Genomic DNA, 144,179 nt, shown 5'->3' with positions numbered 1-144,179 from the left:
TGTATGGGAACGGCCGGTTAATTGACAAATTTGGATATTAGATTCTCGTGAAAGGGGATATCCATGTAGATCCGTAGAAGTACTAGTAAGCAGGTAAAAATGAAAGTTGTTGTTCTTGCTTGTATATGAATCATAATGTTATTTGAGTTATTGTCTTTATAGGTCGATTTTAGAAACTCGTAACGGTAAACATGGAATAAACAGTTTTAAGTTAAATGAATTTACCAAAATTAAGGGTTCCATTAGTTGTTTAATAATTTTTACCGATTTTCGATTTTCCGTATCATTAATTAATGTGATATTCTTATTGGGTTAATGTAACTCATCCCCCTATTTTAATATTTCAGATCAAGAAGATCAAGATCCAGATCCTGAACATCATGAGAGTTGCGAGTAAATGTTACCTCCCATATAATTTTATCTTCATTTCTGTTTCTGTTATCTTAATTTAAAAAAAAAAATTGGACATTTCAATAATTCTATTGATCATCTTAATTTACTGTGTAAAGAATGAAAACCCTAAATTATTATTTGTTTCTACTATTTTAATATATATCTAAGGAAGGTTTCGGACATTTACAAAAATTAATATGATACATATAATTATCTATTATATAAAAATTTAACGTTTTATATTATTCACACAAAATTTAAAATACAAAAATATTTTTAATTTTTAATTAGTGGCAATAAAAATATAATTTAATTTGAAATTAACTACAATTTATATCTTGTATAATTAATTTCTAAAAATTAATTTTTGTGCTATATGGAATAAATATCTAATCATTATTAATTTATTGTTAAATAAAGCTTTATTTTAAAAGAATTTGATTAATATTATTATTATATTTCCTGATCTAATACAATTAGATTATATAAAGTATAAAACTCTACTTTTGATCAGAAAAAAATATAAAATGTAATTAGCCTAATTAATTTAAGCTTTAAGCCTTTGACAACATTTAACCCCACCAACAGCCCGAGATGTAACGTCACGTGCTAAATGAAGAATCTAAGCAATTGCCACCTTGATCCATTTATTTATATATCTTTAAATTTATCAATTAATTAACATGTAATATAATATAAATTAATTCTAAATAAAGAAATATATAAAAATATAATTTGATTCAAATTTATAATTTTATAAAAAATAATAAATTTAGAAAATTATCAAATCAAATAGTGATTTGTGTATTTATTTAATATTTGATTTTACCACCAAGTCTTTCATTTAACATGGAGCCTCCTTTTCATTTGCAAAATTTATATACAAGTTCTTTTTTAACACATTCAAAAAATTTAAATGTACCTCTAGTTTTCAAACATACAAAATTTTTTGGGGTAATTTTTTTTCCCCCTAATATACAAATTTTACATGTAATAAATAATATATAAATTTTACACACACTCGTGATCCCTCATTTAAAACTCAAATATTATTTAATAATTAGCAAGATATTTAATTTGAAAATTTTTTTATTACTAAATGTAGTAACTGGATGTAAGAAAAAAGAAAAATTCTGGTGTGTAGGTATATATGGGTATATAGAGATGGTTAGAGTGAAACGGTGCCGTTTGGAGAAGAGGATGAGGAAATGACGTCATTTGGAGGAAACAGTGTCGTTTGGTGATGAGGAGGAGGAAATGATGTTGTTTGGAGAAGAGGGAGTGAACGGTTGGGATGAGGTGAGATGGACGGACAGGATGGAAAACAGGTGGGGTATAAATAGGAGACGGGAAGGAAAAAAAAGGAAAAGGAAGAAAAGAAAAGAAAGGAAAAAGGAAAAGAAAAAACGAGAGGAAAGGAAAGAAAAGAGAGATCGGGGGAGAGAAGGTTCGAGAGAGAGAGAGAGAGAAGAGCCAGAGCGGAGAGGAGCGAGAAGAGAGAGAGGATGAGACACAAGACGGTGACAGAATGAGCCATGGGAAGAAGGAAGATGGAAATAGGAGGTACGGTAAACTTTAAGTTTCATGCATAGGTTGATGTAGATTTGAAATTTTGACCGTAGGTGGAGGATTTTATGTGAGTATGAGTGGTGGTGTGTGGAGAAGGCCGCAGAATGAGAGAGAAGAAGGAATGTGGCGTGTGAGTGAGGTCCGTGAGGGAGATGAGATGTTGAATATGAGCGGGGCATATGGAGGAGGCTAGGCCACGGGAGGAGAGAGAAAAAAGAATGTGACGTGTGAGTGAGGTCCGTGAGGGAGAAGAGATGTTGAGTATGAGTAGGGACATATGGAAGAGGCTAGGCCGCGGAAGGAGAGAAAAAAAGTAGTGCGGTGTGTGAGTGAGGTTCGTGAGAGGGAGAAGATCTTCTTGTGTGAGTGTGAATGGAGGCTTATGGAAGGGGCTGCGGGAGGAGAGAAAAGAAGGTGTGCAGTGTGTGAGTGAGGTTCGTGAGAGGGAGGAGATTTTGTGTGAGCATGAATGGAGGTTTATGGAGGGGATTGCGAGAGGAGAGAGAGGAAGGAACGCGGTGTGTGAGTGAGGTCCATGTGGGAGAGAGGATTCTGTGTGAGTATGAGTGAAAGTATGAGGAGGAGTCTGCAGAAGGAGAGAGATGAAGGAATGCAACGTGTGAGTGAGGTCCGTGAGAAAGAGGTGATTTCAGGATTTGAGAATAGAGTATCTAGAGTAGGCCGTAGAAGGAGAGAGAAGAAGGGATTTGGTGAATGAGGTGGATTTATGTAAAAGAGGAAGTGATGTATGGTTGTGAGTGGAGGTAGGCAGGGAAGTGTGGAGTGTGTGGATGCAAAAAATTTAGGAGGAGGAAAGAGAGGCCGTAGAGCGTGGATGTGAAGTGTCGGGATAGAGGTGTGTGGGTGTAGCTGTGTAGGGCGAGGGGATGAGTGGTGTAGCTATGTGGTGTGATGGTGTGGGTTGTATATAGGTTGGTATAGCTGCTGTAAATTTGGTAGTTGACAAAGGAACATTACTGGTGTGGGTGTGTTAAGTGTTAGTGTGTGCCTTATGGGGAGACGCCTGTAGTTTCGGTATATAAGTTAAAGGTATAGGAGAGCTTCAGGATAAGATGGTGGAGTAAGAACAGGATGATATTGTTTTTGAGTTGGTAGCATTGGGGGACGCCAATGTTGGTTGTCGCTACCTAGAAGAAGTAAGTTGATCGTCGATAGTGGTGATGGTCAGGAGACTCCGACGGGAAGGGATTTGGTCGCCGATATTGGTGACGGAAAAGAATGGTATATGTGTGTGTGTGTGGCCTATTAGGGGTCGAGAGGTAGGCGGTTTATTGATGGTCGTCGATACTTGTGACAGGTGAGAATATTTGTACAGTTGGGGGACGTCGAGAGACGGTCACAATTAATATGCATAATATTTAAATTACCACGGGTAGGTATTAGGTTAAGTAGGTGGAGTACATATAGAACCACTGAGTCTCCTATTATTGTATATGATACTTGTAACTTAATTTTTACTGTACTGAGTTGTATGTACTCACTCTTTATTATTTACAGATGAAGTAGGGATGGAGTCGGAATTGGAGTTGCTGATTTCCGAGCCTAGCGGATAGAGGAACAAGGCAATAATATTTTCGTTATTTGGCATGATTGAGTGTGTAATTAGTAGTAGTGTAGATAGTGTGCCTGCTGGGAGTCTGTGAGATTATGCTTTACTGTGATATTACATGTAGGGTTACAGGTTTATTTTGACATTAAATAATAGATTGCGGTAGGGTTTCTATGCGTGTGGTAGATTTGAAATGATACTTCCGTATTTGGTTGTAAAATTGTCTTAAACTACGTCATTAAAAATAAAAAAAAATGGGGCGTTACACTAAAGGTCTTGTTGACTTTTTTATTTTTTGGATTTTTAACATCTAATTTTTAATTCAGCCTTTACAAAATTTAAATTTGATAAATAAACCTATAAATAAATACAGTTACTTATATATAGATTAACTAAACTTGATTGTTTTTTGAAAAGAGTTATTCATTGAAATTAATTCGAAAGTGTATGTATATATGTATGTATATATTTATTTATTGAGTGCATATCCACTCAACCCTCCCCCGTAGTGTTTTTTGTTTGATGTACATGAAAAAAACGATGTGATGGTTAGCGAGTGGCATTTGGTTTTGAATCTTTTACCTTTTTTTTTTTTTTGAAGTCGGAAAAGAAAGATGGGAAACCTCATTTTAAAAGCTCCTCTTGTGGGGTCTTCTTCCTAGTGCGAAGAGATTCTTTCTTTTTCTAATTAAAAATTAGATAATTAATCAATCTTAAGTTATAAATAAATCACATAATTTAATAATTAAGGCATTGTGCTTTAGTTAAAGATCATAAGATTGAATTTCGCTAATTTATTTATATATTATGAACTAACTTTATATTAAATAAGAGTTAGAATTGAGATATCCGTCATAAATTAAAATAACTGCTAGACTAAAACCCATATATGAAAATACAATATGAATAACTAATATATGATGAATTAACTAGTCCAATGATATTTCTATAGTTTTATTTATATTTATATAAATTATAATTTCTCTTTTACCGACCAGAAAAGACTGAGCTGCAACCCACAAGGAAATGATGGTACAAACACACCCCAGTCACCGCGCTCATAATTTGCATTTAGCCAAAATCGTTTTTAAGGAAAAAAGTTTTCTCTCTTTTTAAAAAAAAAAAAGTTAAAAGAATAGGAGAGAATAGTAATTGCGTAATAATTAACTATTAGAAAGTTGATTTTCTTATTTTTATATTCAATAACTAATTATTGATGGTCATGCCATCCCAAGGTTTTAATTAATCATTCCACCTTTTCAATATATATATATACACACACACCCACTTAAATATGCTCTTGTTATACGTAACGTCTCGTTTTTTTTTTCTTTATTTATAAAGGCGTAATTTATAATAAATTGATGAGTAAATATGAAAATTTCATTTCAAATCAGTTATGCACATAAAAACACTATCATAATCTATTATTTAGAGTCAAGATAGACCTGCAATCATACATGTAACATCACGTGAAATACAACCTGTATACACTACCAACAGACACATTATCTACTATACTACTAATTTTTAAACATTCAATTATGTCAATAAAGATCTTTATTCTGTTACTCTATACTCTAGGCTCGGAAACCAACAATCTCGATCCCGACTCCATTCCTACATCATCTGTGAATAATAGAGAGTAAGTTCATATAACTCAATACAGTAAAAATTAAGTTACAAATATGATATACACAAATATAAAACTCAGTATTTCTATATATACCCCATTACCCAACCTAAGTCCTACCTTGTTATCATTATAGGACTACGCAGGACTAAAACTTACTCCGGCATCTTAAATATCATGCATACCATGTGTGACCGTCTCCTAACGTCACCCCAAGCGTACAAATATTCTCACTCGTCACCAGTATCAGCAACCATTAATAAACCGCCTATCTCTCGACCCCTAATAGGCCACACACACACACAGATACCATCTTTTCCCGTCACCAATTTTGGCGACCAAACCCCTTCCCATCGGAGTCTCCTGACCATCATCACTATCGGCGATTCTAGGTATCGACAACCAACATCGGCGTCCCCCAATGCTACCAACTAAAACACAATATCATCATGTCCTTACTCCCCCACCTTATCTTGAAGCTTTCTTATACCTTTAACCTGTAGACCTAAACTACACGCGTCTCCCCCATAAGACACGCACTAACACGTAACAAACTCACACTTGTAATGTTCCCTTGCCAACTACTAAATTTACAGCAGCTATACCAACCTATATACAACCCATACCCTCACACCACACAGCTACACCACATATCCCCTCGCCCTACATAGAGACACTCCCACACCTCTATTCCGACACTTCATTCCCACGCTCTACGCCCTCTCTTTCCTCCTCCTAAATTTTCTACATCCACACACACTACTTCCTCCCTTATACAAATCCACCTCACTCACCAAATCCCTTCTTCTCTCTCTGTCCACGGCCTACTCTAGATACTCCACTCTCAAATCCCGAAATCAACTCTCTCTCCTCCCGTGGTCCCCTCTGTAAACCTCCATTCGTACTCACACAACATCTCCTCCCTCTCACGAACCTCACTCACACCACACACTCCTTCTTTTTTCTCCTCTCACGGCCTAGCCTCCTCTATACGCTCCCGTTCACACACACCATCTCCTTTCCCTCACAGACCGCACTCACACACACCGCACTCCTTCCTTTCTCTCCTCCCGTGGCCTAGTCTCCTCTATATGCCCCCGCTCACACACAACACTTCCTCTCCCTCACAGACCGCACTCACACACACTGCACTCCTTCCTTTCTATCCTCCCGCGGCCTAGCCTCCTCCATACGCCCCCACTCACACACAACATCTCTTCTCCCTCACAGACCGCACTCACACACACCGCACTCCTTCTTTTCTCTCCTCCCGCGGCCTAGCCTCCTCCATACGCCCCGCTCATACTCGACATCACCTCTCCCTCACAGACCTCTCTCCCACACCATATTTCTTCTTCTCTCTCCTTCCGCGGTCTCCTCCACACACCTCCACTCACACTCACACAAACTCCTCTACCTACGGCAAATTTTCAAATCCACATCAACTAACGCATGAAACTTAAAATTATCGTACCTCCCATTTCCATCTTCCTTCCTCCCACTGCTCGCACTGTTACCGTCCTCTTTCTTCTTCTCTCTCCCTTCTCATTCCTCTCCGCTCTGGCTCCTCTCTCTCTCTTTCTCAAACCTTCTTCCCCCCCGCCCCCCGCTCTCTCTCTTCTCTGTTTTCTCTTTTCTTTTTCTTCCCTCCCTTTTTTTTTCCTCTTTTTTCTTTTCTTTTCTTTTCCTCTTTTTTTTTCTTTCCCTTCTCCTATTTATACCTCATCTGTATCTCAAAACGACGTCGTTTCCTTTCTTTTTTTTTTTTAGTTACTACATATACTTCCTCCCTAAAAAAAAAAATTGGTCCCTCAAATTTTGTTATCTTACCTCCAAACAGTTTCGAATAATTTTGTCTCATATCGTCCTCCCGTTCCCATGTTGCCTCCTCATACGCGTGATGTCTCCATTGTATCTTCACCATAGGTATTACTCTACTTTTCAACTTCCTTTCTTGTCGCTCGAGAACCCAAATTGGTTCTTCTTCATAAGACAAGTCCTTCTCCAATGGTAACGATTCATACCTTATAATATGATTCGGATCCGGGTGATATTTCCGTAGTATGGATATGTGGAATACATTGTGAACCCCATTATACCGAGGAGGAAGCGCTACCTTATACGCAACCACCCCCACCTTCTCCAGAATCTCAAACGGCCCTATGAAACGGGGACTTAACTTCCCTTTCTTCCCAAACCTCAATAAACACTTCATGGGAGAAACTTTCAGGAACACATGAATCCCCTACTTCAAAGCTCAAATCTCTCATGCGATTGTCTGCGTACCCCTTCTGTCTACTTTGGGCAGCTTGTAAATTCTGCCGTATCACCAGCACCTTAGCTGTAGTTTCCTCTGCCATTTTTGGTCCCAACAATTGTCTTTCTCCCACTTCACTCCAACACACCAGCGACCTACAGGGTCTACCATACAAAGTTTCATAAGGAGTCATTCCGATGATAGTGTAATAATTATTATTGTATGTAAATTCTATTAAGGGCAATATATCCTCCCAATCTCCCCCCATGTCGATGACACAGGCTCTCAACATATCATCCAATACCTGTATCGTCCACTCCGTCTGCCCATTAGTTTGTGGGTGAAAAGTTGTGCTAAAACTCAATTTAGTACCCAAAGCCTGTTGTAAACCTATCTAAAATCTAGAGGTAAATCGGAAATCCCGATCGGAAATAATCGATACGAAAATGCGGTGTAACCTTACTACCTCATTGACATACAGTCTGGTCAAATGCTCCACTGAATCAGTCACCTTCATTGCTAAGAAATGTGAAGATTTAGTTAGACGATCAAGTACCACCCAAATACTACCATGTTTCTTGCGGTTACTTGGCAACCCGTTCACAAAATCCATGGAGACATGTTCCTACTTCAACTCGGGTATGGATAAGGGCTGTAACAAACTCCCAGGCCTCTGATGTTTCGCTTTCACTTGCAGGCATATCAAACACATTGACACATACTCGGTCACATCTCTCTTCATGCCCCTCCATCAGAAACTTTTCTATAAATTTTTGTACATCTTAGTTCTTCCCGGGTGTATGAAAAATTTGGCATCATATGCCTCACTGAGTATTTCTTCTCGTATCCTACGATCATTGGGAACGCACATTCTGGTTTAAAATCTGAGTATCCCATCATCTTTCATCCCAAAATCTCTCACTGTCCCCTGTTCTACCCCCTCCGAATCCTTTGCATCTCAGTGTCCACCAACTGTCCATCTCTGATTTTCTGAACCAAGGTAGGTTGTGCCCTTAAACTAGCCACATACCTTCCATTGTTCCCTTCCTGAATACATAATTGTTGCATGGCTTCCCGTAAACACCACTCAGACACCATCAAATGAGCTAGCACCCCAGTACTCTTATGACTGAGGGCATCTGCCACCACATTTTTCCGTCCGGGGTGATACTTGATTCTACAATCGAAATCTTTCAATAGGTCCATCCATCTCCTCTGCCGCATATTCAATTCCCGCTGTATGAACAGATACTGTAAAATTTTATGGTCTGTATAAATTTCAAAGGTTTCTCCATATAAATAATGTCGCCATAGCTTTAAGGCATAGACCACTGCAGCCAGCTCCAAATCATGGATTGGATAATTTCTTTCATGTGTCCTTAATTATCGAGACCCATACACTATAACCTTCCCCTGTTGCATTAATACACAACCCAATCCAACATGAGATGCGTCGCTATACACTGCAAAACCACCTTCTCCCTACGGAATGGCCAATATTGGGGTAGTAGTCAGTCTGCGTTTCAATTCTTGGAAGCTACCCTCACACTTCTCATCCCATTCAAACTTCATATTCTTTTTTGTCAACCTGGTAAGAGGTGCCGCAATACTAAAAAACTCTTGCACAAACCGACGGTAATACCCTGCCAACCCCAAAAAACTTCTGATCTCTGTTATAGTCTTTGGTCTTTCCCACTTGACCACTGCTTCTACTTTCGCTGGGTCCACTGATACCCCATCTCTCGACATAAGATGGCCTAAGAATACTATCTGATCCAACAAGAACTCACATTTACTGAGCTTTGCATACAATTTGGCTTTCTGAAGCATCCTTAGCACAGTTGTCAGATGTTCTGCATGTTCCACCGAATCCCTTGAATAAATGAATATGTCGTCTATGAAGACAATGACATAACGATCAAGCAGGGGTCGGAACACCCGATTCATCAAAGCCATAAACACTGTAGGAGCATTCGTTAACCTAAAAGGCATCACCAAAAATTCATAATGCCCATACCTAGTGCAGAACGCCGTCTTAACGATGTCTTCTGCTCTAATCTTAGCTGATGATACCCCGAATGCAAATCTATTTTTGAAAATACCTGTGCCCCTTGCAACTAATCAAACAAGTCGTCGATCTTGGGTAACGGATACTTATTCTTTATTGTCACTTGATTCAATTCCCTATAATCATTGCACATTCTCATAGTCCCATCCCTTTTCTTAACAAATAGTACCGGGGCCCCCTATGATGACACATTCGGTCGAATAAATTTCTTATCCAGTAGCTCTTGTAACTGTCTACTTAACTCCATTAATTCTAACCTCGCCATCCTGTATGGAACCTTTGAGATTGGCTGGGTGCCGAGCTGGAGTTCTATAGTGAATTCGACCTCTCTATTGGGTGGCAGTCTCGGAAGGTCGTCCGGAAATACTTTTGGAAAATCTCTCACCACTGGCATCTCCTGAAGTGTAAGCCTCTTACCCTCGTTCCCTATCAAAGACATAGATAACGTTGTAATTCATGCATACATTCTTTCTAACACATTATTTCAACGTAAAACTTATTTATTCATTAATTTTTCCCTTACAGAAAAAAGTTCTTCGTTAGGAATCTTAAACACTACCCTCTTGCGGAAACAGTCTACATGGGCATGTTGGACAGCAAGCCAATCCATTCCCTGTATTACATCAAAGTCTTTAATGTCTAGTAAAATTAAATCTACCTTTAATTTTCTCCCCTCTATTTCTACTCTACAGGAGTTAAACATTACATCAGTACATAAAGCGCCATTAGTTGGCATAGATATTACCAATACCTGGTCTAACACCCGAGGTTCTATCCCTATCTTAGATACGAACCTAGGCGATACAAATAAATGTGTAGCACAGGGGTTAATTAGTACTCTAGCAGGAATATTTGAAATGTAAAGTATACCGTGTATTACTTCTGAAGTAGTGGCTGCCTTCGGAACTGTTATGGCAAACACCCGTCCTTGAACTAACGATCTACTAGGCTCTCTCGGTAGGGGGCAATCCCGTACGAAATGTTGAGTGTTCCCACACCGATAATAGCCCCGACCGCCACTCATACATGACCGATCCCCATGGTTTTTACTGCACCGCTTAAAAATCGAGCTATTCATAGCCATCTGACGACGTGGGGCTACATCTTGTGTCATTCTCTGCCTCTTCTCTGTTTGGCTGGATGATGGTGGTGGTCGTCTGTAACTGAAAAATCCTTTATTATTGTCAACATGTTCCTTATACAGTGCCTCTACTAACTGTGCCTTTTCTAATACCATTTTATATGTAGGTAATGCAAACATAGCAACCTGGTGATATAATTCCAACCGCAACCCCTTCTCGAACCTTCTGGCCTTCTTGGTGTCATTCATCATAAAATCGGGCGCAAACCGACCTAAATCTATATATTTTTCGGCATACTCCACCACAGACAATCTTCTTTGTCTAAGTTTAGTAAACTCTGCTTCCTTCTGCTGTCTCAGAAAATATGGAAAGTACTCCGCATTGAAAGCTTCTAGAAATACCTCCCAAGTGATTGGGGAGATCAGAGCTCCTCTTTTCAATTTCCACCAGCACTCGGTGGATCCTCTTAACATGAATGGAACCAGTTGTACCTTTTGTTCCGTGGTCACGGTTATCACTTCAAATAATTTTTCTGTTTCCTTTATCCAATCTTCCGCAACCAACGGGTCAAAACCCCCATTGAAGGTAGGAGGGTTTAGCCTTCGGTATTTCTCAATGTTGCTTGTATCCACTGCACCTAGGTGAATCCCCTGTTGTGGCACCGATACTGACTCCGACCATAATTCTCTATCTCGGATCATAGTAGTTAGGCTCTCAACTACTCTGCATAGCCGATTAAAGTCCTTTTGTTGCACGCTGGACTGCCCCTCATGGGTTTTAGATGGACCAGTAGCGGGTCTCGACTGTACGGGAGGGGGCACGATGTGGCACGGAGGTGGCCTTTGAAATGCAGCGAGTGGCACCTGGGGAAACTTCGGTGCTCATCATGGGGCCCCTGGTGAGCCCTATGCCCCCGGAGAAGATTCACGACGGGGTCAGCCCCTTCCCTTCTTCGTCACCTCCCTTGGTCTACCTGCAGAATAGTGACACCCGTTAGTAGTATTCGTAATTTGCACTGCTACCAACTGTAACGCCCCGTTTTTTTTTTATTTCTAATGGGGTAGTTTACAACAAATCCATAATCAAATACAAAAATTTCGTTTCAAATTAGTCATGCACATAGAAACACTATCACAATCTATTGTTCAGAGTCAAGATAGACCTGCAATCATACATGTAACATCACGTGAAATACAACCGTATACACTATCAACAGACACACTATTTACTCTACTACCAATTTTTACATATTCAATTCTGCTAATAAAGATCCTTATTCTGTTGCTCTATATGCTAGGCTCGAAAACCAGTAACCTTGATCCTGACTTCATTCTTGTATCATCTGTGAATAATAGAGAGTGAGTTCATATAACTCAGTACAGTAAAAATTAAATTACAAATATAATATGCACAAATATGAAACCCAGTATTTCTATATCTACCCCATCACCTAACCGAAGTCCTACCTTGTTATCACTATAGGACTACGCAGGACTAAAACTTACCCCGGTATCTTAAATATCATGCATACCATGTGTGACCATCTCCCAACGTCACCCCAAGCGTACAAATATTCTCACCCGTCACCAGTATCAGCAATCACCAATAAACCGCCTATCTCTCGACCCCTAATAGGCCACACACACACACAGATACCATCTTTTTCTGTCACCAATATCAGTGACCAAACCCTTTCCCATCGGAGTCTCCCGACCATCACCACTATCGGCGATCAACTTACTTTTTCTAGGTATCGACAACCAACATCGGCGTCCCCCAATGCTACCAACTCAAACACAATATCATTTTATCCTTACTCCCGCACCTTATCTTGAAGCTTTCTTATACCTTTAACCTGTAGACCTAAACTACACGCGTCTCCCCATAAGACACACACTAACACTTAACACACTCACACCTGTAACGTTCCCTTGCCAACTACCAAATTTACAGCAGCTATACCAACCTATATACAACCCATACCCTCACACTACACAGCTACACCACTCATCCCCTCCCTACACAAAGACAACCCCACACCTCTATTCCGACACTTCATTCCCACGCTCTACGACCTCTCTTTCTCCTCCAAAATTTTCTACATCCACACACACTACTTCCTCCCTTACACATATCCACCTCACTCACCAAATCCCTTCTGCTCTCTCTCTCCACGGCCTACTCTAGATACTCCACTCTCAAATCCCGAAATCAACTCTCTCTCCTCCCGTGGTCCCCTCCGTAAACCTCCATTCGTACTCACACAACATCTCCTCCCTCTTACGAACCTCACTCACACCATGCACTCTTTCTTTTCTCTCCTCTCGCGGCCTAGCCTCCTCCATACGCCTCCGTTCACACACAACATCTCCTCTCCCTCACAGACCGCTCTCACACACACCGCACTCCTTCCTTTCTCTCCTCCCATGGCCTAGCCTCCACCATACGCCCCCGCTCATACACAACATCTCCTCTCCCTCACAGACCGCACTCACACACACCGCACTCCTTCTTTTCTCTCCTCCCACGGCCTAGCCTCCTCCATACACCCCCGCTTACACACAATATCTCTGTCCCTCACAGATCGCACTCACACACACCGCACTCCTTCTTTTCTTTCCTCCCGCGACCTAGTCTCCTCCATACGCCCCGCTCATACTCGATATCACCTCTCCCTCACAGACCTCTCTCCCACGCCACATTTCTTCTTCTCTCTCCTTCCGCGGTCTCCTCCACACACCTCTACTCACATTCACACAAACTCCTCCACCTACGACAAATTTTCAAATCCACATCAACTAACGCATGAAACTTAAAATTACCATACCTCCACTCACACTCACACAAACTCCTCCACCTACAACAAATTTTCAAATCCACATCAACTAACGCATGAAACTTAAAATTACCATACCTCCTATTTCCATCTTCCATCCTTCCGCTGCTCGCACCATCACCGTCATCTTTCTTCTTCTCTCTCCCTTCTCGTTCCTCTCCGCTCCAGTTTCTCTCTCTCTCTTTCTCGAACCTTGTTCCCCACGCCCCCCGCTCTCTCTCTTCTATGTTTTCTCTTTTCTTTTTCTTCCCTCTATTTTTTTTCCTCTTTTCTCTTATTTTTTCTTTCCCTTCTCCTATTTATACCTCACCTGCCTCTCAAAATGACGTCGTTTCTTTTTTTTTTTTTAATTACTACATTATATGTCATTATTAAATTTTTTTGAGAGATCAAAATTATTGGACCAACAAATCTTTAAACTTGGAGTTTTAAAGCATAATAATTTTAAATAAATTTATTAAATTACTAATACTTTTAAAAATTAAATATATATATATATATAAATAATTTAGTATCGATGATTTAGTTTTTTTTATTATTTTACATAAAATTATTAATTTATATATAACTATATAAGCATCCAATGGTACTTTTTTCATTAAAAACGAATGCAGACAAGAATAAAAAAGATGGCATGCAACAAAAGTTAATACGGATAACGACCTAACTATATTTGGAAGTTGAATAATGACTTCTTTTTTATTATTATTATTATGAAAAATTAAAATAATTTTTGTTGTTACCATTTGTTTATATATTTTGTGGAGAACTTTTTGGTCACCTACATTTAATTTTAACAATAATTCTTATTTATCTTCATAATAAAAAATGCGAGATGTGAAATCTGAAGAGTAATATAGTTCAAATATTTAAAAATAATCTTTTTTTGAATAAATTTATATATACATTAATTATAATATAATAAAAAATTATTTTCATAAAAAATTTAAATTCAAACTAATAAATTTTTTTTATAAAAAAAAAATGTTTTAATGATTCTAACTGAAAAATAATTAGTATATTTAAAGGTACTATATAACATGTCATGTAAATAATATTTTTTCATAATCTGACACTACACTTAAAATCTGCATTTTTCGATCATTGTCTTTGCATAGGCTTTTTGAGTGGGGAAGACCTGTGCTTTCTCTTCCTTTTTTAAGTAGTGGTCTGCCATAACTTAAATGTTTCTATGCGAATTATTCAAGTATCTCCATCAAACTTTCCTATTCTTGGATGTATATCCATACATTTTTACATATATATGATATTGATTCCAACTCAAGATTGTAAGGTCACAAAGAAGTATGACATAATGGCAGAAATAAAGTTGTCCACGCAAGGTAGAGTTACTTTTTGACAAAAAAAAAAAAAAAAAAGAGCCTTCTATATAAAGAGATGAGCTTCTCAAAGCGTATAGATACATATAAACATATTTACACATATGATGAGCAAGATGGAGAGTTCAGGCGGAATGGAGAGGCATTACAAAGTATATATTGCAATGTTGTTTGTGCAGGTTATTTATGCGGGTATGGCACTGTTCTCCAAGGCTGCCATTGCCAAAGGAATCAACCCTTTTGTATTTGTTGTGTACAGACAAGCTTTTGCCACTCTTGTCTTGGCTCCATTTGCTTTCTTCCTTGAAAGGTTAATTTTTTTATTTATTTCATTAATTGATAATTACATTCATTATTATAACTTTTGTTCTTTTCCTTTTTTCACTAATTACTTTTTCTGGGTTTCCTTCTGAATCGCAGAAACAAGGATTGTTCTTTGTCCTACATGCTAATCTGCAAGATTTTCTTGATTTCCTTATGTGGGTATGGACTTATTTTTCCAATTTTAAACAACATTATTGAAAATAATTAATATTTTTCAATTCTCAAAAATAACATTTTCATATATATAAATTATATACAATTTTCCAGAATAACTCTGAGCTTAAATCTTTACTATGTTGCAATCAACTACACTACTGCAACATTTGCTGCTGCCACCACCAACACAATTCCTGTCATCACCTTCCTCATGGCACTTTTCCTTAGGTGAATATTATATATATATATATATATACACACACATATATATGTACTTGGAAATTCTATCTGTTCCTGGATGGTTTTGAGTTAGAATTATTTTTCTGTTTGGCAGGCTGGAAAGTGTTAATTTAAGAAAATTACACGGGACTGCAAAGGTGTTAGGCACGATTTTTGGTGTTTCTGGAGCACTCGTGTTTGCTTTCGTGAAGGGTCCTTCTATAAAATTCATAAAATGGGATTCAACAACTCAAAATCAGAATTCAGAATCATCATCAATATTCCAAAATCATTCCGTAGGAGAATGGATCAAAGGCTCTCTCATTATGCTCTCAGCCAACACAGCTTGGTGTTTATGGCTTGTTTTACAGGTTCAGTAATTATATACTAGTTTTTGAGCATTTCACTTTACTTTTTTTGAAATTTTTTTAATATTTTTTCGCTGATTTTTTGAGTGAATTTGGCTTATGTAGGCACCAATTGTCAAGCAATATCCTGCAAAGTTAAGGTTCATTAGTCTGCAATGCTTCTTCAGCTGCATGCAATCGGCTATTTGGGCAGTCGTGGTGGAGAGAAATGCATTGGCATGGAAGCTCGAATGGGGATTACCTATTCTCTCTGTAGCTTATTGTGTAGGTTTTTATTACATATATATAAATCTAGAATAGAAAATTAATAAATTAATATATAGAACACGCACACTTAACTGAAACATTATAATATGTGAGTAAATTTTATGAACATACGCTAAAATTATATATAGTGGTTGGTATACATAGGTTGTTTCAAGTTAGATTTAAATTAAATGTATCATATGGTGAAATTTTGCAGGGTATTGTTGTGAATGGTATTACTTACTGGTTACAAGTTTGGGCTATAGAGAAGAAAGGTCCAGTTTTTACAGCAATGTTCACTCCATTAGCACTAATCATCACAGCCATCTTCTCAACCTTCATTTGGAAAGAAACCCTTTATTGGGGAAGGTTTAAATCTCAGACTTCTTTTCATTAATTCACAGAGATATATGTATATATACACACGAATGTATATGTATGTATCTTTGTTACATGCACACGTGTGAATACATATTCATGCAGATCATAATCCAAAACTTAGAATCTCTTTTCCCAAGTGGGTCAAAAGGAAAACATACTGTCTCTAAAAGTAATTTTCTGTTCAATATAATGAAATATCTTAAAAATTACAGAAAAAAAAAATGTATAATTTTCTTACTAATAAGTTAAAATCTGATTATGAGCGTGTTTGGGCAGTGTTGGTGGTGGTGCACTTCTGGTGGGTGGACTGTACAGTGTGCTGTGGGGGAAAAACAAAGAAGAGACAGAAAGGTTGAGAAAGATCCAAAATGCAGATACCAACGTTTTAATGGAGTGCGTTACACAACACTGATTTTGTCTGATGGGAATTTGGTTTTTTTTTATGTAAAAACCAAACAGGGCATTAATATTCCATACACACACGCACACACACACACACATATATATATATAAAAGCTTTACTCTTGCATTTCTCTAGTTCTCTGTATGTCTTTTTTTTAGTAATTATATTAATTAATTATATTAGGAATATATGCAGAATTAGAGGTTGTATACTTCACTTTCTACCGGCCACCTTTTTTTTTTTTTTTTTTGCTTAATTGTATTATAATTGACTTTATTTGACACTGCATACAGAAACAGCATATTACATGTTTAACAAAAAAAGAGAAAAATATAAACATAATTTAAAAGTAAAATATAAATATTGATCATTTATTAAGGAATAAATTAAACATTTTATTTACACTACAAATGTTGGTAAAGTTATAAATGACATTAAATATTGGTTTTCTACGGCATTCATAAAGTTATATTTACAAAATAAAAGGTTAAATTATGTCATTTTTTATATTAAATTATGCATATTAAAAATTACATTCATAACATAATTAATTAACTACAATTTTAATATGATTAAAAAAAATAGCACAAATTTGCTAAGCTAAAAGTAGAGATTAAACAAGCAGCCACTTTATTTTATATTAAAAATAAATAACGATAGAATTTATTAAATACGAGTTGTAGATTAAATGATTTTCTATGACTTATTAATTATTGAACTTTTGGAGGCCACAGGCTCATAAATAATATGGTTTAGGCCCAAGCCCATAAGTAAATAACTTATTAGTTCTAAATTTATTATGAATAATATATAAAATTTGTTTTAAAAAAATAAATAATTTTTTAAAGAATATTATATTTGATCTAGAAAACTATTTTAGCAATAGATTATTAGGAGAAATGTTAGGCCCAATGGGTCCTAGATTTGGAAGGTGGACCACGTTTATTTGGTTTTGAATTTTGGGTTCAAATTATTTTGATATGAAAAATCTACGAAACACATTTAAAAATATTTAAATGCATAATTATACACACACTTTTTCAATATTATTGGAAAATTAGTGCTTTTATTTCTAAAAAAAAAAAAAAATTAGTATATAATTATTGATATGTATTTAAATATTAAACTTCATGAATTTAATTAAAAAAAATAAAATAAAATATTACATGATTTGACAATATATAATAAGGTATTTAAATAAGATATTTACTTGACTCAATAAATTTATCTCAAATTGCTGAAGATCTTTTTGCCTGTCCCAAGGCCAAAAAGAATCTTAATTTAATAGCAAACATACGCAATTGTCAATATTTAAACCTTAAATCCTGCATATGATTCGTCAACTTTATTCCAGCATTTTCCGTGCGATTTGATGATATATACGTGCTAAATTATTGACAATGGCACATGAAATAAATAATATCCATTTTATAGACAAAATTAAGAAACAAAGTCAAAGTTGCAGGAGATCAAGTTGCCAAACAAAACAATCTCGCCAATTTTATACGTAACAATTATAAAATATTTATTTAATTTATAAATATAGCATAATTTCACGAATATATTTATAAATTAAATATTTTATTCAACTAAAATTATTAATTAAATTTTAATTAGATTAATGATTAAGTGAATTAAAAAATAATAATTCTTTTTTTTTTTTTTTGGGTTTTACTTTATTAAATTAAATAAAGTTTACAAACTTTTTTTTTTTCCCGTGCAATAAATATCACAAATTTAACTCACCTAAACTACATTTTGGTGCGCACTACAAAATTTAAGTAGGCAAGTTCGCCGTGTGCGGATGCTTACGTGTCAGACAGTGATTGGGTTGTCACCTGAAAAAAGTTACCGTTGTGTGAAAATTGTGTGGCTGAGAGTACGGTGCGCAGAGACAAGACAAGGTGGAGCACGAAAGTCAATTGACACCTTTGAGATTTCTCTGTTCAGTCCTGCTTCCAACACAAAAACAGAAAACTCAACTTTTCGGTTAATTGAGGAGCCAGTGTATATATATTTGAAAATCAAATTATTGGAAATGGGGAAACTAATTTATTTTTTGTTTAGTTTATTGTGATATAATTTTATGTAAATTAAAATATAAAAAATAAATTGTTGATTCATATAGTTTTATTAAAATTAATATATTTTATAGGAAAAATAAATTGAGTAATGGGATTTTGCATATCTTGTTAGCTTATCTACCAAGGAATTAGAATTCAAATAAAAAAATGAAATGCACTCAACTGAAAGAAGAAGATTCCAAAGGCTAGTGCAGTACAGGTCGGACCAGATTATCTGAATGATGTAAATAACTATTCTACATATACATACAGACATGATAGAAGTGCTCTTACACGATCATGGATTAGTTTAAATAATATTCAGGTATTTTTTTTTCTTTAATAGAAACATGATTATGTAGCTCTATATATTTTTTTACTGTCGATCCATTTATTTATTTTTTAATAAATTATTATGTTTGTAATTGTGCTTCAAATACATCAAGTTAATTTGCTCTTCAATTTGCTAAAAATAATTGTAATACTAATTAAATTAATTTCAATTCATAAAGAAAAAATAAATTTAAGGCGAGTATAATTTTATTAAAAATAAAATCTCAAATAAAAAATATACGTCATAACCATCATTTCATTAATATATTTATGATTAAATAAAATTAAAATATGTTTTTGTAATTGCAATTATTTTTATAAATTACCTTTAATTAATTTGGTGGATGCTGCTAGCTATTTCTTTCATTTTTATGACTTTATGTTATCTTAATCAATATATATATTCACAATACCTATATAGAAATTAACTCAGGAATATACTCTCTAAGAACCCTTAATTAGCCCGCTAACTATTTCCAATTAATCCTCCATTGTAGCGATACATCATACAAAACGCGCTTTAATATATATTATATGTATATTATATATATATATATATATATATTACTATGTTAGCAACCTTAAATATTGTCCCCCGCCGTGAGCAAATGACAAACACAAACCTCCAAACCTACAGAAATTTCCATACATGCCATACAAATTTGAGAATGATCTTCATTTTCAGTTTATGAGGTAATATATATTTATTATTGTATTAATTAATAATTAAATATTTAATTGTTATTTTTTATTAAAAATAAAATTGTAGAAATAAAAAAAAAAAATCATATGACTTAAAAGGTAAAGTGTCTTTATAAATATTAAAAAAATATTAATTGATCACCAGCTTTTATTGTAACGCCCTAATTTTATTTTTTTTGCGGCATTACAATTATCCTATCAGCATGCGTGGTATAATATACATCATCTTATAAAAAACATCAACTATCCATATAGAAAATGGTTCAACGCAAATCATTTAAATTACTGAATCCGTTGTATATCAATATAGTATCTCATAATTTTATAATTTCTCGTTTCAAATGAGTTATTTGCTACTAATTATTTAACTATTTCATTTCTCTATCCATACTCCTTGCTCCGTCGTCTCTACCCGCTTAGTTCGGAAGTATGTAGCTCTGGTTCAATTTTCAGTACTACATCATCTGTAAATAATAGGTAATGAGCATAAAAAAACTCAGTAAAGTAAACTCAAATCATATACAAGGTCTGGAAAATCAGTTAAATGCCTAGCCCCCCCTCCCCCCCATTAGATCTCCACTTCCATTGGTCATGCCATATTTTCTACCCACACCCTTCTCTCCTTGTTCACCTACCCTCACTGTAATCACATCATCTCCTCAAAGAGAATCATCAACTCTCCCACTTATTACCAGGAGCGGTCGCCCTATTAAACCATCCCAACGTTTAATAGGGTCGAGTGGCGATCCCTACTTATCACCACTCGACCCCCAACTGGCCACTCACTCATAACCTTATCCATTTTTCCATTACCAATATCGGTGACCCAACTCATCCCAATCTCATCAATATGCAACCATAAAATGACCACACACTCGCACCATTACCTTCCCGGCAACCCTTAAATCTGTCACCAATATTGGCGACCCCACTCATCCCCTTAGCACCAACAACCAGCAATAACCAACATCGGCTTATTTAGTCACCAACAATACCACCAGTAGAGTTATATAATATCCACAACAATAGTTCAACAACACACATGCACGCATAATCAGCAAACACAAAGAACAGTTCATGCAAATATACATATTCAAAAAAAACATAAACTAACTCATACTAACATCCACACACATATTCGTTCAACAGTATTCACATATACACTCATTTTTCCCATCCTATCACTTAATTATATACTCATATCGTCTCACTGTATCACTTCCTCTTATCCCTCTCAATTGCCCCTCCCGGACCGCACACACATACGTTATCCCTCATTTATATCTCTCTCTCTCTTATTCCCTCCAAATGTCCCTCTCGGCTACTCCCTCACATTAATATAACTCCCTCTCACTCTCACTGTCATCTCTCTCTTTCCACTCCTTCTAGTATTCCGTCCTGGACTACTCCCTAACACTAGTGTATTTCCCTCTCACTCACACTATCATCTATCTCCCTTAATTCCTTCCAATGTTCATCTCGTACTACTCCCTCTCACGATTTACCCAATGATTCATCTTAAACTGCCCCTTTCCTAACCCAAACTCTACTTAATCGAACTTTCTCTCGTGGTGGTGACGATAAACATAGATACTAACATGGAGTCATAGTCTTCTTTCGCACTTCCATTCCTAATTCCTGCACGGTTTCACCACATGCTCGCCTACTATATTTATATTTCCCTATTCACTTTCCTCCCGACTCTCTACGAGTCGTTCTTCCTGCTACGACGCCCTAACCTTTCCGTTAATCCACTGCCTCTCGACTAGAGTCCAATTCATCAATATGTATTTTTAAATAAACATGTAACCATATTCTACTAGTTTCAATGTTTGAAGTTTAAGTTTACAATACCTCTTGTCTCCATCGTTCTCCACATCCATGGCTCGCTCACTCACCTTAATTGTCTCCTCCTTCTCCGGTTCTCTCTCAATCCTCGACCAACTGTCTCCTTCCCTCTCTTCTCGTTTCTTTCTTCTTCGACTCCCTCTCCAATTTCTATCGACTGTCTCCCCTTTTCTTTCCTTTTCTCTTTTTTTCCTTTTTCTTTTCTTTTTCTCCTTTTCTTTTTTTTTTCTTTTTTTTTCTTTTCCCCCTCTTATTTATACTTGCCCTGCTAAACATCACAACAGTCCATTCCATCGTTTATTTATTTTATTTTTTTATCTATATATTTAACTCACTTATTACATTATTTCTCCCTTTAAAAGAAATTTGGTTTCTCAAATTTCGTTATCTTACCTCAAAAGTTGCAGAGAGTTGTTCCTCATATCGTCCTCCCATTCCCACATTGCTTCCTCATCTACATGATGCTGCCATTGTATCTTTACCATAGGTATTATCCTACTCCTCAATTTCCTCTCTTATCGCTCGAGGACTTGGATCGGTTCCTCCTCATACGTCAAATCCTTCTCCAATAGCAATCCTTCATACTGTATAATATGTTTCGAATCAAGGTGATAGTTCTGTAGCATAGAAATGTGAAATACATCGTGTACCCCCTATACCGCGAAGGAAATGGTATCTAATACGCAACCTTACCCACCTTCTCGAGAATCTCAAAAAGTTCTATGAAACATAGACTTAATTTTCCTCTTTTCCCAAACTTTAACAAACCTTTCATTGGGGACACCTTTAAGAACACATGATCCCCTACTTCAAAGTTCAATTCCCTCCTGCAATTGTCTGCATATCCCTTTTGTCTACTTTGAGCCTCTTGTAAATTCTTCTGTATCACTGACACCTTAACCGTAGTTTCTTGCACTAGTTCTGTCCTGTTCAACTGTCTCTCTCCGACTTCCTCCCAACATGTTGGCGACCTACAGGGCCTACCATAAAGAGTCTCGTAAGGAGCCATCCTGATGTTAGTATGGTAACTATTATTATAGGTGAATTCCATCAGAGGTAGTATATCCTCCCAATCCCCACCTATGTTTCTTGAATTTATTTTTTGATTTATCATAATCCTATTATTTTAAAAAAAAATTACTAAAAATTTTAAATGAAATAAGGAATCTGATTTAATAGAAACTAGTAATATATTATTGGCTTTCTTTTAATTATATGGAGTTATTATTTCCTTAAAAATAATGGTTTATAATGTCCTTCAATACCTGTATAGTCCTCTCCATTTGCCCATCCGTTTGTGGATGAAAAGCTGTACTAAAACTTAACTTGGTACCTAATGTCAGTTGTAAGTTTCTCCAAAATTTAGAGGTAAACCAGGGATCTTTATCTGACACAATCGATACAAGAATGTTGTGTAATCTTACCACCTCCTTGATATACAACATAGCCAACTGATCCACCGAATTTGTCACCCTCATTGCTAAAAAATGGGAAGATTTCGTTAAACGGCCAATTACCACTCAAATACTATCATGCCTCTTGCGATTCCTTGACAACCTGATCACGAAAGCAATGGAGATATGCTCTCACTTCTATTCGGGTATAAACAAAGGTTGCAACAAACCCCCAAGCCTCTGGTGTTCCATTTTCACTTGTTGACACATCAAACATCTCGACACATATTCAGCACATCTCTTTTCATACCCCTCCACCAGAAGCTTTTTTGCAAATCCTTGTACATCTTAGTACTCTTCGAATGTATGGCAAATTTGGTATTATGAGTCTCACTAAGTACTTCTTCCCATATCGCACTATCATTAGGAACACACATTCTGGTTCGAAATTTGAGTAATCCATCACCCTGTACATTAAATTTTTTTGTTGTCCCTTGTTCTACTCCCTTCCGGATTGTCTGTATTTCGGTATCCACCATCTGTCCCTCCCTGATTTTTTGAACCAAGATAGGTTGAGCCCTCAAACTAGCCACATACTTCCCACTACCTTCTTCTCGAATTCGTAACTGTTGCATGGCTTTACATGAGTCCCACTCAGACACCATCGAATGTGCCAATATCTCAGTACTCTTCCGACTAAAGGCATTTGCCACCACATTTCCTCGTCCAAGATGATACCTAATCCTACAATCAAAATCTTTCAACAAGTCCATCCATCTCCTCTGTCACATATTTAATTCCCTATGAGTGAACATATATTGCAAACTCTTATGATCTGTATAAATTTTAAAAGTCTCCCCATACAAGTAGTGTCGCCACAATTTTAGAGCATAGATAACTGCAGCCAGTTCCAAGTCATGAGTCGGATAGTTCTTTTCATGTATCTTTAATTGTCGGGACCCATATGCTATCACTATCCCCTACTGCATTAGCAGATGACCCAGTCCAAGACGAAATGCATCACTGTATACTGCATAACCTCCTTCACCTGACGGAATGGCCAATATTAGGGTAGTAGCATGTCTTCGTTTGAGTTCCTGAAAACCGCTTTTACATTCACCATCCCCCTCGAAATTCACATTCTTTTTGGTCAATCTAGTAAGGGGCACTGCAATACTCAAAAATCCCTTGACAAACAGGCGATAACATCTAGTTATCCCCAAAAAACTTCTGATTTCTGATATAGTATTCAGCCTTTCCCACTTTACCACAGCCTCCACCTTTACTGGGTTTACAGATACCCCATCTCTCGATACAATGTGACCCAAGAATACTATTTGATCCAGCCAGAATTCACATTTTCTGAATTTTGCATACAACTTGGCTCTCCGAAGTATCCCTAGGACGACTGCCAAATGTTCAGCATGTTCCACAGAATCCCTCGAGTATATCAATATAATGTCTATGAAGGCGATCACATAACGGTCCAAAAGAGGTCTGAACACTCGATTCATCAAATCTATGAATACTATTGGTGCGTTTGTTAGTCCAAAGGGTATCACCAGAAATTCATAATGTCCATACCTTGTACGGAATACTGTCTTTGCAATGTCTTCTGCTTTCACCCTCAACTGATGATACCCAGAATATAGATCTATTTTTCAAAATACTTGTGCTCTTTGTATTTATCAAACAAGTCGTCTATTCTTGGAAGAGGATACTTATTCTTTATCGTTACATGGTTCAAATCTCGGTAGTTAATACACATTCTCATAGTTCTGTATTTCTTCTTAATAAATTACATCGGGGGCCCCCATGATGATACACTCGATCGGATAAATTTCTTATCCAATAACTCCTGTAACTGCTTACTCTATTCTAGTAATTCAGATCTCGTCATTCGGTATGGGACTTTGGAGATCAGCTGGGTGTTAGGCCAGTTCTATAGTGAACTCGACCTCTCTATCTGGTGGTAATTTCGGAAAGTCTTCTGGGAATACATCCAAAAAATCTCTCACTACTGGTATCTCCTGTAGTGTAAGTCTCTTACTCTCGTTCCCTATCAAAGGCACATATAAAACTTTTAACTCATACATTTATCAATTAAAGATTACTCTGCATAATACCTTAAAGTAAAATATATATTCATCTATTTATTTTCTCCATATAGCGAAAGACTTTTCGTTAGGAATTTTAAATACCACTTTTTTATAAAAGCAGTCTACATGAGCATGTTGTATAGTAAGCCAATCCATACCTAAAATTACATCAAAGTCTCTAAAGTCCAGCAAAATTAAATCTACTTTTAGTCTCCTCCCTGCTATTGCTATTCCACATGACTTAAACGTTACATCAGTACATAAAGTGCCACTAGTTGGCATAGATACTACAAGCACACGATCTAATACCATTAGTTTGGCTTCTATTTTAAATGCAAACATAGCTGATATAAATGAATGTGTGGCCCCAGGATCAACTAAGACTCTAGCAGGAACATCAGAAATATAAAGTGTACCTTGTATCACTTATGGAGTCGTGGCTGCCTCCTGGGCCGTTATGGCATACACTCGCCCATGAACCATCGCCCTACCAGACTCCCTGGACAGGGGGCAATCACATACGAAGTGCTGAGTATTGCCACACCGGTAGCAACCTCGACTACCACCCATGCACGGGCGGTCTCCACGGTTCTTACCACACTGCGCACAGCCAGTATTTTTCAAAGGTATCTGGTGATCCGGTGCTAGATCTTGTATTGTTCTCTGCCTCTTCTCTATTTGGCCAGATGAGGGTGGTGGTCGTCTATAACCGAAAACTCCTTTATTATTCTCAATGCTCTTTATACAATGTCTCTACCAATTGTGCTTTCTTCAACACCATATGATACGTAGGTAATGCAAACATAGCTACTTGGTGACACAACTCTGGCTTCAATCCCTTCTCAAACCTCTTAGCTTTTCTCAATTCATTCATCATAACTTCGGGTGTAAACCGACCCAAATCTACATACCTCTCAGCATACTCAGCTACTGACAATCTCCCTTACCTAAGTTCTGTGAATTCGGATTATTTTCATTGTCTTAGGAAACCTGGAAAATACTTGGCATTGAAAGCTTCTAGGAATACCTCCCAAGTGATTGGGGGAATCAGGCATCCCTTGTTCAAATTCCACCAACGCTCTGCTGGTCCTCTTAGTATGAAGGTGGCAAGTTGTACTCTCTGTTCAGTTGTCACTGTTGTTACCCTAAACAATTTTTCTGTCTCCTTTATCCAGTCCTCTGCTACCAGTGGATCAGAGCCCCTATTGAAGGCTGGGGGTTTAGGTCTTCGGTATTTTTCGATGTTGCTCGTATCTACTCCACCTTGGTGGACACCCTATTGTGGAATAAATGTTGCCTCAAATCGTAGTTCTCTCTCCCTAATCATTGTTGCTAAGCTCTCAACCACTCTGCATAACCTGTTAAAGTCCTCTTGATGTGTAGGTGGTGCCAGTGGAACTACAGAGGATCTTGGTTGTGAGGAGGGAGACACTACTTAGTACGGGGGCGACCCTTGAAATACAGAGAGAGGCACCTGATGGAATGCTGGTGCTCGTTGTGGGGCCTCCTGTAGGTCTTGCGTAATCGAGACAGATTCCTGACGGGGTTGGCCTCGACCATTCTTTACCATTTCCCTTGGTCTACCTGCAGGATAACAACACACATTATTATTTTTCTTTGTTTGCTCTGATACCAACTGTAACGCCCCGATTTTTTATTTTTTCTTCGCGGCATTACAATTATCCTGTCAGTATATGCGGCATAATATACATCATCCCATAAACAATGTCGACTATCCATATAAAAAAGGGTTCAACGCAAATCATTCAAATTACTGAATCCATTACATATCTATCAATATGGTAGCTCACAATTTTATAATTTCTCATTTCAAATGAGTTATTTGCTACTAATTATCTAAGCATTTCGTTTCCCTATCCATACTCCTTACTCCGTCATCTCAACCTATTTAGTTCGAAAGCATGTAACTCTGGTCCAGTTTCTGATACTACATCATATGTAAATAATAAGTAATGAGCATACAGAAACTCAGTAAAGTAAACTCAAATCATATACAAGGTCTGGAAAATTAGTTAAACGCCTACCCTCCCTCCCTAAATCTCCACTTCCATTGGTCATGCGATATTTCCTACCCACACCCTTCTCCCCTTGTTCACCTACCCCTACTGTAACCACATCATCTCCTCGAAGAGAATCATCAACTCTCCCACTTATTAGCAGGAGCGGTCACCCTACTAAACCATCCCAACGTTTCCCATGTACCTGTTCACTTGACCCTGGCTCGGCCACTCACCCACACATTCACTCCCATGTAAGCGCCCCCCCACAGTGGTCATCAATATCGGCGACCCCTACTTGTCACCACTCGACCCCAAACTGGCCACTCACTCATAACCTTATCTATTTCTTCCATCACCAATATTGGTGGCCCAACTCATCCCCAATCTCATCAATCTGTGACCATAAAATGGTCACACACTCACACTGTTACCTTCCCAGTAACCCCTAAATCCATCACCAATATCATGGACCCCACTCATCTCCCAAGCACCAACAACTAGCAATAACCAACATCGGCTTATTTAGTCACCAACAATACCACCAGTAGAGTTATATAATATCCACAATAATAGTTCAACAACACACATGCACGCATAATCAGCAAACACAAAAAACAGTTCATACAAATATACATGTTCAAAAAGAGCATAAACTAACTCATACTAACATCCACACACGTATTCATTCAACAGTATTCACATATACACTCATTTTCCCCATCCTATCACTTAATTATATATTCATCTCATCTCACTATATCACTCCCTCTTATCCCTCTCAATTGCCCCTCCCGGACCATACACACATATGCTATCCCTCATTTATATATCTCTCTCTCTTATTCACTCCAAACGTCCCTATCAGCTACTCCCTCACATTAATATAACTCCCTCTCACTCTCACTGTCATCTCTCTCTTTCCACTCATTCTAGTATTCCCTCCCGGACTACTCCCTAACACTAGTGTATTTTTCTCTCACTCACACTGTCATCTCTCTCCCTCAACTCCTTCTAATACTCATCTCGTCTTACTCCCTCTCACGGATATCTCTCTCTCATGATTTTCCCAATGATTCCTCTCAAACGACCTTTTTCTTAGCCCGAACTCTACTTATGAACTTCATCTCTTGGTGGTGACGATAAACGTAGATACTAACATGGAGTCATACAGTCTTCCTTCGCACTCCCGTTCTTAGTTCCTGCACGGTTTCACCACATGCTCACCTACCAGATTTTTCCTTCCCTATTCACTCTCCTCTCGACTCACTATGAGTCATTCTTCCTGCTACGATGCCCTAGCCTCTCTGTTAATCCACTCCCTCTTTACTAGAGTCCAATTCATCAATATGTATTTTCAGATGAACATTTAGCCATATTATGTCAGTTTCAATGTTTGAAATTTAAGTTTACAATACCTCCTATCTCCATCATTCTCTACAGCCATGGCTTGCTTACTAACCTTAATTGTCTCCTCTTTCTCCAGTTCTCTCTCAATCTTCGACTGACTGTCTCCTTCCCTCTCTTCTCATTTCTTCCTTCTCCGACTCCCTCTCCAATTTCTATCGACTGTCTCCCCTTTCTTTCCCTTTTCTCTTCTTTTCCTTTTTCCTTTCTTTTTCTCTTTTTTTTTTCTTTTTCCCTTCATATTTATACTTACCCTGCTAGACATCACAACAATCCATTCTATCATTTATTTATTTTATTTTATTTATATATATTTAACTCACTTATTACATTTATATATTAAAATATACAAAATTTCAATGAGTTTTTGTCCTTTCAGGTCAATATAATAAATATATATTATTCAAAATGCAACTAAAAATTCTAATATTAGTTTTTTTAAAAAAATTTTACATATTTTAAAAAAATTCTTATTTAGTACTGAATTAGCGTAAAAATAAAAAAATTTAAACTATGATAACTAAAATTATATTTTAACTTAACAAAAAAAAAATCAATTTGAACAAAATCAAGTTTTGAATTTTGATTTAGTAGGCTAAAATTATCAAATATTAGAACCCACAAATTCTACTCTCTCTTTTTGTTTGTTATTTTTCTTTTACCATGCAGAGATCATAAAAAATGCTCTTTAGTATGTTATCCGCATAAAAAAAATATAATGATGTTGTGACCAGGTTACGGTTGTTACCTACAGGCAAGTTCAGGAAATTAGCCAATAACAACACATTTAATAGTACAAAAATATATGATATAATAACCCGGTTCGAGAAAAACAAATCCAACCCATCTGCTTCTTAGAAGTAGAAAAATCTAAAACGACGTCATTTTGGAAAACCCAAAAAACGACGTTGTTTTGATGTGAAAGAAGAAAAAATATGAGGTGAAAATGATGCCATTTTCAGAGCATCAAAACGATGCTATTTTGGTGACAGAAAAAAAAAATTAGGGCAACCATAGGCGTGTACGGGTGGCTGAAAAAGATGAAGAAGAAGTTGAAACCTACACGCCAAAGAAGAATGAAGAAAAGGCTGCAGGGCTCTCTATTAAAGGAAAAAAGTGAAGAAATCAAAAAAATAGAGAAACATAGCCAAATGAGTAGAAAGAGAGAGAGTGTGAGTTGCGAAGAGAGAGAAAGTAGAGAGAGAAAGAGGAAGAGCAGGAGGTAACAGATCAAACCGACAGCGAGGCGGGTTTGGTGTGTGCGACATGCGGTACAGCAAGAGACCCATAACTAGAAGGCCGAAGAGAGTTAACACACGATAGGGTGCAGAGAAGATGGTGAACCATGACGGTGGACAGGTGCAGTTTGGCGCATCCACACCCTTCTCCAACATGATTTTGCCATATTTAGGTCGGATCTGCATGCATGGCTTATTCTGTTATGGGTTTCGACCGAAGCATGACGACACGTGGGTGGTTCTGGTGGCGTGTGCTAGTTCCGGCGACAGCACGTGTTGCAGTTGTGATGCTTCGGCGGCGGTGCGTGGTGAACCAAGGACATGCATACGGTGGCGTGTGGTGATTTTAGTGACCGGGATCTCGCTACGGTAAAACTCGATTCCTTTTTTATATTCTAATTATTTCTATAAGTGTCCGTCATTAATCATCATATTTTCTGTTTGTAAATGAGAGAATTATATGGATAATACTAGATTTAGAGGATAGCGTAGACTTGAGCCAATAAGGATTCTGACACTTTTTTATTCGACTGTAAGTAAATGATTGAGTTAGTCTCTTTCAGAGGCCCTCATATTTTTATAAAACCTTGTTTGTAATATTCCGACCCGAAAAATCAGGTTGAAACTTAAAGATAATGACTTTATTATCTTTAATGCGGAAACAAATAATAATATGAGAGTTTACATTTCTTACACAGTAAATTGGAATACCCAATAAGGTTACGAGAATGTTCCTTCTACAGTTATTAATAAAAAAGACAAATGATAATTAAAAATAAATAAATAAATATTATAGGGTAACTTAACCCTCACTAGTACTTAAAGGGAGTTCGGGAGTTGAACCACTCACAGCCCTCTTATTGATCGGGATCTGGATCTTGGTCTTTTTGATGTGAAATGGTTAATAAAAAGGTGAGGAATACTAACCTAGTAAGAATATCATACTAATTACTGAGACGAAAAATCGAAGGTAAGTAAAAATCACAAAGCAACTAATGGAGCTCTTAATTTAAGTAAATACATTTAACTTTAAAATATTATATTTCATACTTACCGTTATGAGTTTTTTCAAAAATAGCCTATAAAGACACATAACCAAGTGACATTTTAATTTCGTGCATAAGATCAATAATATTTCCTTTTAACCTACTTACTAGTACCATTGGGGATCCATAAGGATATCCCTCTACTCGTGGACCCAATATCAAGATTTGATAATTAACCCAGTCGTCCCCATATCCCATCCGATAATGGGCGCCAAAAACACCATCATCTCGATACCCCGTCCGATATGAGGGTGAACCATATCTTCCAAAACCCTTCGGTATGAGACTTCTTAGTCCCGTCCAACTGAAGTAATGTCTACGGTAGAGTTTCCTATGTATCGGGTCCATCCACTCTTTCTCAGGATGCCAATACGTTGTCATTTATTTAGATTCTCATCATCCAAACAACTATCAAATCATACCAGCATCTCATTTCATATTCACCAATTAATTTAAACGACATTTAAGGAAATGATATAGTTTAACATAACCGAATAACCAAGTAACTACATAACTAAATAAACAGTACAGAAGAAACCAAATAAACCAAGTAATCGAGAACACATTTTAAACTAGAAATTTAATATACACAATAAAATAGTAAACATCTTAAACAACACATGAGGAAATAAACAGTAAACTAGGGCAATCGTACACTAAACAGTTTCAGCTATATTAGTGACCTTTAATTAGTGTTAAGATATTTTTAATTTTCATAAAATACGAGATTATTGATCATTAAGCCTCAATTCACCGTAACAGAGAATAGGGTAAGGGATCCTTACTCGAATCGGTGTTTTGAAACATTATACTATCTACTATGTCTTCTAACAAGTCTCGTGTTTCCTGAATTTTTTCTGAAAAAATCAAAATACTTGTCAAGTACCTAAAAATTGCCTAAAAAATCTAAAACCGGTGTTGAAAACCCTTTTCGACCAAATTTAGGATTTTGGTACAGTGGCGTCGCCATGCTCTGGTGCCAGCTCTACCACCCATGGTGGCGATTCACCTCGGCCCGACTGATTTTAGTCGATTTTAGCTGGTTTTACACGTATCTTTGTGAATAAATACATTAAGAGACATGAATTGGCCTGAAAATAAAAAAAAAACCCGAACCTACCGGCCGGGGGGAGGGAGGGGGTCTTCGGGTGCAGTGCTTTGCACATAATAGTCAAATAATCATGTGAAACGGAAAACAGGAAGGGTCACATCGGAGGAGTTTTAGGTTCTTGGTCATGGCTGCTCCGCCGGGTTTTGCCTACAGTTTTTGGCTCACCTGCCATCCATTTTGCTCCGATATGACCACAGAGAGACTCAGAATCGAATTTTGAATGGGAAGAGAAAGATTTTACCTTTTTTGGCAGTTGACGGTGGCTCCGTGCGACGGCAGCTAGGGATCAGTCTCCTTCTCCAATGTCTGGTTTTTCTTCTTTGGCGAGGACAAGTGCAGGTAGGGTTAGGGTTCCCTGAGACGTGATGTTTAAATACCCATCCCGCATCAATTTGGGCTATCCGTCCGTGTCGACATGGAGCGAGGAGAACCGTCTGATCATGCCTATATAGACATATTGTGTGGGCGAATCTAGGTCGCTCATCGCGATTGATCTCGTCCATTCGATCGCGTCTAAAGAAGGAATGCATCTGAGCCGTGCATGCATAGGACATGATAGGGACCATCGGATCGTCAGGCAAGCGAATCACCCGTGTGGCGTCAATGTCAGTGTGTTTTTCCACGTGACCTGCTCTTGTTTACTGTGGCTGCTGAGTGGATCGTACCACATGGTCAAATTTTTCTTTTTGTATTTTAACCCCTTGTTTCTAATTTTTCTTTCAAAAATACTCTTCGAACTCAAAATTTCATCTATTTTCTCCAAAATTGCTTTCAATCTTGTCCGTAATTTATTTTTCTAAAAAAAATCAATTAAATTACTTAAAAAAAAAAAATTTTAAATAAGAAAAATCATTCCGAGTCAGGGTATTACATTATTTTATGTTGAAATGACTTGTTTACAGACTTTACAAACTAATCATGTTTTCTGCCACGAGTTCTACGAACTCATCATATGTGCATGTATGTAATTGCGTATGATTAAAAACCTACATGATGTTGTGTATGACGTATAATTATGTATTTATGTTGTTACTTGTATGTATATACAGAGTTTATGCATGCTAGTTATCTAGTTATAGGAGTATGTGACACATATGCATATATGTATAATTATAGGTTGTGTAACGTGTGTGCATATGAGTGAATAACTTGTATATGACTGTGTATAGAATACACATATGCCTTATGTAAATATATAAGTATATTCATGCTTAATATATCGCGTGTACATATATATATATATTTATTTGACTTGATAACTATGCATATAAAGTGTATATATATTGTGCTTATTGTGCAGGCATGTTGATGTATAACATATATGATATATAAGTAGGTACATGCTTGAGTATGTCATCTAGTGATTAATCTGATTAGTAAAAGAATAGCATAAGAATCCTTAAAAGACGAAAAAATCCGTTTAACTGGTATTACCGAGGGATGGGTGTATGTGTAGCCTTTTGACTTATGACTATGGTGAACTCTACCCGTGGATACGACTTTAACGAGACATCACAAAATGATAAAAACTATAAACTATAGACTGTGTACTACAAACTATAAACTGTGAACTGAATTATATTGTATTCATGTGGTAGAGGGGATCCTTACTGCCCTCGTTGATGTCAGCTAAAATGGGATCGCGTGGCAAAACTATTTTTAATAAGATATAAACTGATAGGAAGGAATAAAAAGTCATAAGTAAAGTTTACAATACTGAACTAATATCTACTGAACTGCTTACTGCTTAAATTACGATATTGAATATTGAATTATGTTATTTATGAAACTGTTTATGCCTGAGTTATAATACTGAAATAAGGAATTCTGAATGTTTACTGAATAAACTGATTTAGAAGATTTGGTAATTGAGTGTGTGCATGTCTTTGTTATAGGCACTATCCCTTTTCTTTACTGAGTTGTGAAGCTCACCCCAATTCACACCCCTCTAATGCATATTAGTCTTGATCAAGAGCAAGGTTAAGGCTGAATGAAGACTTTGAAAAACTTTTAGTGACAATAATAGTTCGTCTTGTAAAGTTAGTTTAGTTATATTATAGTGATATAATGTAAAAAAATTTGTAAGTCTCATGACTTATAATTCTGTATAGGGGATGATTGAATCTTAAGTTTCGATTAGTGTTGTATAAATTTATCAACTTATGTGTGTGAATTAACGCTTCTTTCTCAACAGAGAAAGCAGGTCATTACATATGAACCATTCATCTCTTGTAACCTATTGTAACATAATTACAATAGCACCAAATACAAAATTTATAGGGTCAAAAACTAAAATATTAAAAATATAAAATTATCTATACAAAACATAATATAGAAATTATGATTCGAGTTCTACTAACATCCTCCCTCATCCGGTTCAGGCTTTAGATCCTCTATATCTGAAAAAATGGTATAATTGAATTTGGTAAGCTTTCCATGTGCTCAGTAAATATAAAAAATAAACTACACGTTAAGCATGTGGCACACAAAATATACATACGTTCATATATGTAAAACTTTTTCTTTCTTTTTTATTTGAAAACCATGATGCATTGAGAAAATTAAATCTCTAATTTATCCCCTACGCTTTTCCCTCAGTATCCCCCTAACCTAAACCTAATCTCATTCTCAATTTCCCTTCATCACTAAGTACTTTTCCTCCTTAACCCCTTAGTTATTGATCCTCCTTTTTCACACACATTTTATTTTATCACATTATCAGTCACAATTGAGACATCCATACCCTATCAATGAATATTCGGGATTATCGATTTATCTCAATATAATTAATTAATTAGGATTTTTAATATTTTAATTTTTATTTTGAGATTTAACGTATATATCCATTTAATAATTAATACAATTATGGGATCATGATTCCCATTATTATATGGGCAGGTACACAACAAATCATGGAACAATTAGTCATAGTAGTCCGTTGTCATGTTACCTATAATAGAACATGCATCTAAACTACATCTGGAATGACTTTCATCCACTCAATTATAGGCTTCATCCTCGCTGAATTTCAGTCATATCAATATTAAACGGGTTGTTTTTAAGTTTTTCATTCCTCAAAGTCTTTGTATTGTTTTATTTTTTTTATATTTTAATTAAGATTGATATTTTATTTATTTTCTTTCGCACTTTAAAATTTTATTCGTCATTCTTGATTTTTTTTTCTAACTAATTCTTTATTTATCACTTTTTCCTTATTCTCTAACTAAAATATTTATATTGTAATACCCAAGCCTGAAATTTGGTCCGGAATTAATTTTAACATTAAAAATATATTTTTAAAATTAATAAATTTTAATTTAATGTGAAATTATGAAAAAAAAAGGTTAAAAAAAATTTTGTCACCTAGGACCACCCAGTCAGCAGCTTCGATGAACCCAAGCGCGCCGCGTGGCAAGGCACGCTGACTCGGTGCCATGCGGGAGGCCACGCTGGCGATTTGCGTGTCCCGCGATCAAATGACCCAAAAATGTTCCCGCCTGTGTGGACGGTTCGGATCAGTTCCCTGCTCAGGTGCAATCAGATGGTCGCGATCAAACGCAATGAACGGTTCAGATTCGTTCCCTCTTTAAACGTGATCGGATGACCGAGATCAAATTGCGATAAATGGTCCATATTCATTTTCTCTTTAAACGTGATCGGATGATCGAGATGAAACGCGATGAACAGTCCAGATTAACACGAGACATGTATAAATATTTTGCATCACACTGAATCCAAACCCTAGCCGCCAGTCTCCTGCTAGAGAAGAAAAACCAGTCGCCAGAAAAATGAGCCACCCACCGACAGCCGTCGCACCGGAGCCACCTCTGATTGCCAAAAAAGGTAAATATTCTCTAATCCGCTTGAAATTTGATTCCGAGCACCTGCATGGCTAAATCGGAGTAAAAAAATTGGTGGGTGAGCCGAAACCTGCAGGCAATGCTCGGCGGAGCTGTCGCAAGCAAAACCCGCAACCGCCTCCGATGAGCCCCTTCCCATTTTCCTTTTTATGTGATTTTTCTATCGTTGTGTTCATTGTTCTGTTTTCTATAGGTTGATCAAAGAAAAACACTCAGTCGTAAAGGTGAGTCGGCAGAGCCACCGCATCGAGAAATCCCACCACCAGTAGGTTTTTATTTTTTGATTTTTTGGGCAAACCGAGTCTCCCTAACATGTTTTCACGCAGAGATAGGTATAAAACCGATTGAAACTGGCCAAAACTGATCGAAAACAAATAGACTGAGACAAACCACCGCCGTGGACGGCAGGGCTGTCGCCAGAGCACAGTGTCACCTTACTGGAACCCTGAAATTGGCCCAAAAAGGATTTTTAAAACCGATTTTGGATTATTAAGGTGTTTTTAGGTACGTGAAGTATGTTTTAATCTTTGCAGAAAAATTCAGAAAACTTGAGGACTGCCAGTAGGCGCAGTAGAAAGTTCGATATTTCGGACACTGATTCGGGTAATAATCTTTCACCTTATTCTCTTTTATGAAATTGAAGTTTAATAATCGATAATATGGTATTTGTGTAATTTAGAAAACTTTGAGAATAATTATAGGTTATTAATGGAACTATAATCAATTAGTTATTTATTTGTTTGTCCTGTGTAACTGATTTTTTGCTTTTACAACTTCAAATACATGAGAATACACTAGAATTGTTAAGTGATTCAGTTGTACTTTCTTAATGTATATTTATTGATTATCTTACATGATTTACGGTTAATTTATAAAATTTAAAATTAATATGCAAACAAAAATTGCTTGGTCATGTGGATTAATGAATGATAGTCTTACCGGATATCTTGGAAGATGGTGGACGGACCGGGTACATAGAAAATCCTACCGTGATAGTTGCCTCATACCAGACGGGGTATCAAGTAATGATATTTTTTACGCTCATACTGGACAAGGTATGGAGACGGCCCGATTCACCCTCATACTGGATGTGATATTGATGGATGATATTTTTAGTGCTCATACCGGAAGGGGTATGGGGACGTCCGGTTAGTTGATAATATTAGATATTGGTTTACGCGTAGTAGAACATCCCTATGTACCCCCAGGGATACCAGTAAGCAAATAAAAAAGGAAAGTTGTTATTCTCACTCACTTGAATATGAGATTAGAATGTTATTTGAGTTATTGTCTTTATAGGTCAATTTTGAAAATCTCACAACGGTAAATATATGCAATAAATAGTTTTCCTTATGATAAATCAATTTACTTAAATCAAGAGCTCTATTGGTTGTTTTTATAATTTTTACCAACCTTCAATTTCTATATTAGTGAGTAGTGTGATATTCTTACTGGGTTAGTGTAACTCATCCTTTCATTAACTATGTCAGATCAAGATGATAAAGACACAGATCCCGATCAACAAAAGGGTTGTGAATAGTTCACACCCGAACTCTTTTCAAAAACTAGTGAAGGCCGTCCTAGAATACTCAGTATATTACTTTTTGTTTATTTCTTTGATTTTTGCTTGTTATTTTAGAATTGACATTCTCATTGTCCTATTATGCATTTTAAATTATTATGTAAGAAATATAAACTCTAAACTTTATCATTTTGTTTCCGTATTTAATTTATAACTTTATTTTTTTTTAAATTCCGGACCTCTACATATATACTTAATTAGGTTATTTTATGTACGACATTATTATTTTATTTGCTAACATTAATTTTGTTCTATTTAGTTCTTGGGAATTTGTGTTTTAATTTTATTATTATTATTGTTATCTATTGTTATTATTATTACATCATTTTTAATTTACATTTCTTTCATGTTTTATTCATAGTTTAATTTATTTTATTTCTAATTTAATTTGCAAATTCTTTTATCTTACAGATTCATACCAATTTTTTTCAACTATTTTCAACAAATTTATGCATTCTCTAATTTCTTCAACATGAATTACTTCCCTAGAATCTTAAATTTATTAAATCATGCAATAATACATTCACAACAATCCAACAAATAAATGAGGACAAAAATTTGTAAAAATCACTAAAATCCCACTTTAATCCATATCATCCTTATATGATTGCATATTCTTAATTTCATAAAATTTTAATGAAAATGCTTTTAAAAATAGTGATATGAAGGTTTCGGGTTAGTTACTAATTATACTTAATGACTTTGAGCAATTAGGGACAAAATTGAGCTCCACAATTGCCCAAAATTCATGGGATCATCCTACAAAGGAAAAGACCCCATATTAGGTCACTGAATGAACCGAGGTGCCTGTAACTCGACTCGCATGCATAATCTATCTCTTCAAAATTCTTGATTATTTATAATTAATTTTTATTTTGAGATTTAATATATGTATCCATTTAATAATTAATACCATTATGAGATCATGATTCCCATTATCACATGGGCAGGTACACAACAAATCATGGAACAATTAGTCATAGTAGTCCATCACCATGTGACCTATAACAAAACATGCATCCAAACCACATTTGGAATGATTTTCATCCACTCAATTATAGGGTTTATCCCAGCCGAATTTCAGTCATACCAATATTAAACGGATTGTCTTTAAGTTCTTCATTCTTCAAAGTCTTTGTATTGTTTTATTTTTTCATATTTTAATTAAGATTAATATTTTATTTATTTTCTTTAGCACTTTAAAATTCTGCTCATCATTCTTGTTTTTTTTTTCTAACTAATTCTTTATTTATCATTTTTTCTCTTATTCTTTAATTAAAATATTTATATATTTAATTAGGTTATTTTATTACGACGTTATTATTTATTTGCTAACATTAATTTTATTCTATTTAGTTCTTGGGGATTTGTGTTTTAATTTTATTATTATTATTATTACTGTTATCTATTATTATTATCATTATATCATTTTTAATTTACATTTCTTTTATGTTTGATTCATAGTTTAATTTATTTTATTTCTAATTTAATTTGCAAATCCTCTTATCTTACAAATTCATACCTATTTTTTTCAACTATTTTCAACAAATTTATGCATTCTCTAATTTCTTCAACATGAATTACTTCCTTAGAATCTTAAATTTATCAAATCATGCAATAATACATTCACAACAATCCAACAAGTAAATGAGTACAAAAACTTGTAAAGATCACTAAAATCCCACTTTAATCCATATCATCCTTATATGATTGCATACACTTAATTTCATAAAATTTTAATGAAAATATTTTTAAAAATAATGATATGAAGGTTTCGGATTGGTTACTAATTATACTTAACGACATGGAGCAATTAGGAATAAAATTGAGCTCCACAATCGCCCCAAATTTATGGGATCATCCTACAAAGGAAAAGACCCCATATCGGGTCAATGAATGAACCTAGGTGCCTGGCACTCGACTCGCATGCATAATCTATCTTTTTAAAATTCTTAATTATTTATAAATATATCCAATTGTACAATTATGTATTAATCTTACTTTAAATCCTTCATAAATTGAACTAAATTTATATATTAAATTCTCGAGTTCTAAAACATGTACCAAATGAGTCGGATTTGAATACCCAATGGAATCCTCTCAGTCTTCGAGTTCGATTGTGCGATACAGAATTGGAACCTGCATGCATGCGTAAACGACCTGGTTAGGCTAACATGCATCGAAAGTAATGAAGGAGAAAGGAGAAGAATTTACCTTTCATTAGTGACTATCAACGTAGTAACCCAAAATGACATCGGATTACGGTCATCTTTTAATCTCGACTGCCACTATAATATTTTTTGTGTGCAATAGGATACACACGTTATTACACGATAAATACTTTAAAAAATGATACAAAACAAAAAAGGGGTTGCCATATGCATGTTATTGGAACCACCACCCGCCACCACACGTGTAACATCCTAGATTCGGGAATGATTAATTTTGAATTAAAGAAATCGATATTTTATTTTATTTACATTGATAATAATAATAAAATATTAATAATAATAAAAACAATACTAATAATAATCAAAACAATAATAATAATAATAAAATTATTTTTGGGCCACTTTGAAACAAACTTTGAAAATCATGGTCAATCTGTAAATAAAAGAGAGACTCGTTTGAAAGGAAAAAATGTGGTCACTTTGCAAATTAAAGGAGATAGGCCACGTAGGACGACCATGTCAGCAGCACGACAAATCAAGACATGCCGCGTAGCAAACATGGCAACAGAGCTTCCCATGTGGGGAGCCATATTGGCGATCCGCATGCCTGAGAGATCAAACGGTTCTGATACGTTCCCGCTCGCACGAATGACTAGATCTCAATCCTACATGGATTCAGACGAATGGCCCTGATCGCCCACATGATGGATCCAACGACCGCGTGATCGACGACTTTGATTCGAGGGGTTGATCGATCGGACGGTATGAAATGCGTAAGGGAGGAGAATCTGGGTTGGCCACACTAGGAAAGATCGGATGGCTCCTATTGATCCACGTGAGCTTGGATGAACCTCTCATTGAGGGGAGAGAGGTATTTAAACCTCTCATTCGACAGGCATCTGAAACCCTAACCACCAAGTCGACTGGAGAAGAAGAAGACAAGGACGCCGAAGGGACTCTGGCACTGTAGTGCCAAAAGCCAAAAATAACACCGGTAAGCTCAATTTTCTCCCAATTTTCTGATTTTTCCATTCTCAATCATTTTTTTACACCTTTAAAGCAGATTGATCCAAGAAAAGCCACAAACTGAGAGGGAGGAGACACGCAAGTCGGGCCAATTTCGATGAGTCGTCCACCCCCTCGGCTCCTTTTTCCTTCCATAGATACTGATAGCATGTTATTTTCTTCATTTAGAAAAGAAATGAGAGAAAATAAGAGGAAATAGGTAAAAGCCGAGGGTGGAAATCATTGCGCCGGTGGTTACGAGGAACAACATCGCCACTAGGCAATTTGGGGTAAGGGTGCCTAAACCCTCCCCTTCATAACAGCTAACCAAAGGCCAGACAAAAAAATAAATAAAAAAAATAAAAGGAATAATTAATAAAATAATAAAATAGTGGATATATATATATATATATTTATGTGTATACTTAATTGAACTCAATTCTAATCTGTGCTGTGTAATCCGATCTTCCAGGTTACCAATAGAGCGAACAAAATTTTAATTTATCATTATAGTTTATCCTGTCATCTTCTTAATTTATTGTACATATATCCTCTATTTGTTTATTTATTTTGCCTTGTTTTTATTTTCTGTATTTATTTATCATTCAATTTCTATCTCTATTCAGGTTATCAATCTGTCCTTATATTTGTTTTATATGTTCATTTGGAATCAATGTGTCGATCAAATATGTTAAATCGCTATATTTCAGTACTTATGTTTCATTTATCTTGCGAATAATTATTTCACTTCATATATTTTTTGTATTTTATTTTAATTGTTTTATTGTAACTTTTATTAGTGGTGTTGGTTCAATTCATGGAGCATGCATTCCACTTGCATCATTTTGGTTTAATTTTGATTTGGTCCTTGATGAGTAGTAAGGCACGATTTGTATGTTTCTCATTTTAGTGATACACAAGTTTTTACATGTCGTTAATATGTTGAATAGTGTAAAATAATTAAATGCACATCTAAACATGAATGTAAATCAAAGTCTTGCCAGTATCATATGAGAGAATGTACAGACTTGGTGCATATGGTGAACCCTACAGTAAACTTATTCTCAATCTAACGGGATTGGGAGGTCCCATATCAGACAAGGTTGGGAGTTAATTAATTACACTCATACCAGATTGGGTATTGAGACAGTTTTTTTATTGTGGCGCTCATTATCGGACTGAGTATGGGGACGGTTTATGATTTACAAAGGAAATATTTGTGTACTCACATGTAATGGGGATCCATATGGGCCCCCAATAATACTGGTAGTGAAAATAAGATAAAATGATGGAAATGAAAATGTAAATAACCCTAGTTTGGGTAAGATAGTAAAAATTAATCGTAGTTTACTATATTCCTGAACATATCTAAATATTTATGCATGAATATCGTTTAATAAGAAAGTAAGTGATAAATTATTTTCCATAAAAAAGAAGGGTGTGAATGCACCAATATGGTTTTTAATACAAAGTGAGTGCTCCATCGATTATTTTATAGCTTTCTACAATCTTTTGATTACTATGTTGGTGGTAAGATTTTTAACATTCTTATTGAGCTAGTATTGTTCACCTCCTTCTTATTGCCATTTTATATAAGAACGATTAAGACCCAAATCTAAAACAGTGAGAGAATAAATTAAAACATCATCTGTATCTGCTCCGTCGTAATTGAATTGAAGTTAATCATTATTATAATAGTACTCTTATTTTAAGTTCTAACATTTCAGTAGCCCCTATTTGGGTATTCTAAGTAAACGTGTTTTTTTTGCATAATGATAATTTCAGTATTACTAGATTAGTATGATCAGACTAAATGTTCGAAATTCCTAAAATGAGGTTTGGGCCTTTACAATACACGTTTCAACATAAACACCACACATTGTCGCATGTGCCACTACCAGAATCATCACGTGTCGTCGCACGTGAAATTGTATCTTCATAAAGATTTGGTTGAAAGAATGCCACAGATCTAGCCCTCTTATGCCATGCACGAATATGGTTTTCTTTCTGCCGCACGATCCATCTTCTTATTTTTTTGGCTAATGGCTCATGATTGCACGTGACATGTTGCACGATCTTTCTCTGATTTTAGTTGCACATGGTTTTTTTCCTTTAATTGTGCGCAAAGCCTTCTTCCGTTGCATGCGAACCTAAAAAGACTACGTGCATTTTAGTAGCCTATTGGGTACACCTGGGCCACCGTGCGCCACATCGTTTGCTTTATTTCCCTTTCTTCTCTCTTCCTTCTTTCTTCTGGCTGCTCGACCTCCTTCTCTCTCCAGGAAATCCGATTTAGGGTTCTTATGTATAGGCCTCACCTCAGCTGTCTGATCTCATCTCAATTGATATGGATCGTTCATCACACTTTTTATCTCGATTGTTGATTTATGCAGGAATTGCTCTTAATCGTCCGAAATGGCCCACATTATAGGGTCGTTAGATCAACATTTATGTGGTAAAATCCTGGTTGTTCCTCTTTGTATACCACCACTTATAAAGCTACAGGTGTTATAAATGTGAATACTATTTTAAATTGAGACTCGATACTAATTTAAATTTGTAAAAAAATTACTGAATAAATATCTCCCAATGTTTGATTAAAAAAATGTATGAGTGTTGCTTATCCTTTTAAAAAATATTAGGGTGAAAATATTTTTAAATTTCTGCTTTGAAATTGTATTATTTTTAAAATAAAATAATTAACTTTACAAAATAAACATGTACGTATACGTATATGTGTGTCAGCATATGTATATGTCATGTTTGCATCAGCGCGACTGAATCTAAACAAAGCATAATGGATATCCTTAATGTATGTGGATAAACGATTACCCTATTTAGTTGATTTTAGTTTGTAAAAGAAGGAAAAAAAACAATTTGTTGACTAAGCAAATTTAATTGGATTCCCATTTGCAAGATACTATATATATATATATACATATATATTTGTGATAGGTTAGTTAATTAAGTCAAACGAATTGGCACCTAGTTGGCCCACTATCTACCTGCTACAATTTATAATTATCTATATATAAATGCTAGGTTTCATAATTTTGATAATCTCATTTCATTTTAACATGATTTAAAATAATATAATACATAAGTATATATAATCATAAAAGTACTATACTGTAACTTTTTCACACGAGTCAGTTACCGTATCAATTTCTACATAAAATTCTATAATTTTGTATATTTAATGTTGTTTTATTCATTTTTATTTCTTTTAATTTTTTTAAAGGAAAAATTAATGTTTGGTATGTTGAAGATTATATGTATTGTTATAATTGGTATTTATATGTCATTTAATTAATAAAAAAATATATTATTTATTAAAAAAACTCATTGTAGGGGATGCATTATCCAAAGATATATGTAATTATATATATGGAGTGATACAGTTTTAAAATTTTAAATATAAATTTTAATAAAAATAAAAATTATTTTTAAAAGATATATATATATCATAATTTTATAAAATAAATAATAACTCTGGCTATTACAAAAAAAAATCCATAGTATATTTTATTCCTTTAATTACAGAAATAATTTTAAGACAAAAAAATTGTGGTAAAAAATTCGGGCTGATTGTATTATATGTTGTACTGTCATTAAATTAATTATTAATTACTTCACTATATGAGGGGTAAATTTGTCATTTAAAAATCCAACTGATTGTCCAAATCAAACGGCGCCAGTACATGCCTGTACGCCATTTGACCTATTTTTTTGGGGGTGGGAGGTGGGGGAGGGGGATAAAAAAAGAACGTTACGGTATTTTTTAAATAATTATTTATTTAAAATTCACAAAACAAATAAGAAGACTAAGGGTTGTTTTGACAATATGAGGTTTATTATGGGCAATATTGACATTTCGTCAGACAACAGGTCTTCTCCATCATGACGGCGTGCCCCATTCATAATTTTTCTCACATGAACCCCACTATCCTACGAAACGGAGAAGAAAAAAAGAAAATATTTAATTATGACATCATATTTTAAATAACATAATTAAAAAAGGAAATAAATAATTTTGAAGCACCGGGAAGAATTTTTTTTTATGGTTGGAAACATAACGGAAGTTAGGTAACGGAAAAGTCAACCGTCGAGGGTAATATAGTAATTTAGAATACCCACTACTGAGCTTTCGTAGGAATTAACCAACCAACAATGTATTGATTTAAAAATTAAAAAAATAATGAAAAAAACTGAACAGGAGTGAGCCAAATTCTAAGCTAATAATAATTAATTAAATGAAAAATTAAGCAAGGCGCTTTTCTTAATGCAAGTTTCTGAATTGGATTTAATAAGATTTGGAGTCCGCGTCTTAAAGTGGTGAGAGAGAAAAGTCTAGAGAGAGAAACTAAGGTTAGAGAGAGAGAGAGAGAGTAAAGCTTTCTGAGTGTGGTAAAAGCTAAGGATCTGAAGGGAAGAAGTGAAGAGAGAATTAGAAGAGAGAAAAAGGAGAAAAATGATGGTGAGCAACTTGTGATCTCTTTTATCTCTTTATCATTTGCTCATGGTCTGAGTATTTCACTAGATCTCTTCCATTTCTCTTATCTCCCTCTCTTTCTCTCTCTTTTTTTTTTTATTTGGTTGATTTTCTGTTTGTTTCTCGAGAAATTTTCTGGAGTTCTAAATTCCATGCCTCTGATGCGTGGATTTTGAGGTCTGCTTTTCTGGGTTCTTCATCAACTGTACCAAATTTGCTGCTTTACCTACTTTGTTATCTGGGTAAATAGAAGCGTGCATAGTGTTTTCTCTTTCAACGCAGGTCCAGAAAACTTCCCATTGATTCACTGACTTTGTTTCGAAATTTGTATTTACCTTACCGTTTCTTTTGACTGAATTGGGAGGATTTCTTGCTGTTTCATTTCCTGAAACTGTAGAAGAAAAATGTTCTTTACTAGATTTTTTACGATTTGTTGAGGGGTTTGCATGTACTTTCGAGGTATGTGACTCTGGGTGAAGGAATTTGTAAGATTTTCTGGCATTTTTTGAGTATATAGTTTGTATACGATGTTTCTTTTCAAGTGCAGAGCTTGGATGTAGGGTTTAATGTTTGCATTTTCAATTACTCACTTCTTAAGGTTTGGAGGGTTGGAAATCATTGAACAAAGGTCTGTGCTGGGACTGGGCACAGTACTGTTTCTGATGAGGTTTGTTCTTTATGTTAGAAGTCTTTCGTTTATTTGGTATCAAGCACACTACATCATTGAGCTTAATTGATCTTTTAGCTTGCAGAATTTTCTGGGTCAGGATATGTAACTTGGGTCTAAAGGTAGTGGGACTGTAACTATGAAATATCTTTTCTGGAGAAGGGGATTACAAGTATTAATATGCACTTGATATGTCAATCTCCATTTTTTGGAGTTTGGACATGGTCTTGACCAAAATTTATTTTTGTGGGTAGTTAATTTCCCTTTGGATGAGGTGAATTTAGTTATATTTTGGTTTTGGATGGGAAGGGTTCTTTTGCTTTTGTTTAAAATTCTTTATTTGAACGACAAGGTCTAAATGTCTGATTAAATTTGAGTTAGCAGCAGTCTATAGTTTCAAATTAGGCTTAACACACGCCAAAAAATGTTTCCCCCAAAGTCTGGAGTTTTATGTTCTCTTGGTCCATGTGAAGCTTTTCTTTTCTGATGAGAATCTTCTTTTCTTACTTTGTGCTTTTAGCCTGTCTGTCTCCTTTATCTTTTTTTCTTGGTTAATAAGTATTGTAAATGGAATTTAAGGAAAGCTTATTTGATTTGCAGTTCTATATGCTTGTAATGGTCAGTGGCTACTGTGCCACTTAGGTGGAAAATAATATATGCCGGCAGTTTCCAAGACACATTAGTCTGAAGGACGTTATCAACATATTATAGTAAATGTCTTTCCGCAGTATAGTTCGTGACGTGAGAGATAGTTTTGGGAGCTTATCGAGGCGTAGTTTTGAGGTGAGGTTGCCTGGTCATCATAGGGGTAAATCTCATGGGTCAGTGCATGAATTGCATGAGCAGCCTGTAGTTACTCAGAATAGCCGTTGGGCTGGTCTCCCACCTGAGTTATTGCGTGATGTGATTAAGAGATTGGAAGCAAGTGAAAGCATGTGGCCTGCACGCAGACATGTTGTTGCATGCGCCGCTGTGTGCAGGTCGTGGAGAGAAATGTGCAAAGAAATTGTCCAAAGTCCTGAGTTCTCTGGAAAAATAACCTTTCCGGTTTCACTGAAACAGGTGAGATCTTTAGTGGTTGCTTTTACTATATTATCTAGAGAAATTTTTTTTTTTAATCTGATTGATAATTCATCTATCTGTGTTCTCTATTTGTAACATCGTCAGACAGCAGCTTAAAAAAATGGGATTTGTTTCATTTGTTTCTTACAGCCAGGATACAGGGATGGAACTATCCAGTGCTTCATTAAGAGGGATAAATCTAATTTAACTTATCATCTCTTTCTCTGCCTTAGCCCGGGTAACCTCTGATTCTGCACTTAAATTGTTGCTAAAATTTCGTGATGGAAATTTAATATAACACATTTTCTAATTGCTGTGTCTTAAATTGATTTGGTATTCGAGAGTTGGAATGGTGGAGTTTTACTTTTGTGAGCTGTATTTCTCATGTGATTATTTGTTGATTAATGCTGACATCTGTACTAATATTTCATCACACAAATAAGTATACAGTGTTTGCTGGTTGTTGCATTTTAAATTGATTTCTCTTTAGTGGATTTTAACTGCCAAACATGTATTGTTGAATAGTCGTTATGTATTCCTCACTCTTGAAAATTTTGGAACAGGAAGCTTATTGCTTATGTTTTGTTGATTTGCACTTTGGTATACTAAGTTTCCAGTTTGTTTTATGTCAAATAGGATTATTATTACATTAAATCAGGGATGTGCCAAGTAACATGATCCATGCTGATGAAAGGTTGTTTTCTTGATTGTTAAAAATGGTTTGTTGTTGGACAAATTAATGACTCCAATGCAATGATGTTGCTTATTTCATCTGCTTGTATGGGTGCATAGATGTATGTATGGGAGGATTTAAAGCGTGGAAGTAGCTGTTTGCGGATTGTACCATATGAGTGCATGTGCATGAGAGCGCATTTCATTCTTTATTTGTTATCCTACTTGTAGCTCTATTACTAATCAGTACTGTACCACACAGCTCTACTCGTGGAAAATGGTAAGTTTCTTCTTTCTGCAAAGAGGACCCGGAGAACTACATGCACTGAGTATGTTATCTCCATGGATGCTGACAATATAACGAGATCAAGCAGTACCTACATAGGGAAACTGAGGTATGTGTTTAAAGTTTAGCCTATATGTGATACTTGTTAATGCCCTTAATCCTTTGTTTAGGGAATATATTGCAGAGGGCTTCTTAAATCCCATAACAATCAATCCCCTTGCACCCACATAGGCATAGTTCATATTCCTTTCTCTGTTTCCCCAGCCTATATTTTTTTTTTTCCAAAAAAAAAAAGGAGAAAATATTTGGCTCATAGACTGCACTAACAATAAGTTAAAATTTTAAAGGTTTTATGACTTGCATTAAGGACTTCATTGTTCATATATTCCTAAAAAGTTTTTGAGGTACTCTATATCTTGTGGGTAGTTTTTCTTGTTCAGTTTCGTTCTTTCATTGCCTTGTCTTAGTAATTAAAATCTGGCTATATAATGTTCTTAGCTATCATCTGAAATCCAAAGTTTCTCTCTATCCAGGATGGTTCCTTTATGTAAATGAGCCAGCTTGCAGCCGTTTCTGAATATGCATCGTTTTCCTGTTTCAGGTCAAATTTTCTGGGTACAAAATTTATAGTTTATGACACACAACCTCCATACAACAATTCCCAGCTCTCCCCACCTGGCCGAAGTCGCAGGTTTTACTCCAAAAAGGTTTCTCCGAAGGTCCCCACTGGTAGCTACAACATTGCTCAGGTGACATACGAGCTGAATGTGCTGGGTACCAGAGGCCCTCGCAGGATGCACTGTACCATGCACTCAATCCCTGCCTCAGCCCTAGAACCAGGTGGCAGTGTCCCTGGCCAGCCCGAGCTTCTCCCTCGTTCTCTTGAGGATTCCTTCCGCAGCATCTCTTTCTCAAAATCAATTGAAAACTCTAGTGAGTTTAGCAGCGCTAGGTTCTCTGACATTGTTGGAACTCGAGATGAGGAAGAGGAGGGGAAGGAGAGACCGTTGGTACTTAGAAATAAAGCACCAAGATGGCATGAACAGTTACAGTGCTGGTGCCTCAACTTTCGTGGCAGAGTAACCGTTGCTTCTGTCAAGAATTTTCAGCTGATTGCTGCAACGCAACCTGCTGCTGGTGCACCAACACCTTCACAGCCTGCCCAATCAGAGCACGACAAGATAATTCTGCAGTTTGGGAAGGTGGGTAAGGATATGTTCACAATGGATTACCGGTATCCCCTCTCCGCCTTCCAAGCTTTTGCAATCTGCTTGAGCAGCTTCGACACCAAATTGGCTTGTGAATAGAAGAAAAAAGGAAAAAAGAAGAGACTTTGTGGTAAGAAATAGAAGTTGTAGCTGGTAATTTTTTCTCGTCTTAGAGTTTGGTAGGAAGGGTTTGTTGTATGATGCAGATCAAATGTTTAACTCTTGGAACATTTGTGAACATTAGGGGAGGAATGTTTTCATTTCTTCCATCAGTTTATTTTATTTCACCTCTTATTTTTTGTTTATCATCTGGGTTAGTATGATATGTTCTTTGTTGTTTAAAGTCTGAACCTTGATGTTCTTTTATGTGACAAATATGTTAGAGAAGAAGACCTAAAAGACCTGGTGAAAAAGTTTTGTTTCCTGAACTTGATTTTGTGTGTATAACATAATTAAGGGGAGTTTAAATTTTATGAGGAATTAACAAAGTTTAAATAATTTTACATAAAATTAAAAGAATTTATTATGAATTTTGTTAAATTTGATGAGATTGAAATATTGAATGTCACGTAAAAGTTGAATTTACTACAAAAATGAATTTGGGGTTTTGCAAATTTGTGGCATCCTGCATGGAATTCAAATTTATATTTTCAAAAGTAAATTTAGGAATGTTAGTTAATAATATTAAGGGATTAAATTATAATGTTACCTGAAAATATGATGCTTTTGAGGTAGAATACCAGAATTGTTTATATTATATAAGCAATATATTTTTACATTCGTATTGTTTACAGTTGAGCTTATCAATATAAATTTTCCGATAAAAAAATGTATAAATATAACACGAACATTATTTATGTTATACATACATTTTAAAAAATCGCCACGTTATTTCATCTTACAGCCATATATGGATCAACTACCCATATATGCATATATATATATATATATATATATTCCTTAAAGAACTATAAACATATTTTGGGAATCAGAAGAAATGATGATGGCAACAACTCAAACTACAAAAACAAGACATGAGAATTGAGAGGTATCAAGATTCTGCAGATATTGAACTTACCCACCTCAATTTACAAGCTTATCTGGTTTAAAGACCAAAATTAAACACACCAACACAACCAGAATCCTTTTTTCCACACTACAACTAAATTTTTCTTTTTACTTATCTGATTTTGTTGCTCCTTTGAACTTAAATTTTTTTGTGTGCGCAAATTATCAAATTAATCCATGAAATTTGACATTTTGTTACAGTTTGGTTTGTAATATTTTTTAGTTTAAATTCAATCATCAGCCTTTTTTTTTTTTATTTGTTTCAAATGTTTAACTTTCATTTTACCTTTTAAATAAAAAAATTAAAATAATTAAAAACATTATAATACGTTCAAAAATAGTTTATTTTAGATCGTAAAATAATTAGAAACAAAAAATTAAGAAAACAATTTATATTGACACAAAATGAGCTATTTTCTTTTTTTAAAAAAATTATTTTTTAATAATTTTAAATATTTAAAGTAAATTGATCTTTAAAATCTCCAAATATTGTCTAATAATTTTAATTTTTTTCTATTAAAAATGATAATAAAAAAATAAAATAAAACTCTTGAAATAGATGTAAAATGTTGATGATTAAATTGTAACCAAAAAGTAATAAAAATCAAAATATAAAAAATATCAAATTTTAAATATTAATTTGGTAATTCACACTTTTCTTTAAAAATGAAAAGAAAACGAAAGAATAAGAAGAAGAAGAAAGAGGGGGAAATTGACAGAAACGGACAAGTGAGCACTGCTTGCCGAGTGAAGCGTCGAATTGGGTGGTCAGGGCGGCATGTATCTCCTCCAATCATCTCCTCCTCTTCTTCTTCTTCTTCTTCTTCTCATCACTAAACCCCGTGTGCCGCCCGACACCATTTGCATTCTCTCTCTCTCTCTCGACCAGTAGATACACACATATATTGCTATATATATATATATATGTTAGGAGGGAACAAAATTCTTAATGCACAAAATTAATTTTAAAATTATTGGTGAAAGATATTTTTCTTTCAAATATTGCCAACCATCCCAAAATTATTTTTTTAATAATTTGTCTCTGGTTTTTTCACAATGATATAGTTTTATAATATAAGTTTGCAGAAATAATATTTAATTTATTTGAATTTAGTAAACTTTTGCATTGACATTTATATATGAATCAGCTTTACATTTTTTAATTTATAATTTTACTTAAAAGCAAAAGATAAAATATATATTTTAAATTTTATACTATTCTATATATTCTTTGACTTTATTTTTTCCACATTTCTATCTCTTATATCACTCTCTTATTATATTATTATTGGAATCTTTTTCTAAAAAATAATGCGTCTGAGTTATAATTATACCAAAATATATATAATTCTAATTCTTCTAGGTTTCACTCAATAATATTAATTATTGTTCATGCTTAAGACAAAGGCGGCTACCGAACAAGTTTTGTTCTTTGTGATCTAAAATAATTAATACTTAATTAAACATTAAGTTAAATTGAATTAAGTTAATAATTTACCTAATTATATATTAGTTAATGACAATTACTATGGTTCGAGACTGAATTAAATAAAAAATTTAACCTAATCAAATCTCCAAGCGCCAAGTTGAGAAGATAGCCCAAATGGGTTTTGGATTATTTAGGGTGTGTAATGCGCATGGACATAAAGAGAGATTTTTGTAGGGTCCGTTTGGTGGAGCACTAGAAATTTCTATGCCAAATCTTGGAGAGATTTTAGACGCTAATTAATTATATTAGTAATAAATAAATAAATTGTGGTTGTAAAACGAAGGACTATTTTTTTTTTTTGTTTGATTTGATTCACCTAGTGTTCAATTTTGATTTTATTTTAAAGAAAGATAATGTTCTTTAATTATAAATTTATTTATGTGACCATTTTCAACTTGTACATATAAAAATTATAGTAAAGAAGCAATATGTTTTTTTTATTTAATATTTAAGAGATTTATTCGGATAATTCGTTTAAAATTTTGAGTATTTATATAATGTCTCAAACCCACTTAACATAACTAAATAATTTATTTGACATGATTCGTCTATATTTAAAAGTTTAAGTTAAAATTATTTATATTGTGTGATCATTACATAAAATTCTATAATTACACATTTTATTTTTTATTTTTATGTAAATATTCAAAATATTTGATGTCTAAATTGATACCACATATTTATATAATCATAAATTACAATTTAAATTTTCACAAAATCTAAAATCAGATAAGCTAGAATTATCAAATTATTATGTGTTTTGATATTATTTGTTAAACCATGGTCCAATCACAATTGAATTACAATTTAATTTGGACATTTCTTATCAAATGCATATGTCAGTGTTCAAGCCAATAGAAAATAAGACCTTATTTAATAAATAAAAATATTTTATAGTTTTTATTTTTTTAATATATACTTAATAATATATAAATTAGCTAATAATAAAAAGAATAATGGTGAATGTCACGAACTACACCCCATTTTATAGGGTAATGATCGGAACATACTTTCTTAAATCATATAAACTCGAGTTAAGTAAAATAACTTAACTTTATTAATAATAAAAGAGTCGCAGAATCATTATATTCCTTAAATATAAAACATAAACATATGTACAAAGTTCTAAATTTATTTACTTACATTATTAAACAAAAATACGAAATAGTAACCTTAATATAAAAGTTTAGACTTCAGAAATTTTTTCCGTATCACCGTTAATTCTGCAACGGTATCTTTAGTATCTGAAGGGTAACAGAGGGATGAGATAAAATATCCCAATAAGCAATATACTAAAATCATAGCATAATACATATAATATATAGTTTCTTTACACACAATAAAATATATATCATAAAATATTTTTTAAAACAGATATGAATCAGAATATGAATATACAAATTTGAAAACAGATTCATGTTGAATATTTCATCACTATTATGGAGAATCAATTAGTTACCATATATTATGCGTAAGCATAGATACTTATCACTGGTTCTCCATGTACCCGAATACGAAATGACATACATGAGTACTTTAAAACACTATTACCCCCCGAACACGGAACGGTTAAGGCACACATATCAGATTGTTTCCCCATACATCCGAATACGAAACGGTTATGTATGGGTACACACTTATCACTTTGCCAATATACTTGAACACGGAACGGTTATGTTCGGTTAGATTGAAGTCTAGTATAATGCAAGTACTTTTGAAATAACTTCTTTCCATAATGAGTGATGCATACATATTAAAATCACATTTTAAAAATACAAAGTGAAATAATACTTATATCGAAGTAAAACTTTACAAATATTTACTTAACAAATACAGAAGACAAATAAAATATGTGCATATTTTTATACTGAAAATATGAAAAATACTTCAAAACTATGTATGCTATGAATTCATAATATTCATTTACCTTAGGTCCTTAGCAGTCGTAGTCTTAATTTTGGTAGAGTTCTAACTTTATTTATGACTTTTCCCTCCAAAAAAATTGGTAGAGTTTTGGGATGATTTTTAGTAACTTTCTTGACTCAAAAATATCCAACACAATACTCAAAAACTAATCCTAAAAATCAAAGAGAAACTGAACTTCGAGACTTAAGAAAAATCTTACCTTCCTAAAAGTTTTATAGCTTTTTTTTTATTGTTATCCATATTTTTCTTCTCTTTCTCTTTTCCTTGTTTTTATAAATTTTGCAGAATTTCTTCAAAATTTTTATCTAAAACCTCAAAATACTTTCAAATATCACACACTTCATACTCCCTCTTTTTCCTTCACCTCTATACTTTTCACTATTTTTCTCTCATCCGAAATGTCTCTGCCTCCCTTTTCCTATCTCTTATTTATAGGAGTGGGGAGCCATGAGGGAAATGTTGCTACCATTTCGTCTTACTATTTCATCTAAAAGTTGTCACATTTCATCATGTCACTTCACTTAAAAGGTTACCACTATTCATTTACTGTTTTATCTAAAAATCTTTTCATATGTCACTTCATCTAAAAGGTTACTACTTTTCACATGTTGTTTTATCTGAAAGTTCTTTTCACATGTCACTTCATCTAAAATGTTACCACTTTTCACATGTCATTTTATCTAAAAATTGTCATTTTTTGTTATATTATTTTAGTTAATAGTTATCATTTTTCATTATACTACTTCATTTAAAAGATTCTCACATTCTCTCATGCTTCTTCATGCTTATTCTAGTTCTTTCATCCTTATCCATCTTTTTTTTATTTGATTCTAAACTATGTCCTTAACCTTACTATATATTTTCATATACATACAAAATTAAATTAAATATATCAAATATAAAAAATTAACTTGGAGTTATTTTCAAGCTTTCACATCCTCCCTCCCGTAAAAAAAAAAATTTGTCCTCCAAATTGGACTTATCAGTAGTCATAAACAAATGTGGATATTTGGCCTTCCTTTCCTCTTCTGGCTCCCATGTGGCTTCTTCATTTGAATGGTGCTATCATAATAACTTTATTAAGGAGATTATCTTGGACCGTAATATCATTTTTTTGCAATCCGATATCTGTGCAGGAAGCTCAATGTAGGATAGGTTATCCTGAAGTGCAAGAGGTTCATATCGGAGTACATGCGATGGATCTGCGGGATATTTCTTCAACATCAACACATGAAAGACATTGTATATGTTGGCTAACTTATATGGTAATGCTAAACGATAGGTGACAATTCTCACTCTATCCAATATCTCAGAAGATTCAATAAATTAAAGACTGAGTTTTTCTTTCTTCTCAAATATCATAATTCCTTTAATTTGTGATATTTTTAAAAATACATGGTCCCCTACTTCAAATTTTAAATCTCTTCTTTGATTGTTGGTATAACTTTTCTATATATTTTGAGCTGTCATAAGATGTTTCCTGAGCAATTTCACTTTCTTTGTAATTTCTTCTACTAATTCAGGTCCAATAAGTTTTCGTTCTCCAACTTCTTCCCAATAAATATGTAATCTGCAAGGTCTTCCGTACAAAGCCTCATAGAGTGTCATTTGAATGGTGGACTGATAACTATTGTTATATGCGAACTCAATCAGAGGTAAATAATCCTCCCATTACCTCGTAACTTAATGACACAGGTTCGTAGCATATCTTCTAGAGTTTGAATTGTCCGTTCTGATTGACCATCTGTTTGAGGATGGAAAGGCATACTAAAGGATAGCTTGGTCCCCATAACATTATGTAGATTGGTCCAAAATCTTAAAGTAAAACAGGAATCTCGATCGGAGACTATTGTGACTGGAATTCCATGCAATCTCACAATCTCCTTGATATAGAGCCTGACCAACTTATCTAGTGGGTTATTTACTTTGATATCCAAAACAAATGAGCAGACTTTGTTAAGCTATCAACGATAACCCAAATAACATCATGTTGAGATCTTGTTTTAGGTAGATCTACCATGAAATCCATAGTAATATGTTCCCATTTCCACTTTGCTAAGGCAAGAGTTGAAGTAGTCCTGTTGGTCTCTGATGTTCAGCCTTCACTTGTTGGCATATAAGACATTTAGAAACGAACTCTACTATATCCTTCTTTATCCCACTCCATCGATATTTGGTCCTTAAGTTCTGATACATCTTAGTGTTGTTAGAGTGCATAACAAATCTAGAGCAGTGTGCTTCTTCTAATATCTCATTTTTCAAACTATTATTATTTGGCACACATGCTCTATTTCCAAACCTCAATACACTATCTTCCGATAGTCTGAATTCTAGCAGAAGTCTCTTACTAACATTTTTCATAATTGACTCCAGAGTAAGATTAGACTGTTGAGCTTCTTTAATTTTCTGCATCAAAATAGGTTGCACTTTTATATTGGCTAAGTATCCTCCTAGTTTCTTATGGTGGACATTCAAATTCAATTTCTGAAACTCCTTTGCGAGTCTCCACTCTAAGGTCATTATATAGGCAAGAGTGCAAGTATTCTTCCTACTAAGTGCATCTACAACCAGTAAATCCATCCATCTCCTTTGACAAATATTAAGTTCTTTATACAAGAACAAATACTTCAAACTTTTATAATCTGTGTGAATTTCAAAACTTTCACCATATAGATATTGACGTCAGATCCTTAAGGGGAAAACTATAGCGATTAGTTCTAAGTCATGGGTAGGATAGTTCTACTCATGATTCTTTAATTATCTAGATCCATAAGCTATCATTTTTTCGTATTGCATTAGTATACATCCCAATCCTTACTTTGAAGCATCGCTGTAGATAAAGAATCCACTAGTACCGTTAGGAATAGTCAATAATAGAGCTGTTGTCAATCGCTTCTTTAGTTCTTGAAAACTTTGTTCACACTTGTCATTCCACTCAAACTCTGTGTCCTTTCTAGTGAGCTGAGTTAGTGGAGTAGCAATCTTTAAAAAAATTTCAATAGACTTCCTGTAGTATCCAGCTAGACCGAGGAAATTTCGGACTTCAGTTGCCGTTGTAGGCCTTTTCCAGTTTACTACTGTTTCTACTTTAACTGGATTTACTGATATTTCGTCCTTTGAAACTATATGTCTAAGGAAGAAAACCTCATTTAACTAAAATTCACACTTCTTAAACTTGGCCTACAACTTCTTTTTCCTAAGAATCCCAAACATTATTGTCAAATGCTGCTCCGTATGTTCAGTCTCGCTCCGTGAATAAATCAGTATATTATCAATGAAGTCGATGATAAACTTATCCAAGAATGGCTGGAAGACTCTGTTTATCAAATCTATAAATGCTGCAGGAGCATTTGTTAGACCAAAAGGCATGACTAAGAATTCATAATGGCCATACCTGATTCTGAAGACAGTCTTGGGAATATTCTCTTTGTTAATTTTTAGTTAATGGTATCCAGAATGTAGATCAATCTTTGAAAATACTTAGGCTCCTTGAAGTTAGTTAGATATATCATTGATACGAGGCAACAGATACTTATTTTTTATGGTAACTTGGTTTAGTTGCCTATAGTCAAGACAGAGTTGTATGGTACCATCCTTCTTCTTCACAAATAGTATTGGAGCTCCCCATGGTGATACACTTGGTCTGATGAAATCCTTATCCAATAATTTCTGCAATTGTTTCTTGAGTTCCTCTAATTTGACTTTCATTATTCAATACAGAGCCTTAGAGATAGGATTCATACTAGAAATTAAGTCAATGAAGAACTCAATCTTCTGGAAAAATATCAGAAAATTCCTTTTCTATTGATATATGTTATAGATTGACTTTCTTTTACTCTTTACTAAGTAAGCCAAATACCTTGCACATCCTTTCTCAAATAGTCGTTGAGCTTGAATGCAAGATACAAGACATGGATGCTGGGACTCCCTAATTGTAACGCCCCATTTTTTTTTTTATTTCTAATGGCGTAGTTTACAACAAATCTATGATCAAATACAGAAATTTCATTTCAAATCAGTCATGCACATAGAAACACTACCACCATCTATTATTCAGAGTCAAGATAGACCTGCAATCATACATGTAACATCATGTGAAATATAATCGTATACACTATCAACATACATACTATCTACTATACTACCAATTTTTACACATTCAATTCTATCAATAAAGATCCTTATTTTATTGCTCTATACGCTAGGCTCGGGAACCAGTAACTTCGATCCCGACTCCATTCCTACATCATCTATGAATAATAGAGAGTGAGTTCATATAACTCAGTACAGTAAAAATTAAGTTTACAAATATGATATGCACAAATATGAAACCCAGTATTTCTATATGTACCCCATCACCCAACCTAAGTCCTACATTATTATCACTATGGGACTACACAGGACTAAAACGTACCTCGGTATCTTAAATATCATGCATACCATGTGTGACCATCTCCTAACGTCACCCCAAGCGTACCAATATTCTCACCCGTCACCAGTATCGGCAACTACCAATAACCCACTTATCTCTCAACCCCTAATAGGCCACACACACACATAGATACCATCCTTTTCCCATCACCAATATCGGCAACCAAACCTCTTCCCGTTGGAGTCCCTCGACCATCATCACTATCGACGATCAACTTACTTTTTCAAGGTAGCGACAACCAATATCGGCGTCCCCCAATGCTACTAACTCAACACAATATCATCTTGTCCTTGCATAAGACACGCACTAACACTCAACACACTCACACCTGTAACGTTCCCTTGCCAACTATCACATTTACAGTAGCTATACCAACCTATATACAACCCATACTCTCACACCACACAGCTACACCACTCATCCCCTCTCCCTACACAGAGACACCCCCACACCTCTATTCTGACACTTCATTCCCACGGTCTATGGCCTCCCTTTCCTCCTCCCAAATTTTCTACATCCACACACACTACTTCCTCCCTTACACATATCCACCTCACTCACCAAATCCCTTCTTCTCTCCCCCTCCACGGCCTACTCTAGATACTCCACTCTCAAATCCTGAAATCACCTCTCTCTCCTCCCATGGTCCCCTCCGCAAACCCATTCGTACTCAAACAACATCTCTTCCCTCTCACGAACCTCACTCACACACTACACATCTCCCTTTCTCTCCTCCCGCGGCCCCCCTCCATACGCCTCCATTCACACTCACTAACTCCTCTCCCTCAAAACCTGCACTCACACACACCGCACTCTTTCCTTTATCTCCTTCTGTGGCCTAGCCTCCTCCATGCACCACAGCTCACACACAACATCTTCTCTCCCTCACAGACCGCACTCACACACACTGCATTCCTTCCTTTCTCTCCCCCCGCGGCCTAGCCTCCTCCATACGCCCCCGCTCACACACAACATCTCCTCTCCCTCACAGAACGCACTCACACACACTGTAATCCTTTCTTTCTCTCCTCCTGCGGCCCAGCCTCCTCCATACGCCCCCGCTCATACACCATATCTCTTCTCCCTCACAGACCACATTCACACACACCGCACTCCTTCCTTTCTCTCCTCCCGCGGTCTAGTCTCCTCCATGCACCCCCGCTCACATACCACATCTCCTCTCCCTCATAGACCACACTCACACACACCGCACTCCTTCCTTTCTCTCCTCCTGTGGCCTAGTCTCCTCCATGCACCCCTGCTCACACACGACCTCACCTCTCCCTCACAGACCTCTCTCCCACGCCACATTTCTTCTTCTTTCTCCTTCTGCGGCCTCCTCCGCACACCTCCACTCACACTCATACCAACTCCTCCACCTACGGCAGTTTTCAAATCCACATCAACTAAAAGGAAACTTAAAATTACCGTACCTCCCATTTTCATCTTCCTTCCTCCCGCTGATCGCACCGTCACCGTTCTCTTTCTTCTTCTCTCTCCCTTCTCGTTTCTCTCTACTCCGACTCCTCTCTCTCTCTTTCTCGAACCTTCTTTCCCCTCCCCGCTCTCTCTCTCTTTTGTTTTCTCTTTTCTTTTTTTTTCTTTTTCCTCCCCGCCCTTTCTCTTCTCTGTTTTCTCTTTTCTTTTTTTCTTTTTCCTCTTTTTCTTTCCTTTTTTTCTTTTCTTTCCCTTCTCCTATTTATACCTTACGTGCCTCTCAAAACGACGCCGTTTCCCCACCCCTTTTTTATTTTTTATTTTTTTTTCAGTTACTACACTAATCCCTTTGAATTTAAAGGTCTTGTCATTGAGAATATTAAAATTCATTGTCTTTCCATGACAATCTATATTGACATGGTATGTTGCTAACCAATCTATTCCTAGTATGATGTTAAAATCATACATGTTTAGGAGTATGAGATCTACTGGTAACTCTCTATTGGCAATCTCTATAATACATACTCGCCAGACTGTACTAGTGGTAGAGTCCTTATTGGCTGGGGTAGAGACTACTAATACATATTCTAAAGGTAACAATTCAATGTTCAGATACTGAGCAAACTCATGTGATGTGAAAGAGTGTGTAGATCTTGGGTCTATTAAAATTTTAGTTAAGGTACTAGAGATAGTGAACATATATTGGATTACGTCCTGAGAGGATTGAGCATCTCACTCTGTAATGGCATATACTCTTTCTTGAGTTGTTTGGTCTAATATGCTATTTGTTGACACTCTTTGATTCGATGTTGAGTACTACCACATCTGAAGCATCCATTTGTCAACTTGTAGCAAGGTCTACTAGTATGGTTCTTTCTATAATGGGGGCATATCTGTTCTGGCCCTTGTACTAGGGCTAAGAGATCTATTTTTTACCTTTTATCATACTGTTGGGGCTCATAGACCTTCATCTTATTGTTTGGCATGAATGGTCTAACCCGCTGGATCTGTTGTGGGACTAAGCTTATAGCCTCTTCTACAATCTGGGCTCGTTCCACTACTTATTGATAGTCATTAATTTTCAGAACGAATATTTTATCCCAGATCTCTTTACGCAAACCTCTCTAAAACTTTCTGGATTTTAGGCTTCCATCTACTACTAAGTTGGGCACGAACCGAGCTAGCTCTATAAACTTTTTTGCATATTTTGCCACCCTCATATTTCATTGCTTTAATTTTAAAGACTATATTTGTTTTTGTTCTCCAACAAAATCAGGAAAATACTTCTCTAGAATGTTGCTCCAAATATTTCCCAAAAGGATCAGTGTCCTCAGCGATCCCTTTTTTAAGTGCCACTAGTATTTTACAGCTCCCTTAAACATGAATGTGGTTAATTGTACCTTTTACTCTGAAGTGGCGCTGAGAACATCAAATATCTTCTCCAACTCCATGATATATTATTCGGCTAATATCGGGTCGATTGCTCTAGCAAAAGATGGTTGGTTCATTCTCTTAAATCTTTCAATGAGTTTTTCATTATTTTTCTCTATCAGCTAGGTGTTACTAGTACTAGCATTATTACTGTTTGTAGCACTTTATGTAACGACCCCGAAAATATCCAAAAGAAATAAAAGATAATTAAAGCGCAGAAGCGTAATAAATGTTCATGATTTATATTCCTTACACAAATAACTAAAAGTACCAAACAATGTTATAGAATTCACTCTTTTGAAAGAAATATAAGAATAAGAAAATAAACGAAAAATAAAGAAATCTAGCATCTACTCGCAATCTTCCTGCGTATCGGGCTCTGAAACCTGGTTCTTTTTATCTGAAATGGTTAAATAATGGATGAGTTATATTAGTCCAGTAAGGATATCACACTATATCACCGACACATAAGTAAATGTTGGTATAAAATCAACACACTAATGGAGTACTTAATTTAAATAAATTCGTTTATCATAAATAAAACCATTTACTCTTCACTTACCGTAGTGAAATTCATAAAAATAACCTAGCAGACAATTAATATAATACAGATCATAGTTTCATATAAAATCAGTAACATAACACATATCACAAGTCTATATGCATCGTCAATAAACCAAATAATAACTGTTACTTTTTCACTAGCCTACTAGTATCTGTGGGGCTTCATAGGGATATCCCCGCTACACGCGAACTCTTTCCTTTAACAATCTCAATTACGGGCTATCCCCATATCCCGTTCGATATGAGCGCCAAATTATTAAGTCTCAATACCCTGTTCGGTATGAGGGTGAAGCGGGCCATCTCTATACCCCGTCTGGTATAAGACAACGTTCACGGTAGGGTTCCCTATGTACCCGATCCGTCTACCATCTCCCAGGATATCCAGTAAGGCTGCCGTTTTCATCTATTCATCTTCCCAAACAACTTTTTCGTTTTTCGTTAGTCTCTATTTTCTAAATCAACCATAATCACATAAACAAACAAATATGCATCAGAGAATACAATCATATCTCAAATTTCCAACTAAACGGTGATCACGTAAGGCAGCAATACATGCATTCAAACCATAAAATTGATAAATCAGATACTATCATGCCTTTAAACTATAAAATAAATCAACAGAAATCAATTTCAAGTTGCGGCTCCATTAGCAATCCGTAATTAATTATGCACATTTATTAAACTTTCACAAAATACTATATTATTATTTATTTAAACTTCAATTCTATAATAGGGAATAAGATGAGGGATCCTTACTTGATTTGATACCCGAAAAACTAAGCTGTTCGACTGCGCCTACAGGTGATTTCCGGGTTTCTTGAATTTTTATTTAGAAATTAAAACGTGCTAATAGTACCTATAAATGTCTCAAACAAACCCAAAATTAGTCTCGGAGCCCACTTGGCCAATTTCAAAATTTCGACACGGCGGCTCTGCAGTGCTCCAGCAATGGCACCGTTGTCTGCGGCGACGGTCTGCCTTGAGTCGATTGTTTTCGACTGTTTTCGGCCAAATTCAACCGATTTTACATTGATCCCTACGAGAAAATACGTTAAAGAGCATCGATTGGCAAAAAGAACACAAAAAAATAGAACTCACCGGCGGCGGAGCTCTCCAATGTGGCAGCTCCTCCAACTCACGTTGTGGTTGGGTGTTTTGCTCCGGTCAATCTGTAGAGAAGGATACAATGATCACAACGGTAAAAAAATTATACATAACGGGAAGCGAAAATGGCCTCATCGGAGGCATTTTGTGAAATTTCTCGCAGCGGCACCACTAGGCTTCGTATGCATTTTTGGGCCAATTGGCTGGTCTTTTTGTTTTGATTTGGCCATAGGTGAGCTTAAAATTGAATTTTGAGCAAAAGGGGAAGTTTTTACCTATTTTGGCAGTCGAAAAGGGTTTCGGTGCGGCGGCGCGTGGCGACGGCTCCTTCATGGCGGCCAAGTCTTCTTATCCAACGAGGGGTTCTGGCGGCTAGGGTTAGGGTTTGGTGCAAATGAGAGTTATTTATATCCGTCCACTTTTGATCTGGGTCATCAATCGTGTTTGATCTGAATTGTCCGATCGCAATTAAATAAGGAGTGAATTTGGACCGTTCATCGCGACCCAATCTAGACCATCCATCGTGATCTAATCTGGACCGTCCGATCGTGTTTAAATCTAGTCGTTCGATCACGTTTGGGAGAGAGCGCATCCAGGTCGTCCGTGCGCGCGGGAATAGACCTAGGCCATTCGATCGCGGGCACGTGGATTGCCCGCGTGGCTCCCCATGGCACCGCATCAGCACTCGTTGCCACGTGGCGCGTCCTCGTTCGTTGGGGCTGCTAACTGGGCATCCTACGTGGCAATTTTTTTTTCAATTTTGTTTTGACCCTTAGTTTTCGATTTTCTTTCAAAAATACTCCAAGAACCCAAATTTTTACCCATTTTTCTCAAAATTGCTTTCAATTTCATCCTCCATCAATTTTACTTCCTTTTTTACTCTAAATTAAAATTAAAAATTAAAAAATTAAGAAATTATATTTATAAATAAATCTTAAATTATATTAAAATTAAATTTAGGGTATTATAGTTTAGCAATGGACTATGTGTTGAGTTACTACCGTGGCCAAGCCTTCAACTATACGGATGAGTCTATCTAGACTCTACTTGATCAAGTCTTTCACCTACTTCCTCGGTATCCTTGCCATTTCATTCATGGAATTCAAATTTAGAGACATTTCCCTATGTTTCTCAACTCTATTTAAATTTTATGTGACCCTAAGCCTCATATTCAAGGGATATCCTATAATTGTGGCTCTGATAGCACTTATCACGGACCACACCCCGTTTTATAAGGTAATGACCAGAACATACTTTCTTAAAACATATAGACTCAAGTTAAGTAAAATAACTTAACTTTATTAATAATAAAATAGTCGCAGAAGTATTACATCCCTTAAATATAAAATATAAATATATGTATAATATTCTAAATTTCTTTACTTACATTATTAAACAAAAATACGAAACAATAACCTTAATATCAAAGTTTAGACTTCAGAAATTTTCTATGTATCATCGCTCACTCTGTAATGGTATCTTCTGTAGCACCCGGAAAGGAGGAGGAAAAAAAAAAAAAAAAAAAAAAAGGGGGGGGGGGGGGGGGCCACGTCAGCAGCCACGTCAGCAGGCCCGGTCAGCAGTCCCGGCCAACCGGGGCCTGCCACGTGGCAAGATCGCGTCACTCCAAAAGGAGCCACGTTGGCGATCTGCGTGGGTGCGATCCGACGGCCCAGATCAATCGCGCGATCAGACGGTCCAGATTCAAACGCACGGACGGCCCAGATTCAATCAAAAACGAACGGCCCAGATTAAAACGAAACGAACGGCTGTGATCAAAAGGCAAGGGGTTATAAATAGAACCCCCACACCAGACCACAAACCCTAGCCGCCAGCCGCTCGCCGGAGAAGACGAACCAGAGGCCGACCGCCGCCACCCGCCGCCACTCGCCGCCGCACCGGGGAAATTTCCGACCGCCGATCGAGGTAAATTTCATACCCCCGACTCGTTTTTCCCCACTGATTCCTCCTATGGCCAAATCGAAGCCGAAATCCCTGCCAAACGGCCGGAATACGCGGCCGAAGCCCAGCGGCGCCGCCGCGCCCCCTCTCGGTTTTTGCCTCCGACGAGGCCCTTTCCGGCCTCCGTTCGATGCAATTTTTATATCACAGTGATCACCATTCTTTTCTCTACAGGTTGACCGAAGCCAAATCACCAAAACACGAACCTCGCCGGAGAGTCGCTGCACCCGAGAGCGCCGCCGCCGGTAAGCTCCGTTTTTCCGTGATTTTTTGGCCCCCCGAGGGCCCTAGGGTTGTTTTCTGACAAGGACCAATGCGAGCGTGGCCGAATTCGGCCGAAAACGGCCGAAAACAGCCAACCCGAGGCGACTCGCCGCCGCCAGCGGCGGCGCCGTCGCCGGAGCACGGCGGAGCCGCCGTGCCGGAGTTGCGATTTGGGCCGAAAGAGGCCCTGGGCCTAATTTGGATTTTTTTTGGAACACGTGCAGGTACTGTTAGCGTGTTTCAGTTCCCCGGAAAAAAATTCAGGGAAAATTAGGGACAGCCTGCAGGCGCACTGTGAATCGTATTCGGATCCCGAAAACAAGTAAGGACCCCTCACCTTATTTCCTATCACGGTATTAAAGTTCAAAATGATAAAACGGTATTTCTTGAATCAATGCATGTGTGAAATTGCTTAAGGTAGCTAATGGAGCCCGAGTCTAGTGTGATTGGTGGTTTACTGTTATTTGGCCTGTTTACAGCTTTAAATGCAAAATGAGGTTTGATGTGTTTATTTTACAGATTTGTGTGCATTTACTACGTTTTTATTAATCATGGGTTGAATGACTGAAAAAAACCGATACTGTATGTTGTCTGTTTGGCATGAACTACTGTTTGCTTGTTTGTATGTGAATTGATGATGCTTATTGAGGAAAAGGAAAATCAAAGATTGTGTAGACTGATAATTGTATGATGGGGTCAGCCTGACTAGATATCCTGGGAGATGGTGGACGGACCGGGTCCGTAGGGAACCCTACCGGGATTGTGGTCTCACATGCCGGACGGGGTATGGAGATCTTATGGTTTTGGCGCCCATACCGGACGGGGTATGGGGACGGCCCGTTTCACCCTCATACCGGACGGGGTATTGAGGTTTATGGTTTTGGCGCCCATACCAGACGGGGTATGGGGACGGTCCTGGAAACTGATTATGAATGTTAAAGGTTAACGGGTAGCGGAACCCCTATGGACCCCCACGGATACTAGTAGGCTGGTAAATGAGAAAAAGATATGTTGTACAATGATTGAATTACAAGAGGCGTGATAAGTATTACGTTATACAGTTTATATATGATTTCATGATGATGATGATGTTATTGCTTTCGTATATTGTCTTATGAATTTCACCGAGGTAAGTGAATGGTAAAAGTTTTATTATTAATAAAAGGTTTTGTTGTAAATTATGCTCCATTGGTCTTTTTGTGGTTTTCTACCCACCTTTATCTCCGTGACGGTGAGATATCGTGATGTTCTTACTGGGCTAGTGTAGCTCACTCCTTAATTAACCATTTCAGATCAGGAAGACATGGTTCCCGAGCCCGTTCCGCAGGAGGACGACGAAGGGGATGCCTAGAGACTCTGTAGTCATACGCATAGTTTATTTTCGAGTTTTCTTTCTTAGTTAGTTTAACCTTTTATATTTTAAGTACGTTTTTTTTGGGTTTTTTCGTGTAAGGGATGTTAACTGAAATTTTGATCTCGCTTCCGCATTCGATATATTTAAATACTCATTTCTTTTTTAATATTTTCCGGGGCCGTTACATCTTCAGTATCTTGAGGGTAGTAAGGGGTGAAATAAAATATTTCAATAAACAATATTATGAAATCACAGTATAGTACATGTAATATATAGTTTTTTTATACATAACAAAACATATATCGTATAATTTTTTTCAAAACAGATACGAATCAGAAGATGAAGGCACAAATCAAAAAATAGATTCATGTTGTATACTTCATCACTATTATGGAGGATTAATTAATTACCATACATTATGCATAACACATATACTTATCACTGGTTCTCTATGTATTCGGACACGGAACGACATACATGAGTTCCTTGAAACACTACTACTCCCCAAACACAGAACGATTAGGGCACGCAGATCAGACTGTTTCTCCATGCACCTGAATACAGAACGATTATATATGGGTACACACTTACTACTTCGCTAATACACTCGAACACGGAATAGTTATGTACGACCAGATTGAACTCTAGCATAATGTAGGTGTTTTCGAAATAATTTTTTTTCATAATGAGTGATGCACACATATCAAAATCACATTTCGAAAATACAAAACAAAATAATACTTATATTGAATAATCTTTAACAAATATTTACTTAACAAATACATAAGATAAATAAAACACGTACATATTTTTATACTAAAAATACCTAAAATACTTCAAAATTACGTAGGTTATGAATTCATAATATCTACTTATTTTAGCTCCTTAACCATCGTAGTTTTAATTCCGGCAGAGTTCTAACTTTATTTATGATTTTTTTCTCCAAAAAATTTAGCAGAGTTTTGAGATGATTTTTGGCAACTTTTTGACTAAAAAATATCCAACATAATACTCAAAAACTAATCCAAAAAATTAAAGAGAAACTAAACTTCGAAACTTAAGAAAAAGTTTATTTTTCTAACAGTTTATAACTTCTTTTTAATCGTGATCCATATTCTTATTCTCTTTCTCTTTCTTTGCTCTCATAAATTTAATATAATTTTCTCAAAGTTTTTATCTAAAACTTCAAAATACTCTTAAATATCACATACTTGGTACTCTATCTTTTTTCCTTCACCTCTATGCTTTTCACTATTTTTCTCTCATCTAAAATGTCCATTCCTCTCTTCTTCTATCCTCTATTTATAGGAATGGGGAGTCATAAGGGAAAGGTTGTCACCATTCCGTCGTACTATTTCATATAAAAGTTGTTATATTTCATCACGTCAATTCACTTAAAAGTTTACCACTCTTTACATGTTGTTTTATTTAAAAGACCTTTTCACATGCCACTTCATTTAAAATGTTACTACTTTTCACATATCATTTCATCTAAAAATTGTTATTTTTTGTTATATCATTTTATCTAATAGTTATCACTTTTTATTATACCACTTTATTTAAAAGATTCTCACATTTTTTCATGTCTCTTCATGCTTATTCTAGCTATTTTATCATTATCTATTTTTTTTTTCCGTTTGATTCTAAACTATGTAAGTAATTTTATTATATATTTTTAAATACATGCAAAACTAAATTAAATGTATCAAATTTAAAAAATTAATTCAAAAATATTTTCAAGCTATCACAGTGAATATGATATTAGACGTTGAAATTTTTAGAACATTATTTTTTTTTTGAAAAATTATTTTATTTGTATTTTAATTATTTAACAAATATTTAATTTTTATTTAGCTTTTCTCATAAATATGTATAAATATATAAAATAAAAAAAAATATTTTTATGTATTAAATCAAACTTTAACTACTAAATTACTCTTTCTAAATTGTTTTAGAGAATATTATTTACAATAATACTTAATATAATTTTTGTTATTTTTACAATGACCTTAAATTTTGGGCTTAAAAAAGTTTTGGCCCAATGGCGAATCCTTGTAAGCCCAGGCTTGAAACGGCAGTCAACAACGTCGTATTAATTTAAAAGAAAAGTAAACTGCCCATAAGTTTGAGCGGTTACATAGCATGATATTTCATGCCGAAATCAAGGGTATTTTAGTAGTTTATGGCACCAATCTTTATAAACCCTAGCATCTTCGCTCTTTCTCCTCGCTCTCTGCCTGTCAACTGCTGCTCCGTCTCCGTCGGCGTCGAGAAGATCTGAGCTGAGTGCAAAAGCGCGTATTCGTAGTTTCTCCTCTCTGTACTGCCGTTATTTTTAAGGGTTTTAAAGAAAAACTAGTTGTTTCCAATGTATGCTGTAAGGCGCACTTTGAACTCGTAAACCCTAATTCTTGGCCCAATGATGCAGAAGATATGTGTAGAGCGGTTGCTTTTGGGCGTTTTTGCGTTCATCTGCTTGGTCACTGCTCGCCACCGCTACGTCATTTCATCTTCCTCGTGGTTATACATATATATATACACACACACACACACACACACACACAAATATATACCCTCGCACGCTTGCACAGGTAAATGCGCTGCGGTGTGCACAGGGGCTTTTGGTGGATTCCATTAGCGTTAATCCGCGGATGATCAGTTTAAAAGCTATGAGATCTGAGGGCCTTCAGTTTGCTACCCACTATTTTTTTCGTCATTTAACTTTGCTCAAATTATTATTTCTAGGAACGACTTTTGTTATGTGTTTGGAGTTATCGGATTTAGTTTCTCATTGACTTTTCTTTTTCTTAATTCTGCTTTACATGTTCGCATATATGGTATATACGCGCTGGGTTCTCATTCTTGCAGTTCTTGGTGTATATATAATTACTTAATGTTTTTCTTGGTTGCAAACGCCCAATGATGGAAAACATATTGACGAGGTTGATGATTCGGGTTTCACTCTGAGCCTTTTCATTATCATCACCATTGTCATCATATTCTCTTTCTTTCTTTCTTTCTTTTTCTATCTATTTATCTATTTATATTTCTCCCTGATTGGCATGGATGATGATGTGGATAGGCTCATAATGTAAACCAGTTCAGGTCACCAGTGAACAATTTTAGCTATGAGATCTGAGGGCGGTTGTAGTTTCTCTTCTCTATGGAGTATCTCTATCTTAAGATTCACCTGTCTCATGATTGGCAAGTAAATTATTATCCTGCATTGCTATTTTCCGTCATTTCAGCATATTTTAAACTTGCTACTGAATTAAGCATCTGACCAACAGGCAGAGAAACTACTTCTGTAACTTGGGATTTCCATGTTCAGACTTTGCATTATGGGTTGAGTGAGTTATCTTTGCTATGTTTTGTAAATTCCACCTTTACGACATGCCAATTCTTGCAACGTGTCCCTGTGAATAGTCAATCTATTGGTGTCCTTTGCTATTTCTTCTGAGTCTTATGTGACTAATCAAGTCCTATCACCTTGCTTTGTGTCATGAAGAATATACTTATTGGATTATATATAATTTAATGCACAATAAAGGAGCACTATTCGGACTTTATCATGTAATATCAACTGTAAATATTTTTGGGTGAGTTTCCAGACGGTGATTTGTAAGTCATGGAAACATGTTTTTATATTTCTTATCTTCTCATATTTATTGGAAATGCTCCTTGCAGTCCTTTCCCATTCTAATTCTGTTCGGTGTATAATGATTTAGCTTATAGATATTGACTTTTGTTACACTATTATTATTTTTTTTTACAACTGCCCAGTGATGGAAAAGATATATTAAAGAGGTTGATGACTGGTATTTCACTCTGAGCCTGTTTATGATCACCAATCTTGTCTTCATTCTCATCATCTCACTCTATCTTTCTCTTCTTCTTCTTCTTCTTCTTCCCTCTCTATCTTGTTCTATCTATCCATCTGTTTGTTTGTCTCCCTTCCTTGGCATGGATGATGTAGATAGGCTCTCAATGAAAACCAGTTCAAGTCCACCAATGAGCCAATTGAGCTATGAGATCTGAGGGCGTCTGTTTTTTGTCACTGCTATTAAGCATCTCTATTTTGAAATCCTAAATCTCAAAATGGCTAATAATTTTGTTTACTTCCTTTTATTTTGTTTTCTTGTTTGAGCATATTTAGAACTATTGAGTTTAAGTGTCAGACTACAGTCTGGGCTTCTATTGTTTTGATTTTTACTACCGTGTTTTGGTAAATCCGCATGATGGACTGACTTATCTGTGCTCTATGTAGGTCATTTTTCATTATTGTTATGGTTATATTGTGCTTAGCCTTGCAGTATATATCAGTTTTTAGTTTATTTATCAGCGATATTTTGGGAACCATGTGAACCTATTTCTCTCCTATGGTGTTGCTACCCTGTCTTGTATGACTTTCCTGCCTAGAACTTTGCTTTGTGTTTCTTTTCCTCAAATAAAGAATGTTCGTTCTTTGATTGCATATCACCAATATTCAACTAAGGAGCATTTATGGGATTCTTTAACACCTAATACTCAATTATGGTACTGCGTTCCTATGTTTCTGCAGCTGTATATTTTATTTTATTTCTGTCTACAAGCCATAATGTCTGAGGATGGCCATTTTGAATTTTATGTTGTTGCTATGTTGCAGATATTTTGCTTTATCCTCGAAAGTGAATGTTATGGGTGCTTTTCTAGAACCTGGTTGATAAGCTATGAAAATGCTGTTTTTGAGAATGTACATTTCATGTTTACAACTAATTTCTCTCTTTTTTTCCTATATACCTTGTTACAAATTTTTGTTTCCTATTTAATGGTTTTTTGCAGGAATAGTTGTTTTCATACTTTTCCCTATGATGGACAAATGAACTCATGAAAATGGCTTATGTTTGATGATTAAGTTTTTATGCGAAGACAAGCACAGTTGTAGAATTGGTGGCTTTGTGGATTTCTTTCCATAGTTGGATGGCAAAGATTTGTTGAGGATGAGTTCTTTCTTCGTTGCAGGAGTATCACCTAATTTTAGTTTGAGAGGAAATATTGTCTTTTTTGCCCCAATCTATAATTGGATGGTTATTGGTTTAAGTCTGAAACTTTGTCTAAGATCATTATCATTTATGATGTTTTTGTGATTATTGTTATTTTTTAGTATTATTTTGGAGTGGCATTATGGAACAGCTTACAAGGTATTAGAGGAAGCAGAAAAATGTTGGCAGAGGAAGAAGGGAGCACATTGTCGGTAATATATTTCTTCTTCTAGTGAATTTTAAGGAATCAGACACAGACTTCAGCTAAATGGAAGTTCTCCATTTTGTGTTGAAGCTGCCATTCGTTGTTAGCCTTGAAACTGATTGCAGTGTGAAAATAGGAATGACATTTTATTCTCTTTTACATCTCTCATTCTGACAATATTCTTTTTCTCCTTTGTCACACTCGTTATTAATGAATTAGGAAATCCTAATATCTTGTAGCAGCTTTCCAAACTCAGGGAAAAATAGCGAAAACTTCATCTGATGAAAATGGTTCAGTGACATGGCTTTGATAAATTGTGCAGATTGTATGAGATACTTAAACGAGCTATGAGTTACAAGGGCTTGGGTTTAGTGGTGTTTTTTTTTTCAGCTTCACTGTTTCTGCATGGTTTTTATCTCCCTCCAGTAGATGTGTTGGTAATGTTTTCAGCTTATCTCATTTATAATCGGATTTAGTGTGTGATTAGGGATTCTGCTTGAGACCTAAAGGGATCATAACCATAGTACGACAGGGCAACTCTTTTCAGATTTAAACTTTGTGAAAGGTTGTTTTTTGACCTTACCGTGCATGGATTCAATGATGACTCCTTAAATGGAAAAAAAAACTTATTGGTCAGACTTGGATTTTTGAGAGTTCAATTCTTAATTTTTGTATTATATTATGTTAAAATTGATTTAAATTTTAATTTTATGGAATAGAAGTATCTTTTATGCAGAATTCATATAAATTTGAAGAAAAGATTAAAGTTATGGATGGATTGTAAGTTCTTTGTTATGTGTTCAAAATCTTAGCTCTAAAATGACAGTTTAATGGTTAAAGATCCTTGCTTTTTACTTGAGAGTTGCGAGAATTTAATTTCACTAAAAAACAAAGTTATTATTTTTTATGTGAACTCTGAGTTGATCATGATTAATTTATAATATTTGATTTAATAAAATATTAGAATTTATAATTTTTTAATATGTTGGTGGGATTGTAATGATCAAGTTAAATTTAGTTTTATTTAATAGTGATGTATTTGTTTAGAAAAAAAAAATGATAATTATATTATTTTAATTGAAATAGGTATAACAGTTAAAAATATTAATATATTTTTTTTTACAATTAAAAAATAAACTAGATTAAATTTAATACCTTCTTTTAGCACACTATCCATTGCATCTTTAGTTGTTCTAATACTCAGCATGGGCTTATATGTCTCAACCTCGAACTAGTACTATAATTTTAGTATTAGGTTGAGTATTGTGTAATTACAAGTATTTATTTACTAATTCTGAGTTAAGTAAAATCATACATCACAAATTAAGTAATAAAATCAGAGGACTCAAATTCGTTAAACTCAACACCACACTTAAATACCTCTAACAAGTGATCAAGGTCCAACTTGCTATTGAAAGCTGCAGGCTCTTTGATTGGCGGTAGAAATGGGTCGGGGCCCTTAAACCCTAAAACCCTTGCAGGTGGCCGAGTAAAACTACAAAACCCGACTTCTTCCCGCTGGCTGCAACTCCCAACGAAACTTTTTTCTCCGGAAACGCCACATCCGGTATCGACCGTGAAAAACACACGAGAGAGGAACCAAGCGGAGCGAAGAAGACGACAATGGAGTTGGAGGCCAGTAGTCTGAGAAAAGCGGTGGTACCGTCAACTCTCATTCAGAACCCATCTCCTGCTAATCTTCAGTCTACTCGCCTGGCTCTCCATGTATTTTACTTTTACATTTCAAATTCCTCTTTTTTTCTAACAATTATTTACCTCACGTGAATTCAGTTTATTTGTATTTTGTGTTTAGGCTAATGTTGACGGCTCTTCTTGTTGGGTCTACATAGCTTCCGGTTGTCAGGTCTACAAGCTCCAGGTACTGTTCTTTTACCTTGAATATACACAAACACTGGACTTCTCTTTTGTGTTAACATATGTTCTTTGATTGAATGAATGTTAACTGGACATGTTGGGTAAGGTTAGATCTCTGATTCTGTTTAGCAAATTTTGAGTGTTAGAATAAAACCATTTTGGCTTACTCCTTTAAAACAAATACGTAAATTTTGTGAAATTCATTTGTAAAAGTTATATTTAATTCAAAAATTTTTGGTAGATAATAGGAATTGATCTCACTTGAAAAGTGAAATTCAAAGTAGAATTAGAACAATAATTTAATTTTTCACATTTTGGTGCTCATGTCATGTGTATACATGTATTATTTGCGAAGTTATTGGTATGAATTCTGTTGAGTCATGAGGAAGAATCATGTGCTTGTGTGAGAGAGAATACTTTGCTTGGGAAGAATGCTTGTGCTTCTATGGATAGTTGCTCAGTTTCCAAGAACATGGAAAGGAACTTTATGGAAGATGATAAGTATTTAGTTTCAAATTTGATGACTTGTTCTTTTTTTCCTTACTTTCAGCCTCCCATACCTCATGGCGTATTTTTTTGGGTTGAGATGAATGTGGTGGTTTTGAAATTAAGTTGGACACATTTGTGTTAATTTATTCATGATTTCTAATACAATCTGTTTTGGACCTCTACTTGTTTGATTACTGATATGCCACAGTCCAGGTGGATGTTTTTCTTAGAATGACTCTTTTTATTTATTTATTTATTTTGTTTTTGGTTGCTAAATACAAGAATGATTTTAGTTACTTATTTCTTTTTGCTTATAGATATCAATGGAAGATACTTTCATCAGCAAAGGGAAAGATAGCCTTCTCATCCCTGTACAGACAGTGGTACTTGTTTATGACATTAACCTGTGTTGTCCCTTTCTTAAAGAATTAGTCACTATATTCTAAAGGAAACAAGGAAAAAGAAAAATTAACTATATGTTAGTCCTGCTCCCTTTTTAGGTTATGGACTCTATGTTAGTCAACCGATGCCCTCATCGTTCAGAAATCCAAAGTATAGTACTCAATGAGGCTGAGAGTAAGTGGGTCTTTTATTCGCATTTGGTATGTGCATTTATTCTCTGTTTAACTGTTTGGCGACATTGTAACACCCAAATAAAAATAAAATTTTTTATTTTATTTATTTTTATTTTTATTTATTTGTTTGATTTTTATTTAATTTAATTTAATGAAAATAAAAATAATAATAGTGATAAAATTGGGTAAAAATATTATTTGGATTTAATTGAAATTGATTTTGGAAAAAATGGGTGAAAATTTGGATTATGGAGGTATTTTTAAAAAGAAAATCGGAAATCAGGGGTCAAAACGTAATTTAAAAAAATTGTGCCACGTCAGCAGCCACGTCAGCGGCCCGATCAGCAGCCCCGGCCAACCAGGACGCGCCGCGTGGCAAGGAAACGCTGACCAGGGGACGGGCCACGTGGGCGATCCGCGTGCGCGCGATTGGACGGCGCAGATCCGTTCCCGCATGCACAGACGGCCCAGATTTAATTCTAATTAAATCGTGATCAAATGGTTCAGATTTAATTTTCTGTCTTATGATTATGATTTATCTCTAGTGAAAAAAGCTGTCGTGTAGAAAAGCTGTTATGTGACGTTTAAAGCAGTCAATCAATACTTATGCAAATGATATTATGTCCTTTATAATTGTTTTCTTCTTCCAGTCATTGTTCCCTTTTTCTTTTTATATGCTGTTGGGCATAGTTCAAGCACTTCAATTTAAAAGCTTTAGGGAACATCAGATCATGTACCCTGTGACGTCATATTGGATTATTCTATTGTCTGCATGGTGCAATATCTTGTCTATTTTATTTTTGATGCAGTTTTGCATGTGCCTTTTTTGCCCACCCTGGCTCTGGTTGGAGTGTAAATCGTGATTATATATTTTTTTTGTTGGAAAGATTTGGATCGTCAAAATAACTAGGTAGTGCCACAGGCATCTATCTTTGGAATTCCTTGGCATTTTTTTTTCTTTTGACAAAGAACTCATTCGTATCAGATAATACTGTGCAGACAATTTTTCCTTAATTGATTTAAGAACAACTTTCATTATCGTGTCTCTTGACTTCTCTTCTCTGAATAATTTACATTGTAGGCCCTGGCAATTTGGTACTGGGAAGTGTAGATTCTTATGGTCACCTTATTGTATCTAAACTGGATGGTAGTGGTAAAGGTACATACTCTTTATCTATCTTATGGATATTGCATAATTTATGGTAAAGTCAGAAGAAAATTTTTCACGGTCATAAATCTTGACAATGTTCAGTGTTTTGAAATTCAGAAATCGATATATAATTTCATCTTTTTGTTGCCAAGTTTACTTCTTTTGCAAGTTGATTTTTAGCAACCAGTGCCTGACCTAGAAGTGAGAAAATAGATATCTATCCTTTCAGGTCAAACTGATTAATTACAAACACAACTGGGTAGCAATGTGCCACTGTGGGGTGAGGCCTTCTTGAGTGGTCTTCTTCCATAGCAATGGTCACATAAAGCAATAGTAAATAAATCATTTTCTTTTCCTATGAGGTGTTGCAAGACCCTCTCATGTTTCTTTTCCATCCCATTGATGAGTACAAAAAAATATTTTCCTTAAAGTTCCATAGGCACCTAATCATTATTGGTTTATTCTTATCCTTGATTCAATCTATTGCTATGATGGTTAATGGTTTGCCATAATTTAAATCCCAGTTTTTTTCTGTTTCTTCTAGATCAACTCAGGTTAGTTAATAATTCTCTGCTGATTGTTCAAAAGGAATCCAAGGAAAACATTTTTCCTCTTTTCTTCCCCTTGTTTTGCTTTCCGGCTATGGTGGATTTTCTAATCCGTTCCTTTTTTGTTTCAATTATTTACTAGTTAGGACCATCTGTTAAGAGGGTCACCAGGCTTGAAGGATCTTTTAATGATGCTTGTAGTCAAATTAGCAAAGTTACTAAATCCTACCAATATGCATGTTTGTGAATTTCTGGTGGATTTGTTTGACTCCACTCCTGAGTTGGTTTCATAACAGGTGTTTCTTACCAATGTTTATTTTGACATTTTCAGATGCTGATAAGCTTACTTATTCAGTTTTACCTCGGGATTGTGGTGTTGGAGAGGGTAGTTGGGCAGGGCTCTCCTTCAGTCCAGGTCAATGGTCCATGGTACCTTAATTGTCTACTCAACTAGTGATGCTGGACTATTTAGAATTATTTTCCTACTTACTAGTAAAGATTTGTCATATAAATAGGTTTGTTTTTTCATGTATAGTCAGGATTCTCATTTCATTGTTATTTCCTATAAATACACAGGCAAAACTATAATTTCATTTTTCAAATTGCTTAATGATAAAACTAGATAGATCTTTTCTTGCGATTGAGTTCTTTAAAACCCTCTGATTTTGGTTTTGTGTGTTTTCGATCCCCATGATTGTGGATTTCCGTCTATCTTTCCTTCTTTTTTACTCTGCCAAATTACATAATGAATTTCATATATTCTGATTCTTTCAAATGTTTAACCAGGGGTGAGTTATCAGGAAAAACTGTGAGTAGTTAATTGATATTTTGACAGACTTGTAAAAAATTGTGTTCGGGTTACATAAAATTGTAAAAATAGTGCTTCTTAACACCATATTTTTGTATCAAAGGAAAGAATTTATTAGGAAACATAGTTACATAACCTAATACTACAGAATGTCGTCTACTTAATATTATGAAGATTATGTCCTTTTTTTTAAAAATTAAAACATGTATATTACGTATATGGCATCAAGGGGGTGCCATCTCTATACAAAATATTTACATTGTGAAGATTATGTCTGTCATGGCAATATTTTCAATGGTGTGGAATCTTCAAGTATTTCATAAATTTGGCACCATTCTTGTTGAGGATTGCTAAAAGAATAGGCACTTGAAATTTCCCTGGCACATCTTTTGACCAAGGACATCTTGATAATATTTTCTTTGCATTTGCCCCTAAAGATGTTACTTTCAACCATTTACTTAGTCTTTCAATCTGTGACTATTCTGCTGATCTATACTAGTTTATTAATATTAATATTTTGGTACATTCTCAAACCATTAGTTTTTGAATTTAGGGCTTTTTTTCATCTAGTATGTTTATTTCATGTTATCACGTGTCAGTGACAATGCACAAGCACATGTCTATCAAGTGACCTATTTTCTTTCCAAAATTTAATGGAACAAAATATATATATATATATTCAAAAATAAGTTTGTAAATTTTGGAAAAAAACTATAACATGATCCTTGCAAATGGTGGCATCATTTGCAAAAGATGGTTGATTGTGCCTTTATATCTGCAACGTTGAGTTTGTTTCAAATTCTAATTTAGTATAACAGGAATAATATACAATATAAATATGACAAAATTTGAACCAAGAATAATATTCAAGTTCCCAGTTAATTTCATATCAAATTTAAGTTGGTTTTTTTTTTATACCTTGACAAGCAGGAATATAAATCTGTAGTTATAGAATGGATGATTCAAGTAAAGTTGATCTTATCATGCATTAGGTGTGTAAATTATGATTAATTTTTATATGTATATATACATATTTGAAATACAAAATGGAAAGTATATAACTATGAGCATCAAGGGGGTGCAACCCATGTACAAATTTACGAAGTATTCATTGTAGCAAAAAGGTTTTTAAATTCCTCCTTGACCAAACCCAACAACAAAAAATCAAGGGTCTTATATACCAAGATCAAGGGTGATCCATCTATTTTTAAGTACATCAAAACCTCTCACATCTTCAATCCCCTTAAAAGCCTTACTATTCCTTTCCTTTCATACAAACCAAAAGATAGATAGTGGAATCATATCAGCAAACATACATCTCCCCTTCAGAAACTTCCAAGCTTCTAATTCTTCTCTCACCGACCCAGACACCACCAAATTAATCCCAAAATGTTATATACCACAGACCACAGGTCATACACCATTGGGCACCGAAGCAAAACATGGTTACAGGTCTCCTTATTTTCTGCACATAAAACAACCATTCACTAGGATCATCCCCCTACTTCTCAGTTTATCAATGGTTAAGATACACTCCTTACATGCCTCCCATGCAAAAGGAGACCCTAGGAGGGACTTTCATCTTCCAAACCTATTTATAAGGAAATCACACTGTCTCACTGTTGCTTTTAATAAGCCAGTGATACCAAGATTTTGTTGTGAAGAGACCATTTTTGGTTAGCTTCCACAGGTTCATCATTATTATTTTCCAAGGTCATGCTCGAAATAACAACCATCAGCCTTTCATACTCATTAACTTCCCTATCATTCAAGTTTCTAGAAATCAAGACCTGCCACCCTCCCCTTCCACCTCACACTTCCTCATAGCACTCACAGATCTTTGCTTCTTTCTTTTGGGCAATGCTGTAAATCTGGGAAAATTGATTCTTGAGCAGTCCCCCTTCAATCCACCGATCAGTCCATAAACAAACTTTCTAACCTCTTCCCACTTTCCACCATTTTTTCCTTCCCAGCCCCAATTTTCTTCCACAAACTCTTCCCTTGAGAGTGTAACGCCGAGCAAGTGAACCACCCATTGCCTTCCACTCCAAACTTTGCAGTAATAACCCTTTGGCATAAAATCCCTTCCTCAGCCATAACCCTCCACAACCATTTACCTTGAAGAGTCACATTCATTTCAAGCCACCAAGTGAAAATTCATTTCAGATTTTAACTTTGTGAAAGGATACCCAAGCCACCCATAGCAAGAGGCTTCTTTAACTCTTTCCAAGCCACCAAGTGAAACTTCCGTCTATCATTCACATTACCCCATAGAAATCTGCATTGGATCGCCTCCAATTTCTTAGCAACACTAACCGGGATGGAAATCAAAAAGAGATAATGTATCGGTAATTTATACAAAGTACTCTTGATGAGGGTAAGCTGTCCACCTTTAGATAGAAGCCCTTCTTTCCACCCAGCCAATTGGCTATCAAATCTGTCAACAACAGGCTCCCATGTTCTTGTATTTTTATAGTTGGCCCCCAAGGGAATGCTCAAGTACTTAATAGAGAGATTAGACTCTCTGCAGCCCAATACAGTGGCCAAACTCACCTGCTCCTCCGTTTTGCCTAATCTGACTAGCTTGGATTTAACTATATCGATGTTAAGACCAGAAACAGCTGAAAGCCCATAAGAGTAAACCTCAAATTCAACGACGCACCCCGTTCTAGAATACAAAATAGAAGTACATCATCAACAAATAATAGATGGGTCAGCTCTTCTCTTCTCTACCCCACCCCAACACTTAAGCCCTGGAATAAATCAATGTCTCTAGTCTTGAGTATATTTTACTCAGCCCTTCTATAACCACCATAAAGGGTAATGGGGACAGTGGATCTCTTGTCATAACCCTCTAGAAGCCTAGAAGAAAGACAATGGCCCACCATTAACCATCACAGGAGGTGGTGGAAATACACTACTTTGACCCATTTTCTCCATTTGATACCAAATCCCGATCTCATGAGCATACAGTCCACAAATTTGCAATTGACATGGTCATATGCCTTTTCCATATCAAGTTTACAAAAGACCCCATCCCCTTCTTGTTAAGTAACTCATCCACCACTTCATTGGCAATCAAGGCTACATCAAGGATCTGTCTTCCCCCAAAACCATATTGATTCTCACCTACAATCATATGAAGGACTTCAGCCATTCTCCTTGCAAGGACTTTGGCTATCAACTTGTAAACACATCCAATCAAGCTAATTGACCTGAAATCCCTAATATCAGTTGCTCTTCCAACTTGAGCACAAGAACAATAAACGTAGAGTTCAAGGACTTAACAAAGGATCCGGACCGATGAAATTTATTAAATAGGTCCACAATATCCTTAACCACATCCCAAAACTCTTGGAGGAATCCCATATTAAACCCATCGGGACCTGACGCCTTATCTTTTTTGCAGGCCCTCAAGTCCTCAAAAATCTCATCTTCAGAAAAGCAACCTTCCAAGGACAGCCTACTAGACTCATCCAAAGAACAGAAATTGATGCCATCCAAAGATGGTCTCCAGTTGAACTCTTCCTCATACATTCTAGCAAAATGATTACTTGCTTCCCTTCCCAGCTCTTTATTCCCTTCCACAAACTTATCCCTAAACAACATTGAACTCACAAAATTATTCCTTCTATGTTGACTGGCCAGGCAGTGGAAAAAACTGGTATTATGGTCACCTTCCACCACCCATCTAACCCTAGATTTTTGTCTCCAACTTATTTCTTCCAACTGTAAGCAAGTTGCCACTTTAACTCACAGCTTCCCTTTGCACCACATCTTCCTTTGAGCCATTCTCCCCCTCTTAAATCAAAGGCTTCTAGAGCGTCAAGCAAGGAGTTCAGTTTCAAATCATACCTGCGCCCCTCTTCCCTGCACCACATTTTTATTTCTGTTTTCAGCAATTTCAGCTTTTGAGCCATTTCGAAACTTGCCTTCTCATCTGGGCTGACCGCTGCCCACCAGATTCTAACACTGTCTTTGAACTCATTGACCTTCAGCTACTTATCATCCAGTCTAAACGGGCATGGTCCCCACCTGATTCCATTTGATTCCAAAGTAATAGGAAAGTGATATGATGTTAATCTATTCAGTCTCTTCTGGCATACGTTAACAACAACTTCTTGAATATCAGTAGTTGTCACAAATCTATCTATTCTGGAACATGACATGTTCTTCCTTTGGTTAGACCACATCCATCTACCACCAACCAAAAGGAGATCAATAATGTCATACCTGTCTAAAGTCTCTTTGAATTCCTCTACACAACGGCTGTGAAAGTGATCTCCAGTTCTTTCACTCCTCTTCAGAACCATGTTGAAGTCACCTCCTACCACCCATGACCCCATCCACTTCTCCCTACTCTCTTCCATATCCGCCCATAAAGACATAACTACCCTCACCTTTGTAATAGACACCTGTAAACAACCATTTGAAACCACTCCTAGTATCCTTAAATAAGCAGGAGATGGAGCATTTGCTAGTTATAGTGACTTCACACAAAAGTACATCCTCCTTCTGTGATCATGATGGAGGAGGTCGGTGGGAGAAACTCGGAGAAGAAGGATTGTGATGAGGAGGATCGGAAAAAGGATCCTACACAAGTAAGGCAGATTGATGTTACTTCTTGTGCCTCTGAAAGTGAAAGAGAAGAATTTACAGATCCAGAAGCGAGATGTAATCTTGCAATGAAGGTGAAAACAGAGAAGATGGCTTGGCGATGGTTCTGGTGGAGGATGCAAGCTAGGTGATTAATATGATACCAGACCCGAAAATTGAGGAGATTTTGTCTTTGAGCTTGGATAGTGTTGACCTGACAGAGGAGAATAGAGCTGGGAGTTCGATTTGGGTTCTAGAAAATATCTAGAAGTTCAGCAGGGTGATTGGAATCTCCTAGGCAGGTATGAAAGAACATGTTTTTTCGTTTTATGTTGAAATTGAAAAAAGAATTTCTGACCAAAAGAAAGAGGATGAAGGGAAAAAAAACATAAGAAAAAACAGAGTGTGGGTACTAAGCGAGAACTCAAAAGACTGGAATCGATAGTAAATTATGAAGGTAGGAGGATAAGGGGGGAGAGGGTAGGGGGAGTAAAACTGTTGTTTTAATCTTTGAAAAAATAGTGTCTTGGAATGTCAGAGGATTAAACGATTGGGGAAAACATCTGATTCTCCGAGGCTGCTTTGCTAGATGGAAACTGGAGATTGTTTGTTTTCAAGAAACCAAGTTGGATGAGTATTCTGATGAGATTATTAAAAGCTTATGGAAGGAAGCAGATGTGGGTTGGCATGCCATTTTGGTTAGGGGATCGGTTGGTGGAATCATTATCATGTGGAGGGAAGAGAGAGTCAAATGTGTGGGTGTGGTTAAGGGGGGAGATTACTATATCTTGTTGGTTTCACAATTGTAGGGGAGGAGCTGAATGGATCTTCTCTGGGTTTATTGCTGTGAGATAAGAGAGGAAAGGGAAAAGCTGAGGCAGGAGTTGGAGGATGTTAAACGAAATTGGAGTGAGAATTGGATTTTTGGAGGGGACTTTAACATGGTATGAGAAGGGAGGAGAGAAATGACAACACTTTCTCGACCAGCATTGCAAAGGAATTTTCTGAGGTAATTGATAGAATGGGTTTGGTGGACCTTCCTTTGGTGGGGGTAGATGGACCTGGTCCAATCAATGAGACACGCCCTCCTGGTCTAGGATAGACCCTTTTCTTATCTCCTTCCATCTTCTGCTGAAGCTAATATGTGTCTTCTAGAAAATTCTTCAATGTCCACTTTTGGATCACTTTCCATTATGTCTAATCTCCGATAGTATTCAATGGAGCCCTGTTCCATTTAGACTGGATAACAGATGGTTGGGGATGGAAAGATTCAGGAACTTGGTTGAGAAGAATTGGAAAGGTACATAATCATGCACAAACTCAAAGCTCTAAAAGATGTGATCAAACATTGGACCAAAAATGAACGGGAAAAAGAAAGGGAGGAACTCAACAGTCTATTCACTGATTTAGGTGAGTTGGACAGCAAAAATGATATTTTCGGGTTGGATGAAGAGGGAGAGGGTGGCAAGGGACGACCTAAAGGTTAAGATGACAAAGTTGATGAGTAGGGATGAGATATCGTGGAAACAAAAATTTAGAGAGAAATTATTGAAACAAGATAACTGTAATATCAAATATTTTCATGCTTTGGCGAGCTGTAGAAGGTGTAATTTCTTGGATGGGCTGTAGATTGGGGATAAGAGAGTTGAAGTAATAATGACATGAGGGAGGCTACTAAGGAGTTTTTTTCAGGTCTGTACTCGGAAGAGTGTGCTAGATGATCTAGATTGGATGGGTTACAATTCAAATCCTTATCCATGACAAGTAGGCAGCTCCTTGAAGCGGAGTTCACTGACAGTGAGGTGTTGGACAGTTTGTAAATGTGTAATGGCGACAAGGTACCGGGCCCTGATGGTTTCAACATGATGTTCTTACAAGAACTTTGGCATTTAATCAAGAATGAGGTTATGGGACTGTTTCATGATTTATATGATTCTGGAAAATTTGTGAGATCCCTTAATACTACCTTTCTTGTTTTAATTGCTAAGAAGAGAGGTGTTAGGGATATTAAAGATTTCAGACCCATTAGTCTTGTGGGATGCATTTACAGGTTAATTGCAAAAGTCTTGGCTAATAGATTATCCAAGGAATTAGGATAGATTATTGGGGAGTACCAACATGCATTTGTGAGAAGTAGACAGATTTTGGATGCGGTTATAGCTGAAAACAAAGTGGTGGATGAGTTGATTTTCAGGCAAAAAAAAAGAGTTTTCTGCAAGCTAGACATAGAGAAGGCTTACGATCATATTAGTTGGGATTTTTTCGAATATATAATGAAAAGAATGAGTTTTGGTCAAAAAATGGATGAAATGGATGCACAGCTGTATCACTACCACCTCCTTTGCGATATTAGTTAATGGTAGTCCATCCAGATTTTTCTCTGCTTCTCACAGGTTGCGCCAGGGTGATCCCCTTTCACTGCTATTGTTTTTAATCATTCTGGAGGCACTGAATGCTTTGATCAGTAAGGCTATTGATTTGAATTTGCTAAAAGTTATTATAGTAGGGAAGGGTACAAATGCTGTTCAGGTTTCACATTTCTTTTTCGCTGACCACACCTTGATTTTTTGTTAACCAGAGGTTAGAAATCTCTTGCATCTGAGATGTATTTTGTTGTGCTTTCAGTTGGTTTCTGACCTAAAAATTAATCTAAGGGAGACATAATTGATGAAGTTTGGGGATACAAGGAATAAAAACTACTTAGCCAATATTATGGGATGCAAAGCTGTCAAGTTACCTATTTTATATTTGGGCATCCCTTTGGGCTCTAAATACAAAGATTCCTGTACTTGAGAACTGGTTATTGACTCCATTGAGAGAAGACTTGCTGGTTGGAAAAGAAAATTTTTATCTAAAAGGGGTAGACTCGCACTCATTAAGGGCACACTTATCAACCTACCCATTTTTTTTCTCTCCACTGTAACTATTCCAGTGAAGGTTGCAAGGAAAATAGAAGCCATTCAGTTTCGATTTCTATGGGAGATGAATATGGCTCTTCAAGGGAAATGGCTTTGGCGCTATTTTAAGGAAGGGGAAGAACTATGGAGAAAAATCATTGCTGCCAGGTGGGGTGATGCTACAAGTGAGCTTATTCTTGGGAGAATGATCAGACCGCATGGTTATGGCCCGTGGAAGAAATTTTTGATGGGTTGGACAAGGCTTAATGAATGTATCCAGTGGTGTGTAGACAAAGGAAACCGAATTAAATTCTGGGAGGATGTTTGACTAGAGGGCACCTGTATCATGAGTAATTTTCCAAGTATATATGCGACTGCTCAATCCAAAAACATGAAGATTAAAGATACTTATAAGATCGTCAATGGAAGTGTGATTTGGTTGGTTAATGTCAGCAAAAATTTAAATGATTGGGAGGTGAATGAGTATGAATATTTGCTGCAACCCTTGAGACTCAGCAGATCAACACTTGTAATGACAGGATTTTGTGGAAATTAAGTAAGAGACAAGAATTTTCTGTCAAGACATATTATTCACACATTATAGGGGCTGGCCAGTGCAGGAGAGGATTGTTCCCGGCTTCCCAAATATGGAAAAATAAAGTTCTCCCTAGAATGGTTTTCTTTGCGTGGGAAACTTGCAAATAATGCATCTTGACAAATGACAAATTGATGAAAATGGGTCTTACCATGGTCAATAGATACTGTTATGTGGAGTCATGCAATCACATTTTGCTATAGTGTCTTACTGCTTACAACTTATGGTGTATAATTTACGAATTATTGGGCATTAATTGAATCATGCGAGGTCAGTTAGGAAGTAGGTTTGGGCTTGGGAAGGTTTGTATGGAAAGAGGAATTTTGTAAAGATTATTCCATTGACCATCTTTTGGGTCCTATGAAAGGAAAGAAATAGTAGAGATTTTGAAAGTAGAGAGGTAGAGAATAGTAAGTTAAAAGATAGATAGTTGCATTATTTTGATTCCATCTTGTTAGGATATGACAATTGTTAGGTTGGAAGATTTTGGGAATGTCGTTGACACTCGAACACAATTATAAATGTTTTGTATATGGATGGTGCTGCTTTTGGTATCTTGTTTATAATATTTTAATACTTTTTATCTAAAAAAAACATGATGATAGTACCTCCTGCTAGCAGGCAATGCACTCCAACCAATCTCCCTACAGCCTCATAAACTCCGAACAAGCTCCACCCTACGATTTCCACTTTGATCTCTTGAAGATAGACTACTTCTGGTTTCCATCAACTCATTGATAACATGTATCTTTTTAAGGTCGTTGATACCCCTTACATTTCATGAAATGATTCGACCAATCATTAATTAATAATTTGCACTGCTCTCCTCTCCTTTCCTCTTCCCCTTCTTTCTTCCATCATAGTTTACAAGAGATATTAGCCTTCTCAACTCCCTCAGCCCTTCAGTCCCACCTCTAGCCTTCCCTTCCCTTTTTTCTTCACTCTCTCTTCCCTCTCCTCTATCCTTTTATTCTCTATTTCACGAAAAAGCTCCCATGTTTTCCCCTCAGAACCTCCAAACTCCAACCCCACTAATCCACTCACTTTCCTCACGTTGTCTAGCACCCATTGAGAGTCGCCATCCATCAATGGGTCCCCCACTCGCACATTATTCTCTTCTATTTCTGACCCCTTCAACAATTGTACGACCAGTTGTAAGCCTCCCTCAGACTCCCCTCCCCCATCCTCATTCAACAGAACATCCATTGGTTCTTCTAACAGTTGGATCAATTGCAGTTCTCTCCCCTCATTCACCTCAATTTCTCTCCTATCTTCGTTGCTATTTCCCCAATCATCTCCTCCAAACCCAAAAATTTCCTCCACTTCCCTCACCAAACCTGCAGCTCTCCCCACCATCTCCACCTCTTGAAGTGAAGGAAGTCGTCGAAGGAGCTTCAGCAACTCCTGATATCAATTGCAGAAAACAAAAACGCTGAATTCATAAGTTGAGCGGGGGCTTTAGGGCAGGACAGTCTCCCTTTTATCCACTTCTCTTCTCCTCCACATCGGGCCAAAAATTGCTTTTTTCCTCCTCCAGCTCCCCTAAGGGTACGAGGCCTGAGCTGAGGTCTTCTAGAGGTCCAACCTATGCATCATTCACTACCCATTTACCCTTTTCAGCCAACGGAAGTTTGCTGCCCACTTCAGTTACTTCAATCGAACCTTCCCTCAGGTCCATTCCGCTCTTTTTCAGTCCAACTTCCATCTTATCCCCGTCAACACGACAACAACATTGTTGTTTCCACTACACCCAAAATGACTACATTTCGCTCCCTCCTGGGAGATACCTTTTTGAATTTGAAAAAACTCAGGTCCAGCAATGGGTTCGAATCTCCTCTCCTCCACCCGATTTGTAGCTCTCTCTGCTTGCTTTAGGGCTTTGGCAAACGAAATGCATTCCATTGGCTCCAGTTGCACCCCCAACTCCATGCTGCATCCCGGACATCTAACCTTTGATGGCATTATATTGTGGTGGATAACCAGTCTTTTTTCAACTAGATCATTCTTTTTCGTAGCCCATTCTAGAGGCACCAACTTGACACCAAACACCTCATGAATCACCTCCATCATCTGCCACCATCCATCGGCCTTGTATCCCTTTGGTAGAAAAATCCTATTAATCCTCCCCCTTGGTCCCTCCTTCCCTTCGGAAAACACCAAAAAATGCCCTCGTCTGTTACTACTCAATGCCTTCCACCACGTCCTCTAGCTATTGCTCTGACTCCTCTCCCATGCCACCTCCCCTTTCACCCATTTGAACTCCCTGAATCATTTCATCAACCACTTCAACTCCTCCTTCTGAAAGAAGATTGATTTCCGAAAACCCTTACCCTTCTCAAAAATCCTTATCCCCTTTCCGTCCCCTACAACGTCAAAAGATTTTTGCTCAACAAACAAGAATCTCCTTAGCCCCACGACCATGACCCAACCTTTGGAGTGGTGACGATGGAAAACCACAACGCGAAGACGCTCACTCTCTCTAGACGCGACTCTATGTTGTGAAAATAAAGTACGAGAAATTCAAGGATTATTGGTTTCAGAACTTGAGATTTTTGTTAAGCGGTCGTCCACTATATTCTAACATTGATATGAGGAATCTAACTGATATTTTTCTCCTATATATATATATATGTATCTAATAACTAAGATATAGGAACTGAATGAAAATAGAATGTGTTTAGACCACATGCAAGCCAGAGTATGGAATTTTGTATTAGTCATGAAAGGAGAAAAGGCTAAATTCCATGCCATTTCCCTTTAATTTCATAACATTTAGCTATCTACCTGTTGCTCTCTAATTTCAGGTGGCAGTGGCTCGTAGCTTCTGCAAAAGCATTGATGTTTATGATCAAGATATCCACCTCCGTGCCTTACGTACGTGAGTATTTTTTTTTGTTCAATGTTGAATGCTCTTATACCTAGAAATGGTAATTTGTGTGCACTTGTTTGCATATGGATGATGTTTGTTTGGGATTCTTTTGTTGGTAATGTTATACAAGTAAAAAAAAAACCTTAATCAGCAGCTATAATCAAACTGGTGACTTGAATATGGAGGGTTTGAGATAAGGATCTGGTGATCAATTTTTTTTCTGTGCACTTGTTCTTTGCAATAAATTTTTAATCTGCTTTTGGACATTTCAGAATGTATTTGATCAGATCTGGAATCAGAGATAATCTGACTATTGCATCATGCTATCTGTTTCCTGCTGCCTGCGGTTTATTTTGTTCTGAAAGATAAACATTAAAAATTATGGAATTACTTCTTTTGTTTTCTTTTGAGAAGAGCAAACCTCTTGGTGATTATGCTGCTGAAAGCCTTGCATTTCAACTAAATGGAATGAAATTTTTTGAATTTATTTCATAATCAATCTTTAGTTGTCATCCTATACAGATTACATACTATTTTTTTATTTGATCAATTTCAGGCTCTCCTATCCATCTTCATTGAACTTCATACAGACTTTAGGCCATGGGAATGGAAGTTCCGTGCTGGCTGTTGCTGAGGGCTGTCAGGTTTAGAATCGTTCTTCTCTAGGCTTGAACATTTTAGATAAGCCGTTTATTTTCCATTGTTTGCTCTTGTTTCTCCTTTAGCTTATGTCCTACACCTTATTTTTTTGACATCATGCAGCTGACTATATGGGACTTGAGAGTGAGAGAAAACGGTGGTTGCATTCAGCGAATTTGTGGTTCAGTTGGTGATATTATCTATTCAGTCTGCAGTTCTTTCACTGGTAATATTGCTGTAGGAGGAGCTGATCGTACAGTAACAATTTATGATCCTCGCAGGTTCATCACTGTTACATTATGCAAACGAGAATAATTAGGCATCATTTAAAGGAATAAAATATTTTTTTATTGTTTTCGTAAAAAGCAGAAATGTTGAGAGTGTTTGGTATTTTGCTGCAGGAAATGTGCTTATAACATAAAATTAATCAGTTGTGGTCCTTAGATGCAAATCTGTTATGAGTCTCGAAGGATAAGATTGCTAGGAGTTTGTAGTTTAGATAGCATGAGGCTCCATTACTGGAGCTGAAAATCTAGAATTTGAGTCCTGCCCCAACCCTATTTTGAGAAGTTAAAATCATATTTGGCCAAGGGGTAGAGTGTTTTAGAGATTTTCTTTCCTTATGACTTATCTTGAACAATTGGTAAGCTCATTGAAAGAGAACTCTTCAATTTCTAGAGTTCAGTAAACTTGAAACTTATTAAAAATTTTGCTTAATCCTTTCACTCCCAAAACAACCAATAATGGCTATGCTTAACTACAACTGAAGAAAATTAGCCTACTACATGAGCAAATAAAACTACTCTGATTACACCAATAACCTCTCACAAGATGGCCATAAAACCATGCAACTACACAAATAATAACCGCGTAAAAAATGCAAAAATAATGAACAAAAACTAGAAATAGCACATACATTTTGAACAACTACATTAATGGGAAAAGTTTAAAATAAATTAATTAATATCACCTTCTTTCTGGCTTGTATTGATTGAGAATGAACTGGGTGTAAAAGAAACAGTCCAAAAAACTTTTTTTTTTTTTAACTAAAAGGTATAGTCCAAAAAACTATTGAAATGACAGATTATTTTAAATACAGAGGTTGTCCTGTGGATGAAGTTGAAAACATAATGCACCCTTTGGTTGTGGAATTTTCCGAAAATACCTTGCTGATATCAAGGCAGCTAAGGAATCTGCAAGTGGCTCTTGCCTCAGTTTTTGTTTTCTTCTACATAACCAGAATAATTTCTTCTTTTAATGCTAAAGGGAATTTCCCTGTTTCAAACTTTTGTATATTTTGTAATATTGCAGATGTACCAAAATTTGTAGTGAGTCTGTCCTGTAATCATTGGAATTGGAAGTCCCAATTAGTACCAAATAGTGTTGTTATGAGGTATTATAGCCTGATCAGTTGTGTTGAATATTTGGTACCATATGACTAGCATCGGTTTGATCATTTCCCAGTCCAGCTCCTGGCCACTCTTCATCTCTTCCCTTACAAGCACTACTTTTTCCTTCCAATGTAATATGTGGGCACCTGAAAACTCTTTAGAAAGCTCGTACAACTTCTTGTTAGTTATGTCTCATAAGCTGTCATAGTTTGCTCTACCTCAACCTAGTGCAGCACATAGTCCTTCTGATACATCTTCAAGAACGTTTCGAGTGCTGGAATCTCTCATGACTACCTGTTTTGGTACCCAAATAGTCCCCAGGTTGGATCTGGTTACCAGTCTGGGTAATGTAAAATCAAATTAGAGTTAAGGTGTCTGAGGGATCTTCTACGATTTTAATTTATACTGAACAACGAGGAAGGGCTTGTTGAAAGAGAATCTTTATCTCTTAAATATGGACTAAGGAATCATTAAGAGAGAATCTTTTGGTCTCGAGAGTTCAGGAAACTTAAAACCTTTCTAAAGTTCTGCTTAATCCTTTCATATTACAATCCTTATAAAAAATAGTTGTTAAGTTTAATGAATATATATTTAATGCAAAATATATTATGATCTAGATTAATATTGCTCTTAATTTTAACAAGTATAGTAGTTTTCTTAAATAAATTCTTTTATTTCAATTATACTTTATTTTTTTAAAATAAATCATTTCAATCAAATTATCTATAGCAATTTATACATGTAAATCTTCAATGCTGGATAAGAAAAAGAATAGTGTAATATATATTTTGCTATATAACAATGAAGTAAATATTGAAGACGAGATGGAATGAATGGCATAAAGATAATGTAAGAGGTAAATAAGTACATTGATTAGATAATAAATAAACACCTTCCAAAAGTTACAAATATGGTACCTATATTTTATTGCTTCAAATTACTTTATGCCTTAACGAGAATGCTGCCTATTAGAGTATCAAATAGCTAATCAGAATAGAGTGTGAAAGTTGCTTATAGTTACCAAATAAGCAATCTCAGATCCTCATTATTGGGATGAAAGATAGAAATAGTGCAGAAAAGAGTTATTTTTAGCAGTTTAGCCTCTACTTGAGGATTTTACTAGTAAATATATATTGTTGTTGATGACGGAAGGACACTCTCAATTACATTATTGCAAGGAAAATTTTGATGCATAAAATAAAAAGGTCATCACATTAATTCAGTGAGGCTCTGATTTGTGTTGAAATCTTGAATGTAGATGGTCAGCGCTGTCAAGGTGGATAAACTGTTCAAAATATGAGGTTGGTTTGAGTTTTCAATGGTGGTTTCCTCTATATCAAACTGTATGTTCATGCTTATTTTGTTGTTCATTTGGTGCTTCATATTCAACTCTTTGTACAATGAAAAGGACCCTTTGGATCTCACCATAGTTCTGCTGTTTCTTCAAATACGCCGTTCTCCATTAGCTCCTTGAGCACTATCATGCAGAATTAGTTAACGAACTCATGGTTGGAAAGTATCTTTCTTCACTAAATTAGATTTGAACCATGGAACCAAGCGAACCTGATGAGCTTTTGGCTGATAACAAATATTTGCTTGAATCTGACTAGGGCTCTAGTCCAACTGGCCAATTCCTGGCCTCTCTGGAAGGGAAATGTAGGTTCAAGCCATGCCTATTACAATTAATCATGAATACTACTATTCTTAGAAATTTTAGTCTTTTTGTGGCTGTCTAGCTAATTAGGTTCTTCTGGAGATTTTGCCATGTAATAGGAATTTCCGCGCAAATGCTTCCATGTCTAAGTGTTTATAATTTTATTCAAGCTACAGAAGTTCCATTCACTTGCATTCTTGTCAGGTTTGAAATTGCAGCTACATAACTTTTCTTTTGTCTATACTGCAGATTACTGGCCTTGCTTTCTCATCGATTGACTCCAATTATATCTATATACAAGGGGTTGATTATGAGGTGATTGCTGTTGAATTTACTGGATCTTTGGCATGATCTGTTTATTTTCCTACCAGGGTTTTGCTTAGAGGCAACTAAACTGCAAAAGAGATTGGCAAATCTTTATTTGCTTGTTATTGGCTTGGAGCGTCCCTGTTAAAGTTTGCTGGCTAGGAGTGCCTTGGAATTTTCATTAGTTATAATGGCAATTAAGACAATATACTTGCAGGCCTTCTGTGGACAATGGGTTGAAAACAGAAAGGTATTTTCGTTTAGAGGAGACTCAAATTGGCTTGGGTTCAGTAAGGTACCTTATTCTTCTAAATTCTATATATACACTTATGCTGTTTGCAGAGCAGACACACTGCAAATTTAAACATAATCTGTTAGCTTCTTCTTAACAACAATCATCACTGTCTGAACCTGTATTTATAGACAATCATGCAATTTTATTTATCATTTTTTTAATATTTTTGAACTAGTAATTTGACCAAATTACAATTGGGCTGGGGAACCGATGACACAGTGGTTTGGACCAGTCCAGTTTTAATAGCCTGCAGACAGATATAGCTCATTAAAAATACACAAGTAACTTTCTTTCCTTTTACTAAAACTTTCAGAATCTATTGCCTTTCCTCAAATAGAGGACATTTTGTTGACCTCTTAGACATTTCGGCATGCAACTAGTTGTATACCCACTTTTCCAAATGGGCAAAACCCTTTTTACCTTGTGAATACTAACTTTTAATTCATTCTTTTCAACCAAAAAAGTACTTTTCAATGCAAGGGATGAGAATCTGCTTGTGCTAATTTCGTCAAATCAGCTGTCTCTTGTTTTCTTCATTAAAAACTGCATGAAGTGCTGAAGGAATTGAAACCAAGGCTGATAAGTTGTTATTGGTCATCTAGAAAACTTATATTAAGAGAAACATAATTTTGTATCAATGTAAAATTATATCATTAAATTTGATTGGCGTGATAGCTTTCGTCTGTCTTTCTTCTCAACTTGTACTAGTGTTTGCTATCACATCTACATAATTATGGAAGCAAAAGGTGCAGCCTTAATAATCTATCCAGGTTTTAACTCAGGTTTCAACTCATAACCAGTTTTATTGCCATATGAGATGATAATTATCATTTTGTTAGTATAGGATAGATTCCAATAGTCACATGGGCTTGATCCATGGTGCAGTGCTCCGGCAAGGATATATTAGGTGGATGGTGTGATTCCGGTAGCATCTTCATTGCTGATGTCACACTTAAAGACAACGAAACAGGCATCTTGAAAGGTTTTGATAATTGATCTGCCTTGTGCACCCTCAGCTTCTTGCTCTTATGATTACTTGACACAGAACTGGAAAACTTGAAGCAAGGATCTCAGGTATCACAGATTACGTGCATATTATATTGTATAACTTGCTGATTTTGCACTAATATGTTCCTTAACTTGAACATGCAATTATCCTTATGCTTTCCACGTTTAACTGATCTTATGTTTCTTTCTGTGAGCTTGATGATCTATTTATTTAGTTAATGATGCTCTATAATCTATTTATTTGTTGCATAATCATCAAATAGCATATGTTTGTTTCTACTTGCAAAACTTATGGCTGTCTTGGCTCTCTCAAAAACCGTTCTCCTATCACTCTCACATGTTCCTCGTTTCTTTTGCAGAAATCTCATCATTACCCCCCTAAAGTCCCAGTTGAGGCTGTATCTTTACACCTTTCATTTTATCTTTTCTCCACCTATATGCCGTGGAATACAAATGGTAGTTATACAAAAAGATCAAATTTTGAACTGTTTAGGGTTGGAATTTTATAGAATGATTCCGAACTTTCATCCTCTATCTCTCTCTCTCTCTCTCTACTTTTTTTAATTTATTTCCTTCCCTCTTAGTACAATAATTGTAATAGTATAATAAAGTAAAGATGACTTGGTGTTCAAGTAAATGACCATGGAAAAGTTATGAGATTGAGACTGAGAGTTGCTTTTGTGGTGTTTGTTATATTTTTGAAGTGTTTGTTTGATTTGATGAATCTGTCAAAGTCAAGGCCAGAGAGGGTGATGATGAATCAAGGTTTATGCTCTTTGGTTGGGAAACTTTTATGTTAGGAGAGGCTATAGACGAGAGGAGAGAGAGGGTCCCATCTCTTGAGATCATCAACAGCTTACTTATTCAAGATTCATCTCTTGTGGGTAATAATTAACATATGGGTCCCTACCATTTTTCTTATATGCAGTCGGGAGGGATTTGATCATTTCAAATCCATCACAAATTGTTTATGTCCTCTGGTTTTCATTTGATGAGAACTGGCTGGCAAGACCATGTCTCTTGCTGCATCATTGATCCCACATATATATTTCATATGTTATATTATATTATTATAAAGTATTATTTAAATTATCAATAAATTTTTGATTGAATGGTCAGTCTGTTCTCAGTTATCTGTGTGTTTTTTTGTAAGAAATTATATTATTATAAAATATTACTTACATTTTTAATAAGTTTTTGGGTGGACGATTAGTCAATTCTTATTTTCTTAAAAAATTTTGAGTTCAAAATCAGATTGTCTATTTTTATTTAAAAAAATTATATTTATTATTTAATGATAAAAATATATATATATATATATATTAGTATTAATAAAATATTATTTAAATTAAAACAAATGTTTTAATATAAACATAATCATTTATTGTTGGTTTAGGCAAAAGATATCCCTAATGTTGAAATGATCCTAATTCCTCAAACCTGTTGGTTTCAAATTATTGTGCCCCGTGTATTAGGGTCCGCCTAGAAATATTAATTTTAAAATTATAGATAACAAGTTGGAGACTTTGAGTGTGGGTCTATAAATTAATTCAAGACACGACTTGAGGCTGCGTCAGATTATTGGTCAACAACTTATTTTGTATTGTAATTTTTCAAAAGGTTAGTAGACAGCCTATGAGATTTAAATACATGTCCTTCCTTTTTTAGGGCTAGAATAGCCAATCTCTGTACTACTTTGGTATAAAATTAAATTACTATAGTTTATATTTCATTTATTATCAACATCACTTTTGTAATGTGCAAAGATACTTCATATTTTTGAATTGACTTTTAAAAATTTTAATTTATTGTTTTTGGTTAATGTCATTTAATTAGTTTGTAAACTATTTACAAACCAAATACTAGATTTCTATTTTTTTTTAGTGCCGAAGTCTTTTATAGTTATTTTTATTAAATATTGAATATTATTTAATTAGTTAACAATTATTTTATAATATTTTGAACTTCAAGTATAAGTTAAAACAATTCTGAACGCGTGCTAAATACCACATGATAAATTTAATCACATAAGTTTTCACTTTTTTAATATTTCTGACCCAAATTTAACAGTGTGGAAAACTTACAATGTGCATATATATTATTTTCAGAAAACTCCAAAATAAAATTTGAAAAAAGAAATAGAGGTTGAAAAATATCATTATTATTTCATGACTCATGTACAAGTGGCATTACATTTTGATTGTTTGAATATGAAGTGACAATTGCATATAAGCTTGTATTATATAATTTGCTAGACGTACACTGGTTTTATTCATGAATCTGTAATAATAATATATATTTTTTTTCTTCTTGACCAATTATAAACAGCAAGTCAAAGTCAAGCAAGTTCCAAATTAATTTCTATAAGATATTTGTTTGTACATCAATACACATTTTTAGAATGGCAAAAAAAAAGTCCCATAGCGGGTGAACAATTAAACAATTGAAATCCCAGTTCTCTCATGAGTGTAATATTTTATTATTATTATTATTATTTATATGTACTGAATTTTATGAATTTTTTAAAAGTATTTATGTGATTTATTTTTTAATAATTGAAAATATAAATTATAAATCACGATTAAATTAAATTAAATGCGTAATTCATGATTAAATTTTATATACTAAATAATTAAAATTTAAAAAAATAAAGTATATTTAACCAAACACACACCTGATTTATCAACAACATGTGTTTTCTTGTTTCAATAAATTCAGATTTCAAACTTACAGAAGACATGTCCAGCTTTGATCCAGATCAACTCTATTTGATATTTTAAACTAATCTAATTTCAACTATATACACACACACATTCTAGTAATAGATCTTAAAGAAACATTGCTTGCAGCTTTGAGTTCTTTTGGTCTCGCAACAGCAAATAAAAATTAAACCCAGAAAATTTTCTGTCTGCTGCTCAAAAGTCTTCTATTTTATTTATTTATTTATTTTGTAAGATAATGTGTATCAAATCATTATATATCTAATATTGTATATGTGTGTGTGTGTATCTATAACATTTATTTGTTTGTTGATAATTGGCATCTTTTTCCATGAAGATCAGAGCGCAATACTCAGTGTTGCAAAACTACACGTGTAATGTTTTTTATATCTGAGATTCTCTCATGTGTTTTTATTTTTTTTAGAGGTATGCTTGATTACTTAAAAATAGTGAAGGTAAATTAATTTTAAATTAGTTAGAATTTGAAAAAAAAAAAAAACCCCCAATTATTTTTTACAATTAATTCTAAATTTAAATTCAATTGAAAAACAAAATATTTTTATCCATCAAATAATGTTTAAATTTTTAAATGAATAAAAAAAAAAATCCATAATACATGTGTTAGCTGGATATAAATATTTATGTAGCGATCCATAATATTATAATATAATGATATTAATTTTTATCTTAATCCAATCAAAACAAATTATTTACTTTAGGATTATAAACTTCTTACATAAATGACACTTTTTCTTTTAAAAAATAAATTAATATTACTTTCCTAGATCACCCTTCTCTTCTTCGAGTAAGGACGCCAATTATATTCTTCGTAATATTTCTATCATAAATTATTATTATTATTATATATTTCTTCCATCACATTTGTTTATGATGAACTCAATTCCTTTTTCTGGGTCCGACCCTTACTTTTTACGACCAAAACAATTAATTTTAATTTTTTATTTTCTAATTTACATCACTTTCGTTTAGGGGTAATATCGTCAATTCGTCCGACGACCCATCAAACCGTCATGCTCTCTCTCTCTCTCTCACTTCTAGAACAAGAATCAGACCAAGTCCACCTCCACATTACGCGCCAACGATGACCCAGCTGTACCTTCCACGTGTACATCCACCCGATGACCGCGTCTCACCCAGTCAGAGTTTTCCACGTGTACAAACATGACCCCACGTTCCTGAAATTAGTTCATCACCCGATGACAAAAGTCTTGGAAGCATTAGCAGAAGCGCAGCTCCCAGGTGAAAAAACCCCCGCTGTTAACATGTGGAAAACGACAGAATATTCTAATCCAACGGCTGAGATTTTATCGGGGCCGTACTCCGTTTCGGTGTCCGCTGCGTGTGCGGTGCGTGTTAAAGGCTTTACTTTTACTCTGACCTTGTATTAAATTTAGGAAATGTTTTTTTTTACCATTTAATGATTTTTATTTATTTTCACTAATGAGAAAAATAAAAAAATTATGAAAAAGATTACTGTGATTATTATATAATCGGGCTATTATTATTAATTATTTATTTTATTATTCTAATTATGGTAAATTAATTTTCAGCTCGTGAGTTTAGACCTTTCCCTTTCCAACCACCATAAAACGCGGTCCAAAACTCCCCAATAAAATCCCTTGTCTTCCATTAGGGTTTCTCATCTCCTCATCTCTTCTCTTTCGTCTTCCTCTGGACGAATCAAATGTAATGCACACTCCTGATCTTTAAAAGGCTTTGGAATTGACGTTGCAGGATCCGTAATTTTTTTTTTCGGTTTCATTTCTCGTGAGTGTGATTAAAGGTTTTTGTTTTAAGAGGGGGGCCATTGTCGATTTTGGGATAAATTCTATGTGAGAATGCCAGCTACGGACTATCAGGGATCTTCTAGTCGTTCGGTACTGATTTTGCGGCGCGATCAGGTCCATTCGATGGAGGGGGCGAACGAGGTTAGGAGTCACGAGGTGGAGCTGGAAGCTTTTCAGAAGCAGGTGACTGATCGGTTTGTAGTTTTGTCGTCGGCGACTTCAGAGGAGTTGCTCTCGCTGGCGTGGGTGCGAAAGCTCCTAGATGCGTTTCTTTGCTGCCAGGAGGAGTTCCGGGTCGTTCTCTTCAATAACAGGTCTCTCATTCACAGACCTCCATTGGACCGCCTTGTCGCCGACTTTTTTGAGCGCAGCGTCAAGGCCCTTGACGTCTGCAATGCGATCCGTGACGGGATTGAGCAGATCAGGCAGTGGCAAAAGCTCCTTGATATCGTGATTTGTGCCTTGGATAGCAAGCAGAGGGCTCTCGGGGAAGGCCAGTTTCGTCGGGCAAAGAAGGCTCTAATAGATTTGGCAATCGGCATGCTCGATGAAAAGGATTCCGGCGGGACACTGGCTCACAGGAACCGGTCCTTCGGCCGCAACAACAACAGCTCCTCGTCCAAGGACCATCATCATCGTTCCATCGCTCACTTCCGATCTCTGTCTTGGAGCGTCTCGAGGTCTTGGTCTGCCGCCCGGCAGCTGCAGGCCATCGGAACCAACCTGACCGTTCCGCGCGGGAACGAAATTGTGGCTACTAATGGGCTTGTGGTGCCCATCTATACCATAGGTTCGGTTCTATTGTTCGTAATGTGGGCTCTCGTGGCTGCTATCCCCTGCCAGGACCGTGGTCTGCAGGTCCATTTCTATATTCCGAGGCATTTCACCTGGGCGGCGCCAATTATGTCGCTCCATGAGAGGATTCTGGAGGAATCGAAGAAGAGGGATAGAAAGAATTCCTGTGGGTTGTTGAAGGAGATTTATCAGATTGAGAAATATTCAAGGCTTCTTAGTGAATTGGCTGATTCGGTACAGTTCCCATTGGCTGAGGACAAGGAAGGAGAGGTGAGGCAGAGAGTACAAGAGTTGGCGCAGGTTTGTGAAACAATAAAAGAGGGTTTGGACCCCTTGGAACGACAAGTTAGAGATGTGTTTCATAGGATTGTCCGCAGCCGAACTGAGGGGCTTGACTCGTTAGGAAGGGCTCACAATGAGTAATTTTCTTTTGGCTGATTATTCTGGTTTATGGCAGAATATGGAAACTTTTGCAAACTGGCTTCTTGAAATGCAACGGAGATTCAGACAAGCAGGAATAGAGAAGAAAAAATGGAGTCATATTCTGAAAATAAAGATGGTAAGAAGGGAAATTTTTCAATGTATTTATCACCATATATCGTGTAAAGAAAATTAGGATATGAAATCGGACTTTCGTGGTCCTGGTGCTGATGCCTAGCTTGTATTGCTGTCGTATAATCAGGCTCTGAGTCAAGTGCATCATGTTGGTGTAGCTGATTTCATGGTTTTGTTTCTTTTTCATTTGGTACATAACGTTTGTGTTCTAAAGAGGAAATTGTTATAACTTCTTGTTACTAAATGCTGTATCTCATTGCCAATCATTCAGCAAAGCAAAGGGTTGTTGCTGTTTATGATTAGCCCCTTCAGATTTCTGAACCTGCAGAGTTATCTTTGTCATCAGAGCATGAATTTTACCATTTTGTTTATGATATTGGATCTTCTCCTATATGCTGTGGATAGATGTAACTGGGAACCTTTGTCTTCACCATTATCAATTAATCTGATTGACCTGATTCATCAGTTATTAATGCTGCTTATGTCTAATGTAAGTTGCATGAATTTTTAGAACTAGGGAAGCCTTCATCCTGCAAACAACTCAAGAAGGCATTACATGGATTGAGATATTGGTGCTAGTGTTTGAATGGTGAAATATGGCCAAGGTTATCATATTATATCAAGTGAACTAATTTTTACATTGAATGGCATTAGTTAGCAAACAAGCTCCAGTAGTAAGTGTTTGAGTTTGAGCTTCGACTATAAAAGGGCTGGGCCAGAAAATTTTGTAAAGTTTAGGAATCTCATAACTGTCAGGTTGCTTCCTTTTAATTTGAGTCGCCTTGCTTGTTACCTTGTTCAAGTACTACATAAACTTGAATGTTGCCACGTTTTCTTAAAGCCATCAGTTTATGGCATCTGTTAATTTTTCTTTTCTGAACAGTCCCATATTAAGTTCTTTGAAAGTCTTCCAGGTATCTGGAAGCTGTTGTGTTATGATCTGAGTAATATCTAGGCGATAGCAGAAAGTCCGTGAGCTACACAGGGAAAACTTGCAATTTGACTTGAAAGCAACGTGTGCTTCAATTTCTTTGAATTTACAAGTGATTCCAATGATTTATGTCTATTTGCCTGCCTACATTTGGATAGCTCCTTTCCTGCCTACTTCCAAAGTGACATGCAGTTTCACCAGGTTGGGTGGAAGGTTAAATGGCAAGTATTTGTATTGCACAATCAAAGATCAGAATAGCTGTATTTCAATACATACTTTGATTTTTTTTCTGGCATGGAATTTCGTTATGTGGGATTAACTAAGTGGTATATTGAAATAGTGAGCTTGCTTTTTTGATTGCTGGGAAAGAGCTAGACTAGAGAAGACAATAATAAAGTTGGATAGAGATGCATGCTCTATGCATTAAAAGTTGGTTATTTGCTTTTCTTTTTTCCTTTTCTAATATCTGCATTGTTTTTGTAGTTAGAGGCTTGAGTATGTGTGGTATATAAAGGTTTATGTTGGCTAAAGCTTTCCTTAAGTTGCCTTCTGTTGAAGAGGCCCGGCTGTGATCACTCTTTGCATCATATTTTCCCTTAGAAAACACGCCTTCTCTCCTGGGTTATAATTATATTCACCTATCTTCTATCCAGGTTAAAATTTTTTCACTCTTCTCTTTTTTGCTAGCAAAATTCCAAGTCACTTTTTGCAGGTGTAGTGATCATGGACACCTAGAAAAGGGATGACATACAAGTGCTAAAGTTAGAAGAACTACTATTCAGGTTATGCCGCTGCAAGGTTGCAGCTTCAAGAGGTAACAAGTGCCGTATAATATATTTCTAGATATCCAAGGGCAAAAAGGGAAAAAGGAAAATTGATTGTGACTTGGGCCAAAATCAAATCACTGTGGCTTTTAGTGTTTGCTATTGGATTTTCTTTTATTTATCTCAAAAAAAAAATGGATTTTCTTTTATAATAAGGTCTAACTGCATGATTGATGTAATGTACATTTAATCCGTATCTTATGTCATCACTGAATTACTAGATTAGTCTTTATAGGTAGAGTTAAACCATAATATTCATATTTGAATCATATCTGCTCCTACCTTAAATTCCTTGGATGAATTTTCAACCCCCAGTTAAAGAAGTGAAAATTGGAAATTTATGAATTTGAGGTGAGTCAAAGTGGTTGAAATATAGAAATTATGATGTAGTTCTACTTGCAAGTTACTGCTGTAATTGAAGTAAATGCATAAGATAAGGATTAAATAGGGAACTGATCCAAGTGAGACCTAACAGTATAAAATAGGATAGACTTACAGATTTAGAACTGTTGAACTCACTGGGCGAGCAGGATACAATTATCTGTTAGAAAGCTAGTGCACCATGCTGTCATGGTAGCGAAGGGGGATCAATCATTGTGGTCCGGAGGAGTGACACTGTAGAGATGCACAGAAGCTCTTAAATCCAAGATCCAAGTATTAGCTGAATTATTTTCATAACGATCTTGTCTTCTTATCAGATGTGTTCCAAACTTGGGTGTTGGCAAAGTATTTTCGTAGCTAAATCTCTATGAGGATATCTTATTCTCCATCATTTTAACTATACCAGTCTCTTGTTTAATAATATTCCCTCTGTTAAAAAGGAAGAGAGGAATATATCTGCAGCTTGATTTGTTTTGGCTTAATTGAGTTCCTGTTTTGTTAAATAAACATTTACTATTTATATACAGGTCATGCACAAGATACTATGGAGGATAATTTTTCTGCAATATATAAACCATCATTTTGTCACACTCTTTGACTACATAGTAGGCGATTTTGCAGTTTGCAGGTTGATTTAAGCAGGCGGTTCAGCTGGACGTTTTGCCCATTTTTAATCAGGTGGGTCAAAACATTAATTCGTTCAATTATTGAAGCTGAAAATGGCTCCATGTATTTGATTATATTCTTGAATTGGTCTTTTATCTTATTTTTCTGTTACCTCTCTTTATCTGGTAATTATAAGGTACCAAACGGATCATCTATCGCATTCAGATTGGCTTCTATGGAGCAGCAGCATGGTTGGTGGACTATAACATCTCTTTTAAAAAAGTAGAATTGATATATTCTGGATACCCACCAGAGGAGCTGGAGAAACACTTGGCTATAATAATGCCATCTAGGCCTTGATAATAATTGCTAAAAGCTATTGTTTTTTGTTTTTGGGATACGAATGGATAATGCTTATTTGCATTCAGTTCCAGCTTTTAAATATCGCTGTATGGGTTTGCAGGAACCCAGATTACGTTTACTACTTTCCATCAACTTCCCAGCTTTCTGACCAGAGATCATCGCTTTCAGATTTCTCTATTGCCGAATTTAATGTAATCGTTTAAAGCAGGACCCACTGGCTATGGTGGTGGTGGCCTCCATTAAAAACTGTCACACAATTAAAATTTACCATATCAGGTCTTCTGCCTCCCTGCCCCAGTTGGTTGCCAGTATTTTTTTACTACCCTACGGGAAAAAATTGACTCTGCAACAAGAACACAAGAACATATCAGTATTTTTTTCGACCACAAGTTGTAATGAACAAGAAGGTATGTGAGTCAGAATGTATGTTCCCTATGTGTCCTCGTTATGAGGTAGATAATGTTGATAATAATATTACTTAATTATTGGAACGTATAAATTAATATAAAGAAGATCCTATGGTATGGAAACAAAGTTTTAGGGGTTTTCTGGGTTTAAATTGGATTCATCTTTTTAGTTGTAGAGCATATTAAATCAGATTCTTGTCTTTAACTCTGAGTAAAATCTTCCTCTGCCCTTTTTAACATCATGCTGTTTCTTTTTTTCTTTTGATTTTTAACTCTAGTTTCCAGCAATTTCTTGTCACGTAATTTCTGCAAAGCAAAAGATTCTCGATCCAAGCAATGAACTTGTTAAAACAAAAAAAATGTTAAAATTCTATTTCCAGTTATATCAAGTCAGGGATGAGGGTCAATGTAGAAATTTTATTCTTTTAACATGCGAAGGTTGTCTTGCACCATCTTCGCTTCAATAATATGAAAATGTTCCTTTGATACAGTTCTCCAACTAGTTATATCCCATCTGATACACAGATACGGTAATCACCAAATGCAATTTGCACAGAGCAGAAGATTTATATGGTGTGTTGTTTTTATCTTTTCTTGGATCTGATTAAGTGAATCAGAATCACTATAAGTGACACAAGCAATGCTGATCCCGCGACAAGTAAAGGATCACAAAGTCTAGGCCTCTTGGATTTTCTGGTTGGAGCTTTGTTCCCATCTGGATTTGTCTGTTTATCTTCTTCTCCTTTAAATTTAATGGTTAAATCTGGGATTTCTTGAGCCTCCTCCTCTGTTTCACCAACTTGCTGTGTAATTTCTTCTTTCTCGGATTCTTGATCATGTTCTCGAGCATCTGTTTTGTCTTTCTCCTTTTCCAATTCTTCTGAGATTTTGTCTTCGACTTCGTTTGCTGTTGGTTCTGGGCATTGTGTCTGTTTGTTTGCCTGTTCTGCTTCATCATTTGTAAATGTCTCCTCTGCTTCTGCAACTTCCTCTGTTTCGGATTTCTTGTTTGCTGCAGGAGGTTCCTCTCTCTCTGTTTCTTCGAACGATAATGGCGTTGGCTCTGGCATTTCAATTGCCTCAGTTGTTATTATCGGATCAGGAACCTCCACTAATTCGACCGTCGAATTTTCAAGTTCCGTAGAAAGATTAAGTTCCGGTTCACTTTCGTCTTTGTCAGTGGCGAAATCTTTATTTTCCCCAATTTGCTGTATCTCTGTTCCCTCTTCAACTTCTTGCTCTGTTTCTTCCTCAATCTTTTTCTCTTCAAATTTTTCTGCTACCAGTTCTTCCTCCTCTGTTTCAGGAAACTCTACAGACGGCTCTTCAATTTTCTCCATGGGATCGTTTTCTTCTGTGCTTTCATTCACTCTCTCACAAATTTCTTCTCTCGATGTCTCTTCTTTTTTCAGGTCGTTGGCACTTTCTTCTGAAGTCAGGCTTGTTTCCTCCATGTTTTCGAGTTTGGGATCCACAGAGATCCTCTGTATTTCTCCTGTTTTACTCTCTATTTCGACTTCTCCTGTATCCTGCAACTCTTCTTCATTGCTTTCTTCCTCAATCTTCAACCCGGAAATTCCCTTCACCTTCTTGGGCATGGTGATGTTCATAGTTGATTCTTCTTCATTAAACTTGGCCTTGATTCTGTCCAAATTCACCATGCAGGGAATCCGAAAAACCTTCCTAAATGCCCTCAACTCCACCTCCTTCTTCCTCATAATCCAATTTATTAGTACCATCTCCTGAACCGGTTTCTTCCCGCTGATTACAATCTGATTCCCATCTCTGTTTATCTCTATCTCGATGTTCTCCTTTCTGAAACCTGCATTTTAGGAAAACACAAACAACTCAACACAACTCAAATAAAATGCTGAGAAAAGGTGAAAACAAATGAAATTGAACGACCTCTGAGATGTATAATGAGGATGAACATGGACTCTGTTTCTTTAGACCAAAATAAAACACCAGACGGGTTTTTTGCAATCCGAAAATCGGTACTAGAAGTTAAATCATCTCTCGTACGGGTGATCTTGAGTCCCAATTCCAGCTCCATATCTTATTTCTTGTTCTTTCTCGTTCTTCTTCCCTTTTTTTCAAAAATCAAAAGTGATAAATTTAATTGAGTGAGAAACTGGTGAAACATTATATTAAGCTTAAGTGTAAAGCATATATTCATTGCTTCCTTGTATGGTTAAAACCAGTTAAAAGTTTCCTCCTTTCTATTCTTTGGATGTGGCGGGAAGTAAGAGCACTTTGAAAAAATGTGAAATTGCACCTGGGATATACAGCAAGATTTTATACCTTCAAACTTCTTCCTTGGTTGCATTATGCTAGAAATAAATTGCAGGTGCCGGAAGAGGGTATTGAAGTAATGGAAGATGGGAGTTGATGCTGGAAACTGGACTTTATGGGGAAGAAGGAGGTGGAGTTGAGGGCATTTAGAGAGATTGATTCAAGATTAATTACATGGTTTTTTATTTGAACAAAATCAAGGCCAAGTTTAATGAAGAAGAATTAAGATTGAAAATCCACCATTGTCTGAGAAAATGAAATGGATGTCGCAAGATGAAGAAGAAGAAGACGAAGAAGAAGAGTTAATGGCCGCCGAAGGTGATCTTAGCTTGGCGGCCAGGCAAACTTGTTCATGCTTAATTATCTTATAATCTAATCAAGTGGGGAGCACTAATGCACCTTTTGGAAAAAAAAAAAAAAAAAATCAACGTGAAAATTCCAAGAACCCCATTCTTTTCCAATCCAAAGATATAACAATATTTTTTTTGAGTCATTCTATTAGTTTACCAATAATTTTGGATCAGGATTTCTATTTTTAACTCATATTTTACTGTAGTTAATTTATATATATATATATCAATTATAACACAATAGAAATAATTTTTAATATATGAGGATAAGATCACAATTCAATTCAATTCCAATTCAGGATCTCTTACAAAAAAGACTATATATATATATATATATAACAATCATTTAATCATAATTAAATATTAAAACAATAAAGAGTTGATGTGTACAAATAGGACCTCTTCTCTGAATAGAGTCTCCATGCTAAAAAGAAACCTGCTTGGTTTATCACTTTTAGGAATGACATCAGTGATTTTCAGCACCTTAAATTCCTTCTCAGTAATTTTCTTTTAAAAGAAAAAGAATAAAAAAGAGAAGGGTATGTCGTACCTGCATTGGCCTTATTTGTTTTCAGGTTCATGTGATTCTAAAAACAGAAAATCCATGTAATTCAGACTCTTTTACATCTTTTCTCTTTTTCTTTTGTTATGATAAGAAAGGGAAAAGATATTCTTGTTTTGATACCCTGCAAACCCTTTTCTTTTGGCTGATGAGACTTGATTTGACCGAACCTTATGCTTCAAAATAACTTGGATCATCAGTTCATAGTTGTACTATTTACTTGAAGCAATAATGTCATTGTAAGTTCCACCCCATATATACATATATGCTCAAAGAATATGTCCCTTATGTTCGGAATATTTAAAGAATTGATTAAGCAATCCTTTAAAAATACCACCTGATGAATGAAAGACCACCTTGCCCACAGTACTAAGAAAAGCATATGAAACTAATTGCAACTACGGTATGCTAAAGAACTACTTTCAATACTTCATCTGTCTTCGCATGTATATACACACACACACACACACACTAATAATAAAATATTAATAGTATATATCGTTCTATATAAAATATAAATCAATATTAACCCACCTGCATTTTGCAAGAGTCGATGTTGTAATATATAAATGTCCAAGATTTCGTAAAGATTCTTTTTTCTTGATTAATTTAGTTTATATTTATAAAAAAGAAGCACATAAATGTTCAAAACTTGTATAATTTTCTTCTTCCACAAAGTTGAAACTTGTTTGTTTTTTGAATTATATATATATATGTAAATATATAGGATTTTTCTGTAATACTGGCAACTACTATTTGGAGCTAATAATTATAGTTTATTACTATTTGATTATATTATTATTACCGTTGTGATTATCATTTGTTGTTATTACCATGGTCATCAATTTTTAACAACTAATCAGTATGACATCAATGATAACCAAATTGATCCCATAATACAAACAAATATAGTTTTTTTTTTTGGTACCTCTAACTAGAGTAAGTCTTTAAAATTTGATACTTTTTTATAATTTGATCATTGATATTTTTTTTTTAATTATAATATGGTTTCCAACATATTTTATGTCTATTTTAAAAGTCTAATTCTTTTCCATGTTCTAAAGAAAAATTAAGGATATATTTGAAGGTTTTAAAAAACATTAACATATTAAATTTTCGTTTTTTGTTATCTTTTATGTGATAAATAATAGTGTATGAATATGAATTTTTATAAGTTATTGTTGGGAAAGACTTGTTACATAAATATAGAATAAATAATTTTTTTTATAATAAATGAATTTACATTAAATTAAGTGCTCTATTTGTTATTTTTATGATTTTTACCAATCTTCAGTTTTCCGTATATGTGATTAGTATGATATTTTTACTATACTAGTCAGATTATAATATGGTTTCCAACATATTTTATGTCTATTTTAAGAGTCTAATTCTTGTCCATTTTCTAAAGAAAAATTAAGGATATATAAGGTTTTAAAAAACATTAACATGTTAAATTTTAAATTTTAAAAATAATCAAAAAATCAAAAATATTTTTAAAGAATAGTTCATTTTGTGTAAATATGAGTTTTTTTTTTCTATTTTTTAATAAGTTTTTTTTTTTTAATTCTGCATATTTTATCAAACTATTTTGGTTTTTAATTATATATATATGGAAACTAAACATTGGAAGTAAATACAAACTATTATAGATAAAATCATAATAAAAAATTATTACAGACCAAATTATAACAAATTAGTTTATAAAATTAATTTAGTAGTTTTCTCTTAAATAAATAGTATCAACGCTTTAGCTCTATATAAATATTTATACATAATATTGCAATTGTTTCAAATCTATATTATTTTTATTTTATTAACGTATTGTGATTATATTAATATATAATTTAATCATAATTTATAAATTTAATACGAAACTAAACAATTTATGTATACCTGGGCCTAGAATTTGGTCCGGGATCAATTTTAATATTTTAAATATATAAAAAATTTATTTTTAAATTAATTTATTTTAATTTTTGTTGAATTTATGAAAAAAAAAAGTTATGGATGAAACTGAAAATAATTTTGAGAAAAATATGTGAAAATTTAGGTTCATGGGGTATTTTTAAAAGAAAAATTAGAAACTGAAGGTAATAGTACAAATAAAAAAAATTTTACCACATAAAACTATCCAGTCAGAAACTCTGACGAATCGAAGCACGCCACGTGGCAAGGCACACTCACGTTGGTACCACGCAAGATGCCACGCAGGCGATCCGCATGCCCTGCGATCGAATGGCCCAGGATCGATCCCGTACGCGTAGACTGCCCAAATTTATTCCTTCTTTAAACGCGATCAAACGGTCGAGATCAAATCGCGATTAATAGTCCAGATTCATTTTCTCCTTAAATGCGATCGGATGGTCGAGATTAAACGCGATGAACGGCTCAGATTAACGCGAGGTGGGTATAAATATTTCACATCACACTGAACTCGAACCCTAGCCGTCAGCCTTCCACCGGAGAAGAAGAACCAGTCGCCGGAGAAGGAAACCGACCACCGCCACACTGGAGCCACCTCTGACCGCCAAAAAAGGTAAAAATTCTCCTACCCATTTGGAATTCAATTTCGAGCACCCCTGTGGCCATATCGGAGCAAAATAAATGGTGAGTGAACCGAAAATCGTTGGCAAAGCCCGGCGACGCTGCCACGGGCAAAATTCGCAACCTCCTCCGATGAGCCCATTCTCGTTTTCCATTTCGTGCGATTTGTCTATCGTTGTGTTCACCGTTCTATTTTCTACAGATTGACCGAAGAAAAACTTCCAGTCGCGAAGGTGAACCAGCAGAGTTGTCGTACCTGAAAAACCCCACCACTACTAGGTTTCTATTTTCTGATTTTTTTCGGTCAACCGGGGTCTCCTAATGTGTTTTTTCCCATGGATATGTATAAAGACGGCTGAAACCAGCCAAAATCGACCTAAAATGGTCAGGCTGAGGTAAATAACCGTCGCAGGTGGTGGTGTCGTCACCAGAACACGGCAGTGCCGCCGTGCCAGAACCTCGAAATTGGCCGAAAATGATTTTTAACACCGATTTCAGATTTTTTGAGATATTTTTAGGTAAATGAAACGTGTTTTAATCTCCACAAAAAAATTTAATAAACCTAGGGGCCACCAGTAGGCGCAATAGAAAGTTCGGTATTTCGGACACCGATTCAAGTAAGAATCTCTCACCTTTTTCTCCGTTATGGCAAATTGAGACTTAATAATTAATAATTGTGTATTTTTATGAAAAATTAAAGAACTTTAAAAATAATTACAAGTCACTAGTGGAGTTAAAACTGGTTAGTTCACAGTCGTTTTGATTTTTTATTTATTTTTCTGTATTACCTATATTTGGTTACTATTATATTATGGGTAACTCAACTGGTGATTTTTAAGATTCTTTTGGTTATTTGGTTATTTGTTCTCTTGCGTTGTGTACCAGTATTTCGATTGGTTATTTGGCTGTGTTAAACTATATTGTTGTCTAAGTGAACTGTGAGTATAAAATGAGATATGGTTATTGCGTGGTTGATTGTTATACTGATGGAAATCTATATGGAAAAGACTTACTTAGTACTCGGAAAAGGGCAGACGGGCTCAGTACATAGAGAACCCTACTTTGAACGTTACCTTAGTCGGACGAAACTGGAAAGTCCCTTACCAGTAAGGTTTAGGAGATATGGTTCACCTTAATACTGGACGGGGTATCGAGGTGGTGAAATATTTGGCGTCCATTATCGGACGAATTATGGGGACGACTGATTAATTATTTAATTGGATATTAGATTCACGAGTAGGAGGACATCTCTATAAACCCCCAGAGATATCGGTAAGTGGGTAAAGATGTAAAATTATTATTTCTTGTTATCTTCTATATAATAAATAATAGTGCATGAATATGAGTTTTCATAAGTTATTATTGAAAAAGACTTGTTACGCAAATATAGAATAAATGGCTTTCTTTATAGTAAATGAATTTATATTAAATTAAGGACTCCATTGGTTATTTTTCTGATTTTTACCAATTTTCAGTTTTCTGTATATATAATTAGTGTGATATTCTTACTGGATTAGTGTAGCTCACCCCTTCATTAACTATTTTAGATCAAGAGGATTAAGATCTAAATCTCGATCAACAAGGGAGTTGTGAATAGTTCACCACCCAAACTCCCTTCAAAAGCTAGTGAAGATCGGCATAAGATTGTTTAGTTATTTGTCTTTCGTTTATTTCTTTGATTTTCATTTGTTCTTTTAGAATAGACATTTTCGTAGCCCTATTGGGCATTCTAAAGTATTGTGCAAGAAATATAAATCCTAACTCTATTATTTCGCTTTCACATTTTATTTATGACTTTATTTCTATTTTAGTTCCAAGTCTTTACAGTTGGTATCAGAGCCGTATTCCTCAGAACCATTCTTTATACAAAGACTTAAAAACACCAAATATGAACTATCATCCAACCTTTCTTTGTGAAAAATAAGTATAGAGACACAAGGAGATGAGGTCCCTTATTGAACAGGGCAGCCCAAGGCATGTCACTTTGAGAGGATGTCGATCAGCTCTTTAAGATTTTAGAGAGAGTCATCTATGCCCAGTAGGACAAGGAAGAGAGGAGGGAACTGTCTGACCCTCCACCACTTCCACAATATGAGACCCCTACAATGAGAGGATCTAACACCACCTCGATGCAACCATGCTCCTCCGTTGTATCATCCAACATCGTCACAATACAATTCAGAACCCTCACTGTATCATCCGGCACCATTACAGGGCCACCCAATCTCTCCCCAGTAACATCCGATCTCTCTTCTACAGGACTCGGTTTCACCCATGATGGACCTAATAGAGATTGACACGGAGGACTTTGATGTAATCCTCAGAATGAACTGGTTAGCGGCGTATCACGTCACCGTAGATTATTTTCATAAGAAACTTATATTCAACATTCCTAATGAAGAGTCAATTACAAATTAATAATTTTTTTAAACATTATTCTCTCATGAAAATTTTTCTATTACAAAGTACTTTAACTTGGTTGTTTTCTCTAACTCGGCAAACCTAAGAAAAAAATTTGCATTCGAAAGATTCCAGTAGTCCGAGACTTCCCGTATGTGTTTCTTGATGAACTACCCGGACTACCAGTGAACAAAGAAGTTGAATTCGTCATAAATCTTCAGTCAAGTACCCAATCTATCTCAGTTGTCCCTTACCGCATGAGTCGTGTTGAGATGGAAGAGCTGAGGAAACAGATTAATGAATTGCAGGATAATGGGTTCATCCGACATAATGTGTCCCCTTAGGGTGCTGGAGTCACATTTGCAAGAAAGAGATATGGACATTAAGGTTATTTATTAATTACAGGGAACTGAACAGGATCACGATCAAGAACAAGTACCCCCTCCCCAGGATTGATGACCTTTTTGATCAGTTGTAGGGTGCCCAAGTCTTCTCTAAAATAGACATGCGTTCAAGTTACCATCAGGTAAAGATCATGGTATAAGATATTCCCAAAACAGCTTTTCGAATCAGGTACGAACACTATGAGTTCCTGGTTATGTCATTTGGACTAACCAACGCACCAGCCATCTTTATGGATTTGATAAACAGAGTTTTCAGACAATTTTTAGATTAGTTCGTCATTGTATTTATCAATGATGTCCTGATCTATTCAAAAAGTAGAGAGGAACATGCTCACCATCTAACTCAAGTTTTGCAGGTTTTTAGAGAAAAGAAGTTGTATACAAAGTTGAGTAAGTGTGGGTTCTGTCTCGAACAGACTACCTTCATATGGCATATCATATCAAGAGATGGAGTGTCAGTGAACTCCGAAAAAGTTGAGGCATTACTTGGTTGGGAGAAATTGACATCGGTCAAGGAGATTCGTAGTTTTCTATGAATGGCAGGTTATTATCGCAGGTTTGTAGAAGAATTTTCTAGCTTAACTGCTCATTTGACTCAGCTCACAAAGAAGAACGTCAAGTTTGAGTGGAACAAGAACTGTGAAATGAGCTTTTTATAACTAAAGAAGCGATTGACTACTGCACTCGTATTGGCCTTGTCGAGTAGGACATGTGGATATATAGTTTATAGTGATACCTCCTACCTGGGTTTGGGTTGTATTCTGATGCAGCATGAGAATATCATAACCTATGGGTTTAGACAGTTGAAGACTCATAAGAAAAACTATCACACCCACGACTTAGAACTTACCGCAATTATCTACGTCTTAAAGACTTAGTACCATTACTTGTATAAGAAGACTTTTCATATGTAGACCGACCATAAGAGCTTGAAACACATATTCACTCAAGAGGATCTCAACATGCGTTAGAGACGTTGAATAGAACTCCTCAAAGACAACGATTATAACATTTTGCATCACCCGGGTAAGGGCAATGTGGTAGCCAAAGCATTCAACAGAAAAAGTACTGGTATGTTAGCTCACTTAATAGTTTCAGAATGTAGGGTAATAGGGGTCGCACAACAAATACAACTTCAGAACCTAAAGAGAGTTACATACTTGGCTCACTTGACTGTTCAACCTAAGTTGATCCAGAGAATAAAGGAAGTCTAATTTGCCGATTACACCCTAACAGCTCTCAGGAAAGATGCAGAATAGGGAATAAATTCAGAACTTTGAGTCTTTGCCGATGAGTTGCTCATATTTTAAGACATGGTATATGTTCTAGGTGAGAGTGAACTGAAAATGGACATTATGATAGAGGCTCATTGTTCAAAGTTTGTTATGCATCCCAGAAACACTAAAATATATCAAAGTATGCGACCCCAATTTTGGTGGAACGGGATAAAAAAAGAGGTAGCTGATTTTGTTTCTAAATGTCTAGTGTGTCAACAAGTCAAGACAGAGCATCAACGCCCAGACGAGTTACTTCAGCCATTACCAATTACAGAGTGAAAGTGGGAACACATCACAATAGATTTCGTGACAAGATTGCCTAGGATACGATCGGGACATGATGTTATTTGGTCATTGTTGACTGGCTCACCAAGTCTTCTCACTTCTTGGTCATCAAGATGACCGCCCATTGGACAATGTAGCAAAAATATATATCCGAGAGATAGTCAGGTTATACTGAGTGCCAATGACAGTAGTGTCCAACAAGAATCCCAAGTTCACTTCTCGGTTCTGATCTAGTTTTCAGCAAGTTATGAAAACGAAATTGTCTCTTAGTAACATATTCTACCTTTACACCGATGGACAATCAGAAAGGATGATCCGCATATTGTAGGATATGCTTCAAGCTTGTGTTCTTAACTTCGGGGGCAATTGGGATGATCATTTATCTTTAATAAAGTTCACTTACAATAACAGCTACTAGGTAAATATCGACATAGTTCCGTACGAAGCGTTGTATGGCCACCCCTGCAGATCGTCGATCTGTTGGGAAGAGGTGGGTGATAGAAAATTATTCGGCCTAGATATTATGGAGGAGACTATAGCCAAAATAGTTAAGATCAGGAAAAACATACAGACGACTCAGAGCAGACAGAACAGTTATGCGAACACCCAAAGGATGGATTTAGAGTTTGAGGAAGGTGATCGAGTGTTCCTCAAGGTCACATCTTTCAAGAAAATTAGTAGGTTTGGCAAGAGAGAGAAATTAAATCTTTGGTTTATTGGGCCATTTGAGATTTAGATAGAATTGGTACCGCTGCCTACAGATTGACACTACCTCCAAAGCTATTTAGGGTCCATAATGTGTTTCATGTGTCCATACTATGCAAGTACAACTCGGACCCCTTTCACATCTTAACCTACGAGCCCCTTTCACTCCAAAAGGATTTATACTATGAGGAAATACTAGTGGGCATTATAGACCGAAAGAACAGAGTACATCGCAACAAGAAAATTCCCTTCGTTAATATCCTATGGCAGAATCACACACAGAGAGATGTCATATGGGAGCTAGAATCAGACTTCAGAGCTCAGTATCTCCAACTGTTTGATTAAATAAGAGGGAGACAAATTTGAGGGATTAAATTTCTTTTAGGGGGAGAAGTTTGTATTACCCGGGTCCAGAATTTGACTCGAGATCAATTTTAACATTTTAAATATATAAAAAATTATTTTAAAATTAATTTATTTTAATTTTTATTGAATTTATGAAAAAAATAGGTTATGGATGAAATTAAAAATAATTTTAGAAAAAATATGTGAAAATTTGGATTCGGAAGTTATTTTTTAAAGAAAAATTAGAAACTGAGGAGTCAAAGTACAAATAAAAAAAATTTTACCGTGTAGGACCACCCAATCAGCAACCTCAACGAACCGGAGCACGTCACGTGGTAAGGCACGTTGCCATGGGTGCCACACAGGATGCCACTTGGGCGATCCATGTGACCTGTGATCGAATGACCCAGGATCGATCTCGCGTGCGTGGATTGTCCGGATTTGTTTTCTTTTTAAACACGATCGGAAGGTCGAGATCAAATCGTGAAGAACGGTCCAAATTTATTTTTTCCTTAAATGTGATCAGACGGTCGAAATTAAACGTAATGAACGGTCTAGATTAATGCAAAATTGGTATAAATATGTCGCATCACACTAAACCTGAACTCTAGCCATTAGCCTCCTGTCGAAGAAGAAGAACCAATCGTCAGAGTAGGGAACCGAGCACCGACCGCCATCGCACTGGAGCCACATCTGACTGCCAAAAAAGGTAAAAATTCTCTTACCCGCTCGGAATTCGATTCTGAGCATTCCTGTGGCCATATCGGAGCAAAACGAATGGTGGGTGAGCGAAATCGCAGGCAAAACCCGCAACCTCCTCCACTAAGCCTCTTCCCATTTTCTGTTTTGTGCGATTTTTTCACTGTTATATTCACCGTTCTATTTTCCAGCTGCGAAGGTAAGTTGGCGAAGCCGCTATACCTGAAAAACTCCACCACTAGTAGGTTTTCACTTTCTGATTTTTTGGGCCAACCGAAGTCTTCTAACATATTTTTTTGTAGTGATATGTATAAAGACAGTCGAAACTGGCCAAAACTGACCAAAAATGACCAGGCTAAGGCAAATCACTACCGGGGGTGGTGGTGTCGTCGCCGGAGCATGTCGGTACCGCCGTGCCAAAAGTCTAAAATTGGCCGTAAAGAATTTTTAACACCGATTTTAGATTTTTTGAGGTATTTTTAGGTACATAAAGCGTGTTTTAATCTCTGCAGAAAAATTCAAGAAACCCAAATACCACCAGTAAGCGTAGTAGAAAGTTTGATATTTTAGACACCGATTCGGATAAGGATCTCTCACTCTTTTCTCCGTTACGATAAATTGAGGCTTAATAATTAATAATTGTATGTTTTTATAAAAAATTAGAGAACTTTAAAAATAATTATTAGAAGCAGAACCGGTTAGTTCATAATCGTTTTGGTTTCCTATTTATTTTCTTGTATTACCTATATTTGGTTACTATTATACTATGCGTAACTCAATTGATGATTTTTAGGGTCTTTTTGGTTATTTGCTTTTTTGTTTCCCCTGTGTTGTGTGCCGGTATTTCGGTTATTAGTTATTTGGTTGTATTAAACTATATTGCTGTCTAAGTAAACTGTGAGTATAAAATGAGATATGGTTATTACGTGGTTGATTCTTATACTTATGAAAATTTGTATGGGAAAGATTTATTTGGTACCCGGGAAAGGGTGAACGGACTCGATACATAAGAAACTCTACCGTGAATGTTACCTCAGTCGGACGAGGCTGAGAAGTCCCTTACCAATAAGGTTTGGGAGATATGGTTCACCTTCATACTGGACGGGGTATCGAGATGGTGGAATATTTGGCGCCCATTACCGATGAGGTATGGGGACAACTGGTTAATTGTTTAATTGGATAGTAAGTTCACGAGTAGGAAGACATCCCTATAAGCCCTCAGGGGTACCGGTAAGTGGGTAAAGATGTAAAATTATCGTTTTTTGTTATCTTCTATGTGATAAATAATAGTGCATGAATATGAGTTTTCATAAGTTATTGTTAGGAAAAACTTGTTACACAAATATAGAATAAATAACTTTCTTTATAGTAAATGAATTTACATTAAATTAAGGGATTCATTGGTTATTTTTATGATTTTTTTCAATCTTCAGTTTTTCGTATATGTAATTAGTGTGATATTTTTACTAGGGTAGTGTAGCTCACTCCTTCATTAATTATTTCAGATTAACATGACCAAGATCCAGATCCCGATCAACAAGGGGGTTGTGAATAGTTCACCGCCCAAACTCCCTTCAAAAGCTAATAAAAATCGTTTTAGGATTGTTTAATGATTTGTCTTTCGTTTATTTCTTTGATTTTCATTTGTTCTTTTAGAATAGACATTCTCGTATCCTTATTGAGCATTCTAAAGTATTGTGTAAAGAATATAAACATTAACTCTATTATTTTGCTTTTACATTTAATTTATAACTTTATTTTCATTTAAGTTGTGGATCGTTATAATTTACTTCATGTATTTTTTTTTTTTTTTGCTATATAAAAGTTATATCAAGTTTTTAACTTATATTGGCTATCTTAATTAAGAAAAATTTAATTTTTACATAATATTTTATTTTATTTAAAAACATAATAAAATAATTAAAACTTAACTAATTCGATCACTACAATCTTATTAATAAGTTAAATCATTAGTTCTATCAAATTTAGTATTTAAAATCAATAATGTATATTTATAAAATAATAAATTCTATTTTTTATAAAATTCAAACTCATCACATTTAAATAAATCATATATATATAAATGTACACATAATGTCTTGGTGCCAAAATTATAAAAATTGATAGGTCGAACCCACAAATTAAGGCGAAATTAATAAAAAAAAAAAAAAAAGTAAAAAGAAAAGATGTAGGAGTGAATTGCATGGGAAAGTTGAAAAACCAAAAAGGTGGGAAAGTAGAGCATAATAAGACCACCAACGACATGAAATGCCACTAACCATCACCTTCAACCCTACTTTAACCCTCCCTCTCAAACACTCTCCTCCCTCCACAATTTTTTTTTTTTTTTTTTTTTTTTTTAAATTTACAGCTTGCACATGCACTCTCTCTTTCTCTGCTAATTTTGCTTCTTCTTTTTTTATTTTACAGCACCAGCAAAATTATAGAGAATAGAGCCGTTTGGCCTGCAACCAACCCCACCACCACCACCTGCAAAACCAACCCAATAATTCAAATTGCAACCACTCATCAATGTTAACGATTGTAGCAACAAGCTTTTGGTTGAATTAGATGGATGGTTAGTAAGTTTGTGTGAATTCTGAGTTCAACTGTGTATTTTTTTTTGTGTTCTTCAATAAAAAAAAAACTATCTTATCATTGATATATATGTGTAACTTTTATGAAAATAATAATAATAATAATACTAATAACATTAGATTCCATTGTATTTATATTATTAACCAAGAATATCTACCCACCACTTAAGGTTTTTTTGGGTAAGAAACATAATTATAATTTTTTCAATACTAATATTAGTAAATAAATTATCCAATTTATTAAGTAAAATATTATAAATTAATTATTATCAACTTATAATATATTTGTTAATAAATAAAATATGTATATGTATATTAAAATATATATAAACTCCATATGGAGCCCCATCGTATACATATCCATTATTACTAGTTAACCAACATAATATCAAAAGTTATTACAAAATTAGAGCACTTTAGATGTATTAGTTTATGCATTTTTTGATTTAATTTACTTTTTTTTTTTTTTTGTTTAAAATCAAGTTATTCACTTAAAGATAACATTTCTTAGAAAAATAAAGCTTATTTAGGATATGAAGTTATTTCGTAATTTACGTTTGATATATATATATATATATATATACACATTATGATTAAGAATTTTATACATCAAAAAACAAAATAATATTTATTTAAAATAATAATACAAACTTGACATAATAAATTAGAAATATTTTATGTCAAGAAAACAATAAAACAGAGCTAGAAAAACAGAGTTAAAAACTTGATAATTGAAAATTACCTGCGAAGCTTGGCCTGAAGTAGGCAAAGGGCGTATAGTAGCAGAGTCCACTTCCCCCGTCGGCAATGGAACGGCGGGATTGCTATTGATGAATGGAATAGCCGTACTACCACCGCCGTTGCCGCCGTCGCCTGCTCCTTTATCAGGAACAAGTGTTGGCACAGTCACCGGGGAGTTTTCCGTGGGTGCCGGCACCGGTGAAAATGCCCCTTGGCGAGGTCTGAAGGGCCAAGGATACGACGGAGCAGACGAGACCACCCCGCCGGAAATCGGGGCGGGAGTGGCAGTGGGAGGGAGATCTTTTGAGGGGGTTATAGGAGCGGGGCTGATGACCTCTATGGACAGCTTTAGAGAGTTCTGGCATGTGTTGAGAGAGCCGTTGTTGAAGGAGAAGTAGAAGAAACCAGGTCGTGATGGGTGCCACTGTGAAGTTTAGGGAAGAGAAGAAATATCAGAAAGCTTGAATATGAGACAATGGTGATCTTGAGTAGAAGATTTTGAGCTTTAAAAATGTCGAATGGAAATAAATTTCTAATGAAGAGAAGAAAATTATTCAGATTTTGGTCTCTTTTCCAGATGGGTCAACAGAACACAGCCAAATCATGAGACAGAGCAGAACTGATAAATTGTAAGTCAAAACGTATTAGGTGATAAATTGAGTAACCCACAAACAAATTTATTATGGGTTAAAAATCTTTTAATGGTAAAAAAGAAAAAAAAAACAGATTGTCAACCAAAAATTTCCCTTTTGATCTACCTACTCATAGTTTAAGTCAAGAAAATGGAAAATCAAAAGATTCTGGGTAGTACTGGCAGGTTGTAAAGCTAGAAAATTGGAATGCATTAAAAAATTAAAGAAAAAAAAGAGAGAAAATTTACAGAGAAAAACAAGCATGCAAATGAAAATATTGGAGAGACAGAGAAGAAGAAGAAGACGAAGAAATTAGCATACCGTGTAGGAGGTGGAGTTGGGTTTAGTGAGGAGTGTTGCTTGGGTGAAGTTGCAGAGACTGAAAGCATTCTTGTTCTGGAAAATGTAGAGGTTATAGTGATTCTGGTGTTTGAAAACTGAGAAAAAGAAAAAGAAAAAAGGTTGAGACTTGAGACATGTTTAGCAGCCCAGAAAATCAAGATAAAATGAAATCGTGGTGGGCATAAGTATAGAATATAAGGACTTACTGATAGAATCTCCTACACGAACACTGGGATTTTTCCACACAGAAACACCATCAACAAGTATTGTTGTGGAAAGACAAGGCTGGAGAAGAAGAGCTGAGACAAAGCAGAGAAAGAAGATAAGCATGGAGAAGATCTTCTTCATCATCATCATCATGACCTGAGCTGCAACTCTGCTACCACTCCACTTTGAAAATTAAAAAGAAGAATGCTTTAAAGGGTTTATAGAGAGATTTCAGCTTTTAAAGAAAAAAGAAAAGGGTATAGAGAAATGTGCTTGTGTTGTTTTTGTTTGTGTGAATTGTTTTGTTTTGTTGTGAGAAGAGGGTGTGAATTTGTCAGAAGCATTTGGGGTTTTAATGGAGTCCAGAGAGAGAGAGAGAGAGAGAGAGAGGTCTCTGTGGTATCTGTGTGGGTATTATTTTAAACAGTAAAAAGTATAATGATTTTGTTTGTGGAAAAAACTTTACTGAAAAAGAAAGATTAAAATAATAACAGTAGAAGTGGAGTGATTAAAAATGATGGGGATTATTATTCTAAAATGATTACTTACGGCTATATATACTACATTTCTCTCTCTGTTCAGTATTCATAATCATATATATATATATATATATATCTGTACATAAATAAAAAATTCAATTGTTAGTGTGAGGAATCCAATTTGCTTTTTCTTTTTTTTAATGAAATGATTAGCTTTTCCTATGGGACCAAAAAAAGTTGAGGAATCTAATTGACTTGTTTTACTTACTTTTCCTTGAAGTAGTAATAAAAAGATTGGAGTTCTTCCCCATTTAAGATTTTAACCAAGTTATTAAATGTATCCAATGAGATTATTCCTTTTCTTTTTCTTTTTGAAGATAACAGATGGAGCATTCTATAGTAAGCCAAATAAAAGTTTAATTTGGTGTAATATCTTTTTTCATCCCATTTTAATTTAAGATGTATAAATGTAATTTTACACCTTCGTTTTTTTGATTTGGTGTTTTTCAAAGTGAAAGTTTTTTTTCCTCAAAAACAATATTAACGGGACAATATTTTTATATTAAATTAATAAAAATTTGAATCATATCGAGTTGTTACCGCCTAAATATACTTTTAAAATCATTTGATAAAAAAAAAAAAAAAAAAAAAAACTAATGTTAGAACAAAACCCTAGATCATCATGTTATGTAAAGAACTTTTATTATTATTTACACTTTGATTTTATAGAGAATAAGAAAAATGAAGAGATTTACCATTTTGATATATAAGTTTGTAGTAATGATTTGTTAATAACAACATTTAATAATTAGTTTCCGGGCAATGGGCAATCTGAGTGCAGTCCGGCTTTTTCCCATTTATAATTGGTTTTTCCCAATCATAATCTTCTTGCTTACCAATTTGAATATTTATTATTATTATTATTTTTTTGGGGGGGGTGAGATTAAGGCTTGTCTTTAGTTTAAATTTCTCGCATAAATGTAAAATCAAATTCATAAACAATTGGAACTGAGGTGACTGTAATATATATATATTTTTTTTAATTAAAAATAAAATAAAATTGAATTTTGACTTTGTTGTCGGGTACACCCACTAAGAACACTTACCATCATGCCTGGTTAAAATTGAGGAGTCAGCGCAGAATAATTGATAGAGAAAAAAATATTCTACATATTCCAAATTGATGTATCAGACAAAGCTCAATATTAAAGCATACGAAGACACGTTTTAGTTCATATTCAAGAATAGCCAGATTAGAAATAAAAACATTTGCACGTTTCGCAATGTCTGAAGGAAGCCATGAGTGTACTCTCACTCAGATATAAGGCCAAGAAGAAGAGGCTGTCTCGGTTAAACTTCCCAACACCAACCATCCGCTTTACCTACATGTATTGTAGTATTCGATGTGGGGGACTAAATAAAGAACACATGAAGTGAAGTGAAGGCCACCAGCTAAAACCACTTGCAAAATCCCATAACAATGCCAGTTTTTAAGATAACAACTCTTCACACCATGCTTTGATTTTTCACCCCATAAATTATTTTTAGATAAATTACAATTGTCAACTGTTCTCCTTTTATTCCTTTTTATTATTATTAAATCAATTGAATTAACTTTTTTTAAACATTTAAAAAGAGAAGAGAAGAAAAAAAAAAAACATCATGTTAATTACAAATGTTAGTACTTTCAAATAGTTAGCATCCACTATTAATGTTATAAGTTCCAATTTGCTATAACTTTCTCCCATCCATATGACACCAGCGTTCAACCATGCAAACTATACACATAAGTCACTCCATAGCCGAAGATAATTACCTAATTTAGTAACTATATGATCACTATCAACAACCTTCTATTTTGTCAAAGAGCTATAATGGCTTTGTCAACATATAAAATACAGTAAAGATACTCCACCAGAAAAATCCTCTTACTTACCTTCAGACATCAGCATTTGAAGTGGGAGTATCCCTTCCCACTTCAAACAAACACTAAAAAAACTAACTAATCAATCAACTTTCATATGCTTTCTCCTCTGCGCTCCCTTCTTGTGTACAAAGGAACTTTCCTCCACTGACTAAGTTTGCCATCCGTGCTTAAATATCTAATCGGCATGATATAAATTACCAAAAATAAGTCCGCTCCCCTTTTTCTATGTCGCGCTTCTAAACTCCCACCATGACACGGACAACTGTTTGTTGTTTCATCAGACAAAACCACCACCATATTTCTACCATTCCAGAGAGCGAACTCTCCGGAGAACACGTGGTGGCTTTCGCTTCTCTATAACTGGAACCACTTTTTCCATTAGCTGCAAGAAAAATAAACTGAATCTTAGTAATGATAGTAATTTAACTTACTGCAACTCTATGCAGCTGAAAATTGTCTTGGACAAAGATTGTACATTAGTTCATCTATGTAGCTACAAAAACATCACGATGATAGATCTGTATAAAAAGCCAAACAAAAGTTTAGGAAGTTTGTAACCTAACCTAAATGAAGATGTCATTCCAAGTAACGTTCATGGAAGTTCCAAAGGAAATAATTTGCAACTCTGCATTTCGGTTCTTCATTTCCTACTTTTCCAGCACCTTAATCACATTTCTCTTTCCTCAATCTACTATATAAACTTCTCAATTTACTGCAGCTAGCCAACTAGCACTTAATTGATGCCACATTGCTGATCTATATTAACAAGCAGCTAAGTTTCAGAAGTCAGTAGGGTTACTCCTCTCAGTTGTATTATCTCTCTTAAAAGTAGGAAAGGTAAAATATAAGAGATTCTAGCAAGTAAATCTCTCAAACTGTTTGGAAAGAATAATTTTAAGGTTTAAAGGTCTTAAATAAATGTTAGCAAGGAAAAAGCTTATTTTTCAAAGAATGCATGAAATTGGGAGGTAGAACTGGCCTTTCAACTACTCAAGCAGTGAAAGGATGATGAAATCAGTGATATAGAAAAGAAAATTAATTAGATTAGAAAATTCTTGTGTTTGGCAATATTTTTGTAACTATTATTAATATTAGTACTTTTTAACTTTTTTGGTTTTTTTAGTTTGTTTGCTAGATTTTGAGTTTTGTTATGATCTAGAAAGTTTTGATATCATGTCTATTGTAGTAGTTTTCTAACTTGACTCTAATCAGTGCCTATACAATGGGATTCACCTCAAGAATATCTAAAGTTATGTTTTTTTGGTTGAAATATCAATTATTCACAAAGGTACCAAAGTATATATTACAATTCTATTAAGTGGTTCATGACCCACCCAAAATCATTCCAATTTTTGATGTCATGACCTAACAAAATAGAACCAAAAGTATAAATCCACTTAAACTTTAATTTTCGTAATGTTAGTCTCTATGCTCTCAAAAGCTCTTACGTTTCTTTCCTTCCACAATATACGAAGTTATGTTGGACTGAGTTACTTTCCAATCTTAGTATTATTTCAAAGTTTGTTCCAGTATTCTGGTCTTTCTTTTATGTTTGCTTCCACTTCTTCTAGTACTTTCCCCCCTTCACATTCTACTTCTGAAAACTCAATCTCTTGCCCTAGTCTTCTTCAATTTCTGATCTCTCTTTATAGTTATCATCTGCTATATCAGTTAGGAAACCTACATTCGAGTTTTAACAAGCAGAAGAAAGAAGAAAAAGAATATGTGGAAGAATTTTTCTTCTAAAAGGGAAAGATGGTATTCCTAATCAAATCCCCTCCCAAAAGGGGAGAAAAAAGGAAAGAGAGAGAGAGAGAGAGAGAGAGAAAAAACTTACCTGCTTATACCGTTCCTTAGTCCTTTCTGCCTGCACATGAAAAAGAAAAAACATGTCAGAAAAGAGATGATGGAGATTTCTGCACAGAGGTGATGAAGTAAAATCATCCAAATAATTAAACAGTATGTCAAATGCTAAATGCCAGGACCAAAGCCACTAAACTCAGACAGATAATATAACAGTAAGTTTCCGGAACTCATGTTCATATTAATCGCATCAATCCAAAGCACAGCCAAAAGATAAAACAAAATAGAAGATTATCATGCCATCTAAGTTTTACCAACTGCAATCTTCATAATAGGGTATTAATAGCTCATAACTCTTAGCAAGATCAATGGATGATAGAGGAACAGGACAAGAGCTATAAACCCTTGACTTATGACAATTCTAGCAATCTTGATTCATGTGTCATGTATCAATCCTTGGCAACCAAATTTTGATTACCTTTTATATGTTTTCTAATTGAGAATTTACCGGCAACTGCACCTCATCTAAATAATACCAATATCTACAAGCGGAAATTATTGCTTCTCCTTGAACATTTATAGAAAAATGGTTATATGTTCTGGAATATGATGAAATATACCATAAGGCCGAGTTTTCATTCTCAGCCTAGGTGCAGGCAAATGTAGAATTTGTATAATTACAAAATTCAACTTATTAGCTGGATAATTAAGAAATGGGTGTAACCCAGTTGGGCTTTCTTATGCTCTTGGAAAAACAATTTTTAGTGCTTATTCTTAGGCATTTGCTTCAAAAGCCATCATGGAGAAAATTGAGTATTCAGCATAAAAGAAATGAAAAATCCATACCACATGACAACTTTACATCCCAAGCATTAAGAGACGCAGGGTTGCAAATAAACTAAATTGCTGCTTTCCATGTTCGCCCAGTTAACTAAATAAACCTATGGCTAAGAGAACTTACGTCCCCACTTCCCCAAAAAAGAGAATGTATGTCCCCAGTGAAATAATTCCTGATAGAACTAATCATTAATTAGCGAAAACCTGGTCATGCTTTTTTTTTCCTATTTGATGAGAGATTAATATGGAAAGGTGCAGAAGATGCTAATACTCGCAAAAAATCCACTTTTTCACCAATTAATGGCGCCATATTGCTACAAAGCCAAAAAAGAAAATGCAAACCAACATGATTCAACTGGATGAATGCAAATCAACACAATTCAACTGGATAAGATTTGCGATAGGTTGTTGCAGAAGAGAAGGCAGAGCGCCAGAGCTAGCAGCTTACTCAAAATCATCCTGAAAACTTAAATAAATAATGCAATACCTTCTCCTTCAACAGCCGCTCGTTCTCCTCCTCCAGCCTCACCGCCAAAGATTCTAGTTCTACTTGGTAAGCCTACAATTCACGACAAGTGGCCAAAATAAGAAACAAAAGTGAAAGCGACGAATTTAAGAGGAAAGAAGAACAAACACCAAATTGAAATAACCTGCTTCCTCTCCCTCGACCTAGCAGCAGACTCCCTGTTCTTGATCATCCTTCTTTGCCGTTGCTGCGCGGCCTTGTCCAAAGGCTCCAACACGAGTCTTGCTCTCTTCCCCCTGCCTCCTCCACTTACTGCACTCGCAGCACTACCACCAGCACCAATCACCTCCACCCCGTTCGCGAATCCTATAATCGATCCTTCCACCTGGAAAGGGCTCGGTGGAACCGGATCAAAGGCGTAGACCCCGCCACTCAGCCTTTCCGGCTGCAACTTCACATCCATTTCCTCCTTCTTCTCGGCCACTGCCTCCACAGCACCAGCTTTCGCCAGGAAATCCTCCAGCGTCATCATCTCGTCCGGCACCTCCTCCTTCATCTCCTTCCTCTCCCCGGACACAATCTCCCTCCAGACATCGTCAACGCTCTTCGGTGCCAACGGACCACTACCGTTCTGGCTCTGATTCTGACCCCGATTGATATCGATTGCCGCAGCCGTAATTGCCGGGGCTGGAGCTTCTATCAGAGTGATGGAGGCATCAAGGAGAGTGGATTCCGTCGGGGGATTTGCATCGTATACATCGCGAAGGATGCCGTCTACGGTCATCGTAGAAGCAAATTTGCTCTTGTTTTGGCTTCTGCTCCTCTTCGTTTGTTCAGAGGAAGATAGTTGTTGGTATTGGTACTGGTGTTGGGGATTTGCAGAGGAAGAGGATGCAGAAGAAGAAGAACGACGAGAAAGATCCGAATTTCTCGAGTCAGAAGATGGCATCACCTTAGACGACGCCATTTTAGGCCTCCCTTCCCCCTTTCTCTCTCTATGTAGACTTTTTCTCTGTAGAGCCGAAACTGAATTTCTCAGTCATCAACTGCAAAAAGCACAGCCTTGTGAAGCTGAAGATTCCTGTAACAAGAACCCGAGACGATTTCGGTCCAGTTGTTAGGGTTTGGAATTTGGGGATTTGGTTAATTCTGCTGGGAATCTGGGATCAAGGAGAAGTGCAGTGGGAATTAGGAAAGATGACAAACGGGCAGAGACGGTTGCCGGTAAACCTGGGTTTCCTAGGTTCCGATTTGCGTGGGGTTTGAAGTTTTGACTGGGTTTGGCATTGGTGGGGGGAAGAAGGTTGGTGTTAGAGTGACAGGCGGCTGAGTTGGCTGTGACATTAGGGTTATGACTGATTTAAGAGATATTAGCTGTTCGTCTGTGATTGGATGTGTAAGTGCCACGTGACTAAGCCCCGCTTGTCGGTGATAATGAGCAAGACAGAAGGTAACAGATGACAATTGGCAAGGGGATTTTGGACACGAACACTTGGCCCAGTTCTATCGTTTTAATGATAGGACCATTTGGGGAGTCCAAGGTAAAAGCTTATGGACACACATGTTCAGTTTGATCCGATCAAATAAATTTATTTAATTAATTTAAGTTCGTAAATGAAAAATATTGGGTCGTAAATAATTATGATAAAGCGGGCAGGGATGCTTGAACGTTATAACTTATAACTAGAAGTCTACGAGCACAAAAATGAATCACTTTATAGCATAATAAACCTCATTGGATAAATTTTTATTTGTAAATAAAAAAAATATTTTGATTTTTAATTTTTAATTTTTAATTTTAAAAAAAATCTGTCTATAAAACATATAAAAATTTATTATTTTAATTATATATTTATAACTTTACACTACATATGATATATAATAAAAAATAATCATTTGAATTCATTAATAGGATAAAGACATTTATAAAGTAAATCTTAAAATAAATATTTTTAAAAAATAAAAAATAAAACTATCAAAGAAATAAAAAGCTAGTATAATTATCAAATTTTATGGTTTAAAAATAGTTAAAATATTAATAATATTTAGACATATTATAATATATATATATATGTGTATGTATATATATATATATTGTGTTGTTCTCCTTACACTAAGCTACTTAATGGTCAAGTTTTGTAATAAAAATCGAAACATATGTATAGCATTCTCTACAAGCCTCAGTCACTTCCTTCCTTCACGTTGTTTGTGTGCACATGTTTTCCTGCGGAGTTCATTCAACCATTATTTAAATTCAGTATTCAGAAATTAATATATATATTAATTTGTATTGATTGAAATTGAATACTGAATATTAATATGCAAATCATTTTCGTAAGTAAAAAAAAAAAAAGAAAAAACACGTGATAAAATTGAAGTCTGTTTTTCTCATTGCCATCGTCACTTTTGTGCGTGTCTGTTTATATAGTTGTTTGCTTGTTTTTTTATTTATTTAATTTATATTGTAATTAAAGTGGCTAAGAATAACTTTCGGTTCATACCTAAATTGTACTACTCAAGTTATGTGTGTATATACGTTTATACATACATATATATATGTATGTATTTTTAAAAAGAAATTTAAAAATTTATATCCATTTTTCATTTCAAATTTCAATTCATGAGTTAATTAATTTAAGTGGATGATATTAATTACTTCAAAATCTTATAATATGACATATGCACCATTACTCTTTACAAATCACAAATGACCAATCCTCCACGCATTACTCACACACACATATATGTGTATCTTCTACAATAATTTTCTGTATGCATGTAGTTAGAATATTATACTTATGAAATAATAATAATAATAATTGTATATACATATACAATAGCGTAAATTACAATCCTTTTTAAAGTCTTTATAAAGCCACCAACATATTTCTCATCATTACTTAATCAAAGACATTGTCTACAAGAGTTTTTAAGGAAAGAGCTCACAGCCTTCAGCACCCAGAACTCCAAATAATATATTTCTGCAATTCATATATATATACACACACACATATATATATATATCATCTTCTTCTAACATATATACCCATAAATTTAAATAGCATATACGTAAACATTTACATACACAAAATATATATATATATATCTTACCATGTGGACCAAGTTTAGAGCAACAAAGATCACAAAAGGTATGCTTGAATCAAACTTCAAGTTTATTTGTTTCATGTAACTTATTCAACTTCCCGTATAATTATGACATATACGTATATATATGTAAGCATTATACATATTATACGAACGTATATATTACTTATTGGTGTTTATTAAAGGATTTACAGATGAGAAAGAGATGAAAAATGGAGCAAGTTCTCGGATCTTGAACGTGAAAGAAGAATACCTGAGTGCACTGAGAACAAAATCATACGCAGACTTCTTCAGCAAAGCACAGTCACTTTTCAACCGCTTCCCTTCATCGTCTTCTTCATCTTCATCGTCTTCTCCCTCCACTAACCACCATAAACTCTCTGAAATCCTCCTGGAACCCGGCCAAGACACCATCCCCACCCTCCTCGAGTCCGCCCTAATCCTCTCCAAGCTCCCCCAGCTGAAGCTCCTCATCCTCGACTACTTCGACATCAGTGCCGAGGCCTCCAAAATCTGCAGCCACCTACTCGCCACCATTAAACAAACCCAACACAACCACCGTTTCATCCAACGAGCCATCGATGCAGCTGCCGCCGCCGACCACGACCAGCACCAACTTGTTCTATCCCAACTCAGATCCTTCACCAAACTCAGCAACCCATTTTCCAATCTCCACAATAATGACTACTTCAAACCCATTCACGATAAATACTCCTCGGTTTTGAACCAGCTGAAAGTCTCCAGCAAGAAGGTTACCAAGAGAATCAAGATCATCAAGTGTATCCACACCGCGTCGGGGGTCGGCATCACCGCCGCTTGTGGACTCCTCACAATCGCAGCCATATGCGTCGCGGCGCACACACTCACCGCCATCGTCATGGGTCCGGCAATCTTCAGCTTCCCGGCGAAAGTCTTCAAGAAGGCGAAGAACTGCAAGCTCGACTTCCTCAAAAACGAGTTTCTGAGAAAGATCAGGGAGCAGCTGGACGCGGCGGCTAAGGGGACTTATATTCTGAATAGAGAGTTTGACACGATGAGCAGGCTGGTGGCTCGGCTGCACGACGAGGTCGAACATAACAAGAAGATGATCGGGTTTTACTTGGATCAAGATCGGATGTTTTCGGTGCACGCGGTGGTGAAGGAGCTGAAGAAGAGTGACGTTAAGTTCAGGAAGCAGATGAAAGAGCTTGAAGAACACGTTTATCTGTGTCTTGTCACGATTAATCGGGCAAGGTCTCTGGTGATTAACCAGATGATATCTCCTTCTGCAACTTCTCCATGTGGAAGATGACGAGCTAAGAGTATGAAATTTGTACGCTGTAAATATTAGAGCGAGCCCGGTCGAACCGGTTTTAAAAATTAAAAGGTGATTGGGGTAGAGAACTGGGGCCCCACATGTAGTCCGTTTGAATTGGGCTTGAGCGGTGCTCGGTAGATCATTTGGACCGGGTTGAGTAATTTTTTATTTAAATATTTTTTTTTCATTTTTTAAAAATAAATATTTTAAATGTCACAATTATATTTTTATTATCAAATTTTTTAAATAGAATTTCAAATTTATCCTTCAATTATATTCTATTGCCTTTATACTCAAATTCATAATTTTCAATTAATTAATAAAATATTTATTTATCACTTACAGAAATAATACAAAAATATATTAATATGATTTTGAAGTCTTACAAATCAACTTATTTTATATTAAAACATGTTACCAGATGTTAAATACAAATTAAGTAATAATGTACCTAAATTAATAAGACATGAATAGCGTAAATCATATATAATATTGTTATTATTATTATCATTTCGTTAATCAATTGAAAATATAATTTTAAAAATCATAACAATCTAATGTAAATGAATTTAAAATAAAAACCCAAACTATAATATATACACAAAAATTAAATTGAACTAAGATACACCTGATTTAATATTTTCATAAAGTATTGCGAATCTTTAATTGGATATGAATAGATGAAGAGGCATCAATTCAGTAATTTTCATCTGAAACGAAAAGGTGCAGAACCAATGAATCTATCATGCCATGTAATTAATGAGTTTTGACTTTATAATTATTGGGAGTGATAATTTAAGATAAATATTAGAATTTTAATTATTACTTACAGTAAAATTATAATATATTATAAAAATTAATATATACATACAATGCACGAAGAAAACATCTTATATCATGCAAAAAAAAAAATTAAATTTTAAGAATTTTTTAGTTATATATATATATATATATATATTAAAGAATGACATTATATAATAAAATATTCACATACATATAGATACGTACGCGCGGGTGTGTGTGTGTGTGTATATATTTAATGTTGAAACACATTGGGATACTCTGTGTAGTGGGCAGCTTTTTTAATGTTCACAAAACAAAATAAACTTCACTTTACAACAAACTCAGTCGCCTGACCGGAAAAAAGTTTGTTAGTTATAACAACTTGTTCACTTTTTTTTTTTTTTTTCTTTTTTCCTTTAGAATAAAAAGTTACTTGTTTTTTTTTATAAATTATTAAATTAATTATTTTAATATTTTTTTTATTATAATTTAATTATTGACATTTTATATTTATTTTAAAAATCTAATTTATATTTATCATTTAACATAAAATACTTCATTGCTATAACATATTTGAAAGCTTTCAAGAACAATTTATTTTAAAATTTGAAGTAATTAAAAACATTAAAAAAATACCTCATATTCACACAAAATAAACTATTTTTAAATATTTTAAGATTTAAAATTAGTAATTTTTTTTAAAACCTCTAAATATGTTGTAATTATTTTAATTTTGTAATAATAAATAAATAAAAATCAAAATATTGAAACATATACAAAATTCTAAAAACTAGGTTGGAGTAAAAATATAAAGGAATAAATGAATTATTTTAAATTATTTTTACTATTTTAAATTTTAATAAACTATATTTGGAATGTTTAAATATAATACTAAATTATAATAAAATAAAGATCATGTACCAAGTTATAATAAATGTTTTATATCCAAGCTGGATGAGAGCATAACGACCTGTTTTCTCTAAAGATAAAGGAGAGTTGTCTCACACATAAGTCTGATAAATTTTGTGTAACATCACGTTAATCTCTATAAATCGATAATACATCCATTGTATAAAGTCATAATTCAGAAGGCTTATAACAATACGTCGAAGTTACATCATAATAATATATTATGATCTACTTTACAATAACGTTTTAAGGTAACTAAAAGATTTTTCAAAGTTTTTATTTGATCTTGAACTCAATCCTGACCTGAACTAATATGCACTGAGGGATGTGAATTGGGGTGAGCTTCACGGACTCAATAAGAATAGAGTAGTGTTCAAAACAGAGATATGCAAATACACATTCATACAGGTTTAATAAAACAAATGCAAATCTTATATTCATAGACATCCAATTTGCGCAACAACCATACTCATCATCATCATCGTAAAGCATAATAAAAGAAACAATCAATAACCACATCCCTTTTCATTACTCATTCCAACATATTCATATATAGGTATTGTACATATCATTCTCATTCATAAATATCACTATATCGTATTAGATTAATATTCAGATAATTTCATTTCATTCATAAATACCATAAACCACTCCAGATACGTATCCAGATCGCTTCCATTTTCATTATATATTTTCATTGCCATCACCGATATTACTAGGGGCCCATAGGGATCCTCGTTACACGTGAATATAAAAAATATTTCTTTTACAATTCATCAGTCGTCCCCATACCCTGTCCGATAATGGATGCCACAAGTATAAACTATTTCAATACCCCATCTGGTAATGAGCTACAATTATAAACCATCTTAATACCTCATCCGGTATGAGTGTAATTTATAACGACCCCGAAAATTCTAAAGAAAATAAATTATAAATTTAGTGTGGAAGCAAAATAAATAGTTAAAGTTTACATTCCTTACACAAAAACTTAAAGTCCCAAATAATACTACGAAAATTACTCTTTAAAGAAAATACAAAAAATAAGAAAATAAACGAGAAATAAATAAAACTGACATTCTACTCACAACCCTCTTGTGGATCGGGTTCTAGATTCTAGTCCTTTTGATATGAAATTGTTAATAAAGGAATGAACTACACTAATCTAGTAAGAATATCACACTACTCACCGACGCAGAAATGAAGGTTGATAGAAATTATGAAAACAACTAATTGAGCTTTTATTTTAAGCAAATTCATTTATTATAAATACAATCGTTTACCACCTACTTACCGTAGCAAAATTTACAAAACAACTTATAGAGATAATAACATAACACATTTTATAATTTCATATACAATTGGTTGGAATAATAATTTTCTCTTTTATCAGTCTATTGGTATCCATAGGAGTTCTTAAGGATATCTCCACAACGCGTGAATCATTTTCTTTAACATTTTCAATTAATAGGTCGTCCTCATACCTCGTCCGGTATGAGCGCCAAATCACTAAATCTCAATACCCCGTCCGGTATAAGGGTAAAACAGGCCGTCTCCATACCCTGTTCGGTATGAGCACTAAATTACTAAGTCTCGATACCCCGTCCAGTATGAGGCAATGTTCACGGTAAGATTTCTTATGCACTCGGTCCATCCACATCTCCTAGGATATCTAGTAAGACTGTTGTTTCATCCATTCACTCAATCATACAGTTCCCCGTTTACTTTTAATCTTCAATTTTCCAATTCAATCGTAATCACATAAAATAATAATACATACATTTAAAACTATAAAATCAATCAACAGATATTATCGTGCATCCAAACTGTAAACTAATTCAACAGGAATCGATAGTGAATAATTTTTAGTTTTGGCTCTATTAGTAACATGTGATTAATTATGGATATTTTTTAAATTGCACAAAATACTATATTATTGTTAATTTAACTTTAATTCTATAACATAGAATATGATGAGAGATTCTTACTCAAATTGATGTTCGAAAAGCTAAACTTGTTGACTGCGTCTACTGGCAGTCCCCAGGTTTCTGATTTTTTTTTTTGGAATTAAAGCGCGCTATAAGTACCTACAAATATCCCAAAAATCTAAAATCGGTGTCAGGACCTCTTTTTGGCCAATTCTAGGATTCCAGCATGGCGGTTCCGTTGTGGTTCGACGACGGACGGTGGCAGTTTAACTCGGGTCGACTATTTTTGATCGTTTTTCACCGAATTCGACAAGTTTTGTATCAATCCCTACGAGAAAATACGTTAAGGGGCATTGGTTAGTCGAAAAAAAATAAAAAATTAAAACTCATCGGCGGCGGGGTTCTCCGGTATGGCGGCTCCGCCAGTTCACCTTTACGGTTGGGTGTTTTGCTTCGGTCAACCTGTAGATGAGGAAACAATGGTTACAATGGTGAAAAAATTACGCAGAATGGGAATCGGGAATGGCCTCATCGGAGGCATTTTTTATAATTTCTTGCGACAGTGCCGCCGGGTTTTGCCCACGGTTTTCGGCCAATCTACCAATCTTTTGGCTCCAATGTGGCCATGAGGGTGTTTAAAATTAAATTCCGAGAAAAAGAACATTTTTTTACCTCTTTTAGCGGTCAGAAGTGACTCCGGCGCGGCGACGACTCTCCTTTCCGGCGGCTGGGTCTTCTTCTCCGACGATGGTGTCTAGCGGCTAGGGTTAGGGTTTGGTGTGAAGAGGGTTATTTATAAATGTTCTCTTTTAATCTAGACCGTCCATCACATTTGATCTGAACCATCCAATCGCAATTAAATAAGAAGTAGATATAGACCGTTGATCGCATTTAAATTTGAGTGTCTGATCGCGTCTAAGGAGTGCACGCATCTGGGCCGTCTGTGCGTGCGGGAGAGGATCTGGACTGTCCGATCGCGGGCACGCGGATCGCCTGCTACACTGCGTCAGCATCCCTCGCCACGTGGTGCGTTCTAGCTCGTCGGGGCTGCTGACAAGACATCCTACGTGGCACAACTTTTTAAATTACATTTTGACCCCTGATTTTCGATTTTTCTTTCAAAAATACTCCCAAAATCTAAATTTTCACATATTTTTCCTAAAATTGTTTTCAATTTCATCCTTCACCTAATTTCCTTCAATTTTGTATTAAATTAAAATTTAAAAATTAAAAAATTATATTTATGAATTAATTTAAAATTACATAAAAATAAATTGGGCATTACAACTCTCTTCCCTTAAAAGAAATTTGGTCCTTTAAATTTTTTTTTCTCTCGCTCAATCAAACAGTTGGGGGTATTGGGCTCTGAAGTCTGATTCTAGCTCTCATGTGGCTTCTCTCAGTGTGTGATTTTGTCATAAGACCTTAAAAAAGAAAATTTTTCGGTTGCGGAGTAATCTACTCTTTCGGTCCATAATACTGACCGGTATTTCCTTGTAGGATAAATTCTCTTAGAGTGAAAGAGGTTCGTGGGCCAAGACATGAGAGTGGTCCCGGTTATACTTGCGTAACATGGACACATGAAACACATTATGGACCCTGAAACATTCTGGAGGCAGTGCCAGTCTGTAGGCGACGGTACCAATTCTGTCTAAGATTTCAAATGACCCAATAAACCAAGAATTCAACTTCCCCCTCTTGCCAAACCTACGGATTCCCTAGAAATAGGTGACTTTAAGGAACACCTGATCACCTTTCTCAAATTTTAAATCTCTCATCCGAGTATCCGCATAACTCTTCTGCCTACTCTGGGCTGTCTGAATGTTCTTCCTGATCTTAACTATTTTGGTTGTAGTCTCATCTACGAGATTTGGGTCGAACAGTTTTCTATCACCCACTTTTTTCCAACATATCGGTGATCTGCATGGGCAGCCGTACAACACCTCATACGGAGCCATGTCTATACTTACTTGGTAGCTGTTGTTGTAGGCGAACTCTATCAAGGGTAGATGATCATCCCAATGGCCCCCGAAGTCAAGAACACAAGATCAGAGCATATCCTCAAGTGTGCGGATCGTCCTTTCTAACTGTTCATCAGTCTGAGGGTGGAATGCAGTATTAAGGGACAGTTTCGTTCCCATGGCTTGCTGAAAGTTAGACCAGAATCGAGAAGTGAACTTGGGGTCCCTATTCGGATACTACTGTCATTGATACTCTATGTAATCTGACTATCTCCCGGATATATATTCTTGCTAACTTGTCCAATGGATCGATCATCCTGATGGCCAAGAAGTAGGAAGACTTGGTAAGCCGGTCAACAATTACCCAGATGGCATCATATCCTGAGCGTGTCCTAGGCAATCCTGTCATGAAATCCATAGTGATATGTTTCCACTTCCTTTTCAGAATTAGTAATGGCTGAAGTAGCCCACCTGGGCATTGATGCTCTGCTTTGATTTGCTGACATACCAAACACTTAGAAACAAAGTCAGCCACATCTCTTTTTATCCCGTTATACCAAAATCGAGGTCGCATACTTTGATACATATTAGTGCTTCTGGGATGCATGATAAACTTTGAGTTATGAGCCTTTGTCATGATGTCCCTTTTTAACTCACTGTCGCTTGGAACACACACCCTATCCTGAAATCTAAACAACCCATCGGCAGAGACTCAAAATTCTGAATTTACTCCATGTTCTGCATCTTTCTTGAGGTCTGCTAAGGAGGAATCGACGAACTGAACTTCTTTTATTCTCTGGATTAACTCAAGTTGAACGGTCAGGTGGACCAAACATGTGACTTTCTTCAGATCCTAAAGTCGTACCTGTTGTGTGGCCCCTATTACTTTACATTCTAAAACCATCAAATGAGCTAATGTACCCATACTTTTCCTACTGAGTACGTCGACTACCACACTGCCCTTACCCAGGTGATATAAGATGTCGCAATCTTAGTCCTTGAGGAGTTCTATCCGCCTTCTCTGACGCATGTTGAGATCTTTTTGAGTGAATATGTGTTTCAAGCTCTTATGATCAACATAGATTTGAAAGGTCTCCCCATACAAGTAATGACATCAAGTCTTCAAGGCGTGGATAATTGCGGCAAGTTCCAAGTCATGGATGGGGTAGTTTTTTTCATGATTCTTCAACTGTATGGACCCACAGGCTATGATCTTCTCATGCTGCATCAAAACGCAACCCAACCCTAGGTAGTAGGCATCAGTATAAACTATATATCTACCCGATCCACTCGGCAAAGCTAACACAGGTGCGGTAATCAACCGTCTCTTTAGTTCTGAAAAACTTCTTTCACATTCCTTGTTCCACTCAAACTTGACGTTCTTCTTTGTGAGCCAAGTCAGAGGAGCAGCTAGGCTAGAAAATCCTTCCACACATCTGCGGTAATAACCTGTCATCCCCAGAAAGCTACGGATCTCTTTAACTGAAGTCAATTTTTCCTAACCGAGCACTGCTTTAACTTTTTCAGAATTCACCGACACTTCATCTTTTGATATAATGTGCCCTAGGAAGGTAGTCTGCTCAAGCCAGAACTCACACTTACTCAGCTTTGCATACAGCTTCTTCTCTTTAAGAACTTGCAAAACCTGAGTCAGATGGTGAGCATGTTCCTCTATGCTTTTTGAATAAACTAAGATATCATCGATGAATACAATGACAAACTGATCCAGGAATTATCTGAAAACCCTATTCATCAAGTCCATGAAGATGGCTGGAGCGTTAATTAGTCCAAATAGCATGACTAAAAACTCATAGTATCCGTACCTGGTTCGAAAGGCTGTTTTGGGAATGTCTTCTGTCCTGATCTTTACGTGATGGTAACCTGAACACAGGTCTATCTTGGAGAAGACCTAGGCACCCTGCAACTGATCAAAAAGATTATCGATCTTGGAGAAGGGGTACTTGTTCTTAATCGTGACCTTGTTCAGGCCTCTGTAGTCAATATATAATCTCAACATCCCATCTTCTTTCTTACAAATGTGACTCCGGCACCCCAAGGGGACACACTATATCAAATGAATCTATTGTTCTCTAATTCAGTGATTTGTTTTCTCAATTCTCCATCTCAACACGACTCATGCAGTAAGGAGCAAGTGAGATAGGCTGGGTGAAGATTTATGGTGAATTTGACTTCCTTGTCCACTGGTAGTTCAGGTAGTTAATCCAGAAACACATTTGGAAAGTCTTGGACTACTAGAATCTCTTGAATATAAATTTTTTTCTTGGGTTTGCCTAGTTAGAGAAAATAGTCGGGTTAAAGTATTTGATAATAAGAGAATTTGCCATGAGGAAAACAAATATTAAAGAATTTTGTTAATTTGTAAATGACTCCTCATTAGGAGAGTTGAATAAAACCTTCTTGCGAAAATAATCTACGATGGCGTGATACGCTGCTAGCCAGTTCATTCCTAAAATTATATTAAAGTCTCCCGTGTCAATCTCTATTAGGTCCACACTCGATTTTCTATCATCTATGGCACAGGCTCTGTATACAACTTCTCCCAGTAGTGTCCTACTCCCAAGAGTAGACACAAACAACATAAAAATAAGTTTTTCTGGTGATACATTTAATTTTGAGGCAAAAATATGTGAAACAAATGAATGCGATGCACCAGTATTAATCAAAACATAAGCAGGGTGGTTACAGATAGTGTACGTACCCTGTACCATGTCCAGATTGGCTTCTGCATCCTGCTAAGTGAGGTTGTAAGCCTTGCCTTAGATAGGAGGTCTGACCTGGTTTTGGTTTCTCGAGCACTCCCTTGCATAATGTTGGGTACTACCGCATATGCGGCAAGTGTTATTGAGACGATAGTAGGGTCGGTCCCCATGATCATTGCCACAATGCTGACATGTCTTACCGCGCTCTACTGCTAGAACTTGAGGAGGAGCTTGAGTCATCAGCTTGGGTCTCTTGTTCTGTTGAATAGGTGCAGTAGGTGCTGGAGGGAAGGTGCGAAGGTTCCTCTCTACTAACTATGTTTTGGTAAGGACAACCAAATAAGTGCTGAGTTTGAGCACAAATAACTGTTATATGATCTCAGGACGGAGACCCCACTCGAACCTTCTAGCTTTCCTGCCTTCATTCGTCATGCTCTTTGGGGAATACCGGCCCAACTCTAGGAACTTGCGAGCATATTCTGATACAATCATATCTCCCTGGACCAAGTGTGTAAACTTCATCTCCTTCAGATGTCAGAGATGCTCTGGAAGGTATTCTGCATGAAAGACCGTCAGAAATTGTTCCTAAGTGACTGAAAAGAGCAGGGTGGTCTGCTTAAGTTGCCACCAGCGACCTACTTCTCCTACCCGCATGTAGATAGCAAGGATGACTTTCTGTTCGGGAGTCACCCCAAGCGTCCTGAAGGTCTTTTTTGTCTCATCTAACCAGTACTCAGCCTCTTCAAAGGAGGATCCCCTTACAAAAGTAGATGGATTTAGTCTTTTATACCTCTCGATGTAGCTTGGGTCCATCACGGGAGGAGCTGGGTCCCGTGGAAGAGGAACTGGACTGTGCTAAGGATAGACTGGGTGGCCCTGTAGTGGTACTGGATGATACGGTGGAGGCATCAGATTGTACTGTAGTAGCGCCGAGTGATGTGGTTGGGGCACCGGTCCATACTGTGGTGGTGCCGGGTGATATTGTAGTTGGGGCACCGGATCATACTGTGGTGGTACCGGGTGGTACTGTGGAGGAGCAGGATCGTATCAGGGTGGCTCAGGATCCTCTCGTTGTAGAGGTGGCTCAACCTGTGGCAGTGATAAGTCTTTTCAATATCTCAAATAACTGATCAACATCCTCTAGTAGCGAACCCTTCCGAGATGCTCGATTTAATGGGGGCCTTTCTCTCCTCATCTAATATGTACCTGCATTTCACAAGAAACGGTTGAGTGATGAATTCATTACTTTTAGTGTTTCCTAAGGATTTTGTGTAAGGAATGGGTCCAAGAAACGCAGCTCTGATACCAACTAGAACGACTCCATAAATTCTAAAGGAAATAAATTATAAAATTAATGCAGAAGCGAGATAAATAGTTAAGGTTTACATTCCTTACACAAACTTAAAATCCCAAATAGTGCTACAGGAATTACCATTTGAAGGAAATACAAAAGAATAAGGAAATAAATGGAAAATAAATAAAATTGGCATCCTACTCGTAACCCTCTTGTGGATCGGGCTCTGTATCCTGGTCCTCTTGACCTGAAATTGTTAATAAAGGAATGAGCTACACTATTCCAGTAAGAATATCATATTACTCACCGACACAGAAATTAAGGTTGGTAAAAATCATGAAAACAACTAATGAAGTTCTTATTTTAACCAAATTCATTTATCATAAACAAAATCGTTTACCGCCTACTTACTGTAGCAAAATTTACAAAATAACTTATAGACACAATAACATAACATATTTTATAATTTCATATGCAATTGGTTGGAACAACAATTTTCTCTTTTATCAGCCTACTGGTATCCATGGGGTTCATAGGGTTGTCCCCACAACGCACGAACTCTTTCTTTTAACATTTTTAATTTACAAGTCGTCCCCATACCCCGTCCAGTATGAGGGTGAAATGGACCGTCCCCATACCCCGTCCGGTATGAACGTTAAATTATTAAGTCTCGATACCTCGTCTGGTATGAGACAACGTTCACAGTAGGGTTCCCTATGCACCCAGTCCGTCCACCATCTCCCATATATCAGTAAGGCTGTTGTTTCATCCATTCACTTAATCACATAGTTCCCCGTTTACCTTTAATCTTCAGTTTTCCAATTCAACCGTAATCATATAAAATAACAATACATACATTCAAAACTATAAAATCAATCAACAGATATTATCGTGCATCCAAACTGTAAACTAATTCAACAAGAATCGACAGTGTATAATTTTCGATTTTGGCTCCATTAATAACCCGTGATTAATTATGGATATTTTTTACATTGCACAAAAAACTGTATTATTGTTAATTTAATTTCAATTCCATAACAGAGAATAGGGTGAGAGATTCTTACTCAAATTGATGTACGAAAAGCTAAACTTGTTGACTGCGCTTATTGGCAATCCCTGGGTTCTCTGAATTTTTCTTCGGGGATTAAAACGCGCTACAAGTACCTAAAAATATCCTAAAAACCCAAAATTGGTGTCAGGACCTCTTTTTGGCCAATTCTAGGATTTCGGCACGGTGGCTCCTCCGTGCTCCGGCGATGGCGCCACCACCCACAACGACGGTTTGCCTCGGGTCGACTGTTTTCGACTACTTTTGCATCAATCCCTTCAACAAAACATGTTAAAGGGCCCTGGTTGGCCCAAAAAAAATGAAAAATAAAAACTCACCAGCGGAGGGTTTCTTCAGTGCGGCGGCTCTGCCGATTCACATTTGCAGTTAGGTATTTTGCTTCGATCAACTTGTAGAGGAGCAACTTGTAGAGGAGGAAACGGTGGTTACAATGGTGAAAGAATTACCCAAAATGTGAATCGAAAAGGGCCTCATCGGAGGCATTTTTTACAATTTCCTGCGGCGGGGCCTCGGGCTTTGCCTGCAGTTTCCAGCCAATCTGCTGGTCTTTTGGCTCTGATTTGACCATGGAGGTTTTTAAAATTGAATTCCGAGCAAATGAGAAATTTTTTACCTCTTTTGGTGGTCGGAAGTGGCTCTGACGTGGCGGCGGGTGGTGGCAGCTTTCCTTCCCAACGACTGAGTCTTCTTCTCCGGCGATGGTGTCTGACGGCTAAGGTTAGGGTTTGGTGTGAATAGGGTTATTTATATCCGTCTCCTTTTAATCTGGGTCGTCCATCGTATTTGATGTGGACCGTCTGATCGTGATTAAATAGGAAATAGATCTAGATAGTTGATTGCGTTTAAATCTGACCATTCGATCGCGTCTGGGGAGTGCACGCATCTTGGTCGTCCGTGCGCGCGGGAGTATATCTGGGCCATCCAATCGCGGGCACGTATATCCCCCACGTAGTACCGCATCGGTGTCCCTCGTTACGCAACACATTCTGTTTCGTCGGGGCTGCTGACTGGGCATCCTACGTGGCACAACTTTTATAAATTGTATTTTGACCCCTGATTTTTTATTTTCTTTCAAAAATATTCTCAGAACCCAATTTTCACCCCTTTTTCCCATAATTTTTTTCAATTTCATCATTCGCCTAATTTTCTTCATTTTTACATTAGATTAAAATTCAAAAATTAAAAGATTATATTTATTAATTAATTTAAAATTACATAAACATAAATTGGGCATAACATAATTAAACTAATTTCCAACCCCGTCCGATATAGAACTTTCCAGCCCCGTACAACTAATGACACATCCACGGTGAGGTTCACTCTGTATCAAGTCCGTACACTCTCTCCCATGGTACACGGTAAACTTTTTCCTCTTCAAAAATTATATTAACTTTAAAAACTTAAACACCAATCACAAAAATATATATTCTTATATTTTTACACTTATTGACTTGTTCACATATCCATTGTACATATGATTTACATGTATGTAACACACTTCATATTATATATATATACACGCACAACAATATATATCTTAACTACCTTTACATATATTTTGCATATGATCATATCTACCATTAAAAACTTATAGATTTACACCCACACTCATACAACAGATTATCACTTACCGATACGTACACTGTATTATATATACTCACACATACACATAAATGCGTATACACCTAATTTATACATATGTCATCTTGCACAACTGCATTTATCTTACCATATATTTAACATATATCACACATATCCATATGAAATCATATATCACTCATTCGAAATAATTACCCACGTAATCATATGTATATGTACGTCAAGACATCCAGTTTGTAAACATATACTCCCACCCATTATCTCCTATATGTGTATTATTTGGCTCACGCACATACATTCAAATACACTCAATTATGTATTCATACATATTCAACATTATTCTTATTTACAAAAACATAATCATAAGAAGCCATTCACACACTTTCACATATGGATGATAATTTGTGAGAAAACATATTCTAAAATCATCTATTAAATTTGGGTTCATCATTTTGAAATTAATAAATTATTTTACGAAAATATGAAATCTCTGAATGAAAACTAACTCAATTCTTACTAGAATCTCCAACGAAAGAAGAAATTAGAAAGTTTTCGAATAACTTTGGTTCTATACAGTCGATTCCCGTTTCAGTTTCCTATTCCTAAATTTCCTAAAAATTTCACATGAATGATTAATAATTTAATTTAAAAGAGTAACTGAATGTAAGGTGGAAGAAAAATTACCAAAATCGGTGTCAAATTTGGATTTCTAACCCGAAAGAGTGTGATTTCGGTCTCTCTCCAGTTCCCTAATTTTTGGCCTCACACGGATCTTTGCACGGATTTGGAACATCGCACCATGGTCTGCCTCACGTAGATTAGGTCCACCCAACATGCATTTTGCTTCTTCTTTTTCAGCATCGCGTGCTTAGTCTCGCGCGCCCCAGCACCGCGCGCCGCACACCTCGGCACAGTGTGCCGCACACTCGGCACTTTTCTGCTAGGGTTTCTTTTTATATTTTTATATTTTTTATTTTTTTATTTCCAAGTTGGGACATGGGATTTCTCCTCTCCCTTGGGCTTAGCTATTACAATCTGCATATTCATTGGAATCATGCACTCACGTAATAACGTATCTTAAAGTGAATGATAAAATTGATGGCCAAAGGGAGTCGCCATCTTCATTTATTTTAATAATAAAAAAAATTGTTATTTAGAAATAGATTAATTTATACGTATTAAATAACATAAGCAAAAGATATTAAGAAAAGATTGTCATATAAAGAAATATATTTGTGTACATATTTAGCTTACATGTTAAGACAGCTTAAATAATATATTTTTTAATAATATAATCAGTCGATTTTATCTGTTTTTAATAATAAATAAACCGGAGAGAGTCTTTTTATAATCGATGTTTCTTTTTATGTAAAGTCCTTAACGACAAGACGAGTCTTGTACCTCTCCACATTACCTTTCGAATCCCTATTCGTTTTAAATATCTATTTGCAACCAATGGATATCGCATCCTTAGACAATGGGAGAAGATCTCAAACGTCATTTTCCTTCATTGACTTTATCTCTTCATTCATGACATCAATCCACTTTTGAAAGTTAGAACTTTTCATAACTTGACGGAAGTTGATAGGATCATCTTCTATCGTACTAATGTCAAACTCATGTTCTTGAAGATATACAATATAATTATCTGGAATTGCATTTCTTCTTTCTCTAATAGATCTCCTTAATGGCATAAATTCTTGAAGGTGTGAAGTTTATACTTCAGGAATAGTTTCCTTAATAGGAACCGGAGATACTATAATATTGTCTTGATTTTGAGTTACTTCTTGAACAATGTTAGGTATAAGAATCTAATCTTGATCATTGTCAAGAGCAACTGAGGGAAGAGGAATATCAACTCATTCATCTTCAAAGATAAGGTCTCAAACTCTTCCCCCCCCCCCCCCCCACAAGCTCAACATTCTCAAAGAATTGGGCATTTTCTATTTCGAAAATTATCTTAATAGTGGGATCATAAAACTTGTAATCCCTGAATCGCTCAGAATAACCAACAAAATAGCAATAATAGTCCTGGAGTTCAGTTTCTTTTCATGTGGCCTATAAGGCCTAATCTCAGTTAGGCATCCCCAAATGTGCAAATGTCTCAAATTAGGCTTCTTGACTGTCCAAAACTCATAAGGGGTATTTGTAGTTGCTTTAGTTGGAACTCTGTTGAGTAGATATATTGTGATCTTTAATGTTTCTCTCTAGAGTGATTCAAGTAAAGTAAAATGACTAATCATACTTTTTACCATATCCTTAAGTGTTCTATTTTGCATTTTAGCAACACCATTCTTGTTAGGAGAACCTAACATGGTGTACTGTGGGATGATACCGCATTCCTTTAAGAAGCGAGCAAATGGCCTTGGATGTTGTTCACCTGAACCGTCAGATCTACTATAGTATTCACCATCATAGTTAGATCTAACAATCTTAATCTTTTTATTGAGTTGCTTCTCAACTTCTGTTTTAAAATTTTTGAACACATTCAGGGACTGGAACTTTTCATGAATGAGATATTGGTATCCATATCTTGAATAATTATTTATGAACATTATGAAATATTGTTGACCATTCCAAGAACTCGTAGGAAATGGTCCACAAATATCTGTTTGAATGAGTTCTAATACGTTCATAGTCCTGTTGACACCTAATCTTTTAATGTTTGTCTGTTTTCCCTTGATACAATAGACATATATGTCAAAATATGTAAAATCAAAGGGATCTAGAATTCAATCTGACACAAGCCTCTCAAATCTACTTTGGGAGATGTGGCGTAATCTCTTGTGTCATAATGAAACGAAATTCTCCTTGGTTAATTTTCTCTTTACACCTCTTGCACTAACATGCAAGTATTCATTATAAGAAACAACTGTATCAAGCAAATAAAAATTATCATGCACTGATAAAAAAGTAGAACCAACTAAATTTGAATTAAGAAAAAAATTAAAATTTTCATTGCCAAATAAACATGAATAACCAAATTTGTCCAATATAAAAACAGAATCAAATTTCATTTAAATTACGGTACAATAAAAGTTTTTTCTAAATCCAAATAAAATTCAGTCCTTAACAATAATTTAAATTTGTCAATTGTTTCCACCTCGACTGGTTTGTCATCGCCCACATAAATAAATCTGGCACCATTACTCGGCTTGCGACAATGGAG

At 35.6% G+C, this 144,179-nt stretch overlaps 9 protein-coding genes and 1 long non-coding RNA gene across 22 annotated transcripts; 6 read left to right on the top strand and 4 right to left on the bottom strand.

Moving 5' to 3' along the window:
- Window positions 1-8,904: 8,904 nt before the first annotated feature.
- LOC148270442 (uncharacterized) lies at window positions 8,905-11,273 on the bottom strand. The gene is made up of 4 exons (XM_088220600.1): window positions 10,242-11,273; window positions 10,014-10,103; window positions 9,876-9,916; window positions 8,905-9,403 (listed from the first exon to the last, which is right to left on the bottom strand). The coding sequence occupies exons 1-4, from the start codon at window positions 11,271-11,273 to the stop codon at window positions 8,905-8,907; spliced, it is 1,662 nt and encodes a 553-aa protein (XP_088076726.1).
- A 3,538-nt stretch (window positions 11,274-14,811) lies between these two features.
- UMAMIT22 (nodulin MtN21 /EamA-like transporter family protein) lies at window positions 14,812-17,056 on the top strand. The gene is made up of 7 exons (XM_022032219.2): window positions 14,812-15,058; window positions 15,169-15,231; window positions 15,340-15,456; window positions 15,563-15,818; window positions 15,921-16,079; window positions 16,279-16,430; window positions 16,719-17,056. Exons 1-7 carry the CDS (start codon window positions 14,853-14,855, stop codon window positions 16,852-16,854), a joined length of 1,089 nt encoding a protein of 362 aa, XP_021887911.1. The 5' UTR covers window positions 14,812-14,852; the 3' UTR covers window positions 16,855-17,056.
- A 27,983-nt stretch (window positions 17,057-45,039) lies between these two features.
- TLP5 (tubby like protein 5) lies at window positions 45,040-49,414 on the top strand. 6 transcript variants are annotated; one of them, XM_088221472.1, is made up of 6 exons: window positions 45,042-45,199; window positions 45,813-45,881; window positions 46,482-46,943; window positions 47,094-47,181; window positions 47,878-48,010; window positions 48,503-49,414. In XM_088221472.1, exons 3-6 carry the CDS (start codon window positions 46,596-46,598, stop codon window positions 49,206-49,208), a joined length of 1,275 nt encoding a protein of 424 aa, XP_088077598.1. In that variant the 5' UTR covers window positions 45,042-45,199; window positions 45,813-45,881; window positions 46,482-46,595; the 3' UTR covers window positions 49,209-49,414. The 6 variants fall into 6 exon arrangements, with proteins under 6 accessions (XP_088077600.1, XP_088077598.1, XP_088077599.1 ...); XM_088221473.1 differs by lacking the exon at window positions 45,042-45,199 and adding an exon at window positions 45,214-45,391; XM_088221471.1 differs by lacking the exon at window positions 45,042-45,199 and adding an exon at window positions 45,214-45,496.
- Window positions 49,415-72,575: 23,161 nt separating this feature from the next.
- Window positions 72,576-93,730, top strand: LOC110825319 (uncharacterized). 5 transcript variants are annotated; one of them, XM_088221467.1, is made up of 14 exons: window positions 72,589-73,091; window positions 73,180-73,245; window positions 74,048-74,113; window positions 74,231-74,306; window positions 75,387-75,464; window positions 76,335-76,432; window positions 87,704-87,777; window positions 88,325-88,412; window positions 88,531-88,688; window positions 91,057-91,099; window positions 91,702-91,767; window positions 91,976-92,053; window positions 92,762-92,835; window positions 92,939-93,081. In XM_088221467.1, exons 1-13 carry the CDS (start codon window positions 72,990-72,992, stop codon window positions 92,828-92,830), a joined length of 1,062 nt encoding a protein of 353 aa, XP_088077593.1. In that variant the 5' UTR covers window positions 72,589-72,989; the 3' UTR covers window positions 92,831-92,835; window positions 92,939-93,081. The 5 variants fall into 5 exon arrangements, with proteins under 5 accessions (XP_088077594.1, XP_088077593.1, XP_088077595.1 ...); XM_088221470.1 differs by lacking the exon at window positions 92,762-92,835 and adding an exon at window positions 93,421-93,730 and having other exon boundaries at window positions 72,629-73,091; window positions 73,158-73,245; window positions 92,939-93,127; XM_088221466.1 differs by lacking the exon at window positions 92,762-92,835 and adding an exon at window positions 93,421-93,730 and having other exon boundaries at window positions 72,643-73,091; window positions 92,939-93,127.
- A 3,669-nt stretch (window positions 93,731-97,399) lies between these two features.
- On the top strand, window positions 97,400-99,330 carry LOC110818711 (plant/protein (DUF793)). Its single transcript, XM_022047669.2, has one exon. The coding sequence runs from the start codon at window positions 97,641-97,643 to the stop codon at window positions 98,805-98,807; it is 1,167 nt and encodes a 388-aa protein (XP_021903361.1). The 5' UTR covers window positions 97,400-97,640; the 3' UTR covers window positions 98,808-99,330.
- Window positions 99,331-101,759: 2,429 nt separating this feature from the next.
- LOC148270441 (uncharacterized) lies at window positions 101,760-102,568 on the top strand. The gene is made up of 2 exons (XR_015820164.1): window positions 101,760-101,932; window positions 102,145-102,568. It is a non-coding gene; the product is annotated as an uncharacterized LOC148270441 (long non-coding RNA).
- Window positions 102,569-102,933: 365 nt separating this feature from the next.
- On the bottom strand, window positions 102,934-105,065 carry LOC110818837 (uncharacterized). 2 transcript variants are annotated; one of them, XM_088221464.1, is made up of 3 exons: window positions 104,753-105,065; window positions 104,357-104,537; window positions 102,934-104,273 (listed from the first exon to the last, which is right to left on the bottom strand). In XM_088221464.1, the coding sequence occupies exons 2-3, from the start codon at window positions 104,502-104,504 to the stop codon at window positions 103,036-103,038; spliced, it is 1,386 nt and encodes a 461-aa protein (XP_088077590.1). In that variant the 5' UTR covers window positions 104,505-104,537; window positions 104,753-105,065; the 3' UTR covers window positions 102,934-103,035. The 2 variants fall into 2 exon arrangements, with proteins under 2 accessions (XP_088077590.1, XP_088077591.1); XM_088221465.1 differs by lacking the exon at window positions 104,753-105,065 and having other exon boundaries at window positions 104,357-104,552.
- Window positions 105,066-116,488: 11,423 nt separating this feature from the next.
- LOC110818801 (Cupredoxin superfamily protein) lies at window positions 116,489-119,184 on the bottom strand. Of its 2 annotated transcripts, XM_022047794.2 has the most exons (4): window positions 118,833-119,183; window positions 118,606-118,721; window positions 117,654-118,076; window positions 116,489-116,804 (listed from the first exon to the last, which is right to left on the bottom strand). In XM_022047794.2, exons 1-4 carry the CDS (start codon window positions 118,984-118,986, stop codon window positions 116,739-116,741), a joined length of 759 nt encoding a protein of 252 aa, XP_021903486.1. In that variant the 5' UTR covers window positions 118,987-119,183; the 3' UTR covers window positions 116,489-116,738. The 2 variants fall into 2 exon arrangements, with proteins under 2 accessions (XP_021903486.1, XP_088077589.1); XM_088221463.1 differs by lacking the exon at window positions 116,489-116,804 and having other exon boundaries at window positions 117,512-118,076; window positions 118,833-119,184.
- A 1,810-nt stretch (window positions 119,185-120,994) lies between these two features.
- Window positions 120,995-125,675, bottom strand: LOC110818773 (G-box-binding factor 4-like). 2 transcript variants are annotated; one of them, XR_015820156.1, is made up of 5 exons: window positions 124,530-125,675; window positions 124,367-124,438; window positions 123,077-123,106; window positions 121,803-121,995; window positions 120,995-121,621 (listed from the first exon to the last, which is right to left on the bottom strand). XR_015820156.1 is itself a non-coding variant. In XM_022047760.2 (4 exons), exons 1-4 carry the CDS (start codon window positions 125,310-125,312, stop codon window positions 121,541-121,543), a joined length of 966 nt encoding a protein of 321 aa, XP_021903452.1. In that variant the 5' UTR covers window positions 125,313-125,672; the 3' UTR covers window positions 120,995-121,540. The 2 variants fall into 2 exon arrangements, 1 of the variants encoding a protein (XP_021903452.1); XM_022047760.2 differs by lacking the exon at window positions 121,803-121,995 and having other exon boundaries at window positions 124,530-125,672.
- A 1,591-nt stretch (window positions 125,676-127,266) lies between these two features.
- Window positions 127,267-128,932, top strand: LOC110818838 (UPF0496 protein At1g20180-like). Its single transcript, XM_022047832.2, has 2 exons — window positions 127,267-127,494; window positions 127,645-128,932. Exons 1-2 carry the CDS (start codon window positions 127,458-127,460, stop codon window positions 128,739-128,741), a joined length of 1,134 nt encoding a protein of 377 aa, XP_021903524.2. The 5' UTR covers window positions 127,267-127,457; the 3' UTR covers window positions 128,742-128,932.
- Window positions 128,933-144,179: the final 15,247 nt, after the last annotated feature.

This window comes from Carica papaya, chromosome 1, assembly GCF_054855325.1.
Source record: "Carica papaya isolate Zhongbai chromosome 1, ASM5485532v1, whole genome shotgun sequence".
Classification (NCBI taxonomy): domain Eukaryota; kingdom Viridiplantae; phylum Streptophyta; class Magnoliopsida; order Brassicales; family Caricaceae; genus Carica; species Carica papaya.
This window is presented reverse-complemented; position numbering and strand designations above follow the sequence as displayed.

Excerpts from the sequence above, each read along its gene's own strand:
- LOC148270442 (XM_088220600.1), bottom strand. The coding sequence starts at position 11,273 with ATGATCCGAGATAGAGAATTATGGTCGGAGTCAGTATCGGTGCCACAA. Across the intron at positions 10,104-10,241 it reads AACCTCGGGTGTTAGACCAG|GGAATGGATTGGCTTGCTGT; the intron begins GTATTGGTAATA and ends GATGTAATACAG. Across the intron at positions 9,917-10,013 it reads CTAACGAAGAACTTTTTTCT|GGAACGAGGGTAAGAGGCTT; the intron begins GTAAGGGAAAAA and ends TGTCTTTGATAG.
- UMAMIT22 (XM_022032219.2), top strand. The coding sequence starts at position 14,853 with ATGATGAGCAAGATGGAGAGTTCAGGCGGAATGGAGAGGCATTACAAA. Across the intron at positions 15,059-15,168 it reads TTTGCTTTCTTCCTTGAAAG|AAACAAGGATTGTTCTTTGT; the intron begins GTTAATTTTTTT and ends TCTGAATCGCAG. Across the intron at positions 15,232-15,339 it reads TTCTTGATTTCCTTATGTGG|AATAACTCTGAGCTTAAATC; the intron begins GTATGGACTTAT and ends ACAATTTTCCAG.
- TLP5 (XM_088221474.1), top strand. The coding sequence starts at position 46,596 with ATGTCTTTCCGCAGTATAGTTCGTGACGTGAGAGATAGTTTTGGGAGC. Across the intron at positions 46,944-47,093 it reads TTCCGGTTTCACTGAAACAG|CCAGGATACAGGGATGGAAC; the intron begins GTGAGATCTTTA and ends TGTTTCTTACAG. Across the intron at positions 47,182-47,877 it reads CTTTCTCTGCCTTAGCCCGG|CTCTACTCGTGGAAAATGGT; the intron begins GTAACCTCTGAT and ends TGTACCACACAG.
- LOC110825319 (XM_088221466.1), top strand. The coding sequence starts at position 72,990 with ATGGAGTTGGAGGCCAGTAGTCTGAGAAAAGCGGTGGTACCGTCAACT. Across the intron at positions 73,092-73,179 it reads CTACTCGCCTGGCTCTCCAT|GCTAATGTTGACGGCTCTTC; the intron begins GTATTTTACTTT and ends TTTTGTGTTTAG. Across the intron at positions 73,246-74,047 it reads GTCAGGTCTACAAGCTCCAG|ATATCAATGGAAGATACTTT; the intron begins GTACTGTTCTTT and ends TTTTGCTTATAG.
- LOC110818711 (XM_022047669.2), top strand. The coding sequence starts at position 97,641 with ATGCCAGCTACGGACTATCAGGGATCTTCTAGTCGTTCGGTACTGATT.
- LOC110818837 (XM_088221464.1), bottom strand. The coding sequence starts at position 104,504 with ATGGAGCTGGAATTGGGACTCAAGATCACCCGTACGAGAGATGATTTA. Across the intron at positions 104,274-104,356 it reads CCTCATTATACATCTCAGAG|GTTTCAGAAAGGAGAACATC; the intron begins GTCGTTCAATTT and ends CCTAAAATGCAG.
- LOC110818801 (XM_088221463.1), bottom strand. The coding sequence starts at position 118,986 with ATGATGATGATGATGAAGAAGATCTTCTCCATGCTTATCTTCTTTCTC. Across the intron at positions 118,722-118,832 it reads TCGTGTAGGAGATTCTATCA|TTTTCAAACACCAGAATCAC; the intron begins GTAAGTCCTTAT and ends TCTTTTTCTCAG. Across the intron at positions 118,077-118,605 it reads CCAACTCCACCTCCTACACG|TGGCACCCATCACGACCTGG; the intron begins GTATGCTAATTT and ends TAAACTTCACAG.
- LOC110818773 (XM_022047760.2), bottom strand. The coding sequence starts at position 125,312 with ATGGCGTCGTCTAAGGTGATGCCATCTTCTGACTCGAGAAATTCGGAT. Across the intron at positions 124,439-124,529 it reads GGTCGAGGGAGAGGAAGCAG|GCTTACCAAGTAGAACTAGA; the intron begins GTTATTTCAATT and ends CGTGAATTGTAG. Across the intron at positions 123,107-124,366 it reads AGCGGCTGTTGAAGGAGAAG|GCAGAAAGGACTAAGGAACG; the intron begins GTATTGCATTAT and ends TTTCATGTGCAG.
- LOC110818838 (XM_022047832.2), top strand. The coding sequence starts at position 127,458 with ATGTGGACCAAGTTTAGAGCAACAAAGATCACAAAAG. Across the intron at positions 127,495-127,644 it reads AGCAACAAAGATCACAAAAG|ATGAGAAAGAGATGAAAAAT; the intron begins GTATGCTTGAAT and ends AAGGATTTACAG.